Source organism: the organism of the source record quoted next, unplaced genomic scaffold, assembly GCF_019419815.1.
Source record: "Pyrus x bretschneideri cultivar Hongxiangsu unplaced genomic scaffold, Pyrus_bretschneideri_v1 Contig5, whole genome shotgun sequence".
NCBI lineage: Eukaryota > Viridiplantae > Streptophyta > Magnoliopsida > Rosales > Rosaceae > Pyrus > Pyrus x bretschneideri.
Genome location: NW_025999787.1, coordinates 4166246 through 4310424, shown reverse-complemented (window position 1 = coordinate 4310424; position 144179 = coordinate 4166246). Strand labels below are relative to the sequence as shown.

At 36.3% G+C, this 144179-nt stretch overlaps 8 protein-coding genes across 13 annotated transcripts; 5 read left to right on the top strand and 3 right to left on the bottom strand.

Annotated features, from left to right (window-relative positions):
• Positions 1–1775: 1775 nt before the first annotated feature.
• Positions 1776–2429, top strand: LOC103964832. The gene has a single exon (XM_009377817.1). It carries the CDS (start codon positions 1776–1778, stop codon positions 2427–2429), a length of 654 nt encoding a protein of 217 aa, XP_009376092.1.
• Positions 2430–38882: 36453 nt separating this feature from the next.
• Positions 38883–39533, top strand: LOC103956780. The gene has a single exon (XM_009368817.2). It carries the CDS (start codon positions 38883–38885, stop codon positions 39531–39533), a length of 651 nt encoding a protein of 216 aa, XP_009367092.2.
• Positions 39534–55631: 16098 nt separating this feature from the next.
• LOC103956736 (lysM domain receptor-like kinase 3) lies at positions 55632–57048 on the top strand. Its single transcript, XM_009368762.3, has one exon. The coding sequence runs from the start codon at positions 55632–55634 to the stop codon at positions 56913–56915; it is 1284 nt and encodes a 427-aa protein (XP_009367037.2). The 3' UTR covers positions 56916–57048.
• A 1026-nt stretch (positions 57049–58074) lies between these two features.
• LOC103964810 lies at positions 58075–63932 on the bottom strand. The gene is made up of 10 exons (XM_009377788.3): positions 63547–63932; positions 63324–63374; positions 61714–61833; positions 60425–60925; positions 59668–60107; positions 59469–59568; positions 59280–59339; positions 59041–59130; positions 58848–58961; positions 58075–58758 (listed from the first exon to the last, which is right to left on the bottom strand). Exons 1-10 carry the CDS (start codon positions 63880–63882, stop codon positions 58447–58449), a joined length of 2124 nt encoding a protein of 707 aa, XP_009376063.2. The 5' UTR covers positions 63883–63932; the 3' UTR covers positions 58075–58446.
• Positions 63933–65991: 2059 nt separating this feature from the next.
• Positions 65992–76406, bottom strand: LOC103956733 (ABC transporter G family member 28-like). 4 transcript variants are annotated; one of them, XM_009368759.3, is made up of 14 exons: positions 75894–76406; positions 75718–75794; positions 75079–75354; positions 74141–74204; positions 73882–74028; positions 73514–73548; positions 71901–71974; positions 70710–71632; positions 69299–69595; positions 68232–68723; positions 67631–67779; positions 66811–67100; positions 66576–66706; positions 65992–66488 (listed from the first exon to the last, which is right to left on the bottom strand). In XM_009368759.3, exons 1-14 carry the CDS (start codon positions 76118–76120, stop codon positions 66332–66334), a joined length of 3339 nt encoding a protein of 1112 aa, XP_009367034.2. In that variant the 5' UTR covers positions 76121–76406; the 3' UTR covers positions 65992–66331. The 4 variants fall into 4 exon arrangements, with proteins under 4 accessions (XP_009367034.2, XP_048425066.1, XP_048425068.1 ...); XM_048569109.1 differs by having other exon boundaries at positions 71954–71974; positions 73886–74028; XM_048569111.1 differs by having other exon boundaries at positions 75750–75794; positions 75894–76034.
• Positions 76407–80982: 4576 nt separating this feature from the next.
• On the top strand, positions 80983–84164 carry LOC103964812 (ruBisCO large subunit-binding protein subunit alpha). The gene is made up of 8 exons (XM_009377791.3): positions 80983–81163; positions 81600–81780; positions 81945–82066; positions 82191–82398; positions 82493–82638; positions 82733–83039; positions 83166–83617; positions 83744–84164. Exons 1-8 carry the CDS (start codon positions 81110–81112, stop codon positions 84029–84031), a joined length of 1758 nt encoding a protein of 585 aa, XP_009376066.2. The 5' UTR covers positions 80983–81109; the 3' UTR covers positions 84032–84164.
• Positions 84165–102740: 18576 nt separating this feature from the next.
• LOC103956731 (P-loop NTPase domain-containing protein LPA1 homolog 2-like) lies at positions 102741–109332 on the top strand. Of its 3 annotated transcripts, none has more exons than XM_009368756.3 (9): positions 102741–103312; positions 103534–103682; positions 105152–105429; positions 105961–106042; positions 106233–106658; positions 106756–107463; positions 107693–107803; positions 108113–108279; positions 108801–109332. In XM_009368756.3, the coding sequence occupies exons 1-9, from the start codon at positions 103165–103167 to the stop codon at positions 108901–108903; spliced, it is 2172 nt and encodes a 723-aa protein (XP_009367031.2). In that variant the 5' UTR covers positions 102741–103164; the 3' UTR covers positions 108904–109332. The 3 variants fall into 3 exon arrangements, with proteins under 3 accessions (XP_009367031.2, XP_009367032.2, XP_009367030.2); XM_009368757.3 differs by having other exon boundaries at positions 102744–103312; positions 108804–109332; XM_009368755.3 differs by having other exon boundaries at positions 102750–103312; positions 108113–109096.
• Positions 109333–114058: 4726 nt separating this feature from the next.
• LOC103956730 (pentatricopeptide repeat-containing protein At2g28050) lies at positions 114059–115402 on the bottom strand. Its single transcript, XM_018649741.2, has one exon. It carries the CDS (start codon positions 115400–115402, stop codon positions 114059–114061), a length of 1344 nt encoding a protein of 447 aa, XP_018505257.2.
• Positions 115403–144179: the final 28777 nt, after the last annotated feature.

Here is a 144179-nt window from a genome sequence, read left to right as displayed (position 1 = left end):
CTTTTTGTATATTTGCACACTAGTCCCCCAAATTGTGCATATTTTAGGTGCAAACACCTTCCACACGGCAGTTGCAATTTGCAGTAGAGTTTACTGCCAACAATAGTACTGTGCATGGATCGCAAGGTCCACAAGAGTACCATGTCGTTGCATCTCTGCCAAATGGGAAATTTTGCATCAGACATGGATCCTCTCCGGATTCATTGGTCTTAATCCACTAAGTCACATCATCTAAATCATTGAAATTTGATCCAACGGCTAAAGTTATTATAACTTTTAGAGTGGACCCCTGTTTGTAGCCGTTGGATTAAATTTCAATGACCCGGATGATTTGACTTGGTGAAATAGGACCAATGAATCCGAAGAGGATCCATGTCCTTTTGCATCGGTGGTTGCAGGAGCTTTAATTGATAGACCCATCAATAGACTCGAGCTTATTCTTTGCACTCTGAGGAATGCGCATAGAATGGCACCATTGTCCGTAGTTTTGTCATTCGAGGAGTTTTGAAACTAGAACAAGATTCGATGAATCCGAGTGATGTAAGGTGAGAGGATCGGATGTGTTTAGCACCGCCTCTATTAGCTGTGTCTGTCGTCAAGGTTGGTTGTGTTTGTAGCGGAAAATGAATGGGTGTCGAGAGTCACCAGGATCGTGCTGATCTGATGCCATATAAATTGATGTGTGAATATGTTTGTACTGGATATTTGTAACTGTACAGAGACAATCCTTTCCTCCAATCACTGCAAGACGGATCATGATTATATGATCCTACAATCACTCCATATCATATCATGATCAGATCGCTCACTAGTTTGCTTCCTTTAACAGACACAACTATTGTATCTTCATGCACAACCTTTATAGTTAACCACTTTCACATCTACATAAAAGGCGAACCTCATTTAGGCATTCAACTTATTTATCAATTTCATTTATAGCATTAACAAGTCCTTAGTATATTTAGACTAAGGGAGTGAAACATTGTGTTTCAGTAAGGCCTTATGATTTGACTGCTACTCATACCAGAAGAGAATGTTTAGAGGGAGAGGGAGAGGGAGAAAGAGAGAGAGATGTTGAAGAAAAGAAGAAACACTGACTTGTATGATATCAGTTGAGAATTACAACGCACCTCACTTTTTCTATATCAACTAGAGAGCACATTAGACTTGATAGCTAACTCTTGCTATAAGAAACTAACTTTTCCTCTAACAACCTGTTATTCATCTTAACTTATCATCCCAGGATTCTGATACATGGCACCTCACAGAATGATGACAATTGTCGCCTAATACCCCTCAATCTCAGCAAAGAATTTCAGCCTGAGATTTTAATCAATATATTCCTTCACCCTACACGATTTTAATCAATTCCCAATCCAGAAAGGAAAAGGATTCCTAGACAAATAAGGAAATCTAGTTCGCCACATCCTACGCGATTTGGGTTTTCCTAATTTAACTCTAGTTCAACTCACCATGAATGCCTAACCCAAAAAAAAAAAAAAAAAAAACTCACTCAGAATCTCTATATATTCCTCCACCCTACACAATTTTAATCAATTCCCATTCCGGAAAGGAAAAGGATTCCTAGACAAATAAGGAAATCTGGTCTGCCACGTCCTACACGAATTGGGTTTTCCTAATTTAATCCTAATTCAACTCACCATGAATGCCTGACCCAAAAAAAAAAAAAAAACTCACTCAGAATCTCTATATATTCCTCCACCCTCGTAAGTTCACACCTCAAATTGTTAAGTTCTCTTACGTGCCTCGACAACATGAAGCTCATCGAGAAATTGAGGCTTATGCTTTTCAACGGGGCTTTTGACTCCACAAAATGCGACAAAACAACAGTGTTTGTGGTGGATAGGATACGCAAGTTAAGGAAGAGGAAAGAGGAGGACACTGCGAAGATGAGGAATAAAATTTGTGCTCTCTTGCAGTGTGGTCAAGACCCAATTAATAAAACTTGCACTGCTCGTATTTTGATCGAAGATTTGATAAGAGAAGAAAACATTTTGGAGGCCTACGTGTTGATCAAGGGTTTTTGTAACTTAGTTAGGGGTAGGCTCTCAGTCATTCAAGTGCAGAGGGAATGCCCTGAAAATTTAAAACAAGCGATTAGTAGTTTAATTTTTGCAGCTAAAAAATGCTTCCACGACATTCCAGAATTATTGACACTTGAGAAAATTTTTAAGAAGAAGTATGGAAGTGATTTTGTGCTTGCGGCTACTCAAACCAACTGTGTTGCTCCTGTTATGGTTGAGAAGCTCTCAAATAGAAACTCTACAGACCAAGAAATAGAGAAGATTATTCAGCAAATAACCAAGCCATGCAATATAAATGGAGAACAAGTAGCGTGGAACTGTCATCCCACATCACCATACTTATATGATGGAGTTGCGTACAATGCTTTTATCAATTATAAATGAAGAAATTGTAGTACATCCAATTTGGAGTAGTTTACTCTTTGAAAAAGAAATTGGCGGTTTACTATAATGTAGCTAGGAATCATGTATGATAGGAGTGCTTATTACCATGTATATATATTTTTTTTAGAGTAATGTTATTTATACCATCTAAATATATCACAATTTCATATCAACTTATACAGAAATTGAAGTGGACTAACACATCAATTTAAAAAAGATCTTGTACCAGCAGAGGTGAATAATCACATTAATTAAAAGAATGATCTTTTATTATTATTATTATTATTATTATTATTATTATTATTATTTTTTAAAAAAGGGGAAAATTGATGGCAAGCTACGGTTATCCACTCCTTTCGGGGGATGGGAAGACTTACAGAGGCATTTCAGCCTTTTTTTTTTTTTTTTTTTTTTTTTTTAAAAAAGAAATTGATGAAAGCCTAATGTTCAAGTTTTCTAGGCTCACAGTTGCCTCCTCCATCCTCTCATCTCTCTATCGTCATTTTTCTTTTCTTACGACTAATGGTACCCCTCCACCTCTGCTGACGACTGATCAAACCTCCATAATCACAAGTGAGAGGCTCAGGGTAAGAAGACAGTTCATCCCAAAGATCTTTGAGTTTGGTGTATGTGAAGATTGACTGCTGTCCCTGGCAACATTAGCCAATTTCTTGTTGAATCTGATAAATCCTTGAATTATTGCCTTGTAAGAATCAATCCTCAAGATCCTTTTGTTCGCCCCTAATATTCGCCATGGGCCTTGCGGGCATTTCGGAAATTTACTCAAACAATAAATTAGTGGGTGCAAGTCTGCCACTACTAGATGCCGCTAGTAAACGGGATTTGAATAATTGAGATTGTGCCTAAGTACGACTTCTAACCAAGAGGTTGTGCCATTGAGTGAGAGTGTCTCAAATCAAGGTTCTTTCTTTGCCTTAAAGATAAGGACTTCACTTATGTTGAGAAATGTAACAATATCTATATTGCAGGTTTGTTGGAAGTGTAAATGACAAAATAAAGTAAATGACTAGTATTGTAGATTGCTTGCAAATTAAATGAATGGAAATTAGTTGTATAAAAATGTAATTATTTAAAGTACAAAACATTATAAGTACAAAGGGATGCCAAATACAAGGTTCGAGCTTGTTCCCAAGGGATCAGGCAAGTTGCTCTAGTCTTGTGGCAATTTCTAGTGGTTTGGGGAATGGCTTTGAAGGTTGTAAATAAAAATACAAAGTAGATCAATACTACCGAGTGAGCAGCAGAGCTAAAAACAAGGAAAGTAAAGGGTGCTTGGCTAAAAGTAAATGTTTACAAGGAAATTGAAGAGCTGATTTAAGTATAGTTGCTTGATTGATTGGTTGAGTGTCCATAATCCTTTTGCCTCTGCTTATTTATATAGAGAACCAAGAGAGACTCACTTGCTGAGAACATTGAACTTGTGGAGAGAACTCCACTGCCAGCTTGCATATGAAATAATATTAAAAGAGGCCAACTCACATTTCCACCACATGTCGATTAATTCTACTTGTAATAGATTAATATTTAAAAGAATCAAGTTGGCTTCTTTCCTCCACATGTCCATCTCCTAAGTCTACCAACATCTTTACTCACAATAAAGCCATGGCTTCAAACCATGTGGAGAAACATTCTCACATGCAACTTTTGATATATTTGCACACTAGTTCCCCAAAATGTCATATTTTGGCTTTTAGACCCAATTAAGTAAAATTGTGCATATTTTAGGTGCAAATACCTTCCACACGGCAGTCGCAATTTGCAGTAGAGTATACTGCCAACAATAGTACCGTGCACTGATTGCAAGGTCCACAAGAGTACCATGTCGTTGCATCTCTACCAAATGGGAAATTTTGCATCAGACATGGATCCTCTCCAGATCCATTGGTCTTAATCCACCAAGTCACATCATCCAAGCCATTGAAATTTGATCCAACGGCTAAAGTTATTATAACTTTTAGAGTAGGCCCCTGTTTGTAGCCATTGGATTAAATTTCAATGACCCGGATGATTTGACTTGGTGAATTAGGACCAATAGATCCGAAGAGGATCCATGTCCTTTTGCATCGGTGGTTGCGGGAGCTTTAATTGGTAGACCCATCAATAGACTCGAGCTTATTCTTTGCACTCTGAGGAATGCGCATAGAATGGCACCATTGTCCGTAGTTTTGTCATTCGAGGAGTTTTGAAACTAGAACAAGATTCGATGAATCCGAGTGATGTAAGGTGAGAGGATCGGATGTGTTTAGCACCGCCTCTGTTAGCTGTGTCTGTACTAAAGGTTGGTTGTGTTTGTAGCGGAAAATGAATGGGTGTCGAGAGTCACCAGGATCGTGCTGATCTGATGCCATATAAATTGATGTGTGAATATGTTTGTACTGGATATTTGTAACTGTACAGAGACAATCCTTTCCTCCAATCACTGCAAGACGGATCATGATTATATTATCCTACAATCACTCCATATCATATCATGATCAAATCGCTCACTAGTTTGCTTCCTTTAACAGACGCAACTATTGTATCTTCATGCACAACCTTTATAGTTAACCACTTTCACATCTACATAAAGGCGAGACACGCCATTTCTTCTTGAATTTCCAAGAATTGGGTATCGCCATTATTGTATTAACTTTTGCAATCCAATTTGCATTACTATAAGCTAACTCCAAATTAATAACTAAAATATGAAAGGCCACAATTTATATATTTCCTTGTAGATAACATAGAATCCTTTTAACCAGATAAAAATGAGCATCGATTGGAGTAGACATGAACTATAACAAGCATAGTTCACAGCATATAGGCTATATCATGTCTAGTGAAAGTTTACCGCAAAGCTCCTACCAAACTCCTATACAAAGTGCAGGACAAAACTTACAACGTCATTCCAGCCTTTTGAAGCACATCTTTGCATACTTAGATTGAGAAATAAAAGGATCCCATTACCCTCGTAGGTGACTTGTAATCCCTACAAATTATATAAATTAATTAACCATTAAAATAAATATTATACATATATTCTTTTAAGGGTTTTTATCACAAATGGTCCCTAAAATTTATCCTCACCATTAATATGATCCCTGAAATTAAAAATCAATCAATGTAGTCCTTGAAAATATGTATCACAAATCAAAGTGGTCATTTCGTCACAATTCTATTAAAATTTCTGTTAAGTGCTGATATGACACATAAATGGGTCTCACAAGATTTATGGGTTTTTATCACAAATGGTCCTTAAAATTGTCCCACACCATCAAGATGGTCCCTAAAATTGACCGACACCATCAAAATGGTTCCTGAAATTGACCCACACCATCAAGATGATTCCTGAAATTAACTCACATCTGGTCCCTGAAATTGAAAATCAATCAATGTAGTCCTTGAAAATAAGTGTCGCAAATCAATATGATCCTTCCACCACAATTCTATAAAAAAATTTTGTTATGTGCTAATGTGGGATTAATAATAAATTAAAAAAGTTGTCTAAATACCCTTTTGCACAATTTTTTTTTCTTCTTATAGTAGGGCGTACTCCGAAGAGAGCTCCCTTCCATAAATTCTCAAATGTACAAGGTTTAACCAAGGCCAAAGAGGGGGTGTGGAAATAGTTTTCAACCAACAATGGATGCACTTCGGTTATAACATCATTATCTTAAGGCAGAGCTCGTTGTTCTTTGCATTACTAGACCACTAGGGAAGCGTTCAACAAGCTCTCTAAGATTAAGGTTGAAAGGATGTTGATCGCCTAAATGTTAACGGTGATGTCCCGGAAGTCATTGCCAATGGGCCAAGTTGTCACCAAAGGTGATCTCGATCCAGGTTCAATTCGATGAAGGGTGTTGAAGTGTGTGAAGATAAGTGTAACGAGATTTTTTCAGAGAATAGAGAGTGAATGAGGTATAGAAATGTGGATTGAGATCGGAGGTGATTGCAGGACTGAGTTTTTGGGTTGACAATTTTTTTTATCAACTATTAAATTATTAAGCCTATTTGTAATTTTTTTTTATTTAATTAGACTTGTGTGACCCATTTATGTGTCACATCAACACTAACAGAATTTTTGACATAATTGTGACGGAAGGACTACATTGATTTGAGACACTTACTTGAGCGACTACATTGATCAATTTTCAATTTCAGGGACCATTTTGATGTCATGGGTCAATTTTTTTAACAAAATTGTGACATAATGACCAAATTTTTTGTGAAATTATATTTTTTTTGTTGTTTTTTTAAGTATAGTTGTTGACGAATTATTATTAAGTACAATATATTACGTATATATTTGCTGTGGCTACGTTTGAATTGACAAAAATCATTAATTGGTACATTTATTTGCAATTTTGGTATATTTGATTTGATACATATTGTTAATATTGGTACATTATTTTTATTTTGGTACGTTTTATTTTGTACACATTGTGTATTGGTACGTTTATACCATTCTCAATCCTATTTTCTCTTAACAGACTAAAAGAAAAACTCATTTCGGTACATTTGATTTTGGGGGATTTAAAAATATTTTAAACTATTTTGAAAAGAAAATATCTTCAATCGTAGATAATTATTGCTAAATTGTAGCATTATTGTGAAATAAATTGAATCTAACCAAAGTTTTTTTTTACAATTATCTCTAACGGAGGAGAGTGTAATCAAAATGCTAGATTATAGGAAATTTGTTACAATATAATGTGCATATAGCACCAAAATTATGATAAAAAAAGTTTAATCAAATCACTAAAAGGCATAGATGTTTGATCTAAAAAATTCAAAATTGAAGCGTTTATATCAAAAGATCCCTAATTTTAAATTATTAAAATGGGGATATGAGACGAGGACGGACATGAGGATGGCATTCGCATTCCCCCACCAACAGTAGGGCAAGCTCAGCCGGGAATAACGAGAATCGGGAATAAATTGTCATCAAAGATCGGGCTTCAACATATAGTAATTGCATACAAGATTTAGAAGGAGTGAAGACCAAGACTTTGACCTTATTTCTTTTTTAACAACGATATATTTACACTAAAAGTATCAGAATAAATTGTTATCGAACTTACTATGAACTTGGAATTTTTGCTTCTTATTTTTGTTACAAAACTTTGGAAAACTAAACCGCATAGAACAAGACTTGAAGGGTGAAGACCAAGACTTCCAAGTCTTGTTGGTGAAGACCTATTTACTCCTGTAGGCCCTTTCCGCTGGTTTCCATTCCCACCGACCCCCCTGCTACCACGTCAATATATGTTGAAAAAGAAACAAAACTGAAGTCTTAACCAAAGGATAAGTTCATTTAACTATAAAACAGCATGCAATCTCTCTTTCTCTACTCAAACATCACTACGTACGATTTGTAACTTCCCAAATGGCAAATTTAGTGTTTATGTTGGTTTCTCTTTTCCTCATATTAATCAGTATCATCTGCCTCCCTCAACCATCAATGGCCATCTCCTCCTGCAACGGCCCATGCCAAACCTATAACGACTGCGCTGGTCAGTTCTGCATCACCAACGGCGACTGTAAAGACGATCCTGATGTTGGGACCCCGCACATGCAGCAGAGAAGGTGCTCGTCGTCCACAAGAGCCAAACTTATTCTCAATTATTTCGACGAAGGAGGAGATGTTTATACCCATATTTGGTACATTCTACATAGCTTGATCATCATCTTTAATTGAGGTCAACCATGGCAACCAAGGGGGAAAATGATTACAGATGTGCAAATTAAAGACTAGATTGCCATTAATTGGGCGGAATGAATTTAAAAATATGTAACTGTTGAAAGAAATGAGTCAAGGTTGAGGAGGAAATTAAGAATTGGATGCTTTAACCTAGTATAAAAAGGACTCTTTAGGTCGTTGTTAGAAGTCCCCGACAAAACCATTCAACTTATCTTTTTAGTTTCTTTGCACCGTGTCCTTTTATCTTACTTTTCTATTCAAAATGTAGCAATTTCTTACAAATTAGTTTCAATTCTTGCAAATTATTTTTTTTCGCACAAAGTAATTTTCAATTTCTTGCAAGAGGAGTATTGTAACTAAAATAAGAGTACTGTAATTTAATTACTTATCAATTCGATCAATTCGATTAGTTCATTTGGGTTGGTGCAATTCAATGTGATTCACCTTCTCATACATTTCATCGTACCATATCAATCACCAAACTCGGTTCCACCCGCCCATCCACTCATCATGTTTGCACGAACAACACTCATCTCAACGTCCATTTAACGCACATTTAAAAGTCCTTGCAACCAAGGTAGAAAAAATATTTGACCGAGACGCGTTCCTTTCCTAGGTCCCCGGTCACACTGAAAAAAGTCTAATCACATCACAACCAAAATCAGAAAGACCAAGAGATCTCGAAACCCACAGACCGATCGCCGCGTCGCCGGGATGGATTTTGAGACCAACAGGAGATGGCGGTGGCCAATCAATGTGCGACAAGCAGTACTATGCAAACAGTGAGCTAATGGTGGATGGAGGTGTGGGATGGATACACAAATAACGGCAAGTAATTGGAGGAGCGTAACTCTAACTTGCATAAGAACCGACTTCATTACCGTTGTGATTCTTCTTAATCCCTCTCAGCATTATTGAAGATCCAATTGCAATTTTTTTTCATAACCAATGAGTTTAGGTTGCCTTGGATATCAATTTTTTTTTTATCTCTTAGGTTTTGCATTTTGTGGTTTATATATGAGCAAAGTAATTGGAGGAAAGAAGAAATGAGGAAGGTTGGTGGGATGCATGGCGAGAATAAAGAATAATGAATCAAACCAAAAATCTTAAAATTGAAAACAACTTCAAATAATTTTTAGTGGGATAGGATCAAGGAACTAAACTATTAAAATTGAAAATAGCTCCAAATGTTATTGTCAACTCCCGATAACCTCTCCACACTTCCCATGATCAAGTTCTACTCAAATTCAATTACTTGATAACTGAAGTCACATTACAATGATGACTAGTCGAATGATGACTTACTATCATCAGAGAGAGTCACTTATCGAGCATAGTTATTTGGTCAAGGGGAGTCTCAACAGTATGTTATAATGGACATAAAAGTGCATTGTACTCCTTTCCACTCGACCAAGTTTTTATCCCACTGAGTTTTTCTTACCAACGTTTTAGTGAGGCAACATTATATTGTCTTTTAAAATTGTGCTCGATTTTTCTCCTTCGCTTTTGATTTTGTCCCATTGGGTTTTCTAAGTAAGAATTTATCGAGGTAAATTGATATACATCCAAAAAGGAGTGTTGTAAATATCGTTTACTATGTGGTTGTCCATATTCTAAGACAATATGTAATATGTTAATAGTTTAGTTCCTCTTTGATGTAAATAGTGAAAACTCTACACACACACACACACACACACACACACACATACAGGGATTCTAATGAATAGAATAAGACAATCGGATTTATTTTCCCCATCTTTATATTGTCTTTCTATTCTCTCGTATTCTCTCTTGTTTCATAGTTTATTTCCAACAGTATGAGTGTTGTTGATCTAAATAAGTGAGGGTCATTAGTTTGATTTGGAACATTCTAGTGTTGTTCTAGTTCATAGTATTGGTGCATGTAATTCCTCCATTTCACCCCAAGGTTGATGCATTAACACGTTGGTCACATGTCTATTTATTGTCCACACACAATGCTGCCTAAGTGTTCAACATCTTGATTAAGTCAATTCGACTAGATAATGCTGGAGAGTTTATGTTGCAGTCTCTCGACGATTATTGCATGTTTGTTGGGATTGAAGTTGAACATCTAGTACCCATGTTCACTCCCAAAACGGCTAGGCATAAGCGTTCCTTAAACGCCATCAAGCGAAAGTTCAAACCTTAGTGATGTGGACCAAGTTGCTGGTATCTTCCTGGGGCTATTGTATCCAGCCATGTTGGTTTGCTTGAGGCCTACTGCTAACCAATCCTATGAACCATTACAGTTGGTTACTAAGTATGAGTTTGACATCTCGCACTTACGTGTGTCTACGTGCGTAATTTACATGCCAATAGGGCCACCACTACTTACTCAAATGGGTTCTCATAAAAGAATGAGAATCTATGTTGGTTATGATTTGTTAGTGTTTGTGTGTTTTTTATATGTATTTCAATGGAGGACCTGTGCTGAGAACTAGAAAATGGTTGAGAGGAAGATGATGGAATATGTTTTGTTAATTTCTCACAATATGCATGCATACATTTTGTTACCGTTATACATGGAAGGAAGGGTGATCCTTCACTCTCTAACACACAATACAATCTCAACCATTCATTGGTATCATCCTATGAGATACTGCCACTTGTCTTATTCTATTACTTAAGCTAGATACATCATTGAGCAGCCATGTGGACTATGATCCAATGGCTCACATTCAAACTGAAATATAAAGCATGTAAATTGATCTCTGCCGCCAATCTTCAGCTGAAGGGTTACACTCCAACATGATTCACCATCAATTATTCGTTATTTAAAGTCATTGATATACGATCTTTTTACCGTACGTTTTGTAGTTTATCACTTTGATGAGATAGTCTTCCCGTCATCAAGGAAAGATAATAACGTTAACGTTGATAAGCTCATATTTATATATATTTTATATCAAATTCACTTGTCTTTTCTTAGTTAGTTCCTTATATTTTTGAGTTATTTACTTTGTTTTTGTGTTTTGTAGGATTTGTCAAGTAAAGAAAAGAAAAATAACACAAGTGGAATTTTAAGTAATAAATTCGTCAAAACTGCCTGTGCAGGTCAGCTGACTTTGGAAGCAAGTTGCGGACATCTCAGAATGAATTAGAGAACGAGCCTTATATTCTTGGAAAGCTACGGATGTCTTTTTTTTTTTGAGCATTTCGCGGATTGTTAATATCATTTTTCTAGAAGAAGTTATGGCCGTTTTAACACTAAAAGGTTCCCAAGAGGCTGAGCAGTTTGTAACTGACAAGAAAGCATTGATAGCAATAAATCCAATAATTCTAGCAGCCAAAACTGATGCAATCAAGAACAAACCAGCTGACAGGAAATGGAATTAAAGATGAGGATTAAGAGGGAGTAATTGGCATAAAGGCTACCCAAGGAGTTACAATTGTTTTACATTTCCTCTCACTTATTGTCATCACTAAATGGCTATTAGTGGGTGAGTTAAGGAGAAGAAAATGAGGCAGCAAGAATTGGTTTAAAAGTAGCATTGGGGAAGGAAGTAAGGAGGAGGAGAGCCTTAGTCGATTTCTTTCGGTTCTATTTTCTCAAACTCATGTCTATCTTTTGTTTTAACTTAAGGATTGTGTAACTAAATTTTTAGTAGTTAGGGGCTGTTTGAAGCCCCGAATATGATTACAAGTTTGTTATGACATTTCGTTTGAATTACTTTTATGAATGGATGAAAATTGGTTCACTACTTGTCTCATTGATAAATTCTTTATATGTTTTCTACGGATGCATACTTAGTAAGCATATCTAGGATTCTAATGCTATGAATATGTATGTGCCTGCTCTTGTCGAATGAGGACCTACATATGTTCTAGGGTAGTACTTGTTAATTGCGATTAACATATGAATCAATTTCTAGGATAAGTGAGACAAAGCTAGTACTTACGATGCCTTGTGATGACTCAAACTCTTTTCGTTCTTAATGATTTCTACTTGTTAAATCTATGAACACACCATTCTACATTGCATGTTAGGAACTAAGTTAAGTTGAAAACGTCATTCTCTTAACATACTACATAAGAAAGAGTAATAGGTTGAGTTCTAACATTAAGCCAACTTGAGCATCTTCATCCGAAAATAGAAGGAATTTGAATGAAACATAACATGTTTGCATGATTATTTGGTGGTAGATAGAAATTCCCCTAACTCGTTTTTTTTAATTTGTGAACTACTTAAAATCTGTTTCTATTCTGTTTTTGTTCGATTTAATTTAAATAGCAAATCAACTCCAAAAATTCCAAAAATTTGTATGAGTGTAGCTCTGTGTGTCTAGTATTTGCATATAAAATTTCGTAGACTTTAGATAACTGTAAGTCGGTCTAACAATTATTTTTCGGTGGCTGGTTAGTAGGAACAACAGCCCAGTTTTTGTGACATTTTAAGTAATTAGATAAAACAATCTTCTGTAGGAAAGACCCTTATTTTCATATGCTACAATTGACAAATCTTATTGTTAATAAGGAAAATTAATAGGACATTTGTATGCTACATTGTGGTGTGCTTTTAATCTTATCAAACGTTCCTAAAAAAATGATTGTCGTGGATTAACCTCACTATATCCCATTTAGATCCCTACACTGCCCATTCTGAAACTGAAGTTCGTTGTAATAGATGATTTCTGCTACCTTATCAATTTGGTAGTTTTCGAAAAACTGAATATGTAGCTAATGAACATGGTAATTGCGTATCTTTATGGAATCTTGCATGGGACTCAACTGAGCCACACCTACACTTAATATTTTCACACTCCTACTTCTATGAAGACTCGGTTGAACCAACCTTGTCTTGGGCTATAAACCTGCTGGCTTGAGGGATATTTACTAGGCTAAGGATTGTGGCCTTTTCAACTTGGGTCAACACATTCTTAACCTAAGTTGTTATTTCAAGCCAAACACAAATACAAAATCGAGCCTTTTCAACTCGGGCCTTGTTATCCAAAATGGTCCCTGAGATTTGCATAACTCCTTATTTTGGTTCCTGAGATTTGAAATCGATAGAATTGGTCCCTGAGTTTGTCCACCATCAATCATTTTAATCCTTCTGTGAAAAATTTTCATTAAATAAGGATAAAATGACAAAATATTCTTCATTTTTGTTAAATCATTTTGGTCTATTGTTTATTAAATTGAGGGTAATTTTGTCATTTTAATCTTTATTTAACATAACTATTTACAGAATGACCACAATGATTGATAGTGGACAATCTCAGGGACCACTTGTATTGATTTCAAATCTCAGGGATCAAAATAAGGAGTTATGCAAATCTCATGAACCATTTTAACTAAAAACCTTCTTCTTTTTTCTTTCTTTCTTTCTTTCTTTTTTCTTTTTTTTTTTTTAATGAGAATGCATTTTTTTTAAATGCAAAATCAAATAGCAAAAAAAAAACGGGAGCTGTACTTGCAAACTGCTAATTGTTTATGTCGTTTTAATTTTACTAGCCTTCATGCACACGCGTGCAGAAAGCATTTTTTGAATCACGGCATGCTATGCGCGACTTACACGTTTTAATGCCTAGACTGGAGCGACAACAAAAAAGCCTCTTAACTATTTATGCCTAATTACAGATGCACACAAAAAAATCTTTGAGTGTTGCAGTCCTATTGGAATAGGAATGTGATTGTGTAAATCCTAGTAGATATGGGAATGTATCTTATATTTTTATTAGGAGTAGATTACCTATTAAATGTTATAATCCTAAGGGGTAAAGAATTAACCTTCCTTACTACTATAAATAAAGGCACAATGGGGTGGAATAACACACACCCACAAATACACATCTCTTTCTTTCTCTCTACTATTGCCGCACCTTTCTCTCTCTCTCTCTCTCTATGGCCTCCATAATTGTTCAGTAAATTATGCCTACAACACATTATCAGCACGCTCTTGACGCTGCGCTAAAGAGAGTTTATTCTTCAATAAGGGGAGTATTACGTTTTAATCATTCAACCATGAAGCATGAAAACATTCCCCATGATGCATGAACCCCCCCCCCCCCATGTTTATATTTTCCTTCCGATATATATATATATATATATATATATATATATATTGTATATGTTCATATACTTGTCAATATATATATATATATATATATATATATATATTTGTTTCATGCATCACACAATTAAATTGTTATGTGGAATATGTGAGTCAAAGTATAAAATTAAATTAGAAGCAATTCTAGGGTTTCTTAAACCCTACATATGTCGAAAAAAACTTGGGAATGGTATGGCACCACCCCTTGCGGCACAAACTAGGTAGCATTTATCTAGGCTTTGCTGCTCCCACATGGACCTTGACTGTAGCTTTGTTGCGAGCATATACACACCTTAGGCCTTTGGCCTAGTTCGGTTGTCTCAGGCCCGTAGTCCCCAATCATCAAGGAAGCCTGCAGCTTTCCTTTTTGAACCTCCCTCTGCTCTTGGCCCTTGCCAGCAAGCTATCATGCTTGCTGGGTTACTGTCCCGCATGCACTAAGGCTTATAACTTGCTTCGGTATCAGCCCATATACATGGGTTTGGTCCTTGCACGATGCCAGCCCACTATGGTTGGGCTCCCGTGCATTAACAGGCTAGTAAATCTACTGGGCTTTATCCCGTGCCATCCCCGAGGCCCAACCTTGAAACCCAGCTGCGGCTGGGGTTTCTCCCTCACCCCATAACCTGAAGTTCATACCCGAGGTCCTTTTTTGGGCCATGCCTTTTACTCAAGGTAGCCAACCCGAGCCCAATTATCTTTTGGGCAATTTTTTTGACCCACATGCTATTATTTTAGCATTCTAAATAGTATTAACCCTTATGTTAATATTATTTAGCTTCTACAATCGACCCTGTTTTGTCCCGATCTATTAAATTAATTAAAAGTGACCTGCAGTCCATTAATCTGATAATGAATCCAAAATTATTAACCTGAATATCACTTTTGGAAATTAATGATTCAATAATTTATTTTTATACTTTGAACCGTAGACATACTTTCATAGTAACGAAGCTCTCACACTTGAGTTCTCGAAGAACCTCAAATCCACTACACTTAGTTGTATATTGCATTCTGTGTTTATTGTAGGAACCTCTCTTTTATGAACTAAATGTTCATAAACTAAATTGAACCTGTAGTTTCAAATTTAGTGCCTTTGAAACCCGAACTTTTCATAAAATAATACACCCATGAAAACCCGAATTTTTCATGAAAACCATGTCTTAGAACCTGAATGTTCTAACTTTGATGCTTATGGATGATTTATTCCCATAGCACCAATCACAATCTTGTTCCATCCAATTCAATGGATTGTCAAACTGTCACAAGTTCGATTTTCCTGATTTGGATGTTTCTATTAGAAACCACTTTATGTGGGTAAAAGACGTGAATCTCCACTTGGCTATCAAGAAGTTGAAAAACCATTGTAGCCAACAATGGCAAGGAAGAGCTAATACGCCTCCGCCATGATCTTCATTTGAAGACTTGTGCCCGAAGCACTAAAAATGGAAATACCTCATGAACGAGGATTCTATGGCTCTTTGGCTCGCTTATATGGACTATTTAATCATGAAAGACATTGCCTGAAGCACATCATGATTACGTCTATGAATGAGTACAATTTTGAAGTTTATAAATCCGATCGAATTTTAACTAGAGAATACTTTTCTCGTCCATCATATTTCTTACTCGCCACTGAAGCAACAGTGTAGAAAGATGAAGTTTACCAAATTCTAGGATCTGATTACTACCACAAATGTGAGAGAAAGGTATGAACCCAGTTCGGCTGGAGTCTACCGAATGGCTCGACCCAGTTCGATCAAAGCCTAACTGAATAGTGATGCACTACTTTGATATGGATACATCGAATGGCATACTTTCACCATCCAATTTGGAGTTTGTTTTCACAACATATGATAGAATCAAGGCCTGCCAAGGGGTGGCATCATGGCCGAAGCATGATCCTTGGCACCTAAGACCTAAAACTTTAAGAACAAGGGATAGTTTTCCCAAACCTTAAACCTACAGAATCTACTTCCGTCTTGATGAAATAGATCATTGGTTATGCACCTGTTCGTGCCCCTACCAATGTTGTTAAGGAGTACCATTCTAGTAGTCAATATGTGAGACTAATTTTGCTCCACCAAACATCATTGGAAAAGTAGAATTTTGACATGGATGGCCTTGTTGGCTGAATCCACCCTAGTAACTTTGGTTTACTTTGTGAACATTTTTCCATGTTCTTGGATTCAAGTTTGGTGTATGTTTTACTTATGGATAATCTTATTGATATTGTCCACGAATATAAGTTAATTGAATCATGTTTCTTAATACATGTGACCAATTCAATTAAACGCGTGATTAGGTAGGAATGTGGGAAAGTTAGTTGTCTGGATGAATGCGTATTATGCACACTAACTTTACACCTAAATCACATCTCTAACAACGACTTCAGGTCTATCCAACCTAATTAAGAGCATTAGCACACTCCTCATTGTATGAATGGTATTGTATCACCATTTAAGGGACCTTAAATTCTCCTTGATGTTGAGTTTTTAAGGATATTCGAGATGACAATGATCATAAATGAAACCACTAAAGAAAATAGAGTAAAATATCTATGCACCACCTCCAAAAATGAGCCTGAAGCTTTGATTTGGGGCTAATGGGTTGTCTTCCAACTGGGAATACACCACATGGGCCGGCCTAGAGCCTGGTGATTGAGCAGTTTTCTTGCTTTGGCACGACCTTTTAAGACACTAAGGTTGAACAATGATGCTACAACGCATCTCCTTATCTGAAGTAAGGATATTGTGCCTACAAGCACCCTTTGCCAAGCATGCTCATTAAGGAAATTGATTTTCTATATCATTCCTCGCAAAGATATGACACGACTCTCTTTTCACAGTGGATTCAAGGGAATATATATGGACTAATCCAACCAAAATGCGGACCATATAAATACTTATGGTTTTGGTTGATGAATCAACAAACTGGTCACATGTTTGTCCACACACATTACTGCTAAACCTCCTGGCCGATTAAGGTTTCACCACCCTACTTATCCCTTAAGGTTCGGGAGACTAGATAATGCCGGAGAGTTTATATTGACGGTTTTCGATAAAGCATTGCATGTATTTTGGGTTTATAATTGAACATTGAATTCCCATGTTCACCCTAAATAGCCTTGCCTAGCAATCATAAGCGTAAATTTAAATGATCGCTTGAATTTTGGTAAAAGTACCAAGTTTTTAGTTTCTGCCTAGGGCTATACAATCCTCGTACGCAGTTATGTTGGACCCCCTTAAGGCCTATTGCCACCCAACCTATACAACATTACAGTTGGTTACTGGGTACGAACCTGACAATTTTTGTATCTAAGTGATTATTTGATCAATTAGAGATATGAATTATGCCCTTGCGTGTTAATCTATGAAGTCTTATTCCGAATTACTAGAATTACAGTTTATGTCGTTAACATGAATCTCACTAAGACTCCGGAAGAGCTTGAGAAAACTACCTTGCACCTGAAGATGGAATTTGAGATGAAGGATCTTAGGAAAACTCGTTTATGCCTTGACCTGAAGTTCAAGCGTTGTTCTGATGGTACCTTGGTTTACCAATCGAACGACACCCTGAATGTGTTACTTTTGAGTATACCTTTGATCGTCCATATGTTATATGCAAATGAAACCCTTGAAAAGGTTATGGAATTTGAAATTCCATATCTAAAGTTCAACTTTGTGCTTCGTTGTACTTAGCTCATTGTATTTAGATAGGACATCTCATTCGATGTTGATCTTGGTAAAGATGCAGCACCGCGCCTATGCGCAACCACTGAATTGGTATTAAAGACATACCCTGAAGGTACTACGAGGGCAAATCTCAACACATCTCGAGCGGATCCAACCCCCTGATCCTCGAAATGATGCTTGTCTTGTTGTTATGGTGACGCAGGTTACTTATCAAACCCACGCAAGGCAAAATCCCCAAATGGTTATGTTTTTACTGATAGGGATATCGCAATATCTTGGAGGTCCACAATATGACCTTAGTTGCGAAATCTTTGAATCATTCCAAGACTTACCTCACTTCACTACGCCACAAGTGAGATGCGGTTAGGAGTTCTTGTTGAGCATATTCGAAGTACTTGCTATGTTTTCATCCATCCTTGAGTCCCGACGACGATCCATGAAGATTATGCCGCATGTATCCACCCGACTAAGACATGATACATCAACAAAGTCAACGGCAAGACATATTGCGTCTACATCTACATCAGGAGAGCATCAGGAGATTGAAGTCATGCAAGCCGATCCCAGACAACCTTGCTGACCTCTACACGACATCACTGCCAAAGTTAACCTTCCAGAAGCTTGTCCAAGAAATTGGTATGCCTAATTATCATATGCAATGCTTGTAGTTCTCATTTGGAAGTTATGTCAAACTCAGGGAGAGTATCCAGAAGTATACTCACTTGATCTTAATGTACTCTTTTTCCCTATGATTAGGAGCATTTTTCCTGCTGGGTTTTTTCTACCTAACTAGGTTTTAACGAGGCACCCATCCAGGCTGATCATACCCTTGAGAGCTCTTCTACTTGCATCCAAAAGACGTATAGTTTTGACTTAATGCAACTTCTCACTTTCCTCTTTAGTCTATGAGTTTTTCTCCCACCTTGGGTTTTACCATAGCAAAGGTTTTGTGCATTTTACTTTTTATGCATTATTTCATTGATTTGAGACTCGCATTCGCTCATTGGGCCGACGACTTCATCAATTGTACTTGCTTCATCACTGAAGACCTGATGCACCATTTACTTAAGTATTTACACACTCAAGGGTGAGTGTTGAAGTCCTATTGGAATAAGAATGTGATTGTGTAAATCCTAGTAGATATGGGAATGTATCTTATATTCCTATTAGGAGTAGATTACCTATGAAATGTTGTAATCCTAAAGGGTAAGGAATTAACCTTCCCTACTACTATAAATAAAGGCACAATGGGGTGGAATAACACACACCCACAATTACACATCTCTCTCTCTTTCGCTCTATTATTGCTGCACATTTCTCTCTCTATGGCTTCCATAATTGTTCAGTAAATTATAGCTACAACATTGAGTATTATGTTTTCACTTTTTCGGGAATGGAATTAAATCTTGATTATTTTATTTTGACTCTTATAGCAGTCAATGCAATAAAAAAAATCTAGATTATTTTGATGGGTAATACTAGGGAGACTAAATTTATAGACCAAATTTTGTAAACTAACTGAGACCATAGAGTTGGCCAGACCCGATTCTTCAAAAATAGATGGACAATCATACTCCAAACACTTTAAAGCTCTTGGGAAATGGCCTTGCCTTGGCTTCCTTTAGTTGGGAATAGCAGAATAACAACAACAGCTGAAGTGCAAAGGAAGTTCCACTGGACCCTGCAATCATCTAGAAGATGGATTCCAACTCTGCAAAGGAGACTCCTGTCTGGAAGATGGACTCCAACTTTGAATCGAGGGTTTAGCGGATTGTGTTTTTATCTAAATTTTGCTCATGATTCATATTTGGACATGCAACTAGCACAATCGGAGCTTATTTTAGGGCCAAGAAAACTTAAATTCAAGATAGCTTTAGGACCAAGAAAGCATCATAGTGTTAAACGCCCTATCCGGTTACTATTTAAATGAGGCCGAAAAAGTAAACTTCAGTACCGGTTATTTTAAAGAAAACTAATGAAAATGGATTGAAAACTTTGAGTTTTAACGAAAAGATAAAATAAAGGGTAAAGTGAATAGTACTAGGATTGACTTTTTAGTGTAAAAATATGAATTTTCGTTTAAGTGAACAGTATCGGGAGCTTTTCGTTAAAATTCCCTTAATTTTAATCAATTCCCAATCCGGAAAGGAAAAAGGATTCCTAGACAAAGAAGGAAATCTGGTCCGCCACGTCCTACACGATTTGGGTTTTCCTAATTTAACCCTAATTCAACTCACCATGAATGCCTGACCCAAAAAAAAAAAAAAAAAAAAAAAAAAGAAACTAACCCAAAATCTCTATATATTCCTCCACCCTACACGATTTTAATCAATTCCCAATCTGAAAAGGAAAAGGATTCCTAGACAAATAAGGAAATCTGGTCCGCCACGTCCTACACGATTTGGGTTTTCCTAATTTAACCCTATTTTAACTCACCATGAATGTCTGACCCAAAAAAAAAAAAAAAAAAAAACTCGCTCAGAATCTCCATATATTCCTCCACCCTCGTAAGTTCACACCTCAAATTGTCAAGTTCTCTTACGTGCCTCGACAACATGAAGCTCATCGAGAAATTGAGGCTTAGGCTTTTCAACAAGGCTTTCAACTCCACAAAATGCGACAAAACAACAGTGTTGGTGGTGGATAGGATACGCAAGTTAAGGAAGAGGAAAGAGGAGGACATTGTGAAGATGAGGAACAAAATTTGTGCTCTCTTGCAGTGTGGTCAAGACCCAATAAATAAAACTTGCATTGCTCGTATTTTGATCGAAGATCTGATAAGAGAAGAAAACATTTTGGAGGCGTACGTGTTGATCAAGGGTTTTTGTAACTTAGTTAGGGGTAGGCTCTTGGTCATTCAAGTGCAGAGGGAATGCCTCGAAAATTTAAAACAAGCGATTAGTAGTTTAATTTTTGCAGCTAAAAAATGCTTCCACGAGATTCCAGAATTATTGACACTTGAGAAAATTTTTAAGAAGTATGGAAGTGATTTTGTGCTTGCGGCTACTCAACCCAACTATGTTACTCCCGTCATAGTTGAGAAGCTCTCAAATAGAAACTCTACAGACGAAGAAATAGAGAAGATTATTCAGCAAATAACCAAGCCATGCAATATAAATGGAGAACAAGTAGCGTGGAACTGTCATCCCACATCACCATACTTATATGATGGAGTTGCGTACAATGCTTTTATCAATTATAAATGAAGAAATTGTAGTACATCCAATTTGGAGTAGTTTACTCTTTGAAAAAGAAATTGGCGGTTTACTATAATGTAGCTAGGAATCATGTATGATAGGAGTGCTTATTACCATGTATATATATTTTTTTTAGAGTAATGTTATTTATACCATCTAAATATATCACAATTTCATATCAACTTATACAGAAATTGAAGTGGACTAACACATCAATTTAAAAAAGATCTTGTACCAGCAGAGGTGAATAATCACATTAATTAAAAGAATGATCTTTTATTATTATTATTATTATTATTTTTTAAAAAAGGGGAAAATTGATGGCAAGCTACGGTTATCCACTCCTTTCGGGGGATGGGAAGACTTACAGAGGCATTTCAGCCTTTTTTTTTTTTTTTTTTTTTTTTTAAAAAGAAATTGATGAAAGCCTAATGTTCAAGTTTTCTAGGCTCACAGTTGCCTCCTCCATCCTCTCATCTCTCTATCGTCATTTTTCTTTTCTTACGACTAATGGTACCCCTCCACCTCTGCTGACGACTGATCAAACCTCCATAATCACAAGTGAGAGGCTCAGGGTAAGAAGACAGTTCATCCCAAAGATCTTTGAGTTTGGTGTATGTGAAGATTGACTGCTGTCCCTGGCAACATTAGCCAATTTCTTGTTGAATCTGATAAATCCTTGAATTATTGCCTTGTAAGAATCAATCCTCAAGATCCTTTTGTTCGCCCCTAATATTCGCCATGGGCCTTGCGGGCATTTCAGAAATTTACTCAAACAATAAATTAGTGGGTGCAAGTCTGCCACTACTAGATGCCGCTAGTAAACGGGATTTGAATAATTGAGATTGTGCCTAAGTACGACTTCTAACCAAGAGGTTGTGCCATTGAGTGAGAGTGGCTCAAATCAAGGTTCTTTCTTTGCCTTAAAGATAAGGACTTCACTTATGTTGAGAAATGTAACAATATCTATATTGCAGGTTTGTTGGAAGTGTAAATGACAAAATAAAGTAAATGACTAGTATTGTAGATTGCTTGCAAATTAAATGAATGGAAATTAGTTGTATAAAAATGTAATTATTTAAAGTACAAAACATTATAAGTACAAAGGGATGCCAAATACAAGGTTCGAGCTTGTTCCCAAGGGATCGGGCAAGTTGCTCTAGTCTTGTGGCAATTTCTAGTGGTTTGGGGAATGGCTTTGAAGGTTGTAAATAAAAATACAAAGTAGATCAATACTACCGAGTGAGCAGCAGAGCTAAAAACAAGGAAAGTAAAGGGTGCTTGGCTAAAAGTAAATGTTTACAAGGAAATTGAAGAGCTGATTTAAGTATAGTTGCTTGATTGATTGGTTGAGTGTCCATAATCCTTTTGCCTCTGCTTATTTATATAGAGAACCAAGAGAGACTCACTTGCTGAGAACATTGAACTTGTGGAGAGAACTCCACTGCCAGCTTGCATATGAAATAATATTAAAAGAGGCCAACTCACATTTCCACCACATGTCGATTAATTCTACTTGCAATAGATTAATATTTAAAAGAATCAAGTTGGCTTCTTTCCTCCACATGTCCATCTCCTAAGTCTATCAACATCTTTACTCACAATAAAGCCATGGCTTCAAACCATGTGGAGAAACATTCTCACATGCAACTTTTGGTATATTTGCACACTAGTTCCCCAAAATGTCATATTTTGGCTTTTAGACCCAATTAAGTAAAATTGTGCATATTTTAGGTGCAAATACCTTCCACACGGCAGTCGCAATTTGCAGTAGAGTATACTGCCAACAATAGTACCGTGCACTGATTGCAAGGTCCACAAGAGTACCATGTCGTTGCATCTCTACCAAATGGGAAATTTTGCATCAGACATGGATCCTCTCCAGATCCATTGGTCTTAATCCACCAAGTCACATCATCCAAGCCATTGAAATTTGATCCAAAGGCTAAAGTTATTATAACTTTTAGAGTAGGCCCCTGTTTGTAGCCATTGGATTAAATTTCAATGACCCGGATGATTTGACTTGGTGAATTAGGACCAATAGATCCGAAGAGGATCCATGTCCTTTTGCATCGGTGGTTGCGGGAGCTTTAATTGGTAGACCCATCAATAGACTCGAGCTTATTCTTTGCACTCTGAGGAATGCGCATAGAATGGCACCATTGTCCGTAGTTTTGTCATTCGAGGAGTTTTGAAACTAGAACAAGATTCGATGAATCCGAGTGATGTAAGGTGAGAGGATCGGATGTGTTTAGCACCGCCTCTGTTAGCTGTGTCTGTACTAAAGGTTGGTTGTGTTTGTAGCGGAAAATGAATGGGTGTCGAGAGTCACCAGGATCGTGCTGATCTGATGCCATATAAATTGATGTGTGAATATGTTTGTACTGGATATTTGTAACTGTACAGAGACAATCCTTTCCTCCAATCACTGCAAGACGGATCATGATTATATTATCCTACAATCACTCCATATCATATCATGATCAAATCGCTCACTAGTTTGCTTCCTTTAACAGACGCAACTATTGTATCTTCATGCACAACCTTTATAGTTAACCACTTTCACATCTACATAAAGGCGAGACACGCCATTTCTTCTTGAATTTCCAAGAATTGGGTATCGCCATTATTGTATTAACTTTTGCAATCCAATTTGCATTACTATAAGCTAACTCCAAATTAATAACTAAAATATGAAAGGCCACAATTTATATATTTCCTTGTAGATAACATAGAATCCTTTTAACCAGATAAAAATGAGCATCGATTGGAGTAGACATGAACTATAACAAGCATAGTTCACAGCATATAGGCTATATCATGTCTAGTGAAAGTTTACCGCAAAGCTCCTACCAAACTCCTATACAAAGTGCAGGACAAAACTTACAACGTCATTCCAGCCTTTTGAAGCACATCTTTGCATACTTAGATTGAGAAATAAAAGGATCCCATTACCCTCGTAGGTGACTTGTAATCCCTACAAATTATATAAATTAATTAACCATTAAAATAAATATTATACATATATTCTTTTAAGGGTTTTTATCACAAATGGTCCCTAAAATTTATCCTCACCATTAATATGATCCCTGAAATTAAAAATCAATCAATGTAGTCCTTGAAAATATGTATCACAAATCAAAGTGGTCATTTCGTCACAATTCTATTAAAATTTCTGTTAAGTGCTGATATGACACATAAATGGGTCTCACAAGATTTATGGGTTTTTATCACAAATGGTCCTTAAAATTGTCCCACACCATCAAGATGGTCCCTAAAATTGACCGACACCATCAAAATGGTTCCTGAAATTGACCCACACCATCAAGATGATTCCTGAAATTAACTCACATCTGGTCCCTGAAATTGAAAATCAATCAATGTAGTCCTTGAAAATAAGTGTCGCAAATCAATATGATCCTTCCACCACAATTCTATAAAAAAATTTTGTTATGTGCTAATGTGGGATTAATAATAAATTAAAAAAGTTGTCTAAATACCCTTTTGCACAATTTTTTTTTCTTCTTATAGTAGGGCGTACTCCGAAGAGAGCTCCCTTCCATAAATTCTCAAATGTACAAGGTTTAACCAAGGCCAAAGAGGGGGTGTGGAAATAGTTTTCAACCAACAATGGATGCACTTCGGTTATAACATCATTATCTTAAGGCAGAGCTCGTTGTTCTTTGCATTACTAGACCACTAGGGAAGCGTTCAACAAGCTCTCTAAGATTAAGGTTGAAAGGATGTTGATCGCCTAAATGTTAACGGTGATGTCCCGGAAGTCATTGCCAATGGGCCAAGTTGTCACCAAAGGTGATCTCGATCCAGGTTCAATTCGATGAAGGGTGTTGAAGTGTGTGAAGATAAGTGTAACGAGATTTTTTCAGAGAATAGAGAGTGAATGAGGTATAGAAATGTGGATTGAGATCGGAGGTGATTGCAGGACTGAGTTTTTGGGTTGACAATTTTTTTTATCAACTATTAAATTATTAAGCCTATTTGTAATTTTTTTTTATTTAATTAGACTTGTGTGACCCATTTATGTGTCACATCAACACTAACAGAATTTTTGACATAATTGTGACGGAAGGACTACATTGATTTGAGACACTTACTTGAGCGACTACATTGATCAATTTTCAATTTCAGGGACCATTTTGATGTCATGGGTCAATTTTTTTAACAAAATTGTGACATAATGACCAAATTTTTGTGAAATTATATTTTTTTTGTTGTTTTTTTAAGTATAGTTGTTGACGAATTATTATTAAGTACAATATATTACGTATATATTTGCTGTGGCTACGTTTGAATTGACAAAAATCATTAATTGGTACATTTATTTGCAATTTTGGTATATTTGATTTGATACATATTGTTAATATTGGTACATTATTTTTATTTTGGTACGTTTTATTTTGTACACATTGTGTATTGGTACGTTTATACCATTCTCAATCCTATTTTCTCTTAACAGACTAAAAGAAAAACTCATTTCGGTACATTTGATTTTGGGGGATTTAAAAATATTTTAAACTATTTTGAAAAGAAAATATCTTCAATCGTAGATAATTATTGCTAAATTGTAGCATTATTGTGAAATAAATTGAATCTAACCAAAGTTTTTTTTTACAATTATCTCTAACGGAGGAGAGTGTAATCAAAATGCTAGATTATAGGAAATTTGTTACAATATAATGTGCATATAGCACCAAAATTATGATAAAAAAAGTTTAATCAAATCACTAAAAGGCATAGATGTTTGATCTAAAAAATTCAAAATTGAAGCGTTTATATCAAAAGATCCCTAATTTTAAATTATTAAAATGGGGATATGAGACGAGGACGGACATGAGGATGGCATTCGCATTCCCCCACCAACAGTAGGGCAAGCTCAGCCGGGAATAACGAGAATCGGGAATAAATTGTCATCAAAGATCGGGCTTCAACATATAGTAATTGCATACAAGATTTAGAAGGAGTGAAGACCAAGACTTTGACCTTATTTCTTTTTTAACAACGATATATTTACACTAAAAGTATCAGAATAAATTGTTATCGAACTTACTATGAACTTGGAATTTTTGCTTCTTATTTTTGTTACAAAACTTTGGAAAACTAAACCGCATAGAACAAGACTTGAAGGGTGAAGACCAAGACTTCCAAGTCTTGTTGGTGAAGACCTATTTACTCCTGTAGGCCCTTTCCGCTGGTTTCCATTCCCACCGACCCCCCTGCTACCACGTCAATATATGTTGAAAAAGAAACAAAACTGAAGTCTTAACCAAAGGATAAGTTCATTTAACTATAAAACAGCATGCAATCTCTCTTTCTCTACTCAAACATCACTACGTACGATTTGTAACTTCCCAAATGGCAAATTTAGTGTTTATGTTGGTTTCTCTTTTCCTCATATTAATCAGTATCATCTGCCTCCCTCAACCATCAATGGCCATCTCCTCCTGCAACGGCCCATGCCAAACCTATAACGACTGCGCTGGTCAGTTCTGCATCACCAACGGCGACTGTAAAGACGATCCTGATGTTGGGACCCCGCACATGCAGCAGAGAAGGTGCTCGTCGTCCACAAGAGCCAAACTTATTCTCAATTATTTCGACGAAGGAGGAGATGTTTATACCCATATTTGGTACATTCTACATAGCTTGATCATCATCTTTAATTGAGGTCAACCATGGCAACCAAGGGGGAAAATGATTACAGATGTGCAAATTAAAGACTAGATTGCCATTAATTGGGCGGAATGAATTTAAAAATATGTAACTGTTGAAAGAAATGAGTCAAGGTTGAGGAGGAAATTAAGAATTGGATGCTTTAACCTAGTATAAAAAGGACTCTTTAGGTCGTTGTTAGAAGTCCCCGACAAAACCATTCAACTTATCTTTTTAGTTTCTTTGCACCGTGTCCTTTTATCTTACTTTTCTATTCAAAATGTAGCAATTTCTTACAAATTAGTTTCAATTCTTGCAAATTATTTTTTTTCGCACAAAGTAATTTTCAATTTCTTGCAAGAGGAGTATTGTAACTAAAATAAGAGTACTGTAATTTAATTACTTATCAATTCGATCAATTCGATTAGTTCATTTGGGTTGGTGCAATTCAATGTGATTCACCTTCTCATACATTTCATCGTACCATATCAATCACCAAACTCGGTTCCACCCGCCCATCCACTCATCATGTTTGCACGAACAACACTCATCTCAACGTCCATTTAACGCACATTTAAAAGTCCTTGCAACCAAGGTAGAAAAAATATTTGACCGAGACGCGTTCCTTTCCTAGGTCCCCGGTCACACTGAAAAAAGTCTAATCACATCACAACCAAAATCAGAAAGACCAAGAGATCTCGAAACCCACAGACCGATCGCCGCGTCGCCGGGATGGATTTTGAGACCAACAGGAGATGGCGGTGGCCAATCAATGTGCGACAAGCAGTACTATGCAAACAGTGAGCTAATGGTGGATGGAGGTGTGGGATGGATACACAAATAACGGCAAGTAATTGGAGGAGCGTAACTCTAACTTGCATAAGAACCGACTTCATTACCGTTGTGATTCTTCTTAATCCCTCTCAGCATTATTGAAGATCCAATTGCAATTTTTTTTCATAACCAATGAGTTTAGGTTGCCTTGGATATCAATTTTTTTTTTATCTCTTAGGTTTTGCATTTTGTGGTTTATATATGAGCAAAGTAATTGGAGGAAAGAAGAAATGAGGAAGGTTGGTGGGATGCATGGCGAGAATAAAGAATAATGAATCAAACCAAAAATCTTAAAATTGAAAACAACTTCAAATAATTTTTAGTGGGATAGGATCAAGGAACTAAACTATTAAAATTGAAAATAGCTCCAAATGTTATTGTCAACTCCCGATAACCTCTCCACACTTCCCATGATCAAGTTCTACTCAAATTCAATTACTTGATAACTGAAGTCACATTACAATGATGACTAGTCGAATGATGACTTACTATCATCAGAGAGAGTCACTTATCGAGCATAGTTATTTGGTCAAGGGGAGTCTCAACAGTATGTTATAATGGACATAAAAGTGCATTGTACTCCTTTCCACTCGACCAAGTTTTTATCCCACTGAGCTTTTCTTACCAACGTTTTAGTGAGGCAACATTATATTGTCTTTTAAAATTGTGCTCGATTTTTCTCCTTCGCTTTTGATTTTGTCCCATTGGGTTTTCTAAGTAAGAATTTATCGAGGTAAATTGATATACATCCAAAAAGGAGTGTTGTAAATATCGTTTACTATGTGGTTGTCCATATTCTAAGACAATATGTAATATGTTAATAGTTTAGTTCCTCTTTGATGTAAATAGTGAAAACTCTACACACACACACACACACACACACACACATACAGGGATTCTAATGAATAGAATAAGACAATCGGATTTATTTTCCCCATCTTTATATTGTCTTTCTATTCTCTCGTATTCTCTCTTGTTTCATAGTTTATTTCCAACAGTATGAGTGTTGTTGATCTAAATAAGTGAGGGTCATTAGTTTGATTTGGAACATTCTAGTGTTGTTCTAGTTCATAGTATTGGTGCATGTAATTCCTCCATTTCACCCCAAGGTTGATGCATTAACACGTTGGTCACATGTCTATTTATTGTCCACACACAATGCTGCCTAAGTGTTCAACATCTTGATTAAGTCAATTCGACTAGATAATGCTGGAGAGTTTATGTTGCAGTCTCTCGACGATTATTGCATGTTTGTTGGGATTGAAGTTGAACATCTAGTACCCATGTTCACTCCCAAAACGGCTAGGCATAAGCGTTCCTTAAACGCCATCAAGCGAAAGTTCAAACCTTAGTGATGTGGACCAAGTTGCTGGTATCTTCCTGGGGCTATTGTATCCAGCCATGTTGGTTTGCTTGAGGCCTACTGCTAACCAATCCTATGAACCATTACAGTTGGTTACTAAGTATGAGTTTGACATCTCGCACTTACGTGTGTCTACGTGCGTAATTTACATGCCAATAGGGCCACCACTACTTACTCAAATGGGTTCTCATAAAAGAATGAGAATCTATGTTGGTTATGATTTGTTAGTGTTTGTGTGTTTTTTATATGTATTTCAATGGAGGACCTGTGCTGAGAACTAGAAAATGGTTGAGAGGAAGATGATGGAATATGTTTTGTTAATTTCTCACAATATGCATGCATACATTTTGTTACCGTTATACATGGAAGGAAGGGTGATCCTTCACTCTCTAACACACAATACAATCTCAACCATTCATTGGTATCATCCTATGAGATACTGCCACTTGTCTTATTCTATTACTTAAGCTAGATACATCATTGAGCAGCCATGTGGACTATGATCCAATGGCTCACATTCAAACTGAAATATAAAGCATGTAAATTGATCTCTGCCGCCAATCTTCAGCTGAAGGGTTACACTCCAACATGATTCACCATCAATTATTCGTTATTTAAAGTCATTGATATACGATCTTTTTACCGTACGTTTTGTAGTTTATCACTTTGATGAGATAGTCTTCCCGTCATCAAGGAAAGATAATAACGTTAACGTTGATAAGCTCATATTTATATATATTTTATATCAAATTCACTTGTCTTTTCTTAGTTAGTTCCTTATATTTTTGAGTTATTTACTTTGTTTTTGTGTTTTGTAGGATTTGTCAAGTAAAGAAAAGAAAAATAACACAAGTGGAATTTTAAGTAATAAATTCGTCAAAACTGCCTGTGCAGGTCAGCTGACTTTGGAAGCAAGTTGCGGACATCTCAGAATGAATTAGAGAACGAGCCTTATATTCTTGGAAAGCTACGGATGTCTTTTTTTTTTTGAGCATTTCGCGGATTGTTAATATCATTTTTCTAGAAGAAGTTATGGCCGTTTTAACACTAAAAGGTTCCCAAGAGGCTGAGCAGTTTGTAACTGACAAGAAAGCATTGATAGCAATAAATCCAATAATTCTAGCAGCCAAAACTGATGCAATCAAGAACAAACCAGCTGACAGGAAATGGAATTAAAGATGAGGATTAAGAGGGAGTAATTGGCATAAAGGCTACCCAAGGAGTTACAATTGTTTTACATTTCCTCTCACTTATTGTCATCACTAAATGGCTATTAGTGGGTGAGTTAAGGAGAAGAAAATGAGGCAGCAAGAATTGGTTTAAAAGTAGCATTGGGGAAGGAAGTAAGGAGGAGGAGAGCCTTAGTCGATTTCTTTCGGTTCTATTTTCTCAAACTCATGTCTATCTTTTGTTTTAACTTAAGGATTGTGTAACTAAATTTTTAGTAGTTAGGGGCTGTTTGAAGCCCCGAATATGATTACAAGTTTGTTATGACATTTCGTTTGAATTACTTTTATGAATGGATGAAAATTGGTTCACTACTTGTCTCATTGATAAATTCTTTATATGTTTTCTACGGATGCATACTTAGTAAGCATATCTAGGATTCTAATGCTATGAATATGTATGTGCCTGCTCTTGTCGAATGAGGACCTACATATGTTCTAGGGTAGTACTTGTTAATTGCGATTAACATATGAATCAATTTCTAGGATAAGTGAGACAAAGCTAGTACTTACGATGCCTTGTGATGACTCAAACTCTTTTCGTTCTTAATGATTTCTACTTGTTAAATCTATGAACACACCATTCTACATTGCATGTTAGGAACTAAGTTAAGTTGAAAACGTCATTCTCTTAACATACTACATAAGAAAGAGTAATAGGTTGAGTTCTAACATTAAGCCAACTTGAGCATCTTCATCCGAAAATAGAAGGAATTTGAATGAAACATAACATGTTTGCATGATTATTTGGTGGTAGATAGAAATTCCCCTAACTCGTTTTTTTTAATTTGTGAACTACTTAAAATCTGTTTCTATTCTGTTTTTGTTCGATTTAATTTAAATAGCAAATCAACTCCAAAAATTCCAAAAATTTGTATGAGTGTAGCTCTGTGTGTCTAGTATTTGCATATAAAATTTCGTAGACTTTAGATAACTGTAAGTCGGTCTAACAATTATTTTTCGGTGGCTGGTTAGTAGGAACAACAGCCCAGTTTTTGTGACATTTTAAGTAATTAGATAAAACAATCTTCTGTAGGAAAGACCCTTATTTTCATATGCTACAATTGACAAATCTTATTGTTAATAAGGAAAATTAATAGGACATTTGTATGCTACATTGTGGTGTGCTTTTAATCTTATCAAACGTTCCTAAAAAAATGATTGTCGTGGATTAACCTCACTATATCCCATTTAGATCCCTACACTGCCCATTCTGAAACTGAAGTTCGTTGTAATAGATGATTTCTGCTACCTTATCAATTTGGTAGTTTTCGAAAAACTGAATATGTAGCTAATGAACATGGTAATTGCGTATCTTTATGGAATCTTGCATGGGACTCAACTGAGCCACACCTACACTTAATATTTTCACACTCCTACTTCTATGAAGACTCGGTTGAACCAACCTTGTCTTGGGCTATAAACCTGCTGGCTTGAGGGATATTTACTAGGCTAAGGATTGTGGCCTTTTCAACTTGGGTCAACACATTCTTAACCTAAGTTGTTATTTCAAGCCAAACACAAATACAAAATCGAGCCTTTTCAACTCGGGCCTTGTTATCCAAAATGGTCCCTGAGATTTGCATAACTCCTTATTTTGGTTCCTAAGATTTGAAATCGATAGAATTGGTCCCTGAGTTTGTCCACCATCAATCATTTTAATCCTTCTGTGAAAAATTTTCATTAAATAAGGATAAAATGACAAAATATTCTTCATTTTTGTTAAATCATTTTGGTCTATTGTTTATTAAATTGAGGGTAATTTTGTCATTTTAATCTTTATTTAACATAACTATTTACAGAATGACCACAATGATTGATAGTGGACAATCTCAGGGACCACTTGTATTGATTTCAAATCTCAGGGATCAAAATAAGGAGTTATGCAAATCTCATGAACCATTTTAACTAAAAACCTTCTTCTTTTTTCTTTCTTTCTTTCTTTTTTCTTTTTTTTTTTTTAATGAGAATGCATTTTTTTTAAATGCAAAATCAAATAGCAAAAAAAAAACGGGAGCTGTACTTGCAAACTGCTAATTGTTTATGTCGTTTTAATTTTACTAGCCTTCATGCACACGCGTGCAGAAAGCATTTTTTGAATCACGGCATGCTATGCGCGACTTACACGTTTTAATGCCTAGACTGGAGCGACAACAAAAAAGCCTCTTAACTATTTATGCCTAATTACAGATGCACACAAAAAAATCTTTGAGTGTTGCAGTCCTATTGGAATAGGAATGTGATTGTGTAAATCCTAGTAGATATGGGAATGTATCTTATATTCTTATTAGGAGTAGATTACCTATTAAATGTTATAATCCTAAGGGGTAAAGAATTAACCTTCCTTACTACTATAAATAAAGGCACAATGGGGTGGAATAACACACACCCACAAATACACATCTCTTTCTTTCTCTCTACTATTGCCGCACCTTTCTCTCTCTCTCTCTCTCTATGGCCTCCATAATTGTTCAGTAAATTATGCCTACAACACATTATCAGCACGCTCTTGACGCTGCGCTAAAGAGAGTTTATTCTTCAATAAGGGGAGTATTACGTTTTAATCATTCAACCATGAAGCATGAAAACATTCCCCATGATGCATGAACCCCCCCCCCCATGTTTATATTTTCCTTCCGATATATATATATATATATATATATTGTATATGTTCATATACTTGTCAATATATATATATATATATATATATTTGTTTCATGCATCACACAATTAAATTGTTATGTGGAATATGTGAGTCAAAGTATAAAATTAAATTAGAAGCAATTCTAGGGTTTCTTAAACCCTACATATGTCGAAAAAAACTTGGGAATGGTATGGCACCACCCCTTGCGGCACAAACTAGGTAGCATTTATCTAGGCTTTGCTGCTCCCACATGGACCTTGACTGTAGCTTTGTTGCGAGCATATACACACCTTAGGCCTTTGGCCTAGTTCGGTTGTCTCAGGCCCGTAGTCCCCAATCATCAAGGAAGCCTGCAGCTTTCCTTTTTGAACCTCCCTCTGCTCTTGGCCCTTGCCAGCAAGCTATCATGCTTGCTGGGTTACTGTCCCGCATGCACTAAGGCTTATAACTTGCTCCGGTATCAGCCCATATACATGGGTTTGGTCCTTGCACGATGCCAGCCCACTATGGTTGGGCTCCCGTGCATTAACAGGCTAGTAAATCTACTGGGCTTTATCCCGTGCCATCCCCGAGGCCCAACCTTGAAACCCAGCTGCGGCTGGGGTTTCTCCCTCACCCCATAACCTGAAGTTCATACCCGAGGTCCTTTTTTGGGCCATGCCTTTTACTCAAGGTAGCCAACCCGAGCCCAATTATCTTTTGGGCAATTTTTTTGACCCACATGCTATTATTTTAGCATTCTAAATAGTATTAACCCTTATGTTAATATTATTTAGCTTCTACAATCGACCCTGTTTTGTCCCGATCTATTAAATTAATTAAAAGTGACCTGCAGTCCATTAATCTGATAATGAATCCAAAATTATTAACCTGAATATCACTTTTGGAAATTAATGATTCAATAATTTATTTTTATACTTTGAACCGTAGACATACTTTCATAGTAACGAAGCTCTCACACTTGAGTTCTCGAAGAACCTCAAATCCACTACACTTAGTTGTATATTGCATTCTGTGTTTATTGTAGGAACCTCTCTTTTATGAACTAAATGTTCATAAACTAAATTGAACCTGTAGTTTCAAATTTAGTGCCTTTGAAACCCGAACTTTTCATAAAATAATACACCCATGAAAACCCGAATTTTTCATGAAAACCATGTCTTAGAACCTGAATGTTCTAACTTTGATGCTTATGGATGATTTATTCCCATAGCACCAATCACAATCTTGTTCCATCCAATTCAATGGATTGTCAAACTGTCACAAGTTCGATTTTCCTGATTTGGATGTTTCTATTAGAAACCACTTTATGTGGGTAAAAGACGTGAATCTCCACTTGGCTATCAAGAAGTTGAAAAAACCATTGTAGCCAACAATGGCAAGGAAGAGCTAATACGCCTCCGCCATGATCTTCATTTGAAGACTTGTGCCCGAAGCACTAAAAATGGAAATACCTCATGAACGAGGATTCTATGGCTCTTTGGCTCGCTTATATGGACTATTTAATCATGAAAGACATTGCCTGAAGCACATCATGATTACGTCTATGAATGAGTACAATTTTGAAGTTTATAAATCCGATCGAATTTTAACTAGAGAATACTTTTCTCGTCCATCATATTTCTTACTCGCCACTGAAGCAACAGTGTAGAAAGATGAAGTTTACCAAATTCTAGGATCTGATTACTACCACAAATGTGAGAGAAAGGTATGGACCCAGTTCGGCTGGAGTCTACCGAATGGCTCGACCCAGTTCGATCAAAGCCTAACTGAATAGTGATGCACTACTTTGATATGGATACATCGAATGGCATACTTTCACCATCCAATTTGGAGTTTGTTTTCACAACATATGATAGAATCAAGGCCTGCCAAGGGGTGGCATCATGGCCGAAGCATGATCCTTGGCACCTAAGACCTAAAACTTTAAGAACAAGGGATAGTTTTCCCAAACCTTAAACCTACAGAATCTACTTCCGTCTTGATGAAATAGATCATTGGTTATGCACCTGTTCGTGCCCCTACCAATGTTGTTAAGGAGTACCATTCTAGTAGTCAATATGTGAGACTAATTTTGCTCCACCAAACATCATTGGAAAAGTAGAATTTTGACATGGATGGCCTTGTTGGCTGAATCCACCCTAGTAACTTTGGTTTACTTTGTGAACATTTTTCCATGTTCTTGGATTCAAGTTTGGTGTATGTTTTACTTATGGATAATCTTATTGATATTGTCCACGAATATAAGTTAATTGAATCATGTTTCTTAATACATGTGACCAATTCAATTAAACGCGTGATTAGGTAGGAATGTGGGAAAGTTAGTTGTCTGGATGAATGCGTATTATGCACACTAACTTTACACCTAAATCACATCTCTAACAACGACTTCAGGTCTATCCAACCTAATTAAGAGCATTAGCACACTCCTCATTGTATGAATGGTACTGTATCACCATTTAAGGGACCTTAAATTCTCCTTGATGTTGAGTTTTTAAGGATATTCGAGATGACAATGATCATAAATGAAACCACTAAAGAAAATAGAGTAAAATATCTATGCACCACCTCCAAAAATGAGCCTGAAGCTTTGATTTGGGGCTAATGGGTTGTCTTCCAACTGGGAATACACCACATGGGCCGGCCTAGAGCCTGGTGATTGAGCAGTTTTCTTGCTTTGGCACGACCTTTTAAGACACTAAGGTTGAACAATGATGCTACAACGCATCTCCTTATCTGAAGTAAGGATATTGTGCCTACAAGCACCCTTTGCCAAGCATGCTCATTAAGGAAATTGATTTTCTATATCATTCCTCGCAAAGATATGACACGACTCTCTTTTCACAGTGGATTCAAGGGAATATATATGGACTAATCCAACCAAAATGCGGACCATATAAATACTTATGGTTTTGGTTGATGAATCAACAAACTGGTCACATGTTTGTCCACACACATTACTGCTAAACCTCCTGGCCGATTAAGGTTTCACCACCCTACTTATCCCTTAAGGTTCGGGAGACTAGATAATGCCGGAGAGTTTATATTGACGGTTTTCGATAAAGCATTGCATGTATTTTGGGTTTATAATTGAACATTGAATTCCCATGTTCACCCTAAATAGCCTTGCCTAGCAATCATAAGCGTAAATTTAAATGATCGCTTGAATTTTGGTAAAAGTACCAAGTTTTTAGTTTCTGCCTAGGGCTATACAATCCTCGTACGCAGTTATGTTGGACCCCCTTAAGGCCTATTGCCACCCAACCTATACAACATTACAGTTGGTTACTGGGTACGAACCTGACAATTTTTGTATCTAAGTGATTATTTGATCAATTAGAGATATGAATTATGCCCTTGCGTGTTAATCTATGAAGTCTTATTCCGAATTACTAGAATTACAGTTTATGTCGTTAACATGAATCTCACTAAGACTCCGGAAGAGCTTGAGAAAACTACCTTGCACCTGAAGATGGAATTTGAGATGAAGGATCTTAGGAAAACTCGTTTATGCCTTGACCTGAAGTTCAAGCGTTGTTCTGATGGTACCTTGGTTTACCAATCGAACGACACCCTGAATGTGTTACTTTTGAGTATACCTTTGATCGTCCATATGTTATATGCAAATGAAACCCTTGAAAAGGTTATGGAATTTGAAATTCCATATCTAAAGTTCAACTTTGTGCTTCGTTGTACTTAGCTCATTGTATTTAGATAGGACATCTCATTCGATGTTGATCTTGGTAAAGATGCAGCACCGCGCCTATGCGCAACCACTGAATTGGTATTAAAGACATACCCTGAAGGTACTACGAGGGCAAATCTCAACACATCTCGAGCGGATCCAACCCCCTGATCCTCGAAATGATGCTTGTCTTGTTGTTATGGTGACGCAGGTTACTTATCAAACCCACGCAAGGCAAAATCCCCAAATGGTTATGTTTTTACTGATAGGGATATCGCAATATCTTGGAGGTCCACAATATGACCTTAGTTGCGAAATCTTTGAATCATTCCAAGACTTACCTCACTTCACTACGCCACAAGTGAGATACGGTTAGGAGTTCTTGTTGAGCATATTCGAAGTACTTGCTATGTTTTCATCCATCCTTGAGTCCCGACGACGATCCATGAAGATTATGCCGCATGTATCCACCCGACTAAGACATGATACATCAACAAAGTCAACGGCAAGACATATTGCGTCTACATCTACATCAGGAGAGCATCAGGAGATTGAAGTCATGCAAGCCGATCCCAGACAACCTTGCTGACCTCTACACGACATCACTGCCAAAGTTAACCTTCCAGAAGCTTGTCCAAGAAATTGGTATGCCTAATTATCATATGCAATGCTTGTAGTTCTCATTTGGAAGTTATGTCAAACTCAGGGAGAGTATCCAGAAGTATACTCATTTGATCTTAATGTACTCTTTTTCCCTATGATTAGGAGCATTTTTCCTGCTGGGTTTTTTCTACCTAACTAGGTTTTAACGAGGCACCCATCCAGGCTGATCATACCCTTGAGAGCTCTTCTACTTGCATCCAAAAGACGTATAGTTTTGACTTAATGCAACTTCTCACTTTCCTCTTTAGTCTATGAGTTTTTCTCCCACCTTGGGTTTTACCATAGCAAAGGTTTTGTGCATTTTACTTTTTATGCATTATTTCATTGATTTGAGACTCGCATTCGCTCATTGGGCCGACGACTTCATCAATTGTACTTGCTTCATCACTGAAGACCTGATGCACCATTTACTTAAGTATTTACACACTCAAGGGTGAGTGTTGAAGTCCTATTGGAATAAGAATGTGATTGTGTAAATCCTAGTAGATATGGGAATGTATCTTATATTCCTATTAGGAGTAGATTACCTATGAAATGTTGTAATCCTAAAGGGTAAGGAATTAACCTTCCCTACTACTATAAATAAAGGCACAATGGGGTGGAATAACACACACCCACAATTACACATCTCTCTCTCTTTCGCTCTATTATTGCTGCACATTTCTCTCTCTATGGCTTCCATAATTGTTCAGTAAATTATAGCTACAACATTGAGTATTATGTTTTCACTTTTTCGGGAATGGAATTAAATCTTGATTATTTTATTTTGACTCTTATAGCAGTCAATGCAATAAAAAAAATCTAGATTATTTTGATGGGTAATACTAGGGAGACTAAATTTATAGACCAAATTTTGTAAACTAACTGAGACCATAGAGTTGGCCAGACCCGATTCTTCAAAAATAGATGGACAATCATACTCCAGACACTTTAAAGCTCTTGGGAAATGGCCTTGCCTTGGCTTCCTTTAGTTGGGAATAGCAGAATAACAACAACAGCTGAAGTGCAAAGGAAGTTCCACTGGACCCTGCAATCATCTAGAAGATGGATTCCAACTCTGCAAAGGAGACTCCTGTCTGGAAGATGGACTCCAACTTTGAATCGAGGGTTTAGCGGATTGTGTTTTTATCTAAATTTTGCTCATGATTCATATTTGGACATGCAACTAGCACAATCGGAGCTTATTTTAGGGCCAAGAAAACTTAAATTCAAGATAGCTTTAGGACCAAGAAAGCATCATAGTGTTAAACGCCCTATCCGGTTACTATTTAAATGAGGCCGAAAAAGTAAACTTCAGTACCGGTTATTTTAAAGAAAACTAATGAAAATGGATTGAAAACTTTGAGTTTTAACGAAAAGATAAAATAAAGGGTAAAGTGAATAGTACTAGGATTGACTTTTTAGTGTAAAAATATGAATTTTCGTTTAAGTGAACAGTATCGGGAGCTTTTCGTTAAAATTCCCTTAATTTTAATCAATTCCCAATCCGGAAAGGAAAAAGGATTCCTAGACAAAGAAGGAAATCTGGTCCGCCACGTCCTACACGATTTGGGTTTTCCTAATTTAACCCTATTTTAACTCACCATGAATGTCTGACCCAAAAAAAAAAAAAAAAAAAAACTCGCTCAGAATCTCCATATATTCCTCCACCCTCGTAAGTTCACACCTCAAATTGTCAAGTTCTCTTACGTGCCTCGACAACATGAAGCTCATCGAGAAATTGAGGCTTAGGCTTTTCAACAAGGCTTTCAACTCCACAAAATGCGACAAAACAACAGTGTTGGTGGTGGATAGGATACGCAAGTTAAGGAAGAGGAAAGAGGAGGACATTGTGAAGATGAGGAACAAAATTTGTGCTCTCTTGCAGTGTGGTCAAGACCCAATAAATAAAACTTGCATTGCTCGTATTTTGATCGAAGATCTGATAAGAGAAGAAAACATTTTGGAGGCGTACGTGTTGATCAAGGGTTTTTGTAACTTAGTTAGGGGTAGGCTCTTGGTCATTCAAGTGCAGAGGGAATGCCTCGAAAATTTAAAACAAGCGATTAGTAGTTTAATTTTTGCAGCTAAAAAATGCTTCCACGAGATTCCAGAATTATTGACACTTGAGAAAATTTTTAAGAAGTATGGAAGTGATTTTGTGCTTGCGGCTACTCAACCCAACTATGTTACTCCCGTCATAGTTGAGAAGCTCTCAAATAGAAACTCTACAGACGAAGAAATAGAGAAGATTATTCAGCAAATAACCAAGCCATGCAATATAAATGGAGAACAAGTAGCGTGGAACTGTCATCCCACATCACCATACTTATATGATGGAGTTGCGTACAATGCTTTTATCAATTATAAATGAAGAAATTGTAGTACATCCAATTTGGAGTAGTTTACTCTTTGAAAAAGAAATTGGCGGTTTACTATAATGTAGCTAGGAATCATGTATGATAGGAGTGCTTATTACCATGTATATATATTTTTTTTAGAGTAATGTTATTTATACCATCTAAATATATCACAATTTCATATCAACTTATACAGAAATTGAAGTGGACTAACACATCAATTTAAAAAAGATCTTGTACCAGCAGAGGTGAATAATCACATTAATTAAAAGAATGATCTTTTATTACTATTATTATTATTATTTTTAAAAGGGGAAAATTGATGGCAAGCTACGGTTATCCACTCCTTTCGGGGGATGGGAAGACTTACAGAGGCATTTCAGCCTTTTTTTTTTTTTTTTTTTTTTTTTAAAAAAGAAATTGATGAAAGCCTAATGTTCAAGTTTTCTAGGCTCACAGTTGCCTCCTCCATCCTCTCATCTCTCTATCGTCATTTTTCTTTTCTTACGACTAATGGTACCCCTCCACCTCTGCTGACGACTGATCAAACCTCCATAATCACAAGTGAGAGGCTCAGGGTAAGAAGACAGTTCATCCCAAAGATCTTTGAGTTTGGTGTATGTGAAGATTGACTGCTGTCCCTGGCAACATTAGCCAATTTCTTGTTGAATCTGATAAATCCTTGAATTATTGCCTTGTAAGAATCAATCCTCAAGATCCTTTTGTTCGCCCCTAATATTCGCCATGGGCCTTGCGGGCATTTCAGAAATTTACTCAAACAATAAATTAGTGGGTGCAAGTCTGCCACTACTAGATGCCGCTAGTAAACGGGATTTGAATAATTGAGATTGTGCCTAAGTACGACTTCTAACCAAGAGGTTGTGCCATTGAGTGAGAGTGGCTCAAATCAAGGTTCTTTCTTTGCCTTAAAGATAAGGACTTCACTTATGTTGAGAAATGTAACAATATCTATATTGCAGGTTTGTTGGAAGTGTAAATGACAAAATAAAGTAAATGACTAGTATTGTAGATTGCTTGCAAATTAAATGAATGGAAATTAGTTGTATAAAAATGTAATTATTTAAAGTACAAAACATTATAAGTACAAAGGGATGCCAAATACAAGGTTCGAGCTTGTTCCCAAGGGATCGGGCAAGTTGCTCTAGTCTTGTGGCAATTTCTAGTGGTTTGGGGAATGGCTTTGAAGGTTGTAAATAAAAATACAAAGTAGATCAATACTACCGAGTGAGCAGCAGAGCTAAAAACAAGGAAAGTAAAGGGTGCTTGGCTAAAAGTAAATGTTTACAAGGAAATTGAAGAGCTGATTTAAGTATAGTTGCTTGATTGATTGGTTGAGTGTCCATAATCCTTTTGCCTCTGCTTATTTATATAGAGAACCAAGAGAGACTCACTTGCTGAGAACATTGAACTTGTGGAGAGAACTCCACTGCCAGCTTGCATATGAAATAATATTAAAAGAGGCCAACTCACATTTCCACCACATGTCGATTAATTCTACTTGCAATAGATTAATATTTAAAAGAATCAAGTTGGCTTCTTTCCTCCACATGTCCATCTCCTAAGTCTATCAACATCTTTACTCACAATAAAGCCATGGCTTCAAACCATGTGGAGAAACATTCTCACATGCAACTTTTGGTATATTTGCACACTAGTTCCCCAAAATGTCATATTTTGGCTTTTAGACCCAATTAAGTAAAATTGTGCATATTTTAGGTGCAAATACCTTCCACACGGCAGTCGCAATTTGCAGTAGAGTATACTGCCAACAATAGTACCGTGCACTGATTGCAAGGTCCACAAGAGTACCATGTCGTTGCATCTCTACCAAATGGGAAATTTTGCATCAGACATGGATCCTCTCCAGATCCATTGGTCTTAATCCACCAAGTCACATCATCCAAGCCATTGAAATTTGATCCAAAGGCTAAAGTTATTATAACTTTTAGAGTAGGCCCCTGTTTGTAGCCATTGGATTAAATTTCAATGACCCGGATGATTTGACTTGGTGAATTAGGACCAATAGATCCGAAGAGGATCCATGTCCTTTTGCATCGGTGGTTGCGGGAGCTTTAATTGGTAGACCCATCAATAGACTCGAGCTTATTCTTTGCACTCTGAGGAATGCGCATAGAATGGCACCATTGTCCGTAGTTTTGTCATTCGAGGAGTTTTGAAACTAGAACAAGATTCGATGAATCCGAGTGATGTAAGGTGAGAGGATCGGATGTGTTTAGCACCGCCTCTGTTAGCTGTGTCTGTACTAAAGGTTGGTTGTGTTTGTAGCGGAAAATGAATGGGTGTCGAGAGTCACCAGGATCGTGCTGATCTGATGCCATATAAATTGATGTGTGAATATGTTTGTACTGGATATTTGTAACTGTACAGAGACAATCCTTTCCTCCAATCACTGCAAGACGGATCATGATTATATTATCCTACAATCACTCCATATCATATCATGATCAAATCGCTCACTAGTTTGCTTCCTTTAACAGACGCAACTATTGTATCTTCATGCACAACCTTTATAGTTAACCACTTTCACATCTACATAAAGGCGAGACACGCCATTTCTTCTTGAATTTCCAAGAATTGGGTATCGCCATTATTGTATTAACTTTTGCAATCCAATTTGCATTACTATAAGCTAACTCCAAATTAATAACTAAAATATGAAAGGCCACAATTTATATATTTCCTTGTAGATAACATAGAATCCTTTTAACCAGATAAAAATGAGCATCGATTGGAGTAGACATGAACTATAACAAGCATAGTTCACAGCATATAGGCTATATCATGTCTAGTGAAAGTTTACCGCAAAGCTCCTACCAAACTCCTATACAAAGTGCAGGACAAAACTTACAACGTCATTCCAGCCTTTTGAAGCACATCTTTGCATACTTAGATTGAGAAATAAAAGGATCCCATTACCCTCGTAGGTGACTTGTAATCCCTACAAATTATATAAATTAATTAACCATTAAAATAAATATTATACATATATTCTTTTAAGGGTTTTTATCACAAATGGTCCCTAAAATTTATCCTCACCATTAATATGATCCCTGAAATTAAAAATCAATCAATGTAGTCCTTGAAAATATGTATCACAAATCAAAGTGGTCATTTCGTCACAATTCTATTAAAATTTCTGTTAAGTGCTGATATGACACATAAATGGGTCTCACAAGATTTATGGGTTTTTATCACAAATGGTCCTTAAAATTGTCCCACACCATCAAGATGGTCCCTAAAATTGACCGACACCATCAAAATGGTTCCTGAAATTGACCCACACCATCAAGATGATTCCTGAAATTAACTCACATCTGGTCCCTGAAATTGAAAATCAATCAATGTAGTCCTTGAAAATAAGTGTCGCAAATCAATATGATCCTTCCACCACAATTCTATAAAAAAATTTTGTTATGTGCTAATGTGGGATTAATAATAAATTAAAAAAGTTGTCTAAATACCCTTTTGCACAATTTTTTTTTCTTCTTATAGTAGGGCGTACTCCGAAGAGAGCTCCCTTCCATAAATTCTCAAATGTACAAGGTTTAACCAAGGCCAAAGAGGGGGTGTGGAAATAGTTTTCAACCAACAATGGATGCACTTCGGTTATAACATCATTATCTTAAGGCAGAGCTCGTTGTTCTTTGCATTACTAGACCACTAGGGAAGCGTTCAACAAGCTCTCTAAGATTAAGGTTGAAAGGATGTTGATCGCCTAAATGTTAACGGTGATGTCCCGGAAGTCATTGCCAATGGGCCAAGTTGTCACCAAAGGTGATCTCGATCCAGGTTCAATTCGATGAAGGGTGTTGAAGTGTGTGAAGATAAGTGTAACGAGATTTTTTCAGAGAATAGAGAGTGAATGAGGTATAGAAATGTGGATTGAGATCGGAGGTGATTGCAGGACTGAGTTTTTGGGTTGACAATTTTTTTTATCAACTATTAAATTATTAAGCCTATTTGTAATTTTTTTTTATTTAATTAGACTTGTGTGACCCATTTATGTGTCACATCAACACTAACAGAATTTTTGACATAATTGTGACGGAAGGACTACATTGATTTGAGACACTTACTTGAGCGACTACATTGATCAATTTTCAATTTCAGGGACCATTTTGATGTCATGGGTCAATTTTTTTAACAAAATTGTGACATAATGACCAAATTTTTTGTGAAATTATATTTTTTTTGTTGTTTTTTTAAGTATAGTTGTTGACGAATTATTATTAAGTACAATATATTACGTATATATTTGCTGTGGCTACGTTTGAATTGACAAAAATCATTAATTGGTACATTTATTTGCAATTTTGGTATATTTGATTTGATACATATTGTTAATATTGGTACATTATTTTTATTTTGGTACGTTTTATTTTGTACACATTGTGTATTGGTACGTTTATACCATTCTCAATCCTATTTTCTCTTAACAGACTAAAAGAAAAACTCATTTCGGTACATTTGATTTTGGGGGATTTAAAAATATTTTAAACTATTTTGAAAAGAAAATATCTTCAATCGTAGATAATTATTGCTAAATTGTAGCATTATTGTGAAATAAATTGAATCTAACCAAAGTTTTTTTTTACAATTATCTCTAACGGAGGAGAGTGTAATCAAAATGCTAGATTATAGGAAATTTGTTACAATATAATGTGCATATAGCACCAAAATTATGATAAAAAAAGTTTAATCAAATCACTAAAAGGCATAGATGTTTGATCTAAAAAATTCAAAATTGAAGCGTTTATATCAAAAGATCCCTAATTTTAAATTATTAAAATGGGGATATGAGACGAGGACGGACATGAGGATGGCATTCGCATTCCCCCACCAACAGTAGGGCAAGCTCAGCCGGGAATAACGAGAATCGGGAATAAATTGTCATCAAAGATCGGGCTTCAACATATAGTAATTGCATACAAGATTTAGAAGGAGTGAAGACCAAGACTTTGACCTTATTTCTTTTTTAACAACGATATATTTACACTAAAAGTATCAGAATAAATTGTTATCGAACTTACTATGAACTTGGAATTTTTGCTTCTTATTTTTGTTACAAAACTTTGGAAAACTAAACCGCATAGAACAAGACTTGAAGGGTGAAGACCAAGACTTCCAAGTCTTGTTGGTGAAGACCTATTTACTCCTGTAGGCCCTTTCCGCTGGTTTCCATTCCCACCGACCCCCCTGCTACCACGTCAATATATGTTGAAAAAGAAACAAAACTGAAGTCTTAACCAAAGGATAAGTTCATTTAACTATAAAACAGCATGCAATCTCTCTTTCTCTACTCAAACATCACTACGTACGATTTGTAACTTCCCAAATGGCAAATTTAGTGTTTATGTTGGTTTCTCTTTTCCTCATATTAATCAGTATCATCTGCCTCCCTCAACCATCAATGGCCATCTCCTCCTGCAACGGCCCATGCCAAACCTATAACGACTGCGCTGGTCAGTTCTGCATCACCAACGGCGACTGTAAAGACGATCCTGATGTTGGGACCCCGCACATGCAGCAGAGAAGGTGCTCGTCGTCCACAAGAGCCAAACTTATTCTCAATTATTTCGACGAAGGAGGAGATGTTTATACCCATATTTGGTACATTCTACATAGCTTGATCATCATCTTTAATTGAGGTCAACCATGGCAACCAAGGGGGAAAATGATTACAGATGTGCAAATTAAAGACTAGATTGCCATTAATTGGGCGGAATGAATTTAAAAATATGTAACTGTTGAAAGAAATGAGTCAAGGTTGAGGAGGAAATTAAGAATTGGATGCTTTAACCTAGTATAAAAAGGACTCTTTAGGTCGTTGTTAGAAGTCCCCGACAAAACCATTCAACTTATCTTTTTAGTTTCTTTGCACCGTGTCCTTTTATCTTACTTTTCTATTCAAAATGTAGCAATTTCTTACAAATTAGTTTCAATTCTTGCAAATTATTTTTTTTCGCACAAAGTAATTTTCAATTTCTTGCAAGAGGAGTATTGTAACTAAAATAAGAGTACTGTAATTTAATTACTTATCAATTCGATCAATTCGATTAGTTCATTTGGGTTGGTGCAATTCAATGTGATTCACCTTCTCATACATTTCATCGTACCATATCAATCACCAAACTCGGTTCCACCCGCCCATCCACTCATCATGTTTGCACGAACAACACTCATCTCAACGTCCATTTAACGCACATTTAAAAGTCCTTGCAACCAAGGTAGAAAAAATATTTGACCGAGACGCGTTCCTTTCCTAGGTCCCCGGTCACACTGAAAAAAGTCTAATCACATCACAACCAAAATCAGAAAGACCAAGAGATCTCGAAACCCACAGACCGATCGCCGCGTCGCCGGGATGGATTTTGAGACCAACAGGAGATGGCGGTGGCCAATCAATGTGCGACAAGCAGTACTATGCAAACAGTGAGCTAATGGTGGATGGAGGTGTGGGATGGATACACAAATAACGGCAAGTAATTGGAGGAGCGTAACTCTAACTTGCATAAGAACCGACTTCATTACCGTTGTGATTCTTCTTAATCCCTCTCAGCATTATTGAAGATCCAATTGCAATTTTTTTTCATAACCAATGAGTTTAGGTTGCCTTGGATATCAATTTTTTTTTTATCTCTTAGGTTTTGCATTTTGTGGTTTATATATGAGCAAAGTAATTGGAGGAAAGAAGAAATGAGGAAGGTTGGTGGGATGCATGGCGAGAATAAAGAATAATGAATCAAACCAAAAATCTTAAAATTGAAAACAACTTCAAATAATTTTTAGTGGGATAGGATCAAGGAACTAAACTATTAAAATTGAAAATAGCTCCAAATGTTATTGTCAACTCCCGATAACCTCTCCACACTTCCCATGATCAAGTTCTACTCAAATTCAATTACTTGATAACTGAAGTCACATTACAATGATGACTAGTCGAATGATGACTTACTATCATCAGAGAGAGTCACTTATCGAGCATAGTTATTTGGTCAAGGGGAGTCTCAACAGTATGTTATAATGGACATAAAAGTGCATTGTACTCCTTTCCACTCGACCAAGTTTTTATCCCACTGAGTTTTTCTTACCAACGTTTTAGTGAGGCAACATTATATTGTCTTTTAAAATTGTGCTCGATTTTTCTCCTTCGCTTTTGATTTTGTCCCATTGGGTTTTCTAAGTAAGAATTTATCGAGGTAAATTGATATACATCCAAAAAGGAGTGTTGTAAATATCGTTTACTATGTGGTTGTCCATATTCTAAGACAATATGTAATATGTTAATAGTTTAGTTCCTCTTTGATGTAAATAGTGAAAACTCTACACACACACACACACACACACACACACATACAGGGATTCTAATGAATAGAATAAGACAATCGGATTTATTTTCCCCATCTTTATATTGTCTTTCTATTCTCTCGTATTCTCTCTTGTTTCATAGTTTATTTCCAACAGTATGAGTGTTGTTGATCTAAATAAGTGAGGGTCATTAGTTTGATTTGGAACATTCTAGTGTTGTTCTAGTTCATAGTATTGGTGCATGTAATTCCTCCATTTCACCCCAAGGTTGATGCATTAACACGTTGGTCACATGTCTATTTATTGTCCACACACAATGCTGCCTAAGTGTTCAACATCTTGATTAAGTCAATTCGACTAGATAATGCTGGAGAGTTTATGTTGCAGTCTCTCGACGATTATTGCATGTTTGTTGGGATTGAAGTTGAACATCTAGTACCCATGTTCACTCCCAAAACGGCTAGGCATAAGCGTTCCTTAAACGCCATCAAGCGAAAGTTCAAACCTTAGTGATGTGGACCAAGTTGCTGGTATCTTCCTGGGGCTATTGTATCCAGCCATGTTGGTTTGCTTGAGGCCTACTGCTAACCAATCCTATGAACCATTACAGTTGGTTACTAAGTATGAGTTTGACATCTCGCACTTACGTGTGTCTACGTGCGTAATTTACATGCCAATAGGGCCACCACTACTTACTCAAATGGGTTCTCATAAAAGAATGAGAATCTATGTTGGTTATGATTTGTTAGTGTTTGTGTGTTTTTTATATGTATTTCAATGGAGGACCTGTGCTGAGAACTAGAAAATGGTTGAGAGGAAGATGATGGAATATGTTTTGTTAATTTCTCACAATATGCATGCATACATTTTGTTACCGTTATACATGGAAGGAAGGGTGATCCTTCACTCTCTAACACACAATACAATCTCAACCATTCATTGGTATCATCCTATGAGATACTGCCACTTGTCTTATTCTATTACTTAAGCTAGATACATCATTGAGCAGCCATGTGGACTATGATCCAATGGCTCACATTCAAACTGAAATATAAAGCATGTAAATTGATCTCTGCCGCCAATCTTCAGCTGAAGGGTTACACTCCAACATGATTCACCATCAATTATTCGTTATTTAAAGTCATTGATATACGATCTTTTTACCGTACGTTTTGTAGTTTATCACTTTGATGAGATAGTCTTCCCGTCATCAAGGAAAGATAATAACGTTAACGTTGATAAGCTCATATTTATATATATTTTATATCAAATTCACTTGTCTTTTCTTAGTTAGTTCCTTATATTTTTGAGTTATTTACTTTGTTTTTGTGTTTTGTAGGATTTGTCAAGTAAAGAAAAGAAAAATAACACAAGTGGAATTTTAAGTAATAAATTCGTCAAAACTGCCTGTGCAGGTCAGCTGACTTTGGAAGCAAGTTGCGGACATCTCAGAATGAATTAGAGAACGAGCCTTATATTCTTGGAAAGCTACGGATGTCTTTTTTTTTTTGAGCATTTCGCGGATTGTTAATATCATTTTTCTAGAAGAAGTTATGGCCGTTTTAACACTAAAAGGTTCCCAAGAGGCTGAGCAGTTTGTAACTGACAAGAAAGCATTGATAGCAATAAATCCAATAATTCTAGCAGCCAAAACTGATGCAATCAAGAACAAACCAGCTGACAGGAAATGGAATTAAAGATGAGGATTAAGAGGGAGTAATTGGCATAAAGGCTACCCAAGGAGTTACAATTGTTTTACATTTCCTCTCACTTATTGTCATCACTAAATGGCTATTAGTGGGTGAGTTAAGGAGAAGAAAATGAGGCAGCAAGAATTGGTTTAAAAGTAGCATTGGGGAAGGAAGTAAGGAGGAGGAGAGCCTTAGTCGATTTCTTTCGGTTCTATTTTCTCAAACTCATGTCTATCTTTTGTTTTAACTTAAGGATTGTGTAACTAAATTTTTAGTAGTTAGGGGCTGTTTGAAGCCCCGAATATGATTACAAGTTTGTTATGACATTTCGTTTGAATTACTTTTATGAATGGATGAAAATTGGTTCACTACTTGTCTCATTGATAAATTCTTTATATGTTTTCTACGGATGCATACTTAGTAAGCATATCTAGGATTCTAATGCTATGAATATGTATGTGCCTGCTCTTGTCGAATGAGGACCTACATATGTTCTAGGGTAGTACTTGTTAATTGCGATTAACATATGAATCAATTTCTAGGATAAGTGAGACAAAGCTAGTACTTACGATGCCTTGTGATGACTCAAACTCTTTTCGTTCTTAATGATTTCTACTTGTTAAATCTATGAACACACCATTCTACATTGCATGTTAGGAACTAAGTTAAGTTGAAAACGTCATTCTCTTAACATACTACATAAGAAAGAGTAATAGGTTGAGTTCTAACATTAAGCCAACTTGAGCATCTTCATCCGAAAATAGAAGGAATTTGAATGAAACATAACATGTTTGCATGATTATTTGGTGGTAGATAGAAATTCCCCTAACTCGTTTTTTTTAATTTGTGAACTACTTAAAATCTGTTTCTATTCTGTTTTTGTTCGATTTAATTTAAATAGCAAATCAACTCCAAAAATTCCAAAAATTTGTATGAGTGTAGCTCTGTGTGTCTAGTATTTGCATATAAAATTTCGTAGACTTTAGATAACTGTAAGTCGGTCTAACAATTATTTTTCGGTGGCTGGTTAGTAGGAACAACAGCCCAGTTTTTGTGACATTTTAAGTAATTAGATAAAACAATCTTCTGTAGGAAAGACCCTTATTTTCATATGCTACAATTGACAAATCTTATTGTTAATAAGGAAAATTAATAGGACATTTGTATGCTACATTGTGGTGTGCTTTTAATCTTATCAAACGTTCCTAAAAAAATGATTGTCGTGGATTAACCTCACTATATCCCATTTAGATCCCTACACTGCCCATTCTGAAACTGAAGTTCGTTGTAATAGATGATTTCTGCTACCTTATCAATTTGGTAGTTTTCGAAAAACTGAATATGTAGCTAATGAACATGGTAATTGCGTATCTTTATGGAATCTTGCATGGGACTCAACTGAGCCACACCTACACTTAATATTTTCACACTCCTACTTCTATGAAGACTCGGTTGAACCAACCTTGTCTTGGGCTATAAACCTGCTGGCTTGAGGGATATTTACTAGGCTAAGGATTGTGGCCTTTTCAACTTGGGTCAACACATTCTTAACCTAAGTTGTTATTTCAAGCCAAACACAAATACAAAATCGAGCCTTTTCAACTCGGGCCTTGTTATCCAAAATGGTCCCTGAGATTTGCATAACTCCTTATTTTGGTTCCTGAGATTTGAAATCGATAGAATTGGTCCCTGAGTTTGTCCACCATCAATCATTTTAATCCTTCTGTGAAAAATTTTCATTAAATAAGGATAAAATGACAAAATATTCTTCATTTTTGTTAAATCATTTTGGTCTATTGTTTATTAAATTGAGGGTAATTTTGTCATTTTAATCTTTATTTAACATAACTATTTACAGAATGACCACAATGATTGATAGTGGACAATCTCAGGGACCACTTGTATTGATTTCAAATCTCAGGGATCAAAATAAGGAGTTATGCAAATCTCATGAACCATTTTAACTAAAAACCTTCTTCTTTTTTCTTTCTTTCTTTCTTTTTTCTTTTTTTTTTATAATGAGAATGCATTTTTTTTTAAATGCAAAATCAAATAGCAAAAAAAAAACGGGAGCTGTACTTGCAAACTGCTAATTGTTTATGTCGTTTTAATTTTACTAGCCTTCATGCACACGCGTGCAGAAAGCATTTTTTGAATCACGGCATGCTATGCGCGACTTACACGTTTTAAATCATGTTAGAAGAAAAGTCAATTATTTGAAGTAAATGAATAATCTTAGATCATGCTAGAAGAAAACCCTCATAAATCAATTAAAGCAGTTGAATTCACATAATAAAATCAGTCTCTATAGAATTTACATTAAGAATAGAGAAAATAATATTTAATAAACAATTGATTGAATCACATTATTATTAACTCATTGTGAGGCAAAGCCCACCCTCTCCCCCTTAATGTAGATAATATCATTTGTTAAAAAAAAAATCATTTAATAACTAATTTAATCACATTATTATCCGTATTTAATAAACAACTAATTGAATCACATTATTGTTAGTCCATTATGAGACTAAGCCCACCTCTTTTCCCCTCAGTATAGATAATATCATTTGTTACCAAAAAAAAAAAAACATTAATTTGACATCTAATTTAATTACATTATTATCCGCGTGCGAATTTATAACCGACATTACATGCCTCTTAAAATGTTTTGAACGTGTTTAAAAATAGATAAATTGAATCACATTATTGCTAGCCTATTATGAGGTACTAATTAAAAAAACACCGATTAAAAAAATACTATTAAAATGACAAAAATGCTCTTGCCTTGTTTGATGCATTATTTTGGGATGCCTTTGAAGTTTTTTGTTTTGGGGGTATGTTTGTCCAATTACTTTTGGTAAAGCACTATGACACCAAAACACTATTGACCTATTGTGTTCTCTTTATATATAATAGATAGATAGATATAAAATTGTCGTGGAAGTGTATTATAGCATAATTGCAATGGTCGTCTTAACCTGATAACATTATACTCAGAAGTACCTTTTGATAAAAACAAAACATCATAACTATCACTCCCCTCCTTGCCCTCTCTCACTTTCTATCCTCGTTGACAAGACAAATTACACTGGGGAGCGATTCCGTAGTGTGATAACAATTTCACCGATACAATCAACGTCAAAAAGCAAATTGATTAAAATTCAAGTCTAAGACAAAATGATCACGAAATAAAATGCACAAATGGGTGGCGTTTTAGTTAATTAACTTAACACAGTTTGAAACATTGCTTGATGCATTAAGTGTAAGAATATAATTGACCAAAAATTTATTTTTTAAACTTTTAATCAATTTTATTGTTACATTTCACATGTTTAACTGTGTTTTCCGACACATTAAAAATTATTCTTAAAACATAAAAAGAAAATTTTATTTGAACGAACCCATACAACCTCACTTTACACCCAATTTAAATCTTAATTGTGAATTGTTTTCTTAGCCCTATTGTGTAATACCCAATTTAAATCTTAATTGTGAATTGTTTTCTTAGCCCTATTGTGTAATTATCATCAAATACAAGATGAAATAAACACAATCAAAATTTACCAATAAACTCACATTCAATAATCACACCCTTACAATCACGCAATAATTCTTTTACGTTCTGTTTTGGTTAAAACCCTAAGATGTTGTCAAAGAGAAAAATAAGTTCTTTTTAACGGATGAATGATAATTTTAAAGTTTTAAATCCTTCAAATAAAATATGAATCAATTTATGTCAATGTTTTTATTTGATTTCAATTCTTTATTTTTAGGCTTTAGTAGCAATTTTATAATGCCTGCTCTATTGCCTCTTTGATTTAGTAGAAAGCCCGGTTTAAACCATCTCAAATAGGCTTGAAATCAAGGATAATAAAGGTGGATGATGTATTTTCTGGTATATTGTTTCTCTGCCACCACATGTTCTAGTTTTTTCAAAGATCCATATATATGGCTAACCATCTTTACCAAGGATCACCTTGGAGACAAGTTTTAGTGGTAGTGTCCCGATAAATATATGTCAGAACTGAATCTTTCTTGTTAAGAGGGAATAGCCATCACTCGAAGAGAAAATTGAAATCAAGGATTATTGAAATCAAATAATTGAATTGGGTAATTATACTTGGTAAAATCTCGTTGAAACAATAACTTATTCAGAGCATTATGTGCGAAAAAAAACCCTTACGATAACCCAATCCAATTTTCTCACAATTCTCCACTAATTCAACCTCTAAATCACTACACTCTGTACGATTAGAAAATGCTAAATTTCTCCAAACTTAAAAACATTTTGAATACCTTAACTCTTAGGTTGGTTAGGTGCAGAAAACGAGCAATGCAAAATATGCAACAAAAGAAGGATTAAACATGAGACAAATATGTAAGATATGTTGTTCTCTTTACGTTTGAATGAGTTGTAGAAAATTGATTTTGTGTTTTTATTTTTTCAATGGGTATAAAGATAAATTTACATATTGAATTGGGTTTGTGAGAGTAGTTTAGGTAGTAAATTTGGATTTAGAGAGATATTGATGATTTAATTAAAATTCATATGGGTACAGTGGCATATCCAGAATTTTAACCTTGGGTAGTCCTAGTATAAAATATTCAAGGATTTTGTAGACGAAAATAGTCCGCAATGGTAGCTCTTATATCTATTATATTATCCTATTAATTCACTATAATTTATCCTATCGAGTCCTTCATAGAGCTCCGCCTAGGGTTTAGGGTGGTCCTCCAAGGTTCTGCACAAGCATTTCTTCGATGTGTGGTGGGTCCCGGGACCACCTCGGTCCCTATATTGATCCACTCCTGTATGAGTAGGGCTGGAAAAAATTCCCGAAAATCCTAAACCAAACCAAAAAAATCCCAAACCCAAACCGAAAAATCCCAAACCGAAACTATCCCGAACTTTGGTAATCCCATACCGAAAAATACCGAAATATTCGGTATGGAATTGGTTTTCAGATTTCTTTTGTTCGGTATTCCCGAAATCCCGAAATATTCTTTTGTTTTTGGTTCCTACTTTCCCGCGCTACATTTGCAAAGAACAATGAAAAAATAAAATAAAAAGCAGAGCCTTTCGGTTCCACTAGCAAAGGAACAAAAATAAAATAATATGGGAAAGGCATGTGATGGTGATGCCTTGTCGGTTTGGGATAAAAGCACAAAGCTTTTTTGGAAACTAAAAGCACAAAGCTTTTGTTTTGGTTTTGAATCTTGATTCTTGAGGCAGAGAGAGAGAAGCAGTCTTCGTGTTGGGAAGCAGAGATAGGAAGAAGCTTTCTCCTCTCTGGCCTCGACCCATTTCTCTCTCTATCCTCTCTGAAGCTCTCTCGTCTCTGGGTTATGAATCCTCAGCGCTGCGCATGCATGATTCATAACCCACAACAAATAATTCCATTTGATGATCACTGAAGCTTGAGAGAAAAAGATTGGATTTTTGCATGTGGGTTCTGAAGGATTTGTGCAGAAATGGCATAAGAACATGTGATTGTGAAGAGGAGTGGGTGTGGCCGTGTGGGGTTGGGAGCGAGGTGGACTCAGAGTCGCCGCCGTGCTCGAAGAAAAAGATTGGATTTTTGCATGTGGGTTCTAAAGGATTTGTGCAGAAATGGCATGAGAAGATGTGATTGTGGAGAGGAGTGGGTGCGGGGTTGGGAGCTAGGTGGATTCGGACTCGTCGCCGTGGTCGTTGCTTTCTGAGAATGGTGGAGGTGGCGGAGGAGAATGGTATTAAGATCTCTCAGGAGCAGGCTTGTGAAGAAGCCACTGGAGATGGCTGGTGTTGGCTGCGTCCCGAACCGTACCGAAAAACCGAAAAATATTCGGGAATACCGAAATTCGGGAAAGGCAAAATTTCGGATCGGTTTCGGTTGCTAAAATCTCATCCCGAACTTTTTCAGTTCGGTATTTGGTATATAGTTTTCGGTTCGGTATCCCATACCGAACCACCCCTATGTATGAGTATAGAGAGTAAATTTGGTGTAGAAATAGGTCATATGGGTTCACCTCGTCAACCTCAATTTCGCAGGCACAAGCTTTGGGCGCGGCTTATCTCCGATGATGAACTCGTCGATCGCTTCATCTTCGACGATGACCTCGTCGACTGGGTCATCTCCATCATTTTATTCTTCTTCGTTGGTTCGCAATCGCCATAAGTGTGGCTTTGAAGATGCTGATTTTGCTTTGGCTTCGGCTTGCCTCCTCGTTGACTGGGTCATTTCTGCCATGGATGCTCTGTAATCTCCGTCTGTATGACTTTTTACATTAGAGAAATTGGGGATTTGTCTTGCAGTGAGAGAGGGGAGATTCATCATGCTAATTGGAGATTCATCTGGCATCTTTGGGGATTCTTTTGGATTCATCTTTATGCCATTTCATGGATCTGCAGACAACAAGTTAAGAAGAAAAAAAACAAACAGAGCAGGGTGGAATAAAATTTTAGTTTTTTTTTTTTAATTCATTGAATTTAGAAGATGATTGGTGTCTGAGTTGGTATTTAAATTAATGAAAAAAAATGTTGATTAATTTTGAAATGTTGATTAATTTTTGGATCTGAGTTCTCTGAAATAAGTATGATGTGGGTTTTCTGAAATAAGTATGATTGTTGGCTTGGCAGTTCATGAGTTCAATTAGAAGTTTTCATAAGAAAAAATTAAAAATAAAAATTTAGTCATAACTAGTCCGATAGTGCACCAAATGTTTCACAATTTTAGTATTGCTTAGTCCAAGCCAAGCCAATCTAATTTAGTCTCTGAAACTAATTCAGTCCGAGATAATCTAGTACAACTTCTTAATCCGTGCCAAGTCAATCCAAATTAATTTTCTAAACTAATTCAGAGATAATTTAATGCAATAAACGCATCTTAAAAGTCACTGCTCCCATCATCCAATCGGTCCTCCATCCCGCTATCATGCGCCGTTGTAGTAGGCGCGCACAATGGACATGCGCCAACCACATCATTACCCAGTCGCTTCCGCATCCACGGCGTCGAACAACTGACTCTAATATTAAATGTCCTTGAAATCTCGGCATAAAAAAGTATTCCCCCATTCTCGGTCTCCACCCATATGTGCAAATCCAAAATGTCAGTCGACGCCGCCCAGCCAGTCTCCACCCCTCGCCGGACCCCACGCACCCATCAATCCACCCACCCAACTTCCGCCGCCTCCTCCTCCTTCGAACAGCCTTCCACCTCCAACACCCACAGCGGCGGCCACAACACCTCCATCACAAGTTACAAGCTCTCTTCCTCCACTTCCTCCTCCACCTCCTTCTCCAACCTCAAAGACTCCCTCCCCGTCCCCGAAAACCCCATCCTCTACGACTTCTCCGAACTCTGCGCCGCCACCAACAACTTCCTCTCCAAACGCCTAACCGACACCTCCACCCCCTCCTGGCGCTGCAAACTCCGCGGAAAAGACGCCGTCGTTTTCCAGCGCAAGTTCCGCGTCAAGCTCTCCGCCGCCGAACTCAAAAACCGACTCTCCACCCTCTGCCGCAGCCACCACACCTCCATCATCAAGCTCCTCGGCGCGTGCATCTCAACCGACCATACATTCCTCGTCTACGAATTCGTCCACGGCGCCAGCCTGGCAGCCTGCCTGCGGAACCCCAATAACCCGAATTTCACGGTCCTGTCCACGTGGACCTCACGTATGCAGATCGCCACCGATCTCGCTCAGGGCTTGGACTACATCCACAACAACACCGGCCTCAACGTCAATTTGGTCCATAACCACATCACAAGCGGCAGCGTTTTGGTCACCGAACCGCACTACAACGGCCTCATCTGCCATTTCGGGGCCGCCCAATTGTGCGGCGAGACCGATTCCTACACCCTCCAAAACTCTAATCCCAGACCGGGAGACCAAATCGAAGGCCCCACGTCGAGATTGAGCCGATCCGACAGCCGGAAAAACCAGTTCGAAGGCGTGAGAGGGTACATGTCGCCGGAATTCCGGACCACCGGCGCGGCGACCCAGAAGTCCGACGTGTATGCATTCGGGATCGTAATCTTGGAGCTTTTGTCGGCTCAGGAGCCGTTCAAGTACAAGTTCGATAAAACTCGGGGCGATTTTATCAGAACCTCGGTGGTCGACTCGGCGCAGGCGGCGGTTCTCCGCGGAGGTCTGAGGACTTGGGTGGATAACAGGCTCAAGGACTCGTTTCCCGTGGAGGTGGCTGAGAAATTGACACGTTTGGCATTGGAGTGCGTACACGTGGACCCTGATCAACGGCCCAGCATGGAACGCGTGTCGGGGAAGATCTCCAAGCTGTATTTGGAGTCGAAGTTTTGGTCCGACAATGTGAGAGTTCCGGCGGGGATTTCGGTCTCACTTGCCCCGAGATAAAACGCTGTCGTTTTGGTGGAAGAACAATATTCTAATTCTGTACTTTTGTAATTAGGAAATAGGGAATTTGAGAGCGACATAAGTGATTATTTTGAACATTTAAACGATGAATTTCAGTGATTTGATAACGATACGAGTGGGTATATGTTTTTTTTAAGTATTGAGTTTGAATATTTGATACACTCACAAATATGTTATGTCAGTCTTACGGCGTCGGCTACGATTAAAAAAATAGAAAAACTAATAAAAAAAATTTGAAAACTTTAAGTTTTAACGATAAAGATAAAATAAAAGGTAAAGTAAATAGTATCATGATTGATTTTTTAATATACAAAAACTTTTCGTTAATATTTTTTATTTATTTATATTCTCGTAATCAAATATAAATCGATATATTAACATTAACAACTAATGTATTAAAAAGTCATATTACCTCATAATCATCTGATTTTATGTACCTTTCTCTTTAAACGCATACGCAACCATCTCATTTGCTGCTTTGTTGCACCTTGAAAGAGAAAACTTAGAGACAACAAACTTTATAACTGTAACTTGTCACCAATTGTGTTTACCATCCGTTGTCCTTATTTTTAGAGAAAAAAACAGATAATCGGAAAAGGTTAGTCCATGGACTGCGTTTACAATTTTGTAAAGTCAAAAGCTTGACTGAAATATACGAAAATTCAAACGTCGAACGTCAAACAACATAAGTAGGAACTCGGCCAAGTTGGCCAACCGGCAATAATAAGCGCTGACCAAATGACAGTGACCACAACAATATGTCAAAACTGAGTTGCATGCAGGGGCGGAATCATTTAAGCGAGTCGGGTGGTCTCCGATTCATGCATGACATGGGAGGAAATGGACCTCTCTTTCCCTGTCGATTGTCGATCGATGATTAGAAAAACAACATTGTATTATGCTAGTGCCAGTCGTCAATGTATGTGTGTGTTACTGTGAGATGTTAATGCATTAAAAATTTGAAATTTACATGCATCTATAATTGCAAAACAAATACCAAATTAGAAGAAGTGCGACATAAGAATAGAAAACTTAAGTTGTGATACCACGCAGAACTATGGAATTCAATTATTGTATTGATAGCACACTAATCTCTTTATTTTTAGTCCATCTTCTCTGCTCCACACTAAGAAACATCTTTGATTAACTTCGTCACTTCAAAAAAAGTCCAAGCTACAAATATGCAAATGATAATTATTCAAGCAGGGAGTCCTGAATTGAAGCAGCTCATCATAGATTATATTTCTATCTGCTATCTTTTCGAGTATATTTCTCCTCCATACACACTCAGGAATAAAAAAGAGAATGAGGTATATGTTAGTAAACGTGGAGAGATTCATGAATCGAAATAGTTACAATGGCTAGTCCAGGTAATACAAGCGGAAGTGGTATTCAACTAATGGGCATAATGACCAATATATCCATAATCCAACCCTTGATTTATTCATGAACACACTTGGTATACGTGATAGTCAACACCAACTCGAAGAAAAATTAACCAGGGACTTGATTACATGGCCAATATGTACTGAAACTCAAAATCATATGGCATTTTCTCAACAGTGGTAGTAATATTGCCACTGCTAATTTGACCCCTGAAGCAGTCCACCATTGATTTTCTCAATGACCCAGATGTTGGTAACTGGTGGCAAACCCACTGAACTAGTGAGTCCACATCCACAGCAAAATCAAACATGTTTCCTAGCAGCAGTTCTGGGAACACAATTTTCTTTGAGCTGGTCACCACAATTGATGCTTGCAGGTACTCCAACTTTGATCTCTCCAACTCAGCTACAACACCGTCGGCCGTGTATATCCTCACCTGAAAAACGTAACATTAATTTCCGGAAAAGATGGTAGCATTAGTACATTAATCAGATGCAATGTTGGAACATTCTATATCAATTGTACCGCGGGAGAAGAACGAGTTCCACAACACAGTGCAAATGTAACATTAGGATCCATGGACTCGAGACCGTAGAGTTCGCGGATGCCTTTATCATCTTTCTCACCATTCCGAAAAGCCTGTGGAAAATGACATGATATGAGAACATACTAGTACAGTATAAACCAAGCATTTGATCATAAGATCAGTCATATTTACCTCTTGCATACCGGAAGGTGCTGGCTTCCTCAAAATGTAATGCTCTATGGATTCAGCATTTAAAATCTTTCCCCCTATGTTCAGACTTGCCTGAATCAAATATTATTCGTTACTCGTAAAGATTAGTAAGGAAATAAACTTTTGAGCAGATATATCTAAAAAAATTTTCTGCCAGTCAATGCCTATACTTTCATATATGCCAATTCGATGCTTAATTTCAGCTAAAGCTTGGGGCTTACCTTGTTCATCAATGCGAATAATTTTTCCACGGACGAAGGCACTCCGTACTGGAGAAAACCCTGATAAATAAAAAAACTTCAGTAATCCAGCATGAGAGCTTGAAAAGGATTAGGCACACTTCAGACTTGCATCTCTTAATTGAATATTAATAAGCAGAAGGAAAAAATGGCATTTTTTTGTATACATACATTCATTATACAAGCATTGTAAATGTTGACCCAGAATGCTAGCTTCTGTTGGTATGTCAAGGACCCCAAATCCACCACCTGGAGATAGTTCATCAATACCCTGATGCACAAGGACAATAGGAAAATAATATTAAAAAGTCATGATATGAAACCACGTGATAGTGTTACGATCACAAAGACGAAAACAACTAGTAAGTACCTTAATTTTTTTAGTAAAGGAATAGAGTTGGAGGCTGAAATGGATTTTGGATCCATGGAGATTGAAGTGAAAGTAACCAAGTTTTTGTAAGGGCCAATGTCTCTAGGAATACACTCTTCCACATTGAAGATGCCATAAGGGTCTTGTTGCCTTGACTCCTTTTGTAACAAAAGGCTTGACTTTGCGTTTGCGCCAGTATCGTCCCTGAAGCTTCTTGAGGTTATGGAAGAGTTGATAGACCTGGAAATGGGGCCTGACTTCTCTATTTCCATTGTTCTTGTTGCTCTAAGCAGCCTAATGTATATGAAGTTTAGACACTTCATGATTTCCTCAGAGAGCTTGTTTGGTTGCCAATTCTGGCTGTTCTCTTCTAATTGTGTTGGAATTGGTACAGATTTTGGTGGGAGTTCTGAAGTAATCCCTGGATTACGTTCTTTTAACTAAACAAAAAAACAAAGCCATGCATCAATTAATTGGTGATAAGCATCTTCAGGCATGAAACTATGAAATGAAATGAATTAGTCTCATCAAATTAACATTAGTAGCTCACGTTACCAAGCATAATAAACTAAAAGTGGAATAATAATCTTTGGGTGCAGCACGTTATACGTAATCTCCCTCTCAATACATGCCTGTATACTATCAGTAAGATCTACATGCACATTATAACAGAGAGTTGTTACATATAACTGATGCATACAATCTTTTTGAAATTATAAAGACGGAATAAAAAGGAATGTAACAAGTTAGGGCGCACCTTGGGTGACGGATGTCTTGGAGCTCGCAAGGGCGAGGGTGCCCTCAAGGGCGAGGGTGATCTCAAGGGCGAGGGTGCCCTCAAAGATCCGTTGTTTCTCGGAAGCTTATTTTGAAATTTAACATCCTCGTAGAAATAATTTTCTTTCTGGTCAGAAAATCCTCTCGAGTATCCAATTTTTTCGTTTGGACTGAGGTCGTTAAGGTGATCATAATCACCCTTGATTGCTTTACTTATGAAATGCAATGCCTTGGTCTCATGATACCCCATTCTCTGGCTCTCATTGTTAACACTTCTGTGTATGGGGCTTGGCATTGCTACATTTGATGCACGAGGAATGGGGTTACTAACTAGGTTTCCGTGTTGCCATTGGTTGGATAGTTTTGATTCCTTTGTAGCTTCTTGTTCATGCTTCAATCCAAGTTGAAGTTGGCTAATTTGGCCTTCAAGTCGACCAATTTCTCCTTCAACCATAGCTAGCTCTGCCAAAAGCTCCTTCATCTGCGTTACTCATAGAGGAGAGTATTATATTTACTCTTTTATGAACAACGAAGTAGTTACATACTAGTAGAACTATGATCCCAATAAAGTAGTTATACCAGTAGAAGTTAGAACAATAAAGTAGCTTCATTAACAACTTATTTTTTTGGTAGATGTGTATATGCAATGAGCCTCAGTTGAGTCAGCTGAGGGATTCCTTAATAATTTTGTTTGAGGGACGCTTTTGTAGAGCTTACTCCATTGCATTTCAACAATTGGAACTATTTAATTTTTAGGTTTTCTTTCAAAGATCATCTTTACAAAAATCGATCACACAAATCGGACATACAGGTGATTTTAGATCTTCTTATAGCCAAATTGGAAACCAAAGATCATCTCTGCAATGCAAGTTTAAATGGTGGTCATCTTGGTGATTTTTGAAGCACCATATTTGTATATATTTTTGTCATTATAATCGAATCTTAATCATTTTGAATTTATCTAATTTGTTGCGAAGAAGATCTATGAGTGATGAATTAATACATATGCAACACATATATGCTGGCAAATTGTAAATCATGACTATTTAGGTGGAATCATATATAAATGTCCAATGTCTAATCTTGACTTACTTAGGATCTAACCATACAAGATGCATGCCATGCAACATACAAAGTTATTCTTTAATTAATATGTTATAATTCTTAACATCTGTAGTATAACTTTGTATAAATTGTCTAACTGTCAAAAAATCCCATGCATAAAAAAGTCAGCCGCATGAGGTAGCTTAAAAGGAAGAAGATAAATACCTTGGGAGGAAGAAATCTTGGGATAGAAATAGCAGAATCACCATTTTTCCGATTGTGGACTTGGTCCAAAACCTCATGTACTTTCTCTTCCTGATGAAGCATTCTTTTAAGCAAAGAAACCTACAAAATAAATAAGGAACTTGTCAATACGACTCTCTCATCATACATTATATGACTCCTGAACTTAGAGTATGAGAAAAGTTTAAGACCAAAATTTAGATTCTGAAAAAAATTTAAACTCCTAAACTTGTTTTTTATACAATGATATATTTACACTAAAGAGTGACGACTTAATTAAGGGGTATGGTTTTCTTTGCTGTAAAATGCTGGTAGGGGATTCAATTAAGGGTTATGGTTCTCATTTATTGCTTCATGCTTTTGGGTAAGAACTGCTTTGTCAAAAGTTGCACTTCAATAGTATGTCACAGTTTCAAAAAAATTTAATTTGGTTTCCTTGACAAAGAACATGTACTAATTAAATTGGCCTTGGGAATCCAATGGATATTAAGTACATATTCTCCTTGCAAAATATGGCTCCCCAGCTGGAAGAACCAAAAGTTTGAAAGATAAACCATGAAACCTTGAAGAAATATAATGGTAGATAGTTATGGATGCCTAAAAATGATGTGTTCATAAACATGATTCACCCCTATCAGTTTTAGCTATTTTTCTTATCCTAGTACGTAGGCCAGGAAGGTGACCCCATCACCCTATGATTGCAAATTTTATGGGCTAGTGTCAGTCCGCCGGTGAGATATTATTTTGAATGGTGTTATTTACGCACTCATTTTTATTTTTTATATTTTTCTTAATTTTCGACCGTCAAATCGAATAAACAAAAAAAGATCAATGAACAAAATTAATAAGGGTATGTGAATAACATTATTCATTATTTATACAACCCGACAAATACCCTGACAGATGTGGGTTTTATTATTGAATGTGCGATGAGATGGTGCGAGTGTTAGCAAGCATGTTAATTTTGCAAGTATTTGCAACTCTTATTATGTGTATAAATCTATATTATTATTATTAAGAGAACCCTTCTTGTCAACTTTTTACCATTTTTTCTTATTATGCCCTCACTTTTGATACACACTATTGACAAAATGAGGGCAAAATAGTAATTTCGTACCTTTTGACAAAATGACAACCATATCTCTATTCTTCCTATTTTACCCTCTTTTTATACTTATTTTTCCAATTTTACCATCACTTTTGATACATAATATTTACATAAAGAGGATAAAACAATAATTATGTAATATTAATAAAAATATGCACTTATTAAGAGAAATTGTTCACACACACAAAGTGTGTGCTCTTTGCTAGTATATATAATAAATACTTGCTTTGAGTGCCATTAACTAAGTGAAGAGAATTTTTTATGTATTTGAAATATGAGCTGGTACACTATTGTTATAATATAAGTAGAGAGAGGTGACATATTTTTCAATACTTCTTCATTTGTATTATGACAGGTGATATACCACTCGTATTCCGAATATACATAAACAAATAGTGCCGCAAAATTGCTAGATACTCTTCGTTAAAACAACTTTAATCAAATATTAATATTCAGAGAAGGACTCGAGTCCCATCCTACGTACCTCTCTTTCAAGTTCCTCTTTCTTTCGTTGCCCAGAAAGTTTCTTTTTTCTCTGCATTTCCAAATTAACAAACTCTAATGCATAAGAAATTGATCATGAAATAGCTAGCTACAAAGAGTACAATTCAAGGCTAACCAAAATAAAAAGTAAAATATTACAAATGATTTACATTATGCAACATTTTTTAACATCATCAAGCGTCACAGATTCATATGGAACTTACAATGTCCGACGGAGTGCGAACGGACAAGTCGCCGGGGCTCGCCATGAACAAAACCTCAGTGCAGCTTAGCTTGAGCCAACTCCAACGCTTACAAGAGGCAACATAAAGCCAAGAGGGTAAGATGTTGTTGGCAGTATTTTTGGTGAGGTTTTGAATATGTTCAAAGCAGTGTTGATGTGAGGACTTAATAAGCTTAGTGCCAAAGCAAGGGTGGCAGCTACTGGTTGTTTCTGTTGTTGACGTTTGGTTTAATGAATGAAAAGAACTTTGAGGCGTTGAAGAAGAAGATGAGAGAGAGCTTTCGGGCTGATGATCATGTTGTGGGTGGGACATCATGCAGGGAAAATAAGAGGGGGTGGTGTGGTGGTGGAGTGAGAGGTACGTGGGAGGGTTTTTGGGTTTGGCGTAGCTTGCAATTCTGGCTTTTGGTTTAGCGGTTATACCTTACAATTACAAAGACCTAAAGCTCTTTATATAATTATAGCAAACAGTAAATACAGTCATGTATGAATGATCATTATCAATAACCTTCACTACCATATCTTTTTTCTTTTCTTCGACTATAGATATAGAGGGACGAACCCGAGACTTCTAATGTAAATGCGAATGTTTTTAACTAATTGAATTATAAGTCTTTGTTACTTTTAGCCATAGTTAAAAGAACGAATTTTGTAAAATTTGAGATATATGAATAGTAAGATGTCTAGATGCTTATGTTGTCAAATTATCATTGTAATCCACCTTAAAATAATAGAATTAAAAGGGATGAATTTCTTTTATAGCTAATCCTCTTCTAATCCCTCCAAATGAAAATTCCTTCACTTCTACTTTAAATATGCCTTGAAATTTCAGAATTCTTCGTTGCAATCAAATCTTGTGTACTAAACAAGCCCTAAGAGACTTGTTTTTGGTTATCCGAAATAGATGAAAGATACAAATATGACCCTCGTACTATGGGGAAATTCAAATTAATACACCTTATGGATGTAGATGTATTAGCATTCTCACGCATGCTAAGCATGTAGGATAGCATGTTCTTCACATTCCCACCCCATCCCGTCCCATCCCGTCCCGTTAGGACGGATGACCAACGGGGTGGCGGGATCAGGGGAAACTTGTCAATCCAACTGCTTTATCTTGCTCATTTGTCAGTTAATTGTAGGGCCTATTTTATGGTATGAAATACCAATGATTGTAAAAGAAAATTATCACAAATCGATGTAATGAAATTCCTAGAGGGCACTTCCCCTTCCATGAAATAATTAATGGCCCTCTCACTGTCTCTTTAATAATTAATGCGATTGGTGTATAATAATGTAGATCAAAACAACCCCTAGAGGAGGAAGGTTTAAGTTTAATAATGTGGGTCAATACAAACCCTAAACCCTGCTATGGCCATCACTACCTAGGAGGCAAATTCTCTGTCCTCCCACTTTCCGTGCCCTCCTATTTTGTGTGGTCACGGTTAAGATGTTGACGTGGCTTAACCGTGACCGCACAAAACAGGAGGGCACGGGAGGGCATGGAAAGTGGGAGGGCAAAGAATCTGCCTCCCACTACTTAATGTGATTGGTGTTTAAAGCCATAGTTAGCTAGTGGTGATGGCTTCGTGTCCCAACGTACATCAAATCTAGTGAGTTATCTAAATCCAAACACTAAACAAAGCCGAGTCCCAACACATAGTTTGACAACTAACACCAACCATGATCATTACTCTGTACAATGTTGTTGACCATAAGATTGTTTAGGCCAATTACATTATCTTAAGTTTGAAACAATTACCCAACATTTGGATAGAGAAAATAAACTAAAAATTCAGAAAAAAAAAATGTTTTTTTTTAAATTAATGCGCACTAATTCTTTCATTTAAATTCGTAAGTACAAAGGTAAAAAAAAAATTGCGTATACAATAATAAACTTTAAATTTCGAAGTACTAAAATTTCAGGAGTTTTAAGATGAAAAACAAAAAATCACGTACAACACCGCCGACATCACAACCACCTTGCTATGGCCATCACCACCACCATTTTGGATGTTACACATTCTCCTCTTTCTATACATGGTGGTGCAGAGGGCTCAGCACCATAAACAATCCCAACTTCCCCTCCCCCTCCTTTGAAGTGTAAGTGGACTCCTCCATCAAACCAAAACCAACCAAAAGATTGTTCTCCTTTCCCAAGTGGTTGAGCTCCACCTTCACATGAATCTTGGGGCCGAGGCCTGAAACACCGAGCTCAGGCCTTGAGTCCTACAAACCGTGGATGGACCCAAGACCCATGCTCGGAGCTCGTATTCAAATGCTCATCCAAACATGATAAAACTTTTCAACCAACATCTCCTTCCTCGATTGCATTCCAATTCTCATCTCACTCTTCGCAAAGAAACACAACAAAAACAATCCTAAACAAACATTTCTCACACTACACAGTACAGGCAAACGTCGCGAAATTTCAAAAAACACAGAACCGTGTGGATACAAATCATATAGAAACAAGCGATATTGTACATCAAATGCGTAACAGGAAACTTTACGAGGAAGAGCTACACTGAATAAATAAAATGCCTCTGTTATCTATAAGCCTACATATTGGAAAAGCTACCTAAAGGAAATGCCACGTTTACTCTTATCTACAGGTTGCCACTATATTAGTTCTTCTGTACACAACAATCTTGTAAATCTTTGGTCATCTTCTCGATATGTTTAGAGACTCCAAGGGTCAAGTAGTGAGACAAGCGTCTCCATTCATGTAAGGAGGGAAGGGGTTGAAAGGATCAAGACTGATTTTACTTCTTTTGCAAGAGCACCATTAAAAAGTATGCAATCCCTCGAAAAACAATACCGGTGATGACGAGGAAGATTATACTACGGTTCCAATGATTGAGATCATAACCATTTTTCATAAGTGAACCGCATCGCGTTATTAGCCACACTCCAGAGTACCTAAAAATAAAAGAAAGCAAGAGGCTATAATATCTTCCCGAAGGATGATGCACAATAATTTTTTAGAAATAACAGGTTATTACAAACCTTTTGGCATTTGATATGACAAAAGCTTCCAAAGCCCACTTAGTGTAGCACAAATCAGCTATTCTTGAAACAAATTTGTTCTCGTTGTAGTTTGCGATCAGAGTCAAAACGACTGGAAGAAGTACTGACCACTGCATGACACAACAAATGGCTTAAAACCAGAAGGGGAAAAAAAACGCATGCAGATACATTTACACATTCCATTAATAATTTCTCGATGTGAAAAAATTCTTACCAGTTGGGCTGGACCAGGTGCCAGGTAGATGGACAACGCATAAGCTATACCGGTAACACAGTATACCAGACAAATCAAAACAATGTAATTATCTATGATAGATGATCTTGGATTGTTGAAGAAATAGAACATAGAAAGATACACAAGAGGCTTAATGATTGTATTGAAATGGTCAACTGTATCCTTTGAAAGAAAGTACGCCAAGCTACTCATGCCAGAAGAGCTCTCCCTCCAGTAGTGCAACTTATCCAGTCCAAACGTTCTCAAAGCAGCAATCTTGCACAGGAGAGCTGAAATGCAAACAAATTAGGAGGGGTGAGAACTAAAATATGTCTTGGTAAAAAGCTATTATTTGAGGACACGAACATGAGTAGTGATTTGACATGAATGTGGGTATCAAACACGTCAATTTCCAAACATACATAATGGCATGCAAATAGATATAGGGTAATGTTCTTTTCACAAGCAATCCAGCATTACTAAGAATGTTGCAGACTGTCAATTGAGATCATATGTCCAAAGGGCAGAGAGAGACTATAAAAATATAATTTACTTACTGTCTTACAAGAGAAATTATAAAAATATAATCTAATGACCTATGTGAGATTTGGGTACAAGTTTAGGGACTATTACTCTATTTTAGTCAACAAATTATTTTTTACTCATCAAATTATATACATCTAAATGGCATGTCCCAGACTTCCAGAGTTCCAGTAACTTCCCAAAGAGGCAAGTTGATTATGAAAACATCCTAGACCATAAAGTAAAATCAGAGTTTAAGGAAGCGATGCATAATCAAGCAACAAAATAGTTTACTTACAAACTGCTATGACTGTGTATGTATAACCGAGTGCACCAAAGGTTTCATCGCTCACTTTAGCAAGTGTTCCTAAGCAGATTCCAGCTAGCAATAAAATAAGAAAATCTACAGCTTGTGTTCTAGCTTCTCGTAACCGCTGCTTACCTCCCCTGTAAAATCCAGAAATACAACAAATCAAGTTGAACCATTAGAAGCAATATAATCTTAATAGCAGTTAGCAGTTGCAGGAAATAGACTCTGCTGAGGGTAACAGGTACACTGTGTGACAGTGGCAAGCCTATGGATACTTCATTGTTAATTGTCTAAGCCTTCACAGATAACTAATTAATATCGTCTTAGCATCTTGATTCTTTTTCAAGTATAGCGGAAAAGTAAAGATGATAAGTGCCATCCTTACTAGCATAATATGTATGTGCAACAATGCAAAGAATTATCCCCACCCGCTCTTAGGTTATCCTACTGCTAAATGCCCCAAGGTCTTAACTTCTCTTGCATAATAAAACTCAACACATTTATACAACACTCATCATATCCATATGGTTGATATCTATAGAAAAATAGAAATTTTTGTGAACCAAAATACTAAAAAGAGAATATCCACCTTCCAAGGAAGTATCTATATTGCTGGAACACGCCAGGGGTAGTCCGTTCAGATAAGTCGTTTGACTTTAAAAAATTATGTTGTATAGCGTCCTTATTCACCTCAACATGACACTTAACATCCTGCCAAAAGTCTCCAGAAAAGGACTGTCCCTCAGATCCAGCATTTGGAGTACTTCCTCCATGAGCTGAACTTTCACCGGCAGATGCAGCCATCCCATCAACACTCTGAAGCATATCCATAGGAACTGGGTACCCATTATGAAGCATCCATCTAACAGGTAGTTGCTTATAGGTCACCCCTGTGGTTGTATTTGGTTTTACTATGCCTTCCAAAATATCAATGAAATAGTCTGGAGGGTTGACACGCTCAGGGACGGTAATCCCAAGACTAGCAAAGTACTCTTCAACTTTCTTCACTGATCCATGATACACCGTAAGTCCCCCTTTAGCCAGAAGGATCAAATCATCAAACATCTTGAACAAGGTATAGCTGAAGCACCCAAAAAAAGACAATAAGGAAAACAAACTACTTAAAACTGACTAACAATGAAATTCAAATATTACTTTTCCTTCAATGGTCCACAAAGTTTAGTAGCCCAATTTCCAAGACATGTTTTATGTATGCTCATTGTTTTACAAAGATTTGTAGTAAATGTCATGAGTTCTCACTTTCCTTCTCCGAGGAATCAATCTCATCCTAAGCATTTAGGAGTACAAATTGTAGATTAAAAAATTTAATATAAAAGTAAAAGCTAGCATACAAATAAGTGTGTCCCGCAACCTATAACCAATTGTCTTTTCTACCCACCAAAGAAATAACTTCGATAAGAAATCAAATTTAAATAAAATGATTTCCGAATCGAAATGTATCTGAGTGTGATCCAAAATGTAGGGACACATTGTGAATTTTTCAAGTAAAAGAAAGGCTTTGTGGTCTAGGATATATGTGAACCATTCAGAATGCTCTGAAGGATTTAAAAGACCATCAAGGAAAACCATGCAAATATTAAAATAAACAAGTTACCTCAAAATGTGCATTCTAGTACTTACGACAAATTATATTACCTAGGTTGGTGGACAACCATGCAAATGTTAACTCCTTCAAGAGCCTCACGTCGAAGAGCTTTCAGTAATAAATTAGAAGACGAACTATCCAAACCAGATGTAGGTTCATCTAAAATTAGAAGTGATGGTTCCATGACCATTTCTAGCCCAACATTTACTCGCTTTCTTTGACCTCCAGAGATACCTCGCTTCTCCACCGTCCCAACCAGGGAATCCCGCACTGCCTGCAGGCCCAAGGATTCAATAACTCTTTCAACGACTAAGACCTTTTCTGGTTTAAGCAGATCAGCAGAAAGTCTACAATAACCAGAAAACAGAAGAAAAGATAGTAGAAGAACTAATGTCAGTACCAGTAAAAGAATGTCACCAAGGACGTAAGAAAGAGATAAAATAAAAAAGAGAGATGCTAAGAGACTCTCGAAGTGAGACTCTCCATGGACTCTCTGCCACGTCACAATTTAACGTTAATTCCCATGCCAACGTTATAAAACATTGTGCCAAAAAAATATGACGTGATAGAGAGTCCATGGAGAGTCCCACTTTTGAGAGAGTCTCCTTAGCATTTCTCAAGAAAAAAGGAACAACAGAAAAGAGCAGAACAGTCCAAAACTGATCAGTGTCTTTGATATTGCCTAGTAAGTGGCTCTATAAGCCTTTTCGACCAAAACAAAAAAGCGGTTCTGTAAGCCTAAGTTAAATAGAATTTTGATCATATTTCGTGTTTGTTCCCAAAAATAGCAGAAAGGATATGCACATGAAATTCAAACAAAAAAATGAAAAATATGTATTAAAAAAAACATTTAGAAGCTTAAAAGCTTTACTGTTTGATTCAAGAATCCATACTTTGAGTTAGTTGTTGACTCCACATCACTATTTGGTAGGAGCTGGGCAACTATTCGCAAATTCACTTCAGAATTAAGAATCATTTACATGTCAGTTTTTTTTTTTTTTTTTTTTTACTACAGACCACTCCTAGAACAATAGTGCTACTTCAAGATTATTAGAGTCCTATTATTTCTTAAAAAATGGACCTAAAGAAAGGAATCAAGAATTTTGTTGGATACATAGATTGTTGCTTCAGAGATTGAAGTTGTGAATCATAGGGCTTAATGAAGTAATTAAAAATCAAACAAAAACCAATAGATTCCCACACATATACATGCTAGTCGGTAATATATTTTCACAAGATCATTTTGGAAGCTTTGTACTTGAAATGTCAATGTTAGAAAACCACCCTGCATCATCAGATTGACAAATAAGAGGCGAATAGTAATGGGAAATTCCAAACCCAAAGACCTCTTGCAACCAATATCATGTTAGACAACCATTGGACCCAAAGTTTAAGCTGTTAGAGAATGGACCAACCATACAAACAAAACTAGCAGCAACTATGCAAACTAAATGTGCATACCTGCATCTTGCGCTAAACCAGAGATTCTCTTCAACTGTCAAATTTCCATGCACAATATCATCTTGTGGCACAAAGCCAATGATTTTCTTGTAACAATGGATAGATTCCATCTTTCCATTTACAAGTATCATACCAGTCATTGTGCACCCCCTCACTTTTCCAACCAAGGCAGACAGAAATGTTGTTTTTCCAGCCCCGGATGGACCCATGACAGCTGAAACCCGGCCAGGCGATATTTTCCCAGTCACACACCTCATAAGATGTTTATTTTCCCCTTTCAACGTGAGAGTTAGATCTTTAAAAGCAACCTCAATTGGAGGTCTCTTGCTGATTTCAATATCACTGGCCATTTGTATGACCCCAGAGAAGGTTAAGTTTGCATTCTGCTCCTGTAACGCCTTTTCCTTCTCAATTTGGCCATATGCATACTTGAAAATTTGACTCTGAGTATGCAACTGCTTACCTTTCGGTGCTTTCGGTGCTTGCTTTTTAATGTTTTTATCTCCTATTTCTAGATTGAAGCCTTCATGACTATTTGGGTCTTCCTCGATTGCATTTATCATTTGTGTGAGGTTGATTTTTTCCTTCATCTTTCCTTTAGATGTTCCAGCTGATTGCTCACCTATCCCGGTTGGCATAGGTGGCAAGGCACCATCTGATCCAGGTTTAGCCTGTCTGAATCCTTTCAGCGGGTCTGACTTGGTAGATTTTCTGCGAGAAAATGTACGTGAAAACTGTGTTGACAATCCAACTGCATGCTTCTTGGCAATGTCTTTCGCAGATTTCCATTTTTCACGTGCTTGTGCATTTTCTCTAACACTTTGGACTGCTTTTTCCCTGGATTCCGCTTGTCTTTTTTCTCGAGTGGCGAGAACTTGGTCAGAACAATTATATATAATGAGAAGGATGAAAATTAATCCAGCCTGCATTCACAAAGAAAGTTCATCAGTACAGATGTTCTAAAAAACATTGCGAAAAACATTTATGAGACAACCTGTTAGCTCCTTGGAAAATATTGTGTTTGACACATATAATAGAAGGGAGATAACAATGTAAGTACTCCATGAATAGGTCATTCCACAAATTTAAATAGCCACCAGGGTACAAATTTAAAGAACCACGATTCTGATCGTGGTTCTAGAAGCTTACATTTGTCATCTCAATATTAAAGGAGTAAGTAAGACCACTCACAAAAATCATGATACCATATGCAGTAATATTTTGATTTTCTGATTGCGACTTACAAGTTGCCATCCGGAAACATTCTGCAAGTTAAACAACAATGGATATTATCACTAGATTCAAAAGCATAGATAACAATCAGACTCGAAGCTCAAAAGCAATAGACCATTGTAGAAAACAAAAGCATTATCTGACATCTAACATGACCAATGTTTTAAAAAGTGAAGGCGAAGCCAAGGCATTTCATGGATAGCCTCGCCTAGGTGATTGCCTTGAGCCTTGAGGTGTGAGGTGAAAGCCTCACAGTTCCTAAAATTATTATAATACTTAATGTACATAATATATATATATATATATATAAAATACTTTGTAAAAAAATCAAGCAAGCATGTCAAACAATCAAATATTGGACTATTATTATTATTGCTCTAATTCACATGCCGTTCTGGGTTTGGGCTTAAAAAGAGATAAAAAAATCAAACGCCCAGGTCGCCTAGGCCCCTGAGGCAATAGCCTAAGCATTTAGGCTACTCTGTAGCCCACTCCCTCTGGCAAGAGACGCTTTCTTCATAGCCCCGCCCCAAAAACTGCCTAGATGAGTCTTAAAACTAGTTTTTTTATTACACTGAACAGCAAAGGAAATCATACTATTAACCTGATAATACTCCAAACTAGTTTTTTTTTACAAGTTGCCATCAGAATAGTACTCCAAACTGACATTATATGTACTCTGACAAAACCAAGCAGCTGTATCCAAGTCATAAGTATATACAGAGAAAGATAATAACAAACTTATGCAGTTTGCCAACTTGCCTATATGAGAGTAGTTTGAAAATCCACTATTGCTCAAACAATAACAAGGATTTTCATACCTCTCAACCTCACAACCCATCTCCCTATGTACCCAATCTCATCTTTCTTGGACTCCACTCCCCATACAATTTTTCACTCGAATTCCTCAGATGTTCCCTTTTTGTGTCATCTCATACCCTTGCAACCCTTGGTTCTTGTACTTCTTGGACCTACCACCCTCCCCTAGTGTTGACCCTCTTTTCAACACAGAAATCAATGGTATCTCTGACAACAACTCAGAAGAATCAAGTTTTGAGGATTAGGTCCAAGATAATCACCTTGTCATAATTAACACCATTAACTAGTGCCCCCACTGAAAACTCCTTGTTAAGATTTCTCACACAAATTGTGAAATTGTGGATACTAATTTTCATAAAGATCTTTATTCGTGAGAGTAGAAGGAAATATTTGCTCCGACAGGAGTTTCATGTTGCTTTTAGATGCATTTCTACCATTTTCTAAGATTTATATTTCAAATGTTAGTATCAGAAATTATGTCTTCCTTCACAGATGAACAAGTCGCACACCTAATATGGAATTGTTCCCTTCTTCCATGCCGTTTTTCTTTTTCTTCTGAAAAAGTGTAACTGGCGGTTATTCTTTCAAGAATAATGTTTCCTATAATTATTATCAGATTTGGGACCAAAATTCATATCGCTGTTGCTGAATTTCGCCTTACTAATTTAGTTTTTTCAATTTTAGGTTACTAATGAAATGAAATGAGATTTGGTATCTCTGATTCTATTACATGCATGAAAAGAGAAACTAACCTTCCTGAGTTGTGGAACCTTTCCTGCAAAAGTATCTGCAATGGGCAGAAATTGTCGCGTAAGCATAAATAAAGTGAACAACTGATGGATTCTCTGTTTAATGAAAAAGAATCATCTGTTCAAAACCAGATGATGGTAATCAAGAAGCCCATGTTTTCAGTCGAAATGTACAAACATGCAGCAATGAAGGAATAAAGTAACAACTGGTAAATGTAAGGGCAAAGGACCATTTGGTCTAAGCATCCCTCCACTTTGTTAGAGGAGGTCCTAAGTTCAAATCTCATAAAGGATTGCTTACTGAACAAAACAAAAAAAAAACTTTCAAATGTAAGGACAAGTGCTACAAGTTCCAGGATAATTATCAATACCCACTACTGCAAGGGATTTTTTGGATGGTAGACGGACAATATGATCCACCCGTACAGAATACCTCTTTACTACTAAGGACATCAGCCCACTTATCTGCTCCTCCACAGGTATGGTTTCGCTTCCCAGGAGGTATCTGATAGCTGTATCTGTAGAATATTTCTGCTGATAAATATTAATGTATGCTAAGCATAAGGAAACTTGAAAAGTAGATAGAATTCAGAAGAAAAAACAAAAGTTACAAAAAGAATATGAACTTACGGTTCACATATACCAGATCCATTGTTCAGTTTCGCAAGTGGGCAGTAAGCACCCATTGGGCAAGCTTCATTGATACAGATGAGAAAAGTTAATAACGAAAACCAACAATGCTAACGACTTATATATTACAGAAGTATAGCTTTTCAAAAGGAAAGGATCAAACAAAATTTAGTGGAAGACCATCCAATAAAGCAGTGGGTTCTCACATATGTTCAAGTTTTAACCAGCCCTTTTAAGATTGGCTCCTCATCTCAGATGCAATCTTAGATGTCTATAGAGGTATCTCCACTTTGAAGCCGTGAGAAGTTTGATAGCGGTGGAGTGTATATTGATATTGAAAATCAAAAGTTTTTATAAATGACTAAGATGACACAAATGTTTCAAACAAACATGGTTATGGCTTCAAATCACAATAGTCTCTATGGTTTCGCCTAGATGTCCAGGTATGGCTTATGGTTTTAATTTTGTTGAACACCTTGTGGTCTATGTTCATTACCAATATCAATCAAATCTCCTATTTTTATCAATTTGCACAAAGAACATCCAAAACACGTCACTTGCAGGGTATAGGGTCATATCGCATACATCTATTGATTGGGTCTTCATGACTTAGGAAAATAGTCACAAAATGATTGTAATACCCCTGCACATATTAATTGAGATGGGAGATTTGACTAAAGACTGGTAGCAAATGAAGACCACAAGGGTGTTCTGAACAAAATTAGGAGCACAGGACTTAGCTTGACATGTAAGAGAAATCATATATATGGATCATTTGTGGTTTCAGGCCTAAAATGGATATAGATAAAATTCAATGGAAGAAGGATAGATATCACATAAGAACGAACTAAGATGTCAAGAACTGCACTAACAACTAACAAGTATTAAACACTAGTTATTTTGAAAACGTAATCATTTAGCAGGTTTGAAATACTCACGGAGCATGCAAGTAAGACCATGCGGGCAGAAGAAACCCTCACAACAAGGTTGACACTCATCAGTTCTGACAGGCACATACGTTCGATTTTCCAGGTCAACTTGCTCAGCAGAAGCACAAGCCCACCCAGGCTCACATCCAGAAATCCATACAGTCAGATTACAGTTCTTGTTGGGTTTCAAGTAGGTGGTCTTCTGGGTTTGAAATAAACCTTCAGCGTACATCCTCATTTCTGCGGCTGTGCACAATCGACCCATAACCTCCCCAATTGTTCCACCTACAAACATGATCAGAAATGACAAATGAAACCGACTGAAATGGTTATATAATTATCAAGAGAGAGGAGATTGCGCAACAGTGTCAGCATGCTTTACACAGCATACTTTATGTTTAATGCCAAGTTAACCATGTCCCCATTGCCTCCTAAACTCTTTATCTAAGTTCACTCCGGCGACCTCACACTTTGTTCCGCAACATTACAACATGGAATTTCATTCAAGTTTTGTGCTTTCTCTATCCCGCTTCGCTTAGAAAATTTCATTCAAGTTTTCTCCCCCTCCCATTCGTAACATTTTTTACAACCGGTGTGACCCAAAATTAAAAAATTGATGAGAATGGTAACAACTAAGGTTGTATGTACCTGCCATTTTTTTAGCGCAGTTGGTTACGAACCTTGAATCTTTTGAGAAATTGAAAGCCCCATTCAAATCCTCGTCTCTGTAGGGCAAAAGAAAGTAAATTTTCACTATACCAAATCAAAATTGAGAGAGAGAGAGAGAGAGAGAGAGAGAGAGAGAGAGAGAGAGGCAAACTCACACGTCGATAATGCAGAAGCCAAACTTTTTCAAGAGTTCATCACGGAAGACAGGGGTGAGATTGGAGTAGCGACTCAAGATGAGCTGGGTGGCGAGATCATATCCTCCACCGCCGCCTTCGGAATCCTGCCCCGCCGCACGGGGCAAAGGCGAGCTGGAGAAGAAGCTGGAAAACACGAGCACAGAGAGAGCCCTAACAGAGAGAATTTGGAGATGCTCTCTGCTCATATCGACCGCCTTCACCCTCCAAACAGAGAAACCGACTGGCTGGTTGCAACGTAGCGGCCCGATTGGAGGCTGCGACCGATTGAGGGAGGCGATTCGGTGAATGCAGAGAGAGGGATGGGGAATGCGGTGAGAGGAGGGAGAGTGGGAGAAGAAGCGAGAGGGTTGGTGGGGGATGGTGGGAGGCCATGGTGGAACCAGAGAGGCTGAGGAGCTTTGGGGTTTTTGCTTGTTTTTCGGGGCAAAGAAATGGCGGGGAGAAATAGTCGGCGACGGAAATGGAGGGAGAGAGTTGTGATTGTTTGGACTGTTTGGGTGTCCTGTCGTCAATTCAAACGTCGTCGTTGTTCGGGCAACGGCCCATGGGTCTATTGGGCCTCTTCACACATTGTTCTGGACATCACAAAGAGCCCTTTCATTTTTTTTGTTTTTGGTCAAACGATAGATTTTATTAGATAAGCTATCGACGGGGTTTGAACCCACGCTGTCATTGATTAAGAATTTTCACTACGTACACTTTTGGTTGACCTAAATAAAGGACTTATCAACTAGCGGTAATCATCCTGATAAAACTCATACAATTACGTTGGATTAGATATCAATATATAGCACTCTTAATTAAAAGCCTCCAAATCACTCTCAATTAAGAATCTTATTTATTATGGAATCAACATGCTAAATATTATGATCATGTAAGTGAGAGGTTTTATGTTCGATTCTCGCCAAAGACGAATTTAAACCACATTATTGTTAGTCAATTGTAAGGCTAAGCTCATCTCCTCCACTTTAGTGTAGATAATATCGTTTCTTAAATATATATATATATATATTTATATATTGATCATCACCCTATTACGCATTCTTTTACAACGATCCGAGGTCTCTATTTTTTAGTCTTTTCATTGATTATCCTTACGAAAAATTAATTCAATTTGAAACCATTTATATGTTTAAGTATCATCAAGAAATTTCATATTTTTTAGAACACCACGTTTTTCAATTTCGTTGTCAAAATTAGATGTCTCAATCATTTCTAATTTGGCTAATATTTTGCAAGAATAAGATAATTTAAAAAGTATAAATTTTTTTAAGAAAAAATAGACTATTATGATCATGAAAACCAATATGAAGTGTACCACATAAGAATCCCCATTTGCACAAAAAAAAAAAAAAAAAATTAATAATAATTATTATTACTATTAAAAAAAAAACATGCGAATACTTTCGTGGTGGCTTTGCTTTCAGTGGCGGCGGCAGTATTCATAATTTAAGCTTTGGGTTTGTTTTATAATTTTAGTAGCTCTTGGGGTCGATAAGCTTGACTTAAAGATAAATTTTAATCTTAGCGGTGTGCGTTATTTAGTTGTTTGTGAAGCTTTTGTTCATAGTTGGTGTAAATATTGATTTCCTGTTGATTAAAAGTTCTCTATTTTGATTAAATAAATAAATACAGCCGCAAAATGATATTACCAACATCCGGTCTTTTGTGTCACCATCTTCAACATATCAATCTATTTATGTGAGAATTTCATATCCATTAGTTCATACTCAAATGGATAATAAAACAATAGGAAAACTAATGAAAAAAACTTGAAAATTTTTAGTTTTAATGATAAGGACAAAATAAAAGGTAAAGTGAATAGTACTAGGATTGAATTTTTAGTGTAAAAATGTAATTTTTCGTTAAAGTGAACAGTACCGGAAGTTTTTCGTTAAAGTTCCCTAAAACGATGGCACACCTATCAATTTAGCGCACACCCCTTCAGAAACTACTTCGTCTGCGTGGTGGAGTACATAAAGTAGTGCTAGAAGGGGTACTACCTGAAGTGACACCATTTTGTGTGATAGCCATAGCACATCGTTCAGCTTTCTGTAACAGCCACTCGAGTGTCTGCCCTTCGGTCTTGCAACCAAGCTCGCATGTGAGTTGAAAGAGACGGTTCGGCGCATCTCGGTGTTAGGTGAATACGAGGTTCACGACCATTTACCTTAGTACGAAGGCGTTTGGTAGATTTTTCATGGCAGAGGTTTGTGGTTGATACATTATTTGGTGACATGGTTTTCCTTCAATTCTAATGAGGAGTGATAGAGAGGTAATTGATTTCCAAGTTATTTTCTCTAAAATTTTTGTTGGTTTGTTGAGATTTATATATGTGTCCCGTACGTATAAATTTGGTAATTTTTATAGATATGAGTTCAAAATATCTTTTTTGTAATATGCGTGTAACTTTCTTATTCTTCTTCTAATTTATATTGAAATTTAAATGCTTCATTCTATTTTTAGTGGGCTGATTCATAAAAATAACATGTATTGTACATGCATGAATGACTATGTATGGAAAATCGAAGGAAAGGAAAATTCCAACATATGGCTTGCGGATTTTCCTTTTCATCTATTTTTAATAAATTATTAGTTTTATTATATTTATCATAATCCCTAATGTGAAGGTTTAGATGCTAAGGTGTTGACCCCTTCAATCATGATGGTTTTTTAAGTTGAAAATCGATTAATGTAATCCTTAATATTAGCCCGCAAATCAATATTGTCCTTTCATCGTTGTTCTGTCTAAATCAACGTTGAAAATGGTCACGTGCCCCCACATGACCACATTTTCATGGCCAATATCGTTAAAAAACCGTACTCCTTATAATTTGACCAACTACCTCCCTTTCCTCTATTCACATCTGCTTTTTCCTCCATTTTTTCTTAACGCCATTTGTTAAGCAACCTCAAATTAGCCCTTAGAACAATTACTAAGCTTTGTTCTGTTACTTGCCACTAGAAGGGGACTTCAACGAGCTCCTTGGCTCTTTTTTTTTTTGGGGCCTTCCCGTTTGCTTCTTGTACACTATAAGATCAATTAGAGTAAGTATGATCATATGATTAGGTCATTGATCTAGGGTAGGCATTAGGGTTTTGACGGGGGGAGAAAGCCCTTAGATATGATGTTTGCTTTTAGCAATCGTCCAAATACATTTGTGGGTCTTGTTGCTTCAAAAATTCAATAAACCACTCCCATGTGTTCTGGTTTTCAATCTCCACAATTGCATATGTTATAGGAACATCTCATTAATTGCATCAATCCCAACTACAATTAATATATGTCAAGGATATTGGCCTTTAAGCATTCATTTAAGGGTTGGTTTAAGGTTGCTTAATTTTTTATAAGAGCAGCTTCTTAAAAAGTTGGGGCCTTAATTGTGTTCAGCAAATGAAATAAAAAAAGTTTTTTTTTTTTTTTCAAAAAATTGGTATAAAATAGTATAAAGCAGAAGCAGCTCTACACATGCTTATAAAAAACGCTTTTTCTATCAGAGGTAGGTGAACAATACTAATTAATGAAACTTTCACATCGACAATCTTACCCCTATCTTTTTTTTTTTTTTTTTTTTTTTTTTTGCTAAAAGCACTTTTAGCGCTATAATTTACTAAAAACACTTACCTACATTTTTACATAGCTGCTGTTGGAACCAAATCTGCGCACCGTCGTGGATAGTGGATACACAAGTTGAGCAACCTGCAAAACAGGAACAACCATGAGCAAGCCTACGATTGGGGTGGGCACTTTAAGAAAGGAAGCCAAGCCTCACAAACATACATGCACCTTCATTGAAACAGGTTGTACCTCATCCTGATGCCGGCCAAGGGCTTTTCGACGGTCAAGTTAGTAAGTTGTTTTAGACTCAAGCAGTGGGCAACAGAATTAAAGTACAGAGATTGCGTTACTAGAGACAAATCCTAGATGAGTGTATTTATATTGTGTAAAGAGTGACCTTTTTAGGATTGAATCCTTCTTCTAAGCCGGGAGAATCTGAGATGATATTTAGAAGTAGATATTGTCTTAGGAGTTGTGATTGCTTGCGGCACATGTCAATTCCTAGATTGTAGTAACTCCAAGACTTATGAAGGATTTGATTGAGTCTATATTTAGATTAGATCGCGTGTCTTGCAGAACAAGTGTAGTCATACCAGTAGAGTCGTTTGGACTTCGCCTATTGCCCTGGAACAGGGTGATGTTGGTACCATTGCTCCGTCTAATCCAACTCTACTTGGAGCTAGTGAGTCCATGACTGGACTTCTGAGGTAACGGTATTCAGATCAACCTTACTCCAAACGTAGAAAATCATGGTCCCACAAACTGTTTATTTTGCCTTATATTTATTTATAATTTTTTAAGTAATTAACTACGAGGGTAAAATTGTCATTAAGTGATTTTTTATGCTGATATCAGCAATTATTTTTAGGTTTTTTGGTTAAATGTGTTATGTGAAAGTGAATGGAAATTCAATGAGTGTTAGAGCAACTTTTCAAACTTGAGAGATTTTGTAAAAACACAATAAATTTCAAGGAGTGTGAGTAAAATCAAGAGAGGAATGACAATAAATAAATATTTTAAATGGGATGATGCTGGTAGCCCTCGATAGGCCTTCTATAGTTGGCTGAAAAATTGAGTGTAATATCAATAGCATAAGAATCAAACTCTTATAATAGACAGTAAAATTTAAGTGCGATAAGAGTAATTTATTTAGAGAATTAGTATTAGCACTCCAAAAATCTCATTCTACACTTCAAACTTTTTATATTAGGAAAGAAAAGTACATTTGTGAAAAATGTAGAATGAAAATTTTAAAGTACGAAAAATGCTTTCCTTTATTTATTTATTTTAATATGAATGAAACTCTCTGTACCTGATTATTGTATACAGAAATCACTCCAGCAAAACCACGAAGATGGGCCCAATCCATAAGCCCAGTTAAAAATATAAAGTTAAAAACTCAAAACTCATGTCTCACGGTAGCACCGGGCCTCAGATCAAAGTGTGTTGTTTCTGGAAGCAGGAGAAGGTTCTGGAACGTCGTCGCTCTGTCCCCAACAATAATAAAACCCAATATGGCAAAACCCTAGTAAAGTAAAAGCTGCGAGACCCTCTTATCCACACTCTCACACTTCCTACTCCCTCACTAAAGCCTGCGACCCTTGAAGCTCTGACAATGGCGTCCGCCAACGCTCTTACTTCCGCTTCCCTTCTCTGCTCTCCCAAACAGGTAACTGGGTTATTCAATTGCCTGCTATTGGGAAACCGTTTGAATTTCTGGGTTTTGTGCCTCATTTTTTGGTTTATCATTTTCCTGTAAACCAAACATGGTTTAAGGTCTGTGGGCTGGTTTGATTGTGTTTTTGGGCTGCAAATTCTGATAATTTGAGGTTTATTTGCTTTAATCTTTCTGGGTTTTGTTTGGTTGGTTAAATTTTCACAATTTCGTCTTTGGGGTGAATTACTGGTAGCTATGTAGCTTGAATTACCGGATAGTTTTGTGATTGCTAGTTGGTTCTTGTTGGAAAGGATGGAAAATGCAGCGTTTATTAATCTGGGGTTCATCGTTTTTGTGGTTTTTGGGTGCTTGTTAATAGCATTGGAGATTACTATGTTTAATCGGTTTCGGTTTTTCGCTTTGATCTAATTTTGTGATATTTTAACAGAGTTTGAGAAGGGGAGTGAGTCACCAGCAAAACAATAGGGTGAATTACAGGCAATCAAGGGTTCGCTTCGTTGTGAAGTCCTCTGCAAAAGAAATTTCTTTTGACCAGCATTCACGGCGTGCGCTACAGGCCGGAATTGATAAGCTTGCGGATGCTGTTGGCCTTACTCTTGGTCCTAGGGGTATCTGTCTGTCTTTATCTTAAGTACTTCGCTCGTGTGCATTGTGAAGAAAAGAACCCCATTTCGCATGTTCAACAGTTTCTAGTACTCAGCGGTTTGTTTTCATGGTATGCTATTTGAACTTGAGTAGTTCCGAATATTGATGTGCGTTTTATGTTTTGAAGGGAGGAATGTTGTGTTGGATGAATATGGTAGTCCTAAAGTTGTGAATGACGGAGTCACAATTGCCAGAGCTATTGAGTTACCTGACGCCATGGAGAATGCTGGTGCAGCTCTCATTAGAGAGGTTTGACCTTTATGTTTATAGTAATTTCCCCAGAGTAGTACCATACTATAGCATGTTACGCAATTTACGTTATCGTGGTTGGGTTATTTTTGTTTACCTTGTTTCCTTGTTTCAACTGATTTAGGTTGCCACCAAGACCAATGACTCTGCTGGTGACGGAACAACAACTGCATCAATTCTTGCACGGGAAATAATCAAGCTAGGGCTCTTGAGTGTGACCTCTGGTGCAAATCCTGTTTCAATAAAGAAGGGTATTGAGAAAACGGTACAAGGGCTGGTGGATGAACTAGAGAATAAGTCTAGGCCTGTTAAGGGTCGTGATGATGTTAAAGGTACTGTGCTTTGATGAGTGTCTGGTTATTTCATTACGTTTAATAATTTACTGAAAGCCCCACATTCTTATCATGATCATTATTTTTCTTACAGCTGTCGCATCTATTTCTGCCGGGAACGATGAGCAAATTGGGACAATGATTGCTGATGCTATTGACAAGGTTGGACCTGATGGTGTATTGTCCATTGAGTCATCATCTTCATTTGAGACCAGCGTCGAGGTAGAAGAAGGAATGGAGGTGTGTTTTCTTTCTTTGGCTTTAGTTGCAGTTCAACTTTTCCTAACTGTATTTTATGATTATCACCTCTTGACGTTGTTGTCTTTGGTTACAGATTGACAGAGGATATATCTCTCCTCAATTCGTTACAAACCCTGAGAAGTTGGTTGTTGAATTTGAGAATGCAAGAGTTCTGGTTACTGACCAGAAGATTTCAGCTATCAAGGACATAATTCCTCTATTGGAGAAGACCACTCAGTTGAGAGCCCCTCTGCTCATAATTGCCGAGGATGTCTCTGGGGAGGCTTTGGCGACTCTTGTTGTGAACAAGTTGAGGGGTATACTGAATGTTGCCGCTATCAAAGCTCCGGGTTTTGGTGAACGGAGAAAGGCTCTCCTCCAAGATATTGCCATTTTGACAGGTAAAGATTTGGCTTCGTTTATCTGATTACAATTCTACAGCACAAGTCAAAGTTTGACATCTGGTATCCAATTAGATGTTGCTTGGTTAGTTTGTTACTCATTCGGCTAGTTCTCCATATATTCAGGAGCTGAGTTTCAAGCCAGTGATCTGAGTCTACTGGTTGAGAACACCTCAGTTGAGCAGCTTGGTTTGGCCCGGAAGGTGACAATCTCAAAGGACTCCACTACCATTATCGCTGATGCAGCATCAAAAGATGAGTTGCAGGCCAGAATTGCACAGTTGAAGAAAGAGCTGAACGAGACGGATTCTGTTTATGACTCAGAAAAGCTGGCTGAGAGGATTGCCAAATTATCAGGTGGAGTTGCTGTTATAAAGGTTGGTGCTGCTACAGAGACCGAACTTGAGGACCGTAAACTCCGTATTGAGGATGCCAAGAATGCTACTTTTGCTGCCATAGAGGAAGGGATTGTGCCTGGTGGTGGCGCTGCTTTGGTGCATCTCTCAGCATATGTTCCTGCCATCAAAGAAAAACTTGTCGATGCAGATGAGCGGCTAGGTGCTGACATTGTCCAGAAGGTAACAATCATTCTATGATAATTCTCTTTTTTAAGACTACTATGCACGTAATTTGGTATCATCTGGCTAATTTGCACAAATACATATCTTTAAATCTGACAACGCAATCTATGTTGCTGCTTGCAGGCACTGGTAGCACCAGCAGCATTGATAGCTCAAAACGCTGGAATGGAAGGCGAAGTGGTGGTGGAGAAAATAAGGGATAGTGAATGGGAGGTTGGTTACAATGCAATGACAGACAAGTACGAGAACTTGGTGGATGCCGGTGTTATTGATCCGGCAAAGGTAACAAGATGTGCTTTGCAGAACGCAGCTTCGGTGGCCGGAATGGTCCTGACCACCCAGGCCATTGTGGTGGAAAAGGCTAAGCCCAAGTCGACCGCGGCCGCAGCCCCACAAGGCATGACTGTGTAATGTGTAGCATGTTTAGAGTCAGAATTTTTGGTAGCGTGGATTCCGCGGTGCCTTCGGGTCAAAGACGTTTGTTAAAACATCTGTTATCACTATGAATGAACTTATACAAAAGATGTGATAAAATTGAGAGCTCTGTCTCGTTGCGTTCGGTAATTTTCTTCTGGCTACAGCTTTATGCAGAAACAAGTTTATTTTTTTTACCCGGGTTAACAAACATGCCGAGTTGTGCGTGGAGTTCGTTGTGTTTAAGCCTTCAAGGCATGGTTGGAGAGTGGAAAAACAGAGACTTACATTGCTAAAACCATGGACTGTCCAAGCCACTTTGTATTACGGTTTATGTTATTCGGGTTTTGGGTTCGATTTTGGGTTCGATTCTCGTCAAAAATGAATTTGAATTACATTATTTCTAATTCATTATGAGGTTAAGTTCATTCCCTTCTCCATTAGCGTAGATAATATCGTTTGTTAAGACTATGGATTGTTCAACGATTTCAGGGAAATGTTTTCTCGTTCCTTTTTGTTGTTCCTTATTCTCTGCTCTTAGAAAAAGAGTAGGAAAAAAATAGAGCAAAGAGTGCGTGTTAGAAATAAAATATGGAGAAAGAGGAAATCATAGAGAACGAGAGAGAGATCGAGAGAAAAATTAGATTATCATTTCCTTCCGTTAATAATAATAAGATGCTTTCTTGTCGAAGGAAATGAGGGGGCGTTTGTTTGCCCTCACTAAGTTGGACTGGACTGGATTGGACTAGCTATTAGTCCAATACTGTGTTTGTTCCATGCTGGGACTAACATTAATGAGACTAAAGGGGACTAGCATGGACAAAACCTTTCACTAAGAGGTCTTAGCGAGACCCCCCAATAACCATGGGACTAGCTAAGACTATATTCTCTTTCTCGTCCTCGTCATGCTCAACGACCATTCCCGACAGACTCCTTGTCATCTCCGGTCACCTAGATCAATCATTAACTTTCCGACTCCCTTTTAGATTCATTTCACAACCAACTTTCATATAAAATATACCAAATTGAAGCTGGGAGTGACAAGATTATGATTTTACCTGAATAGAGGCCAAAATGTGGTCGAATGTGGCCGGAAAATGGCCTGGAAGTCTCGGCCTGTTTAGGCTTCTTCAAATCCATGACAGATTCGAGCATTCAAAGCTAAGATCTCGATCTAGGGATGGTGATGAATTTTTTGGTGGTGCTAACTTCATCCAATTTAACGAGGGTTGGCCGGAAAACATATCAGGAAACCTGCAACTCGTCGGGAAAATTGGAGCCGTGAGGTTCCATTCGAACAACACATAGCTAGAGAGGGAGGGAGGATAGAGAAATAGACACTGGAATCAATAAGGAGTTTGACCAGGAATGAGAAAGAGACATGAATTGAGAGGTCTAAGAGGAAAAAAAGAGGGAGATGTTGGGACGATGAGAGAAGAGGAAAAGAGTGGGACGAAAATGGTAGGAAAAGATGAAGAAAAAGATAAGATCATAATAAAATATTAATAACTTATATATTAAATAATATAATATTAGAATTTGTTATTATCCAGCTCCTTAGTCCAATACTGCACCAAACGCTTCACTAAATTAGTCTAGTTTAGTCTAGTCTAAGCCAGTCCAGCTTAGTCCTTGAAGCTAATCCAGTCCGAGATAGTCTAGCTTATATATTAAATAATATAATATTAGGATGGAAATGCAGTTGCCCATACTCTAATTTCTCTCTATATTTTATTTGATTAAAGAAAAAAAAAATAGAACCCCAGATTTCTCCCCCACAAGCCACCACCTCCGCCACCGTGCCTCTAGCCCCAACCCAACCCTCCCTCCCTCCCTTCTTCCACACCACTCTCTCTCTCACCTTCTCTTTCTTTCTCTCTCTTCCGCTTTTTCTTTCTCCTCCTCTATTAAGCCGGGAAAGGACAAAAATGAACACTAGCAAGTCGGTGTAAGCTCTTGAGATGCCACTGACCATCGCTCAGGCCGATGTCGAAGTAAGAGTGGGATGCACAGAGGAAAGATGAGCAAGAATGGTAAAATAAAGTCATCGGTGAACTCGCCGACCAACGATAAAGGTGGATGGTTGCTCTGTGATGGGAGCTCGGCGTCAATGGCAAAGGGTGGGGGGGGCTAGCAATTTCTGAAATTTCTCTTACATTAGGTTAGGGGTAAATTAGGAATTTTAGTCCAAAAAAATCTAGATGGCATATTTTCACTTAAGAAAAATAAACAAACACGTATCAAGCCTTCATTCGTGAGGAACATCAGCTTAGCTAGTGTTCTCAGTATCCAGAAAAATTTCTCCGCTCCACCGAGGAACATCTTTATCACGCAGCCCCACGTACGACGCTGCCTTTTGTCTTACCAACATGGATTCTCTCTCTACATTGCTTGTCCTGCATTGGAAACAATTTTGTATGCAACGGTGCATAAATGAGGTGCAATTATATGCTACTTTTAGAAAGTAATTTAAGTTTTTTTAGTATTTACTTGCATATCTATAAATAATTGATTTTAAAAATAAGGAAAATGTTATTGGCACTCCAAAAATCTCATTCTACGCTCCTCACAAGTGTATTTTACTTTATAAATATAGAAAGTTTGGAGTGTAGAATGAGAAATTTGAAGTGCCAATAACAATTTCCTAAAAATAATTCTATTAAAAATATTTGAGTAATTTAAAAAGCACTTTTAAACCAATTCAACATAAAAATGAGAGGAATTGCTGTGAAAATAAATGAAGTGCAAGTTAACTGATATTTAAGAGGGAGAGGGAGGAGATAAGAACAGGCCTTTCCGTATGAAAGCTAAGTGAGCGAGTCAAATCTTTCGTATCGGAAATTAGCAACAAAGCATTGTCGCCAAGCAAAAGATATATGACGGTCGAATATCCATTTAAGCTTGCCTGTCGTGGTCATCAGATCAGCCTATTGAGGGTCATTTTGGGGATTTCAATTTTTTTTTTTTTTACAGAAAATATTATCTACATTAAGATTGTTAGAATTCATTTATTCCACATCGGCCAAAAGGCTTAAGAACAAGCCCTTTAAATAGAATTACCCCATTCTAACTAATACAGAGGCATTTTGAATTAAAACCTCACATTTGACTGATTGAGCAGATGGTTAAGTGGGGACAATATAGGTATTGTTGGAGTGGGCTCTCGGCCCGTGTACCTGAAATTTAACATGGTATAAGAACAAGGTTGTCCACGTGTGAAGCCCAAAGGCCACACGCGCTCCACGTCACCCAATTGTTGTTCACATGTAGGCTTAAAAATTCGCCACACGTGCGGGGGCGTGTTGAGAGTTATCCCACATCGGTGAGGGACAAGGTTTGCTATGTGCTTATATGGTCTTGGGCTACTCCTCATATTACTAATTAGTTTTATAATAGAACCTTAATTTCAACATGGTATCAGAGCCAGGGGATGAGCCCGTACATCCACGTGAACGGGTGGGTCCCCTTTGACCTTGCGCGAATGGGTGAGCCTCGACTTGGCTCCACGTAGGCCAAGAGATGCCACGTGAACGGGTGGGTCTCCCTTGGCCCCACGCGAACGGATGAGCCCCGACTTGGCTCCACGTGGTTACCGATGTGTGGAATTTCACGTGTGACCCATAAAATGGGGTCTCACGTGCGGGGGAGTGTCCCATATCGCCCAGAAGGCTTAAGAACAAGCTCTTTAAATAGAATTACCCCGCTCTAACTAATACCGAGGCCTTTTGGATTAAAACCTCACACCTAACGAATTGAACAGGTGGTTAAGTGGGGACAGTATCGGTGTTGTTGGAGTGGGCTCTTGGCTCGTCTACCTGAAATTTAACAAAGATGGCGGGGAAGGGGCTAATAATAATATGATTCAAATTCGTTTTTAGTGAGAATCAAACTACTTCTCACTTACAAATGAAGAGAAATACCAATAAGTCATAGTATTAAGTGGCTAAATTTGAACTTCTGAATGCGATGATTGCCTCTATATGGTAATTGATAGATCAAGGACTTGAGCATCCTTTTTCTTTCCTTTTTTATTGATGGGATTTTTCTTTCCTTGTTTTCCTATCGACCTTGGAAGCTGAAACATGATATGAACATTACTGCTTTTGATTCATCTTCTTTAAATTCAACGTTTGAATAAGATATTTTGTTCCAACCAAATGAAAAGAAAAAAAAAAAAAGCGAAAGGATAAAGATGTTTTGTTCTAGATGGTTGAACTAGTTTCACATGAGTGCACGTATAAAACATTTCGAACACCGCCACATGCGATTGTTAATAATTGTTTGACCACATCTACAAGAAAAAGTTACAAGTTCAAATCTTATGAACGACAGTTGTTAATTGCGATTTATATTACTTAGTAATAAGATAGAGAGAAATTCAGCTATTTTTACGACCCAAATTTAGGGGTATATTCAATTGGGATTTTGATAGATTTTAATTGTTTTCATAAGTTCAGTAGTTTTCAATCATGATTTTAAGTAATTCTCTGAAAACCTAGGTGTATTCAATTAGAATTTTAAAAGAGTTTATAACATTACAAGTGTATTCAATTAGAATTTGATTTTAAAGGATTTTAAAAAGCTGGGGAATTCGAGAGAATTAAAGAAATTTCAAAGTATATTTTAAATTTTCTCAAATTTCATATCTTCCCCTGAGAATTTGAGGAAATTCACTTAAAATTTTACCTAAAATCTCTAAAAATTAATTAACTATATCTAAATTCATGAATTTAGAAATTCATTGAAATTCCTCCAAATTGCAATTGAATATACCCCTCAAAGTGTAAATTTTTTAATGGTGCACTTGGAATAAAGTATATGTTTTCTAAGAATCTAGTATGCACATGAACATCCAGTCGAGCAATTCCTGCCGTTATTGCAATTTGACTTTGATTTGTTCTAAAGTCCATGACTCCTTTGGTCCATCACACAAATTAGGCAGGCATTGAAAAACCAAAATTCACGATGCCTTGTAACATGTAACTTAATACAACGGTTTATAAGTATTTTTCTTAACTTGTAAGTGAGAAGATCTAAGTTTGACTCTTGCTAAAGGCAAATTTGAACCACATTATTGCTAGTCCATTGTGAGGCTTAACCCACTTCTCCACCTCTTTAATGTAAATAATGAAGTTTTCGTGTGTGTGTGTGTGTATGTATGTATGTATGTATGTATGTATGTATGTATGGCTACCTATGTTTATATTCGTCAAGTCTTTTATTCAATTAGATGTTAATGTAAATGAACCATAACTATGCAACCATATTCCTAAATTCCTAATAATTAACCCCAAAATAGCATATCCAAATTATAGGAAAGCCCATTGAGGCCATTTTCACTTTCTCCATCGCCCTTACTCAATAATAAAAAGAATTTTTTAGTTATATTATAAAGAATAGGTCGTTGAAACTAATTGATTAAGTTTAAAATGTTTTTATAATTTTTAAACCATTATTTGGGGTTTTAGAAATTATTATCATTATCATTTGTATTCAATCAGAATTTTAATTGTCCTTTTTAAAAGGAAAAATGTGACATCCCACATCGCCCAGGGGAGTGATCCTTATATATATATATATATATATATATATATATATATATATATATTATCATCCCTACTTAGCACGAGGCCTTTTAGGAGCTCACTGGCTTTGGGTTCCACGGGAACTTCGAAGTTAAGCGAGAAGGGGGCTAGAGCAATCCCATGATGGGTGACCCACTGGGAAGTTGCTCGTGAGTTCCCAAAAACAAAACCGTGAGGGAATGGTAAGCCTAAAGCGGACAATATCGTGCTATGGTGGTGAAGTGGGGCCGGAAAGTGATCTGTCCCGGGCGGGGATGTGACATTTGGTATTAGAGCCTAACCCTGGTCGTGGTGTGCTGACGAGGACGTAGGGCCCTTAAGGGGGGGGGATTGTGACATCCCACATCGCTCAGGGGAGTGATCCTTATATGTATATTCCTATCCCTACCTAGCACGAGGCCTTTTGGGAGCTCACTGGCTTCAGGTTCCACAGGAACTTCGAAGTTAAGCGAGAAGGGGGCTAGAGCAATCCCATGATGGGTGACCCACTGGGAAGTTGCTCGTGAGTTCCCAAAAACAAAACCGTGAGGGAATGGTAAGCCCAAAGCGGACAATATTGTGCTACGGTGGTGGAGCGGGACTGGGAAGTGATCCGCCCCGGGCTGGGATGTGGCAAAAAAATTCACAGCTTTTTGGATTTTTTTATTAGTATTCCACAAATTGTTAAGCACACCTGACGTAAAAATTTATTATTAAATGAATGTTGTACTCTTTTATGAAATAACTATTTAAACGCCTTTAAGATTTTTAAAAAAGAAAAAAAATCCAAATGTTAAAAAAACTTATATTTATCATGAGGCAGTCCATCAACATCAATCTAAGATAACAACAATTGTTTCAAAGCAACCAAATTAGGTGAAGTAAAGCAACCAAATTAGTTGAGTGAATAAATTTCAATATGAAGAAACCCTAAAATTCCTAATTGACAAAGAGCGTGGGGTGTGACAGTAGTATTAGAATATGTGAGATGTATTAAGATAAATTTTAATCTAAAAAATATATGTGGAATGTCTTAAGTACGTGAGTGTAGTCAGAAAATGTGGTTGTGTACATAATATAGCACTTTTTTGTTTTAATAAATTTGAGGAATCATATTGTCTTGCCAAAGATGCGGTGGTGTTGCTGTTGTCATGAACTCATACTTGCAATCATTTAATCGTGTTATTGTTCATCATCACCATTAAAAAAAAGGTAATTCTAGAGAGACTAAATATGTAAACTAAATTTTGTAAACTAAATGACATAGAAGTTGATGATTAGATTATTATTTAAGTGTTGATTAACATGCTTCTTTCTTATTGGTGGCACATCATTTAGTTTGCAAATTTACTCTATAAATTTAATCTTCCTAGCATTACCCTTAAAAAAAAAAAAAAGTTGTGACAAGTGGCCAATAGAATGTCTTGCAATGATCATGGTTTATCGATTCCTCTGAAGTTTGGAACCATTATTCTAGGCAAAGCAAAATTTTAAGAAGAGAAATGCTACGATGATTTTCTCAAAATGAGACTCTTCATGAATTCTTTGTGATTCTACAATTTAAATTAATTCTCATGTCAATGTTATAAACATTGCTTTCAATTTTTCAAAAGATCTCTTCGTTGCTTCTCACTTATTTTTTACGAAATTATGACAGCATAAACAAAATCACCTTATAATCTCAAAGCATCTTTTAACAGTAAATCTAACAAACTCAATCATCTCATGTGATATGATGAACCACATTAAGAATTCCAATTTGATATTTGGTGTAACATGCGATAAGAAATTTGGTAGAAGGATCGATGTTGTAATTACTAATTCATAGTAGAGTCAAACTAAAGAGTTGGATCCCAATTTCCAATATCGAAAGTATTAAGACTTATGTACTACCAATAACCATGAATGATCCAACTACTTATATTGGTGGAGTTGGATCCCTTGCAAAAAGTGGTATTTCAAATTCGAGAGAAAAGAAGAAATCAAAAATACAAAATTGTTTTTCATTATGCGCTCGCATAATTTTTAAAATTCCCAATTATTGGTGATTAACATATAAAATGATTTGTTAAAATCATAACAATCATACTATTTTTCATTGAGTTTAAGTAAATTAACAACGGTACCAATGAGATTGAAATTGAATGGAAGTAGAACATAAAACAAAACAAGGTGCGCACGTGGCGCTGAAGTTTTTGAATTCCAAAAAAAAAAAACAGCGTGCTACCAGTCACGACGGTGTCTTTTTTTTCTTTCCTTTTTTGTTGTTTTCTTCCTTTTTGCTTTTAATTATTTTTTAATGTTTATACACTAATCTTTTTTCTCATCGCTCTATTTAATTTTCATAATATATCTTTTATTAAAAATAAAAGGAACTGTTTATAACACTCTAAAAATCTCATTTTACATTTTTTATAAGTTTTTTTCTTTCTAATTATAAAAATTTGAAATGTCAAATAGAATTTTGATGTGCTAATAACAATTCTTAAAATAAAAAAGAATAAAAAATGTGGCATGTCGCGGCGTCTGCGTGTTTCGCTTGACCTTGGTTAAGGTTGGGATTTTACGCCTTTATTGGTTTTAGTCGAATCATTTTCTTTTTATGTTAGAATATACTAGCAAGGAATGCCCCGCGCGATGCTACAAGATTGAAAACCGCATGAAAAATTTGTATATAGTACTATTTCCATACAAAGAATAATTCTTGATGTGTCTTATATACTTTTTGCATACAAAAGATATAGCCCTATTAAAAATCGTACATCCACATCAAAGTCTATTTACATCCTTATGTTCAATAAGGAACAAAAGAGTATCATTATTTTTTTCCTGTAGAGGGGCTAGGTTTCATGTCCCTCATCTTTTTCATGTATCATTATTGTTTTCGTTTCTAGAAGGGTAAGGTTTATGTTCACCTTTCTTTTATATGTATATTTTTTTCTTTTTTTTTTCTTGTACTGTAAGGGGTTAGGTTTATGTTCCCTTGACTAGGTGTAACTTTTTTTTTCATGATCAATAAAATTTCCCTTATACCGTCAAGATTTACCAAAAAAAAAAAAAAATTGCCTTCATTAGTTAGATGTTAATGATTTGAATTTTTAATTGGTGGAGGGTTTTTTTTGGTATTTCAAATGCTTCACTATTTTGATGCTTTCACTTTATATATACTAGCCTTCACACACGCGTTGAAGCGCGTGCAAAATGTATTTTTTGAATCACGGCGTGCTACGCGTGACTTACACTTTTTAAATGTATTTATATGCGTAAATTGACAAAAAGAAAGTTAAATATTTAAAGTAAATGAATAATTTTAGATCATGCTAGAAGAAACCCCTCATAAACCAATTAAAGTAGCTGAATTCATATAATAAAATCGGTTTCTATAGAATTTACATTAAGAATAGAGAAAATAATATTTAATAAACAATTGCTTGAATCACATTATTGCTAGCCCATTGTAAGGCAAAGCCCACCCTCTTCCTCTTAGTATAGATGATATCGTTTGTTAAAAAATCGTTTGTTAAAAAAAAAAAATCATTTGACAATTAATTTAATCACATTATTATCCGCGTGCAAAATACCTTTTTTATAAATAAAATAATATTTAATAAACAACTGATTGAATCACATTATTACTAACCTATTGTAAGGTACTAATTAAAAAAAAAAACTTTACTAATTTATCATCGACACTACACTCCTCTTAATATGTTTTGAACACAATATTCATCATTTTCCTTATTTTTTATTATATTTTTCTTTCCCCTTCACGTGGGCGCCATCAACTTTCACTTATCCTTTCATTTTTTTTAATTCTTTTCTCACTTCCCACTTATATTTATATTATATTTTATGATGATCAAATTACCAAATTACCCCTGCATTATTTGATATATTATATTGGGCTGCTTTTGGATTTTTTTGGTTGAGGTGCAATTTTGTCCTAATATTTTTGTCAAATGCATGACCCCAAATCGGGGCTCTCGCTTTCTATTGTATAGATATAGATGACTCTTGTTAAGATAGTAGTTTAAGATTTCCTAGTTTATTGGGTTAAACTTAAAATTCTTAGACAACGACTGAAAAATGGAATCATAAGGGAATATCATTACTTTACTATATTATACCTTTCGCAGACACGCTTATTTGCTTCTTTTCTCCCTTTCAAATCCTTTTAGTATGATAAAAATTAATTTGGTCGAGTTGGTCTAGTTCGCCTTGTATGCTCTGTTAAACTTATTTTAAATTGATGACCTTTTAAATGTTATCTCAAACGTCCTTTTTTATATTCTCTTTAATATCTATATTATTTTCTTAATACTATAATAAAAACGCTATTGTTTTGCAATTTTTTTCTCTCTGATAATAAAATGACTGCTGATCTTCCATTCAAAGTATCTTTACAAAAAAAAAAAAAAAAAAAAGCATCATAGATGAATGATTTTGTAACAAATAAAGTTACCTCCTTTAAAATAAAGAAAAACTAATGAAAATGTTTTAAAATTTTGAGTTTTAACGAAAATGACAAAATAAAGAGTAAAGTGAATAATATCATGATTGACTTTTTAGTGTAAAAATATAATTTTTCATTAAAGTAAACAGTACCAATAGTTTTTCGTTAAAATTTTCTTAAAATAATCAAGAAGTTTTGTGACCTACTAGCAATTGATATGACGCTTTCATACCCGATGTAGTTATCGGCTCACTCTACCCACGCTTGTACGATTGTAGCTCTTCTCCCTTTTTTTCACACGGCTCCACCTCTATGCTACTTTGCTTTTTTACTTTTTATTGGTAGGGAAAAGTTTAAGGAGAACTTGACTACACTTACTACCAGAACGCTAGGTGTACCCACAACTTTAATTAAGAGGATTTATGCGTGACATTTAACTGTTAGTTATTATCGATATAGATTTACGTACGAATGCACACCAACTAAAACTGTTGGCAGCAGGAATCGAATTTAGATTGGGATAACCACAAGTACGCCCTTACCCATTGAAACGACTCTCATTGCTTTTTTTTTTTTTTTTTTTTTTTTTAACTACAATTATTGTTGTGATTCTCAAAAAAGTAAAAAAGCCATCATTGTTCTGGTTTGGATTGGATTTGCATGATGCTGAGCCAAAATGTACATTTAAGTTAAATTAGCGTTTATGATTGCACGTATTCAGTTGCGTTGCTTTAACCGAATGATGATTAAAAAAAGAGTAAACCTTTTATTCTGTTATTATATTTAATTAGTCTATTGATTAAAAAAGCCATTAATGCTTTCATGAGAAACTGAAATCTATTGATTAAAATTACTTTTAATATATTTTTTGAGGTCATTTGATAAAAATTTCGTTTTTAACTTTTTATTTTCAGTTTTTACCTATTTTTTTAACTGAGACTTCATTTGATAATTATTTTCAGTTTTTAAAAAGTGAAAATTATTTTTTCAATTAAAAATTTAAGAGTCGTCAGAAAACTATTTTGTTTTAAATTTTCAGTGTTTATTTTCACATTTTTGAAACGAAAATTTTGTTTGGTAACTACTTTCAATTTTTAGTTTAAAAAAAATGAAATAAAAAACTACTCTTTTAAGGGCTGTTTGATAACTATTTCATTTTCAATTTTCAATTATTGTTTACACTTTTTTGAAATTCGAAAACTGAAAACTACTTCAATGAGTTTTCAAAATTTGGTCTTGAGTTTTCACTTTTTGGGTTTCAGTTTTCATTTTTTTGAAAACCAAAAGCAAACATGATTTCAATTTTTGAAAAAGTGAAAATTGAAAACTAAAAATAAAAAAAACTAAAAATGAAATGGTTATCAAACGACCTCTTAAATTTTCCAAATTTTAGTCTTGAGTTTTGTGTTTTTAAATTTTTAAAAACAAAATGGTTATCAAACAGTCCATTGACTTTCAAAATTTTACTTTAAATTTTTAACTTTTTAAAAGTTAAGTTAAAAATAGAGGGGTTTTGATACAAATGCCTATGTTTTAAAATTTTGAGATTAAACATTTATGCCTTTTAGAGTTTTGATTAAACATTTTCCTATACTTTAGGTGCCACATGTATTAGAAGTAGCCTTTTTTATAATTTAAATTACCCAACTTGCCATTATATAAATATACCTTTTAATTCCTAGATAATACATCAAAACTCCTAAAATCTTGTAGATAAATATTGTAGAATTTAATTCCAATAAAAAGTCTTTCAGAAGACCCATGAATGCGACTTGCCATTATATTTAATATACCTTTTAATTTTCTTAGATAATATCTCAGAACTCCTAAAATCTTGTAGATAAATATTGTAGTATTCAATTTTAATAAAAAGTCTTTCAAATTACACATGAAACGTATGTGACATCCCACATCGCCCAGGGATGTGATCCTTATATGTATATTCCCATCTCTACCTAGCACGAAGCCTTTTGGGAGTTCATTGACTTCGGGTTCCATCGGAACTCCGAAGTTAAGTGAGTAGCGCGCGAGAGCAATCTCATGATGGGTGACCCACTGGGAAGTTCTCGTATGAGTTCTTAGAAACAAAACTGTGAGGGCGTGGTTGGGGCCCAAAGCGGACAATATCGTGCTACGGTGGAGTCAGGTATGGGAAGTGGTCTCGCCCGGGCTGCGATGTGACAATTTGGTAACAGAGCCTAACCCTGGCCGTGGTGTGCCGACGAGGATGTCGGGCCCCCAAAGGGGGTGGATTGTGACATCCCACATCGCCCAGGGGTGTGATCCTTATATGTATATTCTCATCTCTACCTAGCATGAGGCCTTTTGGGAGCTCACTGGCTTCAGGTTCCATCGGAACTCCGAAGTTAAGTGAGTAGTGCGCGAGAGCAATCCTATGATGGGTGACCCACTGGGAAGTTCTCGTGTGAGTTCCCAGAAACAAAACTGTATGTTTGTTTTCTTTTTTTTTTTGTCTGTATTTGGTACGTTTATATTTATTAAAAAAAAAAACATATTTGGTACATATATTTCTCCTTGGTACATATTTGGTACGTTACTTTATATATTTTCTTGGTACGTATTTGGTAAGTTCATATTTCTTTTTTGTATGTATTTGGTACATTTATCTCTACTAATTAATGAAACCCTCTTTGTCAACCAAAAGAGGGTGAAAAGACAAATTCGTCTTCTATCACACAAAAAATGATGGGCAATAATGTAATTTCACAGGTCTAAATTTTATTGTTTTTTATTGAAGTCTCACTTACAGGTGATGTTAAAATACCTCCAATAATAATATAAAAAAAACCTTCCTCTCCCCCAGCGTTCTCTCTCTCTCTCCCTCTTTCCTTCTCATTTTCTAAAAAAAATGTGTTCATACAAACAAAGTGTGCAGGCAAATACTAGTATCTATTTAAAAAAACATATTTGGTACGTTACTTTATATATCTTCTTGGTACGTATTTGGTACGTTTAAATATATTATCTGAATGTACAAGCCTCAAACCTCCAAAAATAGAGATTACGTCTAATTATCTCACATGATATCAATATAAAATAGTGAAAACAACCACTAATTGAAATGGATAAGTCCATTCAAAACTCAAAAATGAGGATCACAGAATTCTAACGTGGGAGAAGAAACCATACGGCTCAAACGTGGGAGAAGAAACTGGCTTCCTAAAAAAAGGCCACGTACAAAAATATATCAACCTAAAAGGATATATATGAAATTTAATAATTAGCATTTTAAATTAAAAAAACACAATAATTACATGTAATCTAAATAAATATAAAAATGCTGACATGGCTATTGTTTAGGCATCCTAATCAAATTTCAAAATAGAACCAATGTTTAATCTAAAGAGTATTAGAAAAGTGCAGGGGATTCTAATTTTCCCTAAAAATAGTTACCAAATGAGTTTTTCAAAAATCTTAGAACTTAAAATTAAAAATTAAGAAACTGAATAAATAGTAAGCGCCCCTTAATATACATCTACCATCACACCACTAATTACTCTTTGGGAAATTTTATTTGAACCCATATAACATATTTCTACACCCAACTTACTCTTTACATCCATATTAGTTTTAATTAAACTATTAATATCTCTTTAAACCCAAATTCACTACCTAAACTACACTCACAAACCCAATTCAATATGTAAATTATATTTGCACCCATTTGAAAATTAATAAATCAAAATCAACTCCTTGTACGTTCTCTCCTTTTCCAACAGTTGCTTTTGATTCCCTTATAGTGTTACTCTCGGCAAATTTCAGGTTGCTTTGCGCCAACTATATAAATTCACACTATTTCCGTTAACAATAACTACAGACAATCAAATAATTCATTTCTAGGGAAACGTATACTTAACATCTGATGGTATGGAGTAATCTGCAATACCATGAAACAAAAAAATAGGAGCTAAGAGAGAAGCATCATTTCAAACATTCTAGTCTTAAATCATAAGTTCTGGAGGAAAAAAGTTGCAAAGATTGTTCTTCTTCCATTATATTGTAAGAGGTTTTGAAGTCATAAAAACTAAATGCAATTTTGACTTCCTTTTTTTTTTTTTTTTTTTAATACCTAAAATGCAATTCTGACTAAAACTATGAAATTATAAGATATTATGTAGGGCCAACATTTTAGGAGACCAAGAGCTCTATACCCTAGAAAGATTTAATGATATATACTGTGGTGGTGGAATTGATCCACTAAAGTTAAGCACATTGTATATGTTTGAAATCAGAAAACTCAGAAGTCAACTAAATACATAAGAAGTGTGACGACCGGTCCCGAATTAATATATATTTTATCCTCGAATGTGTGAAAATGATGATTATACCCTCAAGTTGTAATGATGTGAATGTACGTATATGGTTTTAAATTATTTTCCCGTTGACGTATTTAAATCATACTCGATGTCACGAGTGTGTTGACGTGATTTAGGGCCGATTTGGGTTCGTAACGAAACTATTACGAATAAATGATTGTGTAATTGGGCTAAGGAAATGGACCAATCACCACACCTTCTACTTTCTTGGGTCCAATTAGAATTTTAGGTTTGTTTTAGGGTCAATTGTTAGCCCTAAACATGCAGCCCAATTAGGGCTTAAGATCCCTTTTATATATGCCCAATTCGGACCACACACACACACTCACACACACGTACATACCCTCATCCTTTCTCTCGATCTTTCCTTCATCCGTACAATTCGTACACACACGCCCAACCATCTTCATCTTGCACAGATTGAACTAGTGGAGGTCACTTTCAAGTTCCTTGCAAGGTCAAGAACCTAATCATACCCTTAGTTTTGTGGAAGAACCTCGAAAACCCGGGAACTCGCGAGCTTCGGCGAGGTGCTCTGCTACTCCATCGTGATCGTGGATGTTTCACGGAGTTTCAGGGCTCAAGGGAGTCTTAAAACAACTTCACATAGAGCATAGAGAAGTTTTGGAAGGTTTTGGACGTCAGGATAGGTTAGTTCCTCAAGTTGCAGTTTTGACAAGAATATCGAAGGATTTTTTGACTATTTCCCGTCGGTTTTAGGACTTCAAAGTGGTAAGAACATGTTCTATTCGTTCAGGGCTTCAAATCCATGTAAAGTTTGTGAAGTTTGGTTGAGATTTGAGTGAGATATTTAAATTTAAAAATTTTCCAGTTTCCCGCGATGCAGCGGCAATCGGCGCCGGAATCTGGCGAACCACCAGAGAAGGAAAGGGAATATTCTGTCAATTTTGACGGAATATACTAACGGCGTCAGGTAAAGTTAACAGAATATTCTATTATTTAGCGGAATATTCCCTAACTACGTTCAAAATTTCGTCCGTGTGCTAGGCGTGTGCCTTGGTTGGCACGTGAGGGCGCATGAGACGTCGGAAAATTATTCTAAAAATATGGGGATGCTCGTGGTGTTGAGTAGGCTACGATGATATATTCAAACACCCCAATTGAGCAACGTACAAGAAGTTATTACATGGTTTTGTTTATGTACTTAAGATTAATGTTAAAATAGTGATTTCACATATAGATGAGACTTTTCCGAAGGACGAGCACAGTCAGGCGAGATTCGGGGTTACGATCTAGCTACATACCAGTGAGTGGGCTTTTGGTTTTCTATATATACGTATATATGCTTTGCATTTTCCCAGATATTTGTTTTAAATGAAATTACGTTTTAAATGCCATGTCAATCGCATTATGCTTTAGAGTATGCATTAGTATAGATATGCATATTGTTGCTTGATGTTGCGGACGCCCATGTAAACTTCAGGTGAGTATATACTGATGATAGCGGATGCATTGTTTGTGGTTATACATAGATACATTTAGAGCTCATTATCCTGCACCCGGTGCTAGTGCTCCCACCCGTGGCCAGGGCCTAGTCCTTCACGTGATGTTCACCTCCCGCACCGCACACTCACCTTGGATCCAAGTTTGGTGCACATCCCTATCGTACAAACCACATTAGGTGGTTCTGACTCGTAGGTGACCCGTGATTATTCGCACAGCTTTCACGTGATCGTAGCACTTGAGCGTACTTATTTGCACCCAACCCTGTCGTACAGACCATAATAGGTGGTTTCGACTCGTGTACAGGCATATCTGATGAGCTATAGGTTCAGCTGTACAAGTCACGTTAGGTGACTCCGGCTGACATATCATTTTGCATTGATTTATTTCACCTGGCTACTTATTTCCATACTGGGATATTTGACATGGCATATATTTGATTTTCACTACTCTCGAGTGTGATTTTTATGTACGTATGTATTTTTATTTTTTGGGAAACTATACGGGTTTTACGGTGATGGGTTATTACTTTTGGAAAGAGAAATGGTTTTGAAAAGCTTTGTTTTTGCCCACTCACGTTTTCTGTTTTGCGCCATTCCAGATTATAGATAGAAGTGCGTGTTGGTGGCTCATGAGGACTCTGCGGCAGTTTTGACAGACATCCATCAATGTAGGGTTTTTTTTCATACCTTGTATAATTAGTATTTAGCTTGCTGGACTGCACCTTGGCACTTACGCTCTGACTATGTATATCTACACTCTAACACTTATTCCCGCACTTATTTACTTGTCTTGTGTGCATTAGTTAATTGGTTTTTGATTTCTCATATCTTCATATCACTGTCACTTCCACACTGCACACATGGCTATGTCACCATCACGTGACGGCCAACACGCCTCGATTTAGGTCGGGGTGTGTCCAGAAGCAATTCGAAGGAAGATAGAAAATCTAGTTGAGAGCAACTCTATTTGGTGAGAAAACTTCTTGTTCATTTGTATTGGATAGTCATTTTTTGTGTGAGAGAAAGAACCATGAACATAAACATAAAAACTGTAATGCTGATCAATTTTTTAGTAACATGATTTGTACTGGGGTGCTGCCATTTTTTGTTAGGGTTTGATTAATAGGTGTGAGTTTATTGATAAATCTTATTTTTATTGTTAATTGTATATTGTACTTGATGATAATTATGCAATAGGATAATATTGACATCTCATATTTAAAATTTATGTTAGGTGTAGAAAAAGGTTATATAAGGTTATATGAGTTCAAATAAAATTTCTCTTACTTTTTTTTGTGATAAAAAAAATTTACAAACTGGCTCTCACGTGTTCCATTTATTTACTTCCATCTCTTTTTACTAATAAAAGAAAAATGAACAGAAACCGAAAATAAGCAAACATCTCGAATTTATTCAACTTCAATTTTCAGTTTGCCTAAACAAAATTTTATTTTTCCGTTTTAATATTTAGTTGCTATTTATTGAAAATATTAAATGCATTAGATCATCTTCAAATGAGATGTCAAAATGTCAAAATAAGTAATAACTGTAAAAAAAGACAACATCAATGTTTTCCAATCGAGAAGCCAAATCTGATGTGACATGACATGAAATGACATCTCTTCTCCTGCCAAATTTGACAACAGCTTCATAAAATTTTTAATTAATTGTTAAATACTTTTTATTAATTTTTTATTGATTTAAAGCTTTGCCCTTTATATTTCTTTTCATTACCAAAGCAAGTGTAAATACTTTTATACCTTTTAATTCATTTTCTTTCATTACCAATGCAAAGAAAAGAAATATGAATTTTTATTTTATGTTTAAAATTTGACATATTCGGTGGAGAGCAAAACTTTAAAAGATATCAAAGTGCCACTTAAGCTGTTAAATGTAAATTTATGTTTAAAATTGACATCTTTTTTGGAGATGATCTTAGGGTTGGTTTGAGATTGTAATCAATGCTCATTTAATGAAATTTTCAAATGAAAAGTATACCCCCACATGTTTTACAAAATTACAATATTTGCCTCTACATTATGTCTTTGACAATTATTATTACATCATTTTTAGTCATTTAACATATTCAAAGTAATTTATATAAAAATTTATCAAACACTTAGACCAACTCCAATGGTGGGCTAAAAGCCAAATTACCCCCAAAATTCACCCCCCCCCAAACCCAATCCAACCCAAGGGGAAAATTTGGGTTGAATGCTAAATGCTAAACCAAGGCCAAATTCCCCCCAAAATTTAGCCCAGAAAAAATGTTCATAAAATTAATTTACGATAGTTTACATATTTATTAAAAAAAAAAAAATTAATTTAACAAAAAAAATAGCCTAAATTCATTCTTTAATAATCCGGGGCTAAAATTTTAGGCTAGAATGGTTGGAGCAGAAAAACTGTTTCTGGGCTAAAAACTAAATTTTCCGGACTAAAATATTTAGCTTTTAGCCCAACCATTGGAGATGTTCTTAGACACTGTTTTTATTTATTTATTTTTATTTTAATGAAAGCACTTTTACATAAAAAAGTTTACCAAACAGTCAACAATTTTATTTTACAGCTGTTTATTCTCATAGCACAATAGAAACAGTTTTTTTTTTTTTTTTTTTTTAAAGCACAACAATATCAAACTAGCTCTTAAATACTTTTTATGATTAGTTATGTCCTTTTCCAGCGTCTAATCCCAATTAAATAAAAAGTTGAATTTTTCTTTTTTTTTTCTTTAAAAAAGGTTCAAATATATTTAGCCTAAAACATTTAAAGTTAAATTAAAGGAATGAATAATAGTATGATTAATTTTTTAGTATAAAAATATGATTTTTCGTTAAGATTTTAATTGATCTGAAGTCCTTTTCCTCCTTTGAACCTGTGTACTATGTACATTAATTTTTCTCTCAGCATGCTAAAGGTAGTAATATAATTAAACTATAATTATTATTTTGCGGCAGTAAAACTTGAAAAAAAACAACTTTTCAACCAAATGAATTGTATTAGACACTTTATTATATCAAAATCGCGTGCCCACACATCAAAATATTCTCAACGTCCCACGCCTTAACACCCCACCATTCCTCCAATTTACCTTTTTCACCCCTCCTTATCCTTTACCTCCGCGCCCGGGCCCACAGCTCCCACCCTATAAATCTCGACGCCGAGGACTTGAGATTCTTGTACCGACAGGAGCCCAAAATCGTCATTCAAGCTCGCAAACTGGTGAGAGAAGAGAGAGACAAACGTTTATGAGTTTTTAGAGAGAGAGAGAGAGAGAGAGAGAGAGACTCGTGGAGGGTCGCTGTGTGCGATGCGTGGAGGGCAGGTGCTGAGTGCCCAGACAGGGAAACACCGAGATCGCGCTCTTGAAAATGGCGGATCGTCATCCCAAACCCTCAATACTCTGAACCAGCTCTCATCGTCTTCCTCGTCGCTCTTCCCAGATCACCGACTTGCAGGTCCTCTCTCTTTCCTCACATTGTCTTCAATTCTCTCTCTCTCTCTCTCATCGGCATTGCATCGAATTCTCTGTCTCTACCCATCCTTCTCGTTTTTTTTTACGTGCTCGTACCATCACATCGTCACGGGTTCATGATTAGTACTGTGTCAAATTTTGAATTTTGGTTTAAGCATTTCGATTTTGGTAATTTGACACTGATGTTTGTTTGAGTTTTTGCAGAGATGGCTGAGGCAGCGAAGGTTCTGTACATCGTGGTGGTTGACGAAGAGGACAAGAGAGAGAAAGGGAAGGATTCCTTTCGGTATACGCGTCCTGTTTTGCAGAGTTCTCTGCAACTCATGGGCTGCAAGCCCCGCCACGCCTTCAAGGTATCGAAAAAGTTTTGAGTTTTGAAATTTCTATGAAATTTTAGAACTTTTTGGCTTCTGGGTTGTGTTTTTGGTGTGGATTTGTTGTTGAATTCATTAATTTTGGGGACAGATCTGTGGTTGCATGTAATGTGTTCTGGGAATGTTCTAAATTTGTCAATTTTTGAAGGCTTGAATGTTACATGGTGGTGTTGCATGTTTAGGTGAAAGGATTCTTTTAAATTTCGGGTCAACGGAGGCTTATCGGAACTGGTATTTTAGTCAGTGAATTAGTCTTGGTTGTACAATTGGCTTTCTATAGAGTCAACCTTATGAGTCATTATCACAGATTAAGTCCAGATTCTTCATAATTTGCTTTTCAAAAAGGTGGGTTATGACCGTTATATTGTTCTTGTGTTACCTTCGACTTGACCTGTTAAAAACTATTCTTCTGGTGGAGGATTTGATTATTATTGTTTCTGAACCATCTTAACTTGTGATCTTATCATCGTGTTCTCCATTTTACTTTTTATTTCTTCCTTCAGTTTTGGTTCTTTGGGAAGTTACATTTTAACAGTTGACTTTTTTAGTGGATCTCTAACCAATAATCTCTGTTGACGTACATTGTTATGAGAGTATTTAATTGTCAACTCTAGAAGAACTTTAATTTTGAAATTTCCTGGTTTAGAAAGATCTCCCGTGTTTCATGTGTTTGACCAATGTTTTGAGGGTTTGTTCAATCTGGATGTAAAAGGGGGTTTGTTTTGTGCGAGAAATCCCTTGAACTTTGCTTACGTGTTGAGTGGTGTGGAATAAGCGAGAGTGGAAACCGTTTTAACTGAATGGGAGTTCCATTTAGGTTTGTTGTGTGTGAGAACTCCCTTGAACTTTTGTTATGTGCCGAGTGTTGTGGAACAAGTGAGAGGGTAAACGGTTTGATTGAAAGATGTTCTATTTAGGTTCGAATATAATCTATGCTTTTCTTTGCTGTTTATAATTTGTTTCTTCTTGCTGTGGTAATCTCAGGGATCATGCTTTTTAAAGCGTTGAAATGTGCGGAACAATATATGCATTTTTAAAGCGTTGAAATGTGTGATTTGTGTGTCTAAGGAGCTTTATGTTTCAACATCATTCAAGAATATGCATTGTTTTAGTAATGTCTACATTAACTGAATGGATCAGTAAACTTTTATCCCCTAATCAGCTTTTGGTTCCAGTGTTTAGTTTGTAAGACTCCATTGTAGCATTGTACAATAGCTTTGGTGCTTTAGTTTAGTTCTTTATAAAGTGATTTCTTTATTGTGTTTTGGTGTAGGTATGGTCTTTAGTTTTATTTAAATAGGGTTCACGTGGGTCATTTGGTTCATTATTAGAATAATCTTTCTGATGATAGTGTATTGTGATGTTTTTATGGACTGTACTGATTCCCATGTTTTATTTTACTTTAGAAATTTAACCACTAATGCCTGACCTATTTTTCCTTTGATCAGATTAGCCAACGGGTTTTTGAATTGATAAGAAATGAGAGTTCATCTAATGTCTTGCTGCCAGAAGGAACAGAAAATGTTCCCCCTAGTAAAGATGAGGCTGGAAACCATTTGGGTTCAGGGAAAGATGATAGAAGCAAGAGTGTTCCTTTTGAATTGTACAAAGCACGCACGACTGTTGTGGTTAGGAGAAAAACCTTCTTAGATGTTGTTTGTGATGCTCTGGCTGAGTACAAGTATGTTGGTCCCAACCAGAGGGCAGACTTAGCTTTGGCGTGCAGGTATGGAGGAGTCTTTTATCTTTATTTGAAATAAATGGAACTTACATACATGCGTTCATATATAAACTGCATTCTGTGAATAGTTTCCCTTTCCTGGCAATCTTTGCTTACATTGTGACAATTATTTCACATGCCGTGTCAACATTATGCATTTGAATGAAATATGGAAACACATATTTTATAAGCCATAACAGTGTGGAAATGTCTATGGTAACATTACTATATGACTTATTGGGAATGTTTTCGAACCTGTAATGTAACCGTGATCTTTTGAACTGTTTCTGTGGACTAGTGGCATAATAATTAGTTATTTTTGTGGTGCACCAATCAATCGAGTTCTAGTTTATTGATGGAGGGGTTTTCGTAATGCAGCTAGAATGGGAAGATGAAATCATTGTAGTGTTGGGATTTTAAAAGGGAATATTCTGTCTTACTGTATGACCTTGTGATCTTTTTTTTTTTTTGGCAATCTTTAGAGTTATAATTTCTGCTAGTTTCCTAATTTTTATTTGGATAATTGTTTCCTTGCAGAATCAGGGAAAGGAAGGAATCCGTGACTGTACTGTTGTGTGGCACTAGTGGCTGTGGAAAATCTACTTTGTCCTCTTTGCTGGTATCTGAGTTCACTAGTTCCTTGTTTTCATGATTTCCTTTTGGGTTTTGTGTAGTCTTTAAGTGTTGTAATGATGTGCTTTTACTACGTCTTTTTAATGCCTGTAGTGTAGTATTTAAGCGTTGGATGATGTAAGTTTTATGTTCTGTTATGTAAATTTGTTTTGAATGTAATCTATAAAATTTTGCAGGGTAGCAGGTTGGGAATTACAACTGTGATATCTACTGACTCAATTCGGCACATGATGAGGAGCTTTGTAGATGAAAAGGAAAACCCTCTGCTATGGGCTTCAACCTATCATGCAGGGGAGTGTCTGGATCCAGTGGCTGTTGCAGAAGCCAAAGCTAAAAAGAAAGCCAAAAAATTGGCAGGAACTCCACACTTACTTCCCAAAGATGGGATGCCTGATGGCTCTGCCTTTGGGAAATCTGATACCCGATTGTCAGATGTCGGTTCGAGTACTACTGAATTGATCAGCCCAAAGCAGATGGCTGTTGAAGGGTTTAAGGCTCAAAGTGAGATGGTGATTGACAGTCTTGATCGCCTTATCACTGCGTGGGAGGAACGGAGAGAATCAGTTATCGTGGAAGGTGTTCACTTGAGCCTTAATTTTGTGGTATGTATCTATAATGATCTTTCCGTATGTTGTTTTGTTGTTTCGTTGTTATATTTAGTTGCATCTCTCCCTCTCTCAATAATTATTTGAATTCCAGATGGGGCTTATGAAGAAACACCCTTCTATCATTCCATTCATGATATACATTACAAATGAGGACAAACACATGGAACGATTTGCTGTCCGTGCAAAGTATATGACACTGGACCCAACAAAGAACAAATATGTGAAGTATATCCGTAACATCAGAACAATCCAAGAATATCTCTGTAAGCGAGCTGACAAGCATCTTGTCCCCAAAATTAACAATACTAATGTTGACAAGAGTGTGGCAGCCATCCATGCAACAGTTTTTAGCTGCCTCCGTAGGCGTGAAGCAGGGGAGCAACTTTGTGATCCCACAAGAAACACAGTTACTGTAGTGGATGAGGAGTATAGGAACCAGTGTGCAGCCAATTCTTTGAGTTCTAAGGGGATGTTTCAGCTGATCCAGAGAAAAGGTTCGTCTAGGCATTTGATGGCTCTTGTAAATACTGATGGATCTGTGGCCAAGGCTTGGCCTATTGATTCAGTTAATAGTAATGGGAAGCCTATATTTTGCCATGGGACTGAGATGGAGATTGGAACCGCAGAGCAAGTGAATCTTCAGTTTGGTCTCTATGGGATCAGTGCTTGGCCCAGTGATGGTGGACCTAGTTGTGCTGGAAGTGTTGATGAGTCGAGGGGTGAGGGAACTGAGATTGGAAGAAGTATTCCCTCTTCTTGCTGCAGCTCCCCACGGATGTCTGAGGGACCTGCCAAAGAGGTATTTTATAGCACCAATTTCATTTTCTCCAGAACCTCTTCTATGACAGTATTCTTAGGTAGGTGTAAGCTGAGACTTGCTTAACAAGTTATCTAAATCGTGGATGAGTAATCGTAGAAATTAGTGGCATAGGCCAACAATTTAACTGCATGGACAATATAATAAGATTTGAACGATTTGTTCAGTTTAGTTTATCTTCTTGGATTTCTCATTGTTTTCTTTCCTTCAGCTGAAGGAGGACAATTCAGTGCATGGAAGTGACGAAGAGGTTGAAGAAGAGGCTGATGTAGGCAGTGATGAAGAACTAAGTGATGACGGTGACAAACGACTGTATGAAGAGGTATAACAAATTGGTTTGTTTGAAATTCTAGACAATAACTTGAACTTTATCTACTGAGGTCATATATATATTATGAGCATTGCTATATTTAGGTCATGGTAAAGGTCCACACATACATGTGCGTGTGTGTAAACGAACACATGTATGATACAGAACTTCTGATCTTAAATGAGCTTATATCTGATCAAGGCTAATAAATTTGGGGAACTTTGTATGTTTAAACTGATATAATTCTGGTTAGATCAGATGAGAGTTTGAAACTCAACTTTTTGCAAGAATTAATTGTTTAAACTTTTTACTGTTGTGCAGATAGGGTCGGTGGATGAGGAGTCTACAAAAACAGATGAAGAGTACGATGACTTAGCAATGCAGGACATGCAGGGGAATGGATACTGGATGGAGAATGATGATCGGGGAGCCAATCACAAGATTTCCCCTGTTTCTGAGGATCAATCAGCCGATAAAGAAGGGGATAAGTATCGCCAGAACCTGGATCTCTTCCTTAGAACTAGATCAGAGTCATTTTCTGAACCATTGTGCTCATACTCTTCTTTGTTTATTGAGAAGAATGAGCTTTCAATGCCGTGCTCTGGCAATATGAAAATTAGAAAACGCCGCTCCCTTAGCATTCCCGCCTTGGGAAGGCACGGGTCATTAGTCGGGGGTCCCATAATTTCGGGAGCCCCTCAGTGCTAACACCTTAGTTTTTATGGACCTTAGTGCTCTCATCACCCTGTCATTTTCTCCCTTTCTTTTTGTAGCCTGCCCTTTTAGCGTATTTAGTTAACTTAAGTCCCCCGTATCTGTACAGTAATCTATTTAGGAAGTTGCAACGGAATGTGTCATAGTATACTCATTAGCTATGAATCTATGGTAGAATGAGAACATGATTTTATGAGTAGTATGGGATGCATAGAATGAACTCAAGATTTTCGAGTTGTATGCTAAGCGCTATCTATGGTTGAATACCGACTTTGTTTTTCGTGTTTCTTTCTAGCAGGGATCGAGTTGGTTGTTTGTTCAATCTCTGTTCAAGATGCATTGCCCAACTATTCACCAAGTTGCCGAGGCCAGAAAGGGGAGGATTTGCGTCCGACTGAAAGTGCGGATATAGAGATCCAGCTTGCAAATGCAACCTGCTTCAGTGGAAAAGCGTTTCCTTTGCGGTTTTCGATGGCAGATAAGAAAGATAGTTTTGGTTTTATTGCTTCACTGGCTCATAAATGAAACGGATATTTTTTTTGTTTAACCTTATAATTGGTGGTGCAGAATGATATCGAACATTTGGCTTTATTAATCGCAAGACCTCCCCATCTGTGAAACTCGATCAGCTCTTGGTTGATGGGCAATGCATTTTGCAGAGTTATCCTCGACGGTTGATTATCTGAAACGTACAACAACAATAACAAACGCTTATGCCACTAACTAGACTTGACTGTATAAATCTTAGAATGCTATTGTGTTTGGTTTTGCGTCAGCTTCAAGTACCCTATGTTTCTTCTTAAAGTCTATCTTCTTGGTTTCCATTACCTTTTTCTATCTTGAGCTTGTCTCATAATCGTGTTTTTTAACCTGAGCATTTGCAGGTCTGTTTCGCATGCTCACACCGATTTTCTCTCATCTTCTCTTTAATCTTGTCATTGCCACGCATCCATCGCTTCCAACGAAGCATTCTCATTTTCACTACGCTCATTTTTGTACATGTTTATACTTGACCATCCAACATTTCGTGTCATTAAACACTGTTGGCTTTATTGTTGTCCTATAAAATTTAGTTGCATACGCACAACATACATGATGCACTCTTCCACTTCAGTCAACTTGTATTCTATGGTTGAGATCTTTATCCAATTTTCCGTTCTTTTGCAAGATAGATCTAGGATAACGAAAACGTTCACTCTTTGGTACTTCCTGATCTCCAATCTCACCCTTATCTCATTTGGACCCCTATTTCCTTTGAACTTGCACTATGTATACTACCTTTGACCTACTTAAGCAAAAACATTTAGATTGTAACACTTCCCGCAAAAGGTTAAGCTTGGCATTTACTCTCTCTTGTGTTTCATTTATCAACGCTCTATCATCTGCGAAAAGGATACACCAAGGGATATCTACTTGAATATATCCCATTAGCTCATCCATTACTAATGCAAAAAGTGAAGGACTAAGTTGAGCCTTGGTGTAGCCCTATAGTTATTGAAAAACTTTCACTTTGTCCTCGTGAGGTGTTACTACAGTCTTGGCTCCATCATACATATCCTTTATTTCTTGGATATGTGTTACTCATACTCCTAGAATCCTCCAGAGAATTTCTCTTGGGACCTTATCATACGTTTTTTCCAAATCTATAAAGACCCATGTGCAAATTCTTTTGCATATCTTTATATCGTTCCATCGATCTTCGTAAGAGACATATTGCCTCCATAATTGAGCATCCTAGCATAAACTTGAACTGAAACGTAAAATTTACGAAATCTTTTTAACAGGCAATTCGGTTGTTTACTTCCTCTCCTGTTTAAAAGCTGGCTGAATATTTCAATGACTAGGGTTAGACGGAGGCTTGTTAACAACTGAAGCTCATTGAAGAAGCTAGATGGAGATCCATTGATCATAACTAGAAAAGGCCATGGGGAGATGATTTCTATTTTCTGCTCACATTTCAGGAAAACTTGAACAATTGAGGGTCTTAAGCGAGTTTGGGCAATAATAGTACTAAGATGGATGAGGCTCACAGCAACTCATGTTGCATTCCTCTGTCCGAAGTAGCAGGCTTGTGTTATAGGTTGTAGAATCCCGGGGTGGGATCATGATATCAAATTTGCTTTAATACAGTTGTGTGTGTTTTGAAGTCCCGCGTCAAGTTGGGTCTGGTCTTCGGCGTCGGGTTGGGGGGAGTACGGAGTTTAGTCACGCAAAGAGAGAGATACGAAGATGGGGCAAAAAATCGCCCTGGCCTGGATAGCGGAATTTGTCTCTGCTAACCATGGTTACCATGCCGCACCTCATTGGAGAAGGCAAGGCAAGGCATATTGTTGGGTTTTCAAGTTGCATCTACAAAACAGGATACAAAATTCGCCAATGACTCCGAACCACTTTATCTCAATAATATAGGGAACTTTTAAAATTAATTGTTTTGTTTTGCTTCTTACTTTCGACTTGTGTGGATGACAAGTAGAAATTAAATTATTATGATTGGCACATTATGTTACTTAACTTAATTTCTCCACGTTTAGTGTAAATGTTTGATGTATTAAAAAATTTGTTATATTTTGATTGTTTTAAGTTGTTTATAGGGAAACAAAATGCGAAAGAGAGAGAATATTAGTGGGCAGAGCTAGAAATTAACTTCAAGGAGCACACTACTTGAATTTTAGCTCGAATCTCACTAAATCATTCGTAACTTAACTTTTGTCACATAATTTCTTGAAACTCAACTTGTATCTCACTCAGCCTAACGTCATTTATAGTTTACAATTTAGCTCAAATCCCAACCTTTCTTTATGAACCATCCCATATTTTTTTCATTTTTCTGACTCAGCCCAGCCCAACTTAGAAGGAAACATTGTTCCAGCCTAGCCCAGTCCACATTCAAAAGCTAGTTTTGTCACTGATCAATTCTTTCATATACGGTGGGTCATACATAAGCTTTACTTGGTTTAGCTTCTACCATATTTTTTATCTTCTTAAACACTCCTATTTAAATATGTCTGTTATTTTTGTTTGAGTTATTTATCTCATTATATACGAGATTTGAATTTAAGACCTCTCACTAAACCGAAATACTAAGTGACAATCTGTAGTATTTTCTTCGAATTGAACAAATAAAAGAGAGCAAAAAACTGAGCTAACAACTCACTTGGAAAAGTTTATAGAGAGGTCAAAACTAATCCAAAATTTGAAAGAAATAAGTTTCGAGAGATGGACATAGTGACACAGAGTTGAAGCAAAAGATGCAGACACGTTTGGGAAGAAATGAAAGACGTTAGAAATGCATACCTCAAAAGGAGCAAGCAAACCACCATGCTTGTTCTGAGGCCGCTCAGTCTTCCTTGTGTTTTGTCCACAAAACTTGAGAATCCGTGGTCATTTCATCCTCTGTGTGTGGGGGGCATCACATCTTTCATCAGAGAAACATTTAGTTCCACGCTACATAAAAGAGACATTCCTTGGAATATTCCATCCACATCTGTCTACTTGTCCTTCGTTTGGCTTAACTGTCACTACAAACCAAGCACAATAATAGGGGTAAAAGATGAATTGTAAATGACGTTTTATTGCAGTGGTGAAAAATAATCATGTTTATGCATTGTGGTGTGGATTCGATTTTCAACAATTACTTTTTTCCTTATAATATTTTAAAAAAAAAGGTGGAAGATGATTGTAAAATTTAATTTTAACTGGTTCCAATACAAGAATTTTAATCAAATCCAACATTTGGTTTGAAAATGTGTGTTTAAAACGTTATTCTGCTCATACGGCCTTTTGTTATAAGTTTAAAAATTCATCTGCTTCTCGTAAACTCGCCAATTGGGGGTGTTTTCTGAAGAACTTCAAGTGCTTTAAATTCTTTTTGCCCAATATTGCTTGAAAATACTATCGTCATTCTAAAAGCAGTTCCGAATAAATAGTAATTAGATTTCTGTGATGTTTGATGGCCTGCCTATGTCAAATATGGGATTGGGCAGCCCAGTAGCAGTATTTGGGTTCAGTCAAAACTCAAAGTTGACAAAGTCATAGGTTAAAAGTTGACAATAACAATTTGGATTTAAAACGGGGAAGGCTAGATATCACTGAAGCTGGTTTGTCGAATTTCCCTGAGGGGTTAAATTGATGAGGCTACATTTGGGTTTAGGACTTGCTAAGCCGAAAAGTATAGGGGTGAATGGTGTGCTTTTGGGTCTCCGATTCTCCGAGGACGTAGGAGTGGCCTTGAGAATGTATTGGGAACGACCCGATGACCGGTTTTCTGCGGGAGAGACGAGATGGAGCACGAAACACCTGAGATTTGGGAAATCTCAAGTGATTTCCCAAGCCTCCCACTACTCTGTATGTCAGCGGATAAGCTAGAGTTTTGAGTTCAAACTCCAAGTATGTCAACAACGAGAAAAACGAGCGCGAGAAATCATTTTGGTTTTAGACATCAAAGTTGACACAATATTTGTACCAGGGATGCTAGGAGTGCTCCATACTAGCAGAGAATGAACTTATGCATTGCAACAGCTGCAAACACTGATCACTTTAATTAAAAACTAAACTCAAGTCAATCATTCTGAGTTAATATTACAACACTGCCGAAGAATTGATCTCTGAAGAAATCCTTTCTTTGGTGTGAGCAGGCCGCGGGATCAAATCTTGAAGGTGCGCACAGTATAATCCTTCAACTGAAAAATCTTCAATTTCCCGAGGAGTCACTCCTTTCTGTTGTTCATTAAATGAAGGAAGACGAACAGGCAGAACGATGGGATAATCACACTAAACAACATACGGAAAATACCAGTTGCAGCAAGTTGTAGTCGTTGCTGACTCCATGAACTTCTATGAATATCTTAACAACACTAGACAGTAAAAAGCAGTCGCATGAAGTAATGGCAGACCACAGTTCAGCGTCACAATTCAATTCGAGTTGGAATCACTTTCTCTCCAGCCTTCCAAACTTGTAGCCTGATTAAATGGCTGAAGGTCCGAAGGCCAGGGTTTAGGGTTTAGGGTAATGGCAGACCACATCGCAACAATAAGCATACAGTGGGTCATTTCTTTTGCAAATCATACTTGTTTGTCCATATATTACCGAGTGAAATGGCAGCTGCTAAACGAGATCACCCAGAAGGTAGTAGTCTTAAGAACTCTTCTTTGTCAGAGCTGTCACAGGCAGACTTACGAGTAGAGGGCATGTAATATTGTGATGGCCTCAACTCTATACAATTCCAATTCTTCATCTAATCTCCTTTCCTTGTGCACCTATATCGACAAACAGCAATTTCGGACACAGTAGTTCTACCACAGATTCTGCCCTTCCAAAAATGGAATGTGTCTCACAAAAATTTACAATGAACAGACATCAAAATTATGATCCAGATCAAGCATGTAATCCTTCTCCATCATCCCTTACTAAGCTTCAGAGCTTCATTCTCCAGATTGCCCGCCCCTGCGGCATCTAATCTCTTGTACGAGCACAACAGCTGCAAACATTGATCTCTTCATACATCACAAATTAGTGAAGCTCCCTATTTTAAGGTGTTGCACCTGTGTAATTAATCATTTTTCAACAGCCTCTTTTGGTTCCTCAGCCTGATCAGGTTGATTCGACTTAAGTGATCCATTTACCTTTTTTTTCCACGCAGATGAATCAGCATTCAAAACTATTTGCTCCATCAACAGTTGCAACTCAAGAGCTTCATCAATCATCTTTTTGTTGTGAAGTCCATCAATCAAGCTATTCAATATAACACTGTCCAATTCAAACCCCTTGCTCTGCATCTCAAGTACAAACTTCATTGCCAGCCTAGTCTCTCCAGCCTTGCAAAGGCCCCTTATTAGAGCCCAGTACGTATCAGCGTTCGGGACTACACTTCTCTCATCCATTGTACAAAATGAAGAAATCGCACCATCCACAGACCCCAACCTACAATAGCCACTTATTATCAAATTGTACAAATGAGTGTTCACTTTCAATCCTTTATCATGCATCTCCCCAACCAGCCTCTCAGCTTCTTCTACCTTCCCTGCGCTTGTGAACCCATCAATCAAGAACTGATACGTCTTGATATCGAGCGCCACTCCTTCCTTCTCCATCAAAAGCAAAACCCTATCCAACTCTACAAAGTTCCATCTCTTAGCACAAGCATCCACCATTGTATTGAATGTAATGATATTGGGTTTAGTCCCTCTCCTCACCATCTCCTCCACCAACTCTCTACTCCTTCTAATCTCCCCACTCCTACACAACCCATCCACCACAACCGTCAAAGAATAAACCGAAACCTCAGTGCCCGATTCGTGCAGCCGATACAAGAAACCCAAACCCTTTTGCACCTCATCACATCTAATAAGAGTAACCAAATGCACAGTACAAGTTCTCTCATCAATCCGGATCCTATTACTCCTCATGTGATCAAAAGTCTCCAAAACCCGGTCCCAATTTTCGCAATCCGAATACACTTTAAGCATGGAATTGAACAATTTGGCTCTAACTCTAGGTTCAAGGCAGCAAATTTCAACAGCAGAAGCAATTACATGAAAAGGGTACCTGGTATTTTCATCAACGGAGACATATCTGAGGATTTCCTCGGCATCGTCGAACTTTCTTGTCTGGAGAAGCCTGCAGAGGATGGTCAAGTGGGCATGGAGGTCGATCTTGAAGGAGATTAAAGACCGGTTTTTGAGGAGGAAGTTGAAGAAAAGCAAACATTTGGAGGTTCTGAATTTGGGGTCGGAGAGAATGAAGCGGAGGGAGTTGGGGTTGAGGTTGGAGAGGAGGGTGATGGTGGTGGTGTTGAGAGGTTTTGGGGGTGTGGAGATGAGTTCTGTGAATTCTTGATAGGGTCTGGGGGGCGTTCTTTTCACAGTACTGAGGGTTCTGAGGACGTTTTGGAGCGACATTTTTTTTTCGATCTGGAAGTTGGAATTCAGTCAGAACTCACAACCTCGTTTAGCCTTTTGGTTTTGGGCTATTTTGGGAGGTGATTTCCGGTATCATTTTTTGTTTCTTGCACGCATCTTTTAAATTCTAGCCATTGAATTAAATAAGTTAAACGAAAATAACAAATTTTTTTACATAAGAGTATGTGAGAAGGACATATGTTTATCATTTTTCTTTTGCAATTGGTTATATATTCAAATTGGTGGGAGGTTTTCTCTAACGTACATCAATAGTGCAAATTTAAGTTACACATAAGAGCAAGAGTCGTTATACACATTTATATTATACATGATAACAAGAGTTGTTAGATTGATTGTTCGAACGGATCTAATAGCTCTTGTTCTCATGTGTAACTTAAATCTGCACTTTTGAAGTGTTTTAGAGAAAATTCAACATTTTGGATACAAAACAACGATTTAGGAGAATCTTAGCTGCAAGATGAGTTCTTTTATGTCCATGAGGTGCAAATGTGGATTGTACATTAGTTTATAAACATGCCTACTACTCACCACTTCATTAATTTATGAAGGACTAAGCGGTCAAACAACACGAAAGCATAATCTGATACGATTTCATAAGTTCATAACCTTATAGGGCCCGTTTGTTTGATAGGATTAAGGAGGACTGGACTGGACTGGACTATAATCCCTTGTTTGGTCTGCTGCAGGATTTGGTTTAATGAGATTAGGTGGGATTCGCTCGGATTAAACACCTCCTTAGGAGGTCTTAACCAGGATCCCCGAAATTGGGCGGACTCGCAAGCCCAGAGAAAATCGCGAGGGTGACTTCCTGCTCGTCCTCCTTTCTCCGCTCTTTGTTTCACTCTCTCCTACTCTCTCCATCTCTCCTTGCCCAGAACCCAGAATTATGAGACCTCATATCTGCTTTTCCCGTGCACATCTCTAGTTTATCGTCGAGCTCGCTGTCAAAAGGCAGTGCTTCTCCTCTGTTCAGATCCTCGACTTCGTCAACTCCCAATATCGTTCTCGACCATCACCTTCATCCGCCGGGACATCGTCGGCAAACTCCACGATGCCAGCCAAAACCCAGAAGACAAAAAATACCAATCTGCCAAAACCCAAATGAAATTCAAAAGCTTGTGAAAAGTTTAGGAAAAAAAAAAAAAACCCATATGACAAATCAGAAGCTTTTGTTGAGAATTAATGAAAAAAAAAATGGAATTTGAAGATGAGGGAGAAAGTGGTGAAAAAGAATGGTGATGAGGGAGAAAGTAAAAAGAGAGACACAGAGGCAGTTGGACGGGAAGGAGGAAAAAATGGAGAGCATTCTAGAGAGAAAGGGTGCTCTAGAAAGGTAAAAGAAAAAAGAAAAAGAAAAAAATGTAAAAGATAGAATTAAATATTATTATTTTTATTATTTTAGTTCTTAATCCGATATTACACCAAACGCTTCACTAAGTTAGTCCAGCTTAGTCTAGTCTAAGCCAGTCCAGCTTAATCCCTAAAGTTAATCCAGTCCGATTTAGTCCGGTGCAACAAACGCACCCATAGTGTAGTATGAGAAAAAGGAACTTTAACGTAAAGTTTCTGGTACTGTTCACTTTAACGAAAAATCACATTTTTATATTAAAAAGTCAATTCTGGTACTATTCACTTTACCATTTATTTTGTCATTATTGTTAAAACTTAAAGTTTTCAAGTATTTTTCATTAGTTTTCCTAAATTAAAACTCTGTGACCCATTTTAAAAATTAAAAGCTAACTTAGTGGGAGTGAATATAGTTTGTCCAAGGAAAAAAAAAGAAATTTTGAGTAGAAAAAAGAAAATAATTTTACACACTATTTTTCTTCTCTAACATATAGCTTTATTTTTTGCCTTTAGATTGAACAAATTTGAAAAGAGTCAAAGGGCCAAATAAAGATTGTGAAGAGGAAAAAGTGGTGGGCATAAATCATTTACCCAAAAAAAATAAAAATAAAATGTAGCACTTGGTTCATTGGATGCGTATGGGAGCACTCTTGGAGCATCATCATTAAAACGATGGATAACTAAGATAGTAAAAACCAGATTTACATCTCAATAAAATGTGAATGTGGATTCTACTTTAATGAATGAGACGTAAATTTAAATCTCATTCATTTTTCTCTCTATAAAAGCATCTCCAATAAAAAATGCAAATTGTCTTGAACTTCAGTGGACTGAAATTTTGAGATGTAAATGATCCAACACGCTTAAAGTTGTAATAACAAAATCTTATATGTACATTTTTTTTCCATCTCCATCTGCATTTAAGAAACAATGGTGGAGTACTATGCAAACAAATAAGTACAACTACGAACTGGGTTGTCCTGTTTCTCGTTGCCTCTCCTCTTGCTGCTTGGGTTTAGGTTAGTTTTATTTGGGTTCATTTGTGTATACGTTTGCTATCCTTTACATTTTTATGATTGTTTTCTGTAAGAAAATTAATAAAAAAAAATATGCTTCAAAACGTTAAATCTTAATCAAAAGCATTCAAACGACTTTATTTAATGGCTAAGACAAAACTCAATATCAAACCGGTCATATATATTGTTGGAGAGTAGTTTACATGGAGAAATGCATGAACTTCAAAGTAGAGTTACCAGGTTGCCACACACAATTCATATTCTAGACTAGATAAAGCTGACATGTTTGTAAGGGTTTCTCCCGAGTTACCTAGAAAAAAAAAATGGAGTGATTAATCGCGGATCTGTCCACGCGTCTGTATCATTGTTATTGAAGGAACACCATGTTCATGAACTCATCATGTATATAGATATGGCCAAGTGGTGATGAGTAGACCTGACAATTTATTACACGACCCGTTAACACGACACGTAAACGACACGAAAATAACGGGTTTCGGGTCAACACGATAACTAATCGGATCACATGATAATAACCCGTTAATAACGGGTCCTTAACAGGTTTACACGAAAGTGACACGCGGGTAACCTGTTTCGACACGATAAGAAAAATGTTATTTTGATGATTTTAATTTTTTAAACTACTAAAAAAAACTTACTATAAAATGCAATAGATATAATGAATATGTATATATTGTTTATTAATTATTATTCTATATAAATTTTAAAATTTAAGTTTTATTTATTTATTTATTTTTATAGTATATTATAGGCAAGGATTGAGATTAAAAATCATAAAACACATTAAAAATAAAAATATCAAGTAATTTAAAAATACCAAAAACATAAAAAAATTGTAATAATTAATTTCCCGCCTAATATTTCAAGAGTTTCATCCATTTCCCACCTAATGTTTGGGAAATTTTGCAACCTATATCCATCCATTTCTCGCCTAATGTTTAACCCAAAGAAAAAAAAATAACCAGCTTTTTTTTTTTCCTTTTTTTTTTTATCTCTTATAACATTTTAACTTGAATAAAAATAAAATACGTAATAAAAAACATAAATGTAATTTTATTATTAAATATCATCACATACTAATTGAAACATAGTCTAATTAACACTTAAAATATATAAATAATTAATATATTTATTCCAAGTCATCAAAACGATAAGATTCACTAACGCTTAAAGTTTATTTATACTTTCATTAAGTATAACATCAATGCATAACCCATCAAAATGATGAAAGTATGAATAAACTCTTAAGTGTTAGTGAATTTATCGTTTTGACGGGATATGTATCCTACAAAACTAATTTCAGCAATCCAACCGTCAAACTTGTTTATACATGCTTCGAGATCGCATACTCCAAAAATTGTAAAAAACAAACATTCATAGATGAAGTAATGAGACAAAACTTTTCAACGGTTATAAACGAAAAATCACGATTTAACGGTTATTTTAACTCTGATTTTGATGATTTTGTATAACTACACTCGTTGACCTTATATGAATACAATGAATGAATTCGATCTTCAATTCAAAATATTTACACTAGTGGATACCACAAATCTTATGTTATATTTAATGAAAGTATAAATAAGCTCTTAAGTATTAGTTGATGTATCGTTTTGATAGGATACGCATCCTATGAAACTAATTTCAATGATCTAACCGTCAAACTTGTTTATACATATTTTGAGATCGCATACACCAAAAATTGCAAAAAACAAACATTTAGAGATCAAGTAACTAGACAAAACTTTTCGACGGTTATAAATGAAAAATCACGATTTAACGGTTATTTTAACTTTGATTTTGATGATTTTTTACAGCTACACTCCTTGATCTTATATAAATACAATGAATAAATTCGATCTTCAATTTAAAATATTTACACTAGTGGATACCACAAAATCTTATGTTATACTTGATGAAAGTATAAATAAACTCTTAAGTGTTAGTGAATCTATCGTTTTGATGTGATACGCATCCTACGAAACTAATTTCAACGATCCAACCGTCAAACTTGTTTATATATGCTTCGAGATCGCATACGCCAAAAATTGCAAAAAAACAAACATTCAAAGATCAAGTAATGAGACAAAACTTTTCGACAGTTATAAACGAAAAATTATGATTTAACGGTTATTTTAACTCTGATTTTGATGATTTTTTACAGTTATACTCATTGACCCTATATGAATACAATGAATGAATTCGATCTTCAATTTAAAATTTTTACACTAGTGGATACCACAAAATCTTATGTTATACTTGATGAAAGTATAAATAAGGGTAAAGTACAAAAAACTACCTCAACTATTGCGGTCATGACAGTTTCATACCTCATCTTTTAAAATTGACAATGTCATACCGCATCTTACGAATTTGTGACAATGTCATACCTCCGTCAATTTTTCTGTTAGTTCTTCTGTTAAATGCTGACGTGGCAATAGACGGGGACCACTTTCTATTAAAAAATTAATAAATATTATTAAAAACTAAAAAAATATTTAATATTTTTTAAATATTAAAATAATAAATAAAAGTAAAATTAAAAAAAAAAAGTGTAGAGTACAAAAAACTACCTCAACTATTGGGATTACGACAGTTTCATACCTCATCTTTTAAAATTGACAATGTCATACCGCATCTTATGAATTTGTAACAATGTCATACCTCTGTTAATTTTTCTATTAGTTTTTCTGTTAAGTGCTGACATGGCTTGATTCGTGACCTACTTTCTATTAATAAATTATTAAAAACTAAAAAAAATTATTTAATATTTTTTAAATATTAAAATAATAATAAAAGGCCAAAAAAAAACCCTCATTTTGTCCCTCCCCTCCCCCCTCCTCCCTCCTCCCTCCTCCCTCCTCTCCCTTTCTTCATCTTCTTCCCCCACCTGCAAATCCCAACAAAAAAAAAAAAAAAAAAGTCCAATTTTGTCTTCCCCCCACACTCGCACTCAATTTCCCCACACCCACACCCACACTCTTCTCCCTCCTGCAACCCAGGAAAAAAAAAAAAAACCCAGATCTCGTCGGTGGGAAGATGGGTGCACAAAGAAGGTGGAGGATGGGTGTGGAAGAGGATGTGGAGAATGGATGAAAGTGGTGGATTTGGGGTTTGATGGGTTTTCAAAAAAAATAATTTTTTTTTTCCTTCTTCTTCTGCCCGCAGGAGAGTTGATGTTTTTTTAAAAAAAAAAAAAAAAAAAAAAATTCCTTCCTCCTTTTTTTCCTCTTCTTCTTCTTCCTTCTCCTTCTTCTTCTTCCGCAGGGGGGTGTTGATGGGTTTTCAAATTTATTTTTTATTTTTTCTTCCTCTTCTTCTTCTTCCTCCTTCTCCTTCTCCCTTCTTCTTCTTCCGCGCCGATAGGGGGAATTTTTTTTTTTCCTTTCTCCTTTTTTTTCCCTCTTCTTCTTCTTCTTCTTCCTCCTCCTCCTCCTCCTCTTCCTCCTTCTTGTTCTTCTGTAGGGGGTTGTTGGGTTTTCAAAATTTTTTTATTTTTTTTTATTTTTTTGGGTTTGCAGTTGGGGGGAAGAAAATGAAGATGGGGAGAAGAGAGAGGAGGGGGAGGGGGAGGGGAGGGACAAACTGATGGTTTTTTTCTTCTCTGCTTTTATTATTATTTTAATATTTAAAAAATATTAAATAATTGTTTTTTAGTTTTTAATAATTTTTTAATAGAAAGTATGTCCCGAATCAAGCCACATCAGAACTTAACAGAAAAACTAACAGAAAAATTGACAGAGGTATGACATTGTCACAAATTTGTAAGATGCTGTATAACATTGTCAATTTTAAAAGATAAGGTATGAAACTGTCGTGACCTCAATAGTTGAGGTAGTTTTTTGTACTTTACCATTTTTTTTTTATTTTACTTTTATTTATTATTTTAATATTTAAAAAATATTAAATATTTTTTTTTTTAATTTTTAATAATATTTTATTAATTTTTTAATAGAAAGTGGTCCCCGTCTATTGCCACGTCAGCATTTAACAGAAAAACTAACAGAAAATTTGACGGAGGTATGACATTGTCACAAATTCGTAAGATGCGGTATGACATTGTCAATTTTAAAAGATGAGGTATGAAACTGTCATGACCGCAATAGTTGAGGTAGTTTTTTGTACTTTACCCTATAAATAAACTCTTCAGTGTTAGTGAATCTATCGTTTTGATAGGATACGCATCTTAGAAACTAATTTCAACGATCCAACCGTCAAACTTGTTTATATATGCTTCGAGATCGCATACGCCAAAAATTGCAAAAAACAAACATTCAGAGATCAAGTAATAAGACAAAACTTTTCGACGGTTATAAACGAAAAATCACGATTTAACGGTTATTTTAACTCCGATTTTGATGATTTTTTACAGCTACACTCCTTGACCCTAAACAAATACAATGAATGAATTCGATCTTTTATTTAAAATATTTACACTAGTGGATACCACAAAATCTTATGTTATACTTGATGAAAGTATAAATAAACTCTTAAGTGTTAGTGAATATATCATTTTGATGTGATACGCATCCTACGAAACTAATTTCAACGATCCAACCGTCAAATTTGTTTATATATACTTCGAGATCGCATACGCCAAAAATTGCAAAAAACAAACGTTCACAGATCAAGTAATGAGACAAAACTTTTCGACGGTTATAAATGAAAAATCACGATTTAACGGTTATTATAACTCCGATTTTGATGATTTTTTACAGCTACACTCCTTGACCCTAAATGAATACAATGAATGAATTCGATCTTCAATTTAAAATATTTACACTAATGGATACCACAAAATCTTATGTTATACTTGATGAAAGTATAAATAAACTCTTAAGGATTAGTGAATCTATCGTTTTGATGGGATACGCATCCTACGAAACTAATTTCAACGATCTAACCATCAAACTTGTTTATATATGCTTCAAGATCGCATACGCCAAAAATTGCAAAAAAAAACATTCAGAGATCAAGTAATAAGACAAAACTTTTCGACGGTTATACATGAAAAATCACGATTTAACGGTTATTTTAACTCCGATTTTGATGATTTTTTACAGCTACACTCCTTGACCCTAAACAAATACAATGAATGAATTCGATCTTCTATTTAAAATATTTACACTAGTGGATACCACAAATCTTATGTTATACTTGATGAAAGTATAAATAAACTCTTAAGTGTTAGTGAATATATCATTTTGATGTGATACGCATCCTACGAAACTAATTTCAACGATCCAACCGTCAAACTTATTTATATATGCTTCGAGATCGCATACGCCAAAAATTGCAAAAAACAAACATTCACAGATCAAGTAATGAGACAAAACTTTTCGATGGTTATAAACGAAAAATCACGATTTAACGGTTATTATAACTCCGATTTTGATGATTTTTTACAGCTACACTCCTTGACCCTAAATGAATACAATGAATGAATTCGATCTTCAATTTAAAATATTTACACTAATGGATACCACAAAATCTTATGTTATACTTGATGAAAGTATAAATAAACTCTTAAGTATTAGTGAATCTATCGTTTTGATGGGATACGCATCCTACGAAACTAATTTCAACGATCTAACCATCAAACTTGTTTATATATGCTTCAAGATCGCATACGCTAAAAATTGCAAAAAAAAACATTCAGAGATCAAGTAATAAGACAAAACTTTTCGACGGTTATACATGAAAAATCACGATTTAACGGTTATTTTAACTCCGATTTTGATGATTTTTTACAGCTACACTCCTTGACCCTAAACAAATACAATGAATGAATTCGATCTTCTATTTAAAATATTTACACTAGTGGATACCACAAAATCTTATGTTATACTTGATGAAAGTATAAATAAACTCTTAAGTGTTAGTGAATATATCATTTTGATGTGATACGCATCCTACGAAACTAATTTCAACGATCCAACCGTCAAACTTATTTATATATGCTTCGAGATCGCATACGCCAAAAATTGCAAAAAACAAACATTCACAGATCAAGTAATGAGACAAAACTTTTCGATGGTTATAAACGAAAAATCACGATTTAACGGTTATTATAACTCCGATTTTGATGATTTTTTACAGCTACACTCCTTGACCCTAAATGAATACAATGAATGAATTCGATCTTCAATTTAAAATATTTACACTAATGGATACCACAAAATCTTATGTTATACTTGATGAAAGTATAAATAAACTCTTAAGTATTAGTGAATCTATCGTTTTGATGGGATACGCATCCTACGAAACTAATTTCAACGATCTAACCATCAAACTTGTTTATATATGCTTCAAGATCGCATACGCCAAAAATTGCAAAAAAAAACATTCAGAGATCAAGTAATAAGACAAAACGTTTCGACGGTTATACATGAAAAATCACGATTTAACGGTTATTTTAACTCCGATTTTGATGTTTTTTTTACAGATACACTCCTTGACCCTAAACAGATACAATGAATGAATTCGATCTTCAATTTAAAATATTTACACTAGTGGATACCACAAAATCTTATGTTATACTTGATGAAAGTATAAATAAACTCTTAAGTGTTAGTGAATTTATCGTTTTGATGTGACACGCATCCTACGAAACTAATTTCAACGATCCAACCGTCAAATTTGTTTATATATGCTTCAAGATCGCATACGCCAAAAATTGCAAAAAACAAACATTCATAGATCAAGTAATGAGACAAAACTTTTCCATGGTTATAAATGATAAATCACGATTTAACGGTTATTGTAACTCCGATTTTGATGATTTTTTACAGCTACACTCCTTGACCCTAAATGAATACAATGAATGAATTCGATCTTCAATTTAAAATATTTACATTAGTGGATACCACAAAATCTTATGTTATACTTGATGAAAGTATAAATAAACTCTTTAGTGTTAGTGAATCTATCGTTTTGATGGGATACGCATCCTACAAAACTAATTTCAACGATCCAACTGTCAAACTTGTTAATATATGCTTCGAGATCGCATACGCCAAAAATTGCAAAAAAAAAAACATTCAAAGATCAAGTAATGAGACAAAACTTTTCGACGGTTATAAACGAAAAATTACGATTTAACGGTTATTTTAACTCCGATTTTGATGATTTTTTACAGCTACACTCATTGACCCTATATGAATACAATGAATGAATTCGATCTTCAATTTAAAATATTTACACTAGTGGATACCATAAAATCTTATGTTATACTTGATGAAAGTATAAATAAGTGTAGATTTTTAAAACCCTCCAAATCTCATGAACAATGTTATTTATTTGAGTGAAAAATTAATAATAATAAGTGTGAAAAATGTAATCACTCGTAATGAAAAGCTTTACAACTTTCATTAAGTGGTCAACTCCGAAATTTAGTATGTATATACTAATTTAATATTATGGTTTACATTTTTTTGGGTCAAATTATGTTTTTCTTTTCATTTTTATTGATTTAAAATATAATTTTCTTAACGGGTAACGGGTCGGGTCATATTACCCGATAATATTAACGGGTTGATTTCGGGTTGGGTCATATTACTCGTTTACTTTAACAGGTATTACACGACACGACCCGTTAAGCTATCGGGTATGACATGAAAACGACACGAACACGAGAAACACGACACGAATGCCAGGTCTAGTGATGAGAGGTGCATGCCCTCTCTAACTACATCGGGCCTCTAGATACAAAGAAGTGGAAAATGAGAATAGAGAAAGAATAAGAGTGGAAGTCGACCGTGCAAGTGAAGGTTATTACGCCTACTTGCTCGTTTGCCACTTATGATGTTCTAGAATTTCCATGGAGGTACAATTTGAGTACAACTATCACACGAGGGTAAATTGTTTGACAAAAATTCTAAGAAGAGAACCAAGTAATTGGTAGGCAGGGAGGGGAAAGTGGTGTATGCTCGTGCTGCATCTTGGACCACAACTATGGTGCGTTTTTTGTTCGTTAAGTTTTTGCTTTTCTGCATTTAAGTTGAAGGTTAAAATAGGATTAAAATGCAGGCGTTCTTTCATTTATTATTTAGATGTTTTGTTGTTCACCTTAGTTTTTGTTTCCTCCTAAATCGTAAAGCATATTTTCTTTAATTTTTTTTTTCTTCTTTTCTGGGTGAAAGGAAGCTGAACATTTGGAGCACAAATTCACTGTCCTGGGCCAAAATATAATTGGATTTTGTTGTCCAAGGAGATCTCATGCATGCGACCCAAAATCGTCCTTCACTAGCATGTCTGCCAAATTAACACCCACCCGGTGGCATCAGTTGGACCACCATGTACGACCATGGAGACCACTACTGCCTGCGTTTGGGCCCTTTCCTCCCTGAAATATGTACTGTAAATCCGTAAAATTTGATTTTAATCTCATACAGAAAAAATACACACACGCGTGCGCACACACACACATACATATAACTAATATTGTAATTGTAAGATCAATCAACTTATAAACTAAATTTCTAATAGAAATGAATTATAATATCAGAGTTTCAAGCATAATATATATGTACTAACTTAGAGAGTGCAGTCAAATTAAGATTTATAAGAAGAAAGGGAAAAAAAAAAAATTAAGATTCATAAGGATTTTGAATGACTTAAGAATTATAAGGTAGTCAATCAAGATTTAAAAAAAATATATATATTTTTTAAATTAATGTAAATTTATATGTAAACTAGAATTTTAATAGATATTTAGCAAGTGCATGCAAATCTAGATATATTTCAGAAGCTTACAGATTTTATGGAATTTCGTTAAGTTGCGAATTTTGATAGATTTGAGGATAAACAGTATACATACCAAGGACACTAAACAATTTCACCCTTTCCGAAAGATTTTATTGGATTCCCCCGCAAATGAATTCATGAACTCTGTTGTTCACACCCGTGTCCTTCATAACTTTCCCTTAGGATCCCAGAATCATTCGACCTACCTAATTAAAGCACCATATGTGTAAGATATGACTGCATTCCACTGTTATGGGGCTCCTTATCATTATCTTCAACCCCTTTTTTTTTTTATCAAACGTATTTTAATCCTCACGTATTTTAATCACACTCACCAGGGACAAAATTTTCATTTGTCTGCTGTCAACAAAATAAACCGATATTCCATTTTTTTTTCTTCTCATTTACGGGAGAGAAAGAGAGATGGAGAGGTGGATTCTGGGCAGGTGATGGTGTAACAAGGGCATAGGAGGGAGGGGATATGGTGGTTATTGGGTAGGGAGGATGGGGAAGGGACACAGTTTTTCTTTTATGTCTTATTATTTCCAAAATCAAATTATTGAGATAAATGACTAGAAAATCTTCCAAAATCCATCAAAATTTATGAATAAAATTCTCTAAAAATTCATCAAGTTCCACAAATGAAATCCATCACAATCCTCAAAAGTGCATTTGGATTCTAAAAATCCTATCAAATCTACCGCTTAGAAAGTCTTTTAAAATCCTTCTACATGCTAATTTGATTACCTTTCATACGAACCTTGCATCATCTCTCAAGTTTTTTTATTCAGTTGTTGTTTAAATCTTGTATCATCTCTCTAGTTCTCATAGAAAATAAAGAGATCGAATAAAGATAAAATACACCAAACATGCCCAAAATTTATTAGTTTTTCGATCGACTTAAAATAGAGAAATAAATAACATCGAGAACTAAGACAAAAATGTTATTATTTTTATTTTTATTTTTTGTGATCATAAACGCAATATACCAACATAGAATGTATGAGAAAAGAGCCCTTTCAAATCGCTTCTAAAGATGATCACGATCTCAAAGAAAATTGCCTATCAGTCGCTATATTCGCTAGCAGCCTAGCAAAGATAAAGGTTAGATAATAATTTTCCAGAAGATAAAAATTAATCGAAGACGAGATTTTTGCCCAAAAAAATTTTGAACACAGTAGATATACATGACATTGCCTCTTTTAACACCATTTTAGTTTTGTGATCTCATGCATATATCTTTTAAAGATGTTACTTCTTGACTTCAAATATAGTACATCTTCCACAACAGGTTATATAAATATTCTTTTGTGCCTACGAAACTCATCATGTGATGAGTGTTGAAAACACAAATAAGTGTTGTAGAAAGGTGACACAACTTTCTCTATACAAAAATAGATATATATATATATATATATATATATATATAACTTTATTGTTTAGAGCATCTACATACACACATTAGAGAGTTTTTTTATTTTTTTTACCCAAGCATCTATAAATATAACTTAATTGTTGTAGAAGGACTAAAACCCATGTAGTGAAAGCACTTTTGGGTTCTAAAAACACTTGAAGTGCATATTAGATCGTGCTTCTTGCAAGAAGCATTTTAAATGATTTTTCAAGATTTACTTGCATTTTTCTAAAAACTGTTAACTGCAAGCACCTTCATGAAAATCATTAACTGTTATTTTAAAAGGACTTCCAAACACACTTCTAGTCAAGCAGAGAATAAAGCACGTATATGGGATATAGTACATGCATGATTCATAGCTGAAGTATAAATAAGAAGTATAGAGGTCAGGAGACACACTCGGACAATTAGAACGATATAGAACACAATAGTAAGCTATAAAGATCCCAAGATAAAGGGTAAGAAGTTTGAAATGAAATCATGATCACACAGGATAAACCATAAACTATCAACTATATATAGAAGACGATGCTAAAGTACATCAGCTCCATGCTTTTTTTTTTTTTTTTAATAAATAAATTGTGTAATGGACAATTAAAATCACAAATAAAAGAAAGAGCAGTGACCGGAGTTGTGTCAACAATTGGAATGCGTATGATTATTAATTAATTATGACTCATTATCTTAAGCAAAATTTAACAACAACGCCTAAATTCAAGTCTTAATTAAACATCGAAAGTAATGATAATATAGGTTCATGAGCAGAATAAGTGAATGAAGGTGGGGTAAATATATATGTAATTGTAAGAAAAAATGTGTTGAAATCTATGTAAAGTATGCGTTTTGTACGAAATGGAAGAAAGAGAGAAAATAGTTGAAAGAAAGTGCATTAAAATTCTAGATTTGTTATACATGCAAGTTCTCAAAATAAGCCAGAGTGATCAGGTAGTCATAGTTCATACTTTATTATCTAATTCATATACACACTACATATTTAGCTATAAGATTGCTTTGGTTAATTTAAGTATATTTCCATTCCGAAATTTTACGATTTGATGATCTGCCCAAGTACTTTTAAAGATCTTGGCATTAAGGGAAGATCAACTCCTATCTTAACAGTGATAATTGGAAATCAGTGGTCCTAGCATTGTAGTTCACTATGTTATAACTGGAAATCTTGAGTTTGGACCACTCTAATTTATTCAATGCATGTTTGGAGATCGATATATATATCAATATGTATGCATGATTAACCAGAAAATGATGTACCTGATGACAGAGGTGGTTCATAAGGCTTTCCTCATTACCAAAACATAAAAAATATAAAATTCATAGATATAGGTACGGAAGATATTTGCATATGACTGAAGATATATCTTCATGTTACGATGGTACTTATTGCGTAGCCTAATTGAGACCCAATAAAATGTGAAAGTATTATGGATAGTGATAGAGGCACACAGATCTCTATGATCTTGAAATGACTGAAGCATCGGATGTTACAATTACTGAAGAAGTGAGAAAATAGTTGGAGTACTGAATATTATGTCTTTGAGAGGAGTGATGAATGAGACGGGAGTGAGGTTACATCTCAAGGGTCCCAAGTTGGAAGACGACTTACTCTTTGGTTGGTCCTCAAACAATTGTAAAGGCAAAGACAAAAATGGCTGTGAGAAAGTGACAATGTGTGACCATTTCCCATCAAGATTTTGCGGAAGTTCCCAAACCGATTCCAATTTTCAATGATCTACTGATTTCACAGCTAGAGATCGAACCACTTGAAATATTTTTCTAAAAACAATTAATTCTTTGAATCAAATAGCATCAACCCACCACCCAAAACAGGTGGGGGAAAAAACCATACACAGAGACGATCTAAAACTTCTTTCACACATATCTATTTCTCAGCAATAGAAAGATAGGAAAAAACCAAGCTTGTTATTTGTTCACGATTCAAAAGTAATAAATTTTAAGATGAGGATACAATTTGAAGATTTCCATTGTATTCAAGACTTTTAAAATTTAAAATTTTATTTGGTAACATTGACTACGGTTTTCATGTTTGATAACAGGCATCTTTACATTGAAGAGACCTTAACTCAACTTTGAAATCTAACAATATTAATTGCTTTTGTATTTTCAAGGGGGTAGAGATTTATACACTACTCTTTTCACATATTGCACTCCCCTATATTTTTCTAACCACTGAATTAAATAAATAAAAGAAGAATTAAGAGACGAAATTAAGCAACAAAGTGTAAAATTAAGGAAAATCAAGATCAAAACAAAGTGTGGAAATCACTTCCCTTTCAAAATAATGAATAACGAGTTCTAGTGATGGACTCTTTTTTTTGCATTTTTAAGATTGTTGTTTTTTAGCAACCATTCTACCAAACAACGACTTGTTATTGGAATGTATTCCCTATTTTTGGAAACTATTAGAAATCAGCTTTTGGATTCTATTCCGAACGGCCAAGTATTCGGACAGTCCATGGGTAGATCTGAAAACCAACGCAACAAATTAGGAAAAATAAAAATAAATAAATGGTTTGAAAATATTTACCTTTTCAAAATGCTTTAAAGGCTTTGCAGCATCGTCAAGGCTGATCAACACTCTCCTTTCACATCCCAGTACCATAGACAAAGTCCCATCTCTCTCTGCATAAACAGACTTGCTCAGGTAACCCTTGTACCCGAATCAAGCTTTTATCAGAAGAATAATCACAGATCTAAAAATTTAAGCAGAGCCAAGTTAATGAGGCCATAAATAACACCTACAAATACTACTGATGATATATATATATACATACATATATATATATATATATATATATGAGCTCCATTAACAAAAATAAAGAAATTCCTAAAACTAGGGAAGCAAAATAATTTTTTTAGAAATACCCTTACCTGAAACAGTAGACAGAAAGCATACCAAATCATTGAAGTGAGAAAAGTGAAACTGACTGTGGAGTTCTCCTCTCTTTTGTATAGTGGTTTATTGCCGATGCAGCATCATCAAGATTCTCACCTTCAAAGAACTTTATCAGTTAATTGCATGTGTGAATCTTGATGATGCCACACCCGCAAACAACGACTGTCAATCTATACATTTCCTCCATGCATTTGAGTCAAATACTGTAAATTCTAACAAGAAAATGACACCCAGAATATTATATTTAGAAAGAAAAAAATTGAGGACATTCAAAGAAGAAAATAGTGAAGGAATAGAACCAAGTCCTCGAGCAATATGCTAACGTGCACTGCTGCAAGTGGCTAAAACGTAAAGAGGGGTACCCAAGAAGAATCTAACCCATGAACAAAACAAAACCCTATTCTTCTTTTAAGGTACTATTTAATAAAAACAAAGGGTACATATGCAAAATTTTGTGGAGAATTCACATGTTTTGATACGCAGCTTAGGTTTCTACAAAGGATCGATCGATTCCCACAAAAGCACAATTTAAATTTTTTTTTTTTTTTATAAAAAGAAAAATCCATTTCAGATGCCATAGACATGGTTATATTCAGAAGAAAATCCAGTTGGTATCCAGTGTAAAGCAGAAAATAAGGTTGAAAAGGAGGGAAAAATTAGAACAAATTAACATTAGGATTAGAGAGAAAACGAGCAGAATACTAAATTTGTGAAAAAGCAGAGAAAAAAAACCAGAAAAAAGAGCGTTTATATACTTGAGATCTAACACCATAGCGAAGGCCCTATGCGTTTGGCCCCTTGTGTGTGCGCGTGAGAAGTATCAGAGTTAGGAAGCTATGAACCACGGATGGTAAAGCGAAAGTAGGGTTTATATAAGGAACATTGGTGAGCCTAGACTCTATTGGTTCTCCAAGTTTTTACAATCTTTGCATTTTGATTGGTAGATGCTGAGTGTACAGTACTGAGCCAATGTGGCCGCAATTGCACATCGCCGTCTTCATTAAAAACCCTAACTTTGATTTGGGTGTTGGGAGGATGAGGGCATCCTCTTCTTGTTGTTATGGATTCATGCACCCACACTCATTATGATTCTTTAAATCATTGCCAACTTTTTTGGTTGGTTACATTGAAGGGCTTCGAAGGAAATCACTTGTGTTAAATAAAATCATGTTAATTGAAGGAAGTTGAGGTTGCAATCTAAAATTGATTCTTGGCAACATCTTTCTCGACGAAAGTTGATATATATTGACAAAATTTGACCTTTCACGGTGAAAGTTTTTGCGGGCATTGTCGTTTGAAAGGCCATTTTTTTAGTAGTGTTGGCAATGTAAGAAGTAACTTAGGGAAGCAAGGATCAAGCGTGAAATAATTTTGATTTTTGAGTTTCCTGCATTTATTAAAATATGGTTATGAGAACAATCATTTCACTCTAACTTTTCCATTTGTTTACTTACACAAATGAAGTCGAAAAAGTGTGAGCTTCCCATTGAAATCCTTAATCAGAGAAAGAGGAGGAGGGGAGTGCTGATCAAATTCTCTTTGCTTAGTTCCCATATCTCTACGTTTTGTTTTCCATTTCTATTAAGTAAAAATGTCCTTAATTCCTTATAAGTTTATGAAAGGTTTCTTAATAGTCTAATGTAATGTGAGACATTTTTTTACATTGTCACGCATCCCCTCATATGACACAACTTTTCGAGCCTAACTTACGTGGATAATTTTGAACTTTAAGCACATGGGCCGTTGAGCCTTATACATAGCGAACCTGCTCTATAACCAATGAAATTGAGATTTCATACAAAACCAGAAGTATGTGAATCATAAAGTCTCATACCATGATAATAGTGTATACTGCTATCTTGTATAGGGTTTAGGGTTTAGATGCCTTCCATCACATGGCCTTTCTACTGTGTGCATTATGTGTAATGCTAGAAAGATTATTTATTCAAATTATATTTTGTAAACTATATGACGTGATTTGATTATTTGTTGATTAACGTACTTATTTTACATTGATAATGCATCTCATAATTTACAAATTTGGTTTAAAAAATTAATCTATCATTCTACCTAGCATTACTCATACATTGTATACTTTTAGTATAATGAATGAGAGCATCTGTTTAATTTAACTAATTTGATCAGAAAAACAAAAGAAAATTGTGCAACACAACAAAACATAAAACCGAAACACCGTTTCAAATGCCTGAAAAAGAGAAGGAAAACAATAAATCCCGTGTAAAGTGACAAATTTTGTCCCCCATCAGGTCTCCCCACCTGAAGGCCTCGTGGCCGCGGCCGTGTCCGTACATTCTGATGTGGCTGCTACAGGTTTTGCCTTTCTTTTATTCTTTTCACGTCATCAAACTAAGAATAAAAAAACTGTTTGCAAAAGCAGCTAATTGGTATCGCATTTAAATAGTCAATTATCCACCTTTTGAGAAAATAACAAGAACATTATCTTAGATATCATCTACTATTTATATCGAGTAATGCTAAAAAGATTAAATTTACAGATTAAATTTTAAAAATTAAAAAATATAGATGTTGATAATTGGTTCATTACTTAAGGGTTGATAAATGTGTTTATTTCTATTGATGATACATCATTTATTTTAAAATTTAATCTCTAAATTTAATCTCCCTAACATTACCATTCATATTTGTTTTTCCCTCTTCTTTTGGGCAATGACCATCCAAACTGATAGTTTTGGGTAGGCATGTACGCCAAACTGATAACTTATAAACGGAGCTTGGGTAAAATGCTTCAAGTTCATGTTAAGAACTTATTGCTAATATGATAGCCGAAGTTCTTCCTATTTGTGCCAAAATATAGCCATCATTAATATCATTAAGATTTTTGTTAAAAATTTACGTGTTTTCGTTAAAAAGTCACATACGAGTATTGTGACTGTTAGGAATATAATGAAAGAATGTGATGTATTGGATTGTCGACACTTGTCACAATAGGAGATTAGTTATATATATATATATATATTTATTTTTAATATTTTTATTTTTAAGAATGTGTAAACATGAAAAGTAGATTTGTATTGATGAATTTGTAGGTTACAATCTCTGTTTACGATTTTCTTTTGATTCAGTCTTCAAATTTGATGTAGATGCGTGATTGTTGATCCAAGGATTGCAATGACTTGATCTCGGACAAACGGTTGAACGGTTGCTTCAAGTTTTGAGCTTGAAAACAACGCGTGGATGATCTTCACCTCATGGATGTGGGAAATGTGGTGTTTGATGCGGGATTTCGTCGCTTCAATGGTCTTGATGACTTGATCTTGAAACGAACGTTGCTACAAGTTTATAAGCTTGCAACAAAGTCTTGAAGAAATCGGCATGAGTGCTTGTTGATTCTTCAAGGAAGTGCTTCGACTTTGGTTGAGAGAAAGCTTCGGCTTTGGTTGAATGTTCTTCGAAGAGAGCTTTGGCAGCGTATTAGTCTTCAAAGGTTTGGCAGAGGTTCCTCTGTGTAGAGATTTTTCGACCCTTATGCTTGTGGGAGGATCTTGTATTTATAAGCTTCTCACGGCTTGCCTTTGGGTGGATTTAACCTTGATTTGTGTCTTGATTCGTCCATGAGAGAATTTAGGTATGTTTTGTGTCTTAATTTCAGCCACTTTACTCCTTTGGCCAAAATTATGAGGCATTTTTGCCTATTTTGTGAGCAATCTTCAATTCTTGCTTGTTTTATGAAGATGCCTTAACTTTCTTTTCGATTTTGAGAGCAATTTGGGCCCTTTTGCCCAATTTAAAGGAGTTTTCTCCCTTTAGCCAAATTTTGGGAATATTTTATACTTCCCTTACTTGATTTGTGCCACATGTCATTGATGACTTGTCCATTTGTGAGGAGTCATATGCCACGTGGAGCTTTTCGATGCATTCTTTGTATGCAACAAAATTTACATGTCTACAAATGCCCCACTTCAAGGCACGTTGTAGGCATGTGCTTGTCACATGTAGGAAACGTGTTTTAAAGTCCCGCAACGTGAATGTTCTAACTCAAGGGTAATCGAGACTTGGTCTTGAATTGGTTTGTTTCTTCAAGGGTCGTAGAGGCGTATTTCTTGAATTGAGACGATGAATTTTGTCAAGGGTTGTTAAGGCTTGATCTTGAATTGAAATGACATTGTTTCTTCAAGGGCTGTAAAGGCTTGATCTTGAATGAAGTGATGGATTTCGTCAAGGGCCGTTGAGGCTTAATCTTGAATTGAAATGAAAGTTTTCTTCAAGGGCCGTAGAGGCTTGATCTTGAAGGAAGTGATGGATTTCGTCAAGGGCCGTAGAAATTTGATCTTGAACGAAACATTTCTTCAAGGGTCGTTAAGGCTTGTTCTTGAATAGAAAGGAATTTTTTTTTTCTTCAAGGGCTATAGAGGCTTGATCTTGAAAGAAATTTTGAAAATGGATAAATCGGCACGTATTTGATTTTCCATAATCTTTGACAAAATGCATTTGGTGCATTTTGAATTTTTCCTTGTGGTTGTAGGAAAAATGTTTTCCTTCCTTCGATAGGAATCCCTTTCAATTTTGGTAACGAGGGTGACTTTCTTCAAAGTGTTGGAAAGCTTTTAATGATTTCCTTCAAGGTCTAGGAAAGTTTTAACGCTTGTCCTTGAGTGAGTAGGATGTGCATTTTCCTTTCCCTTTTTCTTTCCCATGGCAAAGAGGGTATTTTTTTTTTTCCTTTTTTGTTTTCCACAACAAGGAAGGATTTTTTTTTTTTCTTCCTTGTTTTGATTTTCCACGGCAAGGAAGGAGTCTTTCTTCCTTATTTTGGTTTTCCCACGACATGGAAGCAGTCTTTCTTCCTTGTTTTGATTTTCTACAGCAAGGAGGAAATATTTTTTATTCCCCTTTTGATTCCCCATGGCAAGGAGGTATCCTGCTTTCCTTTTTTTTGTTTTTTGTTTTGGGAAACATGTTGTCTGACTTGCACGCCCAGTTTGAGGTTGACTTCTCTTTGAAAATTCTGAAAAGGTATAGGAAACGTAGCTTTATCCCTTATCTTTCCAGAAATATATCGCATGCCACTAGGAAAAATCGGGAAGGCCTTCAACTTTGTATTTTCCTACAGCTGCGCAATCCTGACGGGAAAGCAACTTCTGCGGGAATGATTTAAAAAACTGGAATGTTTGGCTTTAGGGAAAATTATGAAATTTGGATATAATGATCCTCAGCCACTTAGCTTCCTTCTCCAATTGGCCTTGCATCAAAATCCTTCCGGAAAGTTAAATTATCATAAAAAACGTCCTACCTGCACAGATTGGATGTAACTTGCCATTTTTGCTGGGAATTTGCTTCCTTCTTTTGGTGGGAATGTGCTTCCTTGTTTTGATTTTCCTTTTGCTAGTCGGGTATGTATTTCCCTTATAGCATTAGGAAGCAATTGACCCCTATATATAGGACAATTGGGTGTGCATTTTTTTTACACACACAATTGCTTGTCGTGGACTACCTTGAAGCTTTTGCCGTGGGTTTGCTGTTGTTGCCGTGCCCTTTTTGTCGCTTAGAGCTTGTTGCAGTGCGTCACTTTTACCGTGTGGGGTTGTACAAATGACTGCAGCGAGTTTATGCTGTGTAGTGCCTTTTGGTCACAACTTTCCTCCGTGGTGACATTTTCATGCTTATTGCCGCTGCTTGGAGCTTGTTGCAGTGAGTTACTTTTACCGTGTGGGGTTGTGCAAAAGACTACGGCGAGTTTATGCTGTGTAGTGCCTTTTGGTCACAACTTTCCTTGGTGGTGACGTTATTGTGCAATGCAAGAAACTGCTTGTGTGATCATCGGGTAGCATTTTCGTTTTCTTGCTATTATATCGTGCTTCAAAAGACCATTATGTAGCTGCCCTTTTCACTGTGCAGTGCAAGAAACTGCTTGCGTAATTGCTGTGGGGTTGCGTAGTGTGATTACGTGGCGTTTTGGTTTTCTTTGCTACTGTAACGCACTTTGAAGGACTATCCTGTAGTTGCTCTCTTCGTTGTGCAGTGCAAGAAACTGCTTGCGTAATCGTTGCGGGGTTGCGTAGTGAGATTACGTGGCGTTTTGGTTTTCTTAGCTACTGTAGCATGCTTTGAAGGACCATCTTATAGTTGCCCTCTTCGCCGTGCTTTTCGGGCTTCTGTGGCTAATTTTCTTTTCGTCATTGTGACTTCATCAAAGTCATCCTTCAATGCTTACGAGATTTGTCTCGCATGTTTTTGCCTTTAGTAGAGCGATTTTTCTTTCTTTGCCGCCCCACTTTTGTGCTTACGTTGCTTTGTTTATTTTGCTGCAGCCATGATATTTTTCAAGTGCTTGAAGAATAATGCCATCACCATTCTAGCGAAGGAAAACGATTCGCAAGATAAGGGAATAACGTTGAAGCTTTGTGCGTCGTTGACTTGCCCTAAGGCGCTTGTTTTTCCTGCAAAAGACAACTTGATGCACATCAAGTTGTGGTCTTCTGAAGTGCCTTGGGAAGTGACAAATATTTGTCGACCAACTACAAAGAAGAAAGCGTGTACATTGAGGATTCTTATCTTGAATCCTTCGCACCATGCTCGTGACAATTAGCTTCTTGGCTATCGTATCCCTAGCGAAGCTGTGACTTGGAGTGGCGCCTTGTCGACTACTAGAGAAGTCGTCTTTGTTTTTTGCTCATTTTGTAATAAGGCTATGTAGGGCTGAGTTCAGTTTTTTGCCAAAATCGAAACTGAACCGAAATTTCGGTACGGGCTTATTTTTTTTTTCCTTTCAATAGCAAAAAAAATTCCTAATAAAACATTGTTGTTGATTCAGTTCAAAACGTCAAAAATGATAAGGGTTAGTGAATCTTCTAGTTGTAGAAAATCACAAACAAATCATTGCAACTAGGATCTAGAATTATTTATGTGAACAAGGAGCTATCCCACAGTTCCCACTTGCATTTCCGAAATGATGCCTAGCAACAACCACTTGAATTCCATGGTTTCCTTCAGCAATGGAAGCGGTTTGCCTGTAAATTAAAACGAGATCCATCAACTGTCTTTTGAAATGGATGTTTAAACACATGAAAGTAAACACAAATATCTAACCTTTCCGTAAAATTTGTAGGATAACTGCACTAGTTTATTAATTTTTTGCTTTCATGTCAAAATAAATTGCATAATTTATTTATCCTATCACCAACGATTTGTAGGGTTACCAGCAATTAATGGAGAAATGAATAGACAATATGGAAAACCCTAAAATATGAACAATATGCAAAAACCCAACAAAATAATTAAAAGAAAAACCCATTTTAATTCAACAAAACCACAATACAAATCATATTTGTTTTGATTTGAAAATTACCTATGAGAGATCAGAAAATCTGGATTAGAATCTTCCAATTTGGAGGGGGTTCCGATTCGAAAGGGATGAGGGAAAATCATGGTTTGGAAGAAGGAATCCGCGAGAAGGACATGAGAAGATTGGAGAGAGAGTGATTTGGAGGAAGAAAGGAAGAGAGGAAGGAGAGAAAGAGAGAAACTGAGGAAGCAGGCAAAGGAGGGAACATAGTGGGAGTTTGAGAATGGGAGTGAGTTAAGTGACGGCTAGGGTAGGGTTTGTAAACTTAAATTTTTTTTTTATAAAGCATTAATTATTAGAATCCGTATAAATAACATATTTGTACAATTATAGCAAACAAAATCGGCAGTTAAGTTGGCTTGAAGCAACTATCCCCAACCTGGAAGGAAGGGGTTCGAATCCTCACACCATTAGGTTTTGAAGATTTATATATGATTTTCATCTATCGGTTTGGTTCGGTCTAGTTTGGTTTCCGAACCTTAAAAACTGAAACTGAACCAATTAGATTCGGTTCGGTTTGGTTTGATAGTTTCGGTTTGGTTTTTTTTTTATTCAGTTTTTTTTTTATCTCAGTTCGGTTTTCGGCCCAGTTTTTTTCGGTTTTAACCAAATTCTTCCTTTAAAGAAATAAAGTATTCACATTCTTGAATTTGCTCTTTATTCTTCAAAGTGTTTATGTTTTTGTTGATGATGTGACTGTACTTGAAGTTTTTGAAGTTTCAAGTTGCCTACATACCCTCGGTTGAGGAGGGATCAAGTTATGATGTAGTTCAAGGGAGTGATGGGTTTTGGCAATTTTGATGGTGATTTTTTGTTTGCTTTTGTTTTGTTTTGCCGTACACAGTTTATGCTCTTGCGAGCTAGGAGTGTTGGGTGTCACCTTTTAAGTTTGTTGGAACAAGGAGCGTTGTGTGTCATTTAGTGCCGTTTGCAATTTAGACTCATGCAGGCGATGAGTGTTGTGCCATTTGCAGTTTAGGCTCGTGCAGACAATGAGCATTGTGCCGCTTAAGGGTAGTAACGCTTCAAGAATCTGCCGTTGATGGGGCTGATCTTCAAGCTGTCTTCTGCCATGATTAAGTAGGCGCCGTTGGTGTAGACCTTTTGTTTTACGTAAGGTCCATCCCACTTTGATATGAACTTGCTTTTTGTCTTGTGAATTGTGATGATAGGCCTTCATAATGCTAAGATAAGATCTCCAGTTTGGAAAGACCTTGGGCAGGCCTTCTTGTTGAACGCTTTGAATAATCGTGCTTGGTAGCATTCCAAGTGTTGTTGAGCTTCGAGCCTCATTTCATCGAGGTTTTCCAACTCTTGAAGTCGTAGCTTTGCATTTTCCTCTTCAATCAAGCTTTCTTGTATAGCTATCCTTAGTGAGGGGATTTGACTTTCGAGTGTTAGGACAGCTTCCACACTATATACGAGAGAATAAGATGTAGCTTGGGTAGGAGTCCTATGTGTCATCCTATATGCCTAAAGTGCTTCGCTTATTCTTTCGTGCCAGTCTCTCTTTGTTCAGCCGATCATCTTCTTCAGGATGTTGCACAACGTTTTGTTGACTGCTTCTGCACGACTATTGGTCGAAGCATGATACATAAAAGACTTGTGCTGCTGGAACTTATATTTCTCGCAGAGCTTGTCCACGAGTTGGTTGGACAACAGTTTTTCATTGTCAGTGATAATGTAACGAGGCATACCATATTGGTAGATGATATACTTCTTGATGAAGCGAAAGACAGTTTCCTTCTTGACTTCCCTTAGAGGTACGGCTTCAGTCCACTTGGAGAAGTAATCCATTGTGGCTAGGATGTAAGCCTATCTGACAGATGATTTTGGTGCGATTAGTCCAACGATGTCTAATCCCTACGCATTAAATGGCCATGAAGCAACCATAGGGTGTAATGGCTCAGGCGACTGATGTATGAAGTTGGCGTGGAACTACCAGACTTGGCACTTTTTGGTATGCTCCAAGCAATCCTTTAATATGCTTGGCCAGTAATAGCCCATTCTTTTAAGTTGGAAGTGCAGCTTTGATCTAGACTGATGCGCTTCATATACGCCTGAGTGTGCTTCTTTCATGGCTTGATTAGCTTTTTCCTTACCTAGGCATCTTAAAAGTACTCATTCAAAAGAGCATCAGTAGAGTGTTCCTTTGTAGTAGAGGAAGCGAGGCGCTTGTCAACGTATTTCAGAGCGGTGTTTAGGATCGTCCGGAAGCTTTCCATGCTCCAAGTAGTCGATCAGCGATTGTTTCCACTCTTTAGTGTCAACTAGTAGTACTGAGATGACATTTATATCATCCGGTAGCATTTCAACGCTAAGCCGGACCACCCATCTTTGGCAAACTGGCATGTCTGTAACTTCGTCTTCTTCTAGTGCCATACTTGAGGCTAAGTTAGCGAGAACGTCTGCCATTTGATTTTATTTTCTTGGCACATGTTCTAACATCACAGCCTTGAACTTTCGTAGCAGTTAAGTCACTAGCCGGAAGTATGGGACAAGATCATCTTTCCTCACTTCATATTTAGTCAAGAGTTAATTGATTATGAGCTTGTAGTGGCCATACATTTCTAGTGTTGTGATTTCCATGTTAATCGCCATTTGGAGTTCGATAATTAGTGCTTGGTACTCAGCGACGTTGTTAGAGCATAGCTCACTTAGTCGGAAAGAATAGGGTAGTATTTATCTTTATGGTGACATGAATACTACTTCTGCCCCCGCTCCGTCTGCTTGTTCGGATTCATCGAAGAACATTGTCCATGTCAGGAAGATGTCGACGTAAAACACCTCATCGTTAGGCAAGTCGTCTGAGATTTTCCAATCGGTTGGGATTGGATGATTGACAAGGAAGTCTGTTAGCGCTTGTCCCTTAACGGCTTTAGCTGGAATGTGGATAATCTCATATTAAGTGAGAAACAATGCCCATTTCACTAGTCGCCTTATCAAAACTGGCTTGGACATGACGTATTTGATTGGGTCAGCTTTGGCAACTAAGTCGATGGTGTAAGCATGCATGTAGTGTTTAAGCTTTTGGACGGCAAAGACTAAGGCAATGCATATCTTCTCGATTGATTAGTAGTTGAGCTTAGCACCAGTGAGGGTTTTACTTAGGTAGTAAAGTGTTCTTTCCTTTTGGTCTTCATTTTCTTGTGCTAAGAAAGCTTCAATGGAACCTTCTTTTGCAACAATGTATAGGATGAACGGCTTTTTAGGCATGAGAGCTCCTAAGATATGTGGGTTTGCCAGGTACCTTTTTATGTTTTCAAAGGCTTTACGATAGATGTCATCCCATATGAATGTAGTGTCTTTCTTTATGAGTCGACTGAAGGGTTGACATAGTCCGGCAAGGTTGGAGATGAAACGCCTAATGAAAGCTAGCTGTCCTTGTAGACTTTTCAACTCATGTAGATTTATTGGCTCAGGCATGCTTTGAATGGCCTTGATCTTTGATTGGTCCACTTCAATGCCATGATGCTTGATAATGAAGCTAAGGAACTTCCCAGAAGTGACACCAAATGCACACTTCAAGGGGTTCGTTTTTAGGTTGTAGTGCCTTAATTTGTCGAAAACTTCGTAAGTCTTTCAAATGATCGGATCTCTTTTTGGTCTTGACAACTACATCGTCTATGTAATATTCTACGTTTTTGTGCAGCATGTCATTGAAGATCCTCTGCATTACGCGTTGATAAGTAGCTCCAGTGTTCTTCAAGCCAAAGGGCATTACCTTGTAGCAGTAGCTACCTTTTGGAGTGTGTAAGGCTGTTAATTCCTTGTATGCGGGAGCCATGTAGATTTAATTATACCTTGATGAGCCATCCATGAATGATAGCGCCTCATGGCCAGTGGTTGCGTCCACCATGATGTCGATGATTGGCAAGGGAAAGTCATCATTCGGGCAAACATCGTTGAGGTTGCAAAAATCTACGCAAATATATATTTGTCTAGATTTCTTAAGGATAATGGTGATGTTGGAGATCCATTTAGGATATTGCCCATTTCAAATGAAGTCTGCTTCGATCAACTTGTTAATCTTGGCGTCAATTTATGGGAAAAGCTTGGATCGATAACGTCTTTGAGTTTGCTTTATCGGTTGCGTTCCAGGCTTGACTACAAGATGATGCATAACGATGGTATGGTCAAGGCCAGGCATTTCTTTGTAGGTCCAAGCAAAGACGTCTTTGTATTCCTAAAGCAGTTGGTAGTACTCCTTGATCTTGTCCGCACTTAGTGATGCACTTACAAAGATAGGCTTTGATTCCTCACTTGTGCCTAAGTTGAGTTCCTTGAGATCATCAACCGTAGCTTGCCCCTCATCCTCGATCTGTGGTGGTGCAGCGGTGACGTCCTCCCCGGGGAATTCATGTTCTTTGTCTTCTTCGATTGTAATGTGGAAGATGTCTTGGACTTCCTATTCAGTGCCGTCCTTTTGGGCTTGTTGGCGTGAAGATTGGCCAGTGTGGATGATGGTGTTCCTCCTTACCTTCAGTGGTCCTTTTGTGTCCACCTCTAGGGTTGGTTGGTGTTTCATTGTTGAAGGAATCGAGTTTCGAACATCGTCTTTTTTTGCTAGACCGCCGAGTTTTTCTTCCTTCAGCTTTGTCTTCCTTTTTCTAGAAGGCTCATTGGTTTCTTCAAGTTTTTCCAAGGCCGTCCATTGTGGATGAGAGCTAACCGTGTTGCTTTGTTTCTTTGGTTTTGACAACCTTTCGGACACAAAGCTTTGAGGTGTTAAGCTTTTTGAAGATGAAGGTTCGGTCTTGATCACTAATGCGATCAAGTGCCAAAATTCTAGGTTTTGAACGGTTCAACCTATTGAAGATTGATGTTCGAGGGGCGAGTTTAGGCTCATCTTGACTTTGTTCAACGCTCATGTTGATGTGTTGAGTGTTAGCGTTTCTCACTTTTCTTGAAATCTTCACGGGCATATTTGATGTGAAGACAAGTCCAGCTTTGCTGTTGTCAACTCCATAACCATGCTCCTTCAACTTATTCTGAGTCTCGATGAGGTCACGTTGTTTGTCATTGACGATGTTTGAAACCTCTCTTCCAAGATTTGAAGGGGAGGCAAAATCATACCCAGTCTTTAACATAGGTTTATAAGCGTTTGGGTTTAAACCTTCTTTGGTCCTTTTGGTTGGAAGAGCGCTCGATTCTGCTCCCTTTGGCAAGGGTTTTATGAAGCCTAGTGGTGGTTTTGAAATTTTAGCGTCGCCTAGCTGTGTTAGAGGTAAAATAGCGTTTGTCTTACTTGTGCAACTATATGTTGTCTTTACTTGTTCCAGTTTCGAACGGGGATTGCCCATTCTTTCTTCTCGACATTGGGATGTATCGAAAGACGTGTGTGTTTGGTTTTTTTTTGAGGGCTTCACACTCCTTTTGATTGTTGTGGGCTTAACAGACTCATCGTCATCTTTGCTTGAAGATGGCATAACTTCCCTTTCTTGTTTCTTAGGCATGGCTTGCCACTCTTGTTTCTTAGGTGCGGCTTTGCCTGTGGATTTGATTTCTTTTGGAAAAGCTTCAGGCACCATTTCTTCATCCATGTATAACTTAGCATCCGCAAAGTGTGATTTAACTTCGGTGAACGGCTTGGTGTCACTTTTTATCACCTTCATTCATTCTCAGTAGAACTTTAGGCATTGGTGGAGGGTGAACGACACTACCCCATTCTCGTGGATACAAGGCCTTCCTAAGAGCAAGTTGTAGGAAGTTCTCGCATCAATCATGTGGAATATCATGCTTGATTTGAGTTCGCCAATGGTTATCTCGATGCGGACTATGTTTATCGCTTTTTGTCCTTTTTGGTTAAAATTTTGGATTAGGAGGTAGCTTCGGGATAATTCATCCACCTTGATGCCAATTGTAGTCATTGTTGACTTTGGCATGATATTTGTGGCTGATCATCCATCCACAAACATGCAGTTGATTTTGTGCTTCCTTACGTATGTAGAGACGAA

Bases quoted from the DNA above. Each gene is read 5' to 3' on its own strand.
- LOC103956780 (XM_009368817.2), top strand. From the start codon at position 38,883: ATGAAGCTCATCGAGAAATTGAGGCTTAGGCTTTTCAACAAGGCTTTC.
- LOC103964812 (XM_009377791.3), top strand. From the start codon at position 81,110: ATGGCGTCCGCCAACGCTCTTACTTCCGCTTCCCTTCTCTGCTCTCCC. The intron at 81,164-81,599 runs GTAACTGGGTTA...ATATTTTAACAG, and splicing joins TTCTCTGCTCTCCCAAACAG to AGTTTGAGAAGGGGAGTGAG. The intron at 82,399-82,492 runs GTACTGTGCTTT...TTTTTCTTACAG, and splicing joins GGGTCGTGATGATGTTAAAG to CTGTCGCATCTATTTCTGCC.
- LOC103964832 (XM_009377817.1), top strand. From the start codon at position 1,776: ATGAAGCTCATCGAGAAATTGAGGCTTATGCTTTTCAACGGGGCTTTT.
- LOC103964810 (XM_009377788.3), bottom strand. From the start codon at position 63,882: ATGATGTCCCACCCACAACATGATCATCAGCCCGAAAGCTCTCTCTCA. The intron at 59,569-59,667 runs GTACTTACTAGT...CTTGTGCATCAG, and splicing joins CCTTTACTAAAAAAATTAAG to GGTATTGATGAACTATCTCC. The intron at 59,340-59,468 runs GTATGTATACAA...TTTATTTATCAG, and splicing joins ACAATGCTTGTATAATGAAT to GGTTTTCTCCAGTACGGAGT.
- LOC103956730 (XM_018649741.2), bottom strand. From the start codon at position 115,402: ATGTCGCTCCAAAACGTCCTCAGAACCCTCAGTACTGTGAAAAGAACG.
- LOC103956736 (XM_009368762.3), top strand. From the start codon at position 55,632: ATGTGCAAATCCAAAATGTCAGTCGACGCCGCCCAGCCAGTCTCCACC.
- LOC103956733 (XM_009368759.3), bottom strand. From the start codon at position 76,120: ATGAGCAGAGAGCATCTCCAAATTCTCTCTGTTAGGGCTCTCTCTGTG. The intron at 73,549-73,881 runs GTATTGATAATT...TGCCCATTGCAG, and splicing joins AAAATCCCTTGCAGTAGTGG to ATACTTTTGCAGGAAAGGTT. The intron at 67,780-68,231 runs GTGGATATTCTC...TGGATTTTACAG, and splicing joins TATAGATACTTCCTTGGAAG to GGGAGGTAAGCAGCGGTTAC.
- LOC103956731 (XM_009368755.3), top strand. From the start codon at position 103,165: ATGCGTGGAGGGCAGGTGCTGAGTGCCCAGACAGGGAAACACCGAGAT. The intron at 103,683-105,151 runs GTATCGAAAAAG...TCCTTTGATCAG, and splicing joins AGCCCCGCCACGCCTTCAAG to ATTAGCCAACGGGTTTTTGA. The intron at 107,804-108,112 runs GTATAACAAATT...ACTGTTGTGCAG, and splicing joins ACAAACGACTGTATGAAGAG to ATAGGGTCGGTGGATGAGGA.